At 37.0% G+C, this 144,179-nt stretch overlaps 1 protein-coding gene across 1 annotated transcript; it reads left to right on the top strand.

Annotated features, from left to right (window-relative positions):
* Nucleotides 1-52,107: 52,107 nt before the first annotated feature.
* LOC143386525 (uncharacterized) lies at nt 52,108-129,406 on the top strand. Its single transcript, XM_077108144.1, is given in 7 exon segments — nt 52,108-52,452; nt 62,825-63,066; nt 63,278-63,395; nt 68,835-68,882; nt 70,552-70,674; nt 76,200-76,912; nt 128,218-129,406. Coding segments are annotated over 7 exon segments (2,778 nt in total).
* The last annotated feature ends 14,773 nt before the right edge of the window (nt 129,407-144,179 follow it).

The following is a 144,179-nucleotide window of genomic DNA, read 5'->3' as shown; positions in this document are numbered from 1 at the left end:
TAATACCTAGCCCTAACCCCAACCCTAACGCTAGCTTTAAACCTAACCCTAACTCTAAACCTAATCCTAACCCTAGCCTTAATTCTAAGCATAACCCTAGCCCTACTCTAGCTCTAATTCTATCTATAACCTTAACCCTAACCCTAACCCTAATACTAATCCTAGGATAACCCTAACTCTATCCATAACCTTAACCCTATTCATTACCTTAAACGTAACCTGAACCCTAAACACAACCATATCCATTATCCTAACCCTAAACATAATCCTAACCGAATTTGAGCCCTAACCCTAAAGCTTAACTTAAACAAACCCTAACTGTGACCCTGACCCTAATAATACCTCTATCTCTAAAAGTGACCCTAACGCTCAACCTAACATTTACCCTATACATAGCCATAAACATAACCCTGAAACTAATCCTAACCATAACTCTAGACCTGACATTAGTCCTAGCCCTAATGTTAGCCCTTATGCTAAAAAATAGCTCTAATCCTGCCCTTAAACCTAGCCTTAATCCGAAACCTATCCCTAACACTAGGCCTAACCCAAAAGTGAACCCTCAACCTAGTCCTTAACCTAGCTATAATATTATATCGTAGCTTAAACCTAATTCTAACCCTAGCCCTAACCAAGGCCTAGACCTAATACTAAATATAGATCTAACCCTAGACCTAATTTAGACCTAACCGTAAACCTAATCATATCCCTAGCCCTAAGACTAACTCTAACTCTTGCACTAGCCTATACTTAGTTCCAACATTATCCCTGACAATGACCTACAGCCTAGCCCTAACCCTAGCCCCAAACTTAGCCCTAGGCCTAAACCTACATCTAACCCTAACTCTAAATCTATCCCTAACCTTAAACCTAAACATCACCCTAACATTAGCCCTAATCCTAATGCTAATTTGAAAGCTATCCCTAACTATAGCCATAGCATTCAAGCAAAACTGAGCTATAGCTTTAATCCTAAACCTTAACCTTAATCAAACCCTAATGCTACGCATAGCCCTTACCCTAGCCCTAATTCGAGTCCTAAACCTAACCATACAACTAATAATGAGAATGATTCCAATCCTAAAACTAACCCAAGCTCTAAACATCAACCTAACCATAAACATAATCCGAACACTAAACCTAGCCAAAACTTGAACTCTAAAACTAGCTGTAATCGTAATGCCAGGTTATACATTATCAATAGCCCTAACCCTAACAAAAGACCTAGCCTTAATCTGAACACTAATCCTAGCTTTAACCCTAATGCTAAACCTAACCCTAATTCTAACCCTAACCCTAGCTCTAACCCTATCCCTTACCGTATACCAAACTTCACCCTAATGCTACCCTAGACCTAACCCTAATCCTTAGCCTACCCCAAACACTAACTCTATTACTAGTCCTAACCCTAGGCCTCATTCTATCTCTAACCCTAAACCCAACCCTAAGCCTATCCCTGACCCTTATTCTGAACCTAACACTAACCCTAGGTCTAAGCCTGACCCTAACACTAAATCAAACACTATCACTAGCCCTATCAGTATACCTATACCTAAACCTAATGGTAACATTAACACTAGACCTAAACTTTATCCTAAATATAGCCATAACTCTAGCCCTAGCCCTAAACAAAAACCAAGCTCTAGCACAAACAATAACCATTAGTCTAATGCAATTACTAACAATATCCCTAAAACTAACCCTAGTAAATTGTGCTCCTCACCGTAAATCCAATGCTAACATGAACTCTGACCCTTTCCCTAAAAAAACCCTAGCTCTAAACCATATCCTAACCCAAAACACAGCCCTAAAACTAGACCTATCAATAACCCTATCCTTAAAACTAGCTAAAACCATAATCCTAGTTCTTACATTACCCTAAGTCCTAACACTAGTAATAAAACTCCCCCCAAAACCTAGCCCTAAATGTAGCACTAAAATTAGCAGTAAACCTAACCCTAACCCTAGCCCTAGTCTAACCCTCACACTTGCCTAGCCCTAACCTTACCTGAAGCTGTAACTTTTACCCTAAATGTAAACTTAATCTTAACCCTAACCCTAAAACTTTCCCTAATTCTAACTGTAACCATAGCACAAATCCTACCTCAAATTCTATCCATTACCTTGAATATGACCCTAGCACTAATGCTAACCCTAGACCTACCACTAACCCTAATTCTAACCATAGCCCTGACTCTAAACCTAAACCTCGCACTATCCCTAACCATAAACACTTAACATAAACATAACCCTAAAACTAACACTAGACCTAACCCTAACCCAAGTCCTAATCCAAACTTTCACCTGATCCCTAACACTAGCACTAACTCTATTCATTACCCTACATATAAGTCTATCCCAAATAATAACCCTAGGCCTAAATGTAACACTATCCCTAAAACTAACCCTATACATTACTCTATACCTAACCTGAACTTAAACCTAATCCTATTCATTACTCTAACCCTAACCCTAATGCTAATTTGAGCCCTAACCCTAAACCTTAACCTAAATCAACCCTAACCTGGACTTTGACCCTAATAATACACCCAGCTCTAAACCTGACCCTTACCCTAAACCTAACCCTTACACTAGACCTAGCCATAAACCTAACCCTAACCATAACCCTTAACTTGACATTAGTCCTAGCCCAAATTCGAGCCCTTACCCTAACACAAACCTAGCTCTCATCCTAGCCCTAAACCAAATTTAGCCCTAACCCTAAACTTAATCATATTCCTAACCCTAATCCCAACCCTCACCCTGGCTCTATCCCTAATTTTAACCCTCGATCTAGCCCTGAACCTAACTATAACTCCATCACATCACCTAAAACTAACCCAAATCCTAACAGTTACACAAGCCCTAACCCTACACTTAACCAGAGGCATAACACTAACACTAACCCTAGTGCTAATCCTAGCCCTAAATTAGCCCTAACCCTATGCCTCCCGCTAACCCTAGTCCAAAGACTAACTCAATCTCACCCTAGCCCTATTTCTATTTCTAACCCTATCGGTTATCCTAAGCCCTAACCTTAGCCCTCATCATAGCCATAGCCCTAACCCTAGATCTGACCATAACTCTAAATCTAACACTAAACTTAAGCCTAAACCTCACCCTATCACTAGCCCTAATACCACTGCTAATCCTAAAACTAGCCCTAAACCTAGCCCTACTCCTAAAACAAAACTGAGTCATTGCTCTAACCCTAAACCTTAACTTAAACCAAACCCTAATCCTCAACTAGCAATAACCCAGCTCTAAAACAAGTCCTAGGCCTAAAACTAACCATATCTGTAAATATCACCCTAATTCTAAATCTAATGCTAACACTAGACCATACCAAATCCCATCCCTTAAACTAACCCTAATGGTAAACCAAGTTTTTACATTGGTCTTAGCCATAACTCTAGCCTTAACCCTAACAGAATAATAGCCCTAATCTGAGTCCAAACACTAGTTTTAACCCTAACCCTTACTGTAGTCCTAAACCTAACTCTAAATGTAGCCTTAACCATATCACTTACCCTAAGCCAAATTCTATCCAGAATGTATCCCTAGTCTTAATTATAATCCTTAGCCTAACCCTATTAGTACTCCTAACCTTAGCACTCATTCTTGCTCTAATTCAAACCCAAAATCTAACCCTAACTTTCACTCTTATTCTGACACTAACACGAATTATAGCTCTAATCCTGAACCTAAACCATAAACTGAACCCTGAAACAAGCCTTATACTAACCTTACACCTAAACCTAACCCTAACACTAGCTCTGAAACTAAACCAAATCCTAAATCTAGTGATAACTCTAGCCTTAGACCTAAACAAAAACTTAGACCTAGCCCTAACAAAAACCCTTAACCTAAAAGAAACACTAACCGTAACCCTACACCTCACCTTATTGTAATTCTGGCTTTCATCCTAACTCTAACTCTAACCTGAACACTGACCCTGCCTTTAACAGTAAACCTATCTTTAAACCTGAGTCTAACCAACATCTAAACCTAACTCTAGACCTAGCCATAACTCTAACCTAAAACTAGCCGTAATCATAACCCTAACTCTTATATTACCCATAGCCTTAACCCTAGGTCTAAACCCAACACAGAACCTTGATCTTATCCTAGGCCTAAATCTAGCCTTACGTGTAACCCTAACACAAACCGTAGCCCTAACCCTACCCTAACCCTCGCCTTAGTCTTAACCCTGGCTCAAAACTTAACACTTACCTTAAATATATACCTACATATATCCCTAAATCTAACCCTAAACCTAGCCCTAATCCTAACCTTAATTCTAGCATTAAACCTAGCTCTAAAGATACCCATTACCCTAAACATAACCCTAACTCTATTGATAACCCTAGACCTAAACCTAACCCTAAACCTAACCAGAAATCTAATTCTAGACCTAACCCTAAACCTCACCCTCACCATAGAACTAACCCTAGTTCAAACCCTAACCCTTATCATAAACCTAACCTTAACCATAGTCCTAACCCTAAGCCTAAACCTCAATCTAACTCTAACCATAATCCTAAACCTACATCTAGTTGTATCCATTATCCTAACCCTAACACTACCCGTAATGATGATCATAGCCCTAATCCAAACCCTAACCCTAACCCCTACAGTAATCTTATCCCTAGAACTAACCCTAAACCTAACCCTCGTCCAAGTCCTAAACCTAGCTAAAAACTCAACTCTTACACTAAACATAACCCTTACCCTAACCCTAAATCTAACCCTAACGCTAACCCTAACTCAAGACCTATTTCTAGACATCAGCCTAGCCATAACCTTAGGTCTAACCCTATCATTATCCTAACCATAACCCTTACCCTAATGCTAACTCTAGACCTAACTCTAACCCTATCACTAACCCTAACTTTATCAATTACCCTAAACCTAAACTGAACCCTAAACAAAAATCTATCATTACCCTAAACCTGACCCTGAAGCTAATTAGAGCCCTAACCCTAAACCCTAACCTCAAACAAACTCTAACCCTGAACCTTACCCTATGAAATCCCCTAGCTCTTAACCTCACCCTTAACCAAAACCTAACCCTAACACCAGACCAAGCTGTAAAACACTCTAAAACTATCCCCAACCATAACCCTAGATCTGACATTAGCACTAGCTCTAATCCTAGCCCTAACCCTAACACAAACCCCTGCCCTTATTCTAGCCTTAAACCTACACTTGATCCTAACTCTAACCATAACCTTAGGCCTAACACAAACACTAACACTAACCCTAAAATTTGGCCCTAACCTTAGCCTTAATCTTAGCCCTAATTTATACCTATACCTAACCTTAGCCCTAATCATAGCCCTAAGACTAACTCTAACTCTCACCTTTGCCCCATCCCTAGTTATAACCTTATCTCTTACTGGCACAATAATCCTAGCCCTAACCCTAGCCCTATCCTTATCCCTAGCCTTACCTAGATCTAACTCTAACTGTAAATTTAACTTTAACCCTAAGCCTAAACCTAAACCTAACACGATCTCTAAGTCTAATGCTAACCCTAAAACTAGCCCTAATCCTAGCCCTAGCCCTAAAAGAAAACCAAGACATAGCCCTAAACCTAACCATTAACCTAAACCAAAATCTAAGCCTAACCCTAAACTTAGCTCTAATTCGAGTTTTAAGCTGAACCAAAAACTAACCATGACCCTTAATCTGACCAGAACACTAACCCTACCTGTAAAGATTACCCTAACCCTAACCCTAAACCTAACACTAAACTTAGCCCCAAGCATAAACCTAAATTTAGCCCTATATGTAACCGTGGTACTTACATTAGCCATAACCCTAACCCTAGCACTAACTTAATACAAAACCTAGACCTAATTAAAACCCTAATCATGATTTAACCCTAACACTAACTCTAACCCTAGCCTTAATCATAACCATCACCTTACCCCTAACCCTAGCTCTAACCCTATCTATCACCATAACTATAACCTTAACACTATTGCTAACCCTAGGCCTAAACCTAAACCTATTCCTAATCCAAACCATATTCATTGCCCTAAACCAAACCTAAACCCTAAGTCTCAGCCTATCATTACCCTAACTTTAACCTTAATGCTAATTCAAGCGCTAAAACTAAACCATAGCCTAACCCAAACCCTAACCAAGGCCCTGTTTCTAATAATAACCCTAGCTCTAAACCTGACCTAAAACTAAACTTAACCCTTACACTACCTGTATCCATAAACCTAACCCTAAAACTATCTTTAACCATAACCCTAGACCTGATATTAGTCCTATCCCTACCATTTAGCAAAACTTAGCCCTCATCCTAGCACTAAAACCAGCCTTAACCAGAACCCTAACCCTAACCATAGGCCTACACCTAATTCTAACCCTCACCCCACCTCTAAACCTAGCTATAATGCAAATCCTTACCCTAAACTTAACCATAACCCTAAGACTAATGTTAGGCCTAAGTTGAACAAAAACCCTAGCCCTAATTTTAGCCCTAATTTAACCTATCCCTAACCCTAATTCTAGCCCTAAGACTAAATTTAACATTCACACTAGCCCTACCCTTGTTCTAACCCTATCCCTTACCGTAATCCTAACCCTAGCTCCAACCCTAGCCATAAAATTTTCCCTGTCTTAATTCCTAGCCATAATCCTAGATCTATACCTAACTTTAAATCTAACAATACCCCTAAGCCTAAGCCTAACATAGACACTAGCCCTAATCCTAATGCTACTGGTAAAACTAGCATTAACCCTGACCCTAGAAGTAAACGGAACTAAGCAATACCCCTAATACTAAACCTTAACTTAAACCAAATCTTAATAACACACTTAGTCCTAACCCTAGCCATAATTCAAATCCTAATCTTAACCTTAATACTAACCCTGACCTTTATTCTGACACTAACACTAATTGTAGGTCTAAACCTTAACCTAACGCTAAACCAAACTCTAACACTAGCCCTACACCTAGACCTAATCCTAAATCTAGCCATAACTCTAGCCCTAGACCTAAAGGAAAACCTGGATCTACCCCTAATAATAACCGTCAGCCTAAGCCAAACACTAACTCTTCCCCTAGACCTAACCCTAGTCTTAATTCTGGCTTTAAATCTAATCATAATCCTAATCTGTACACTAACCCTTACACTAACACTAACCCTATCTCTAAACATAACCCTAACCCTGAAAGTATACCTAGCCCTAATATTAACCCTAAAACTAGCCCAAATCTAAACAAGTTCTTAATTTACAAATATCCCTAACCTATTGCAAAACCTAGCCCTAATCCAAGTCCTACCCTATCTTTAACACTAAACTAACCCCAATGCTAACCATAGCCCTAACTCTAAGCCTAAACCTAACCTTATATCCAATCCTAAGCATAACCCTAGCTCTAACCCTAGCTCTAACCTGATCCATTGCCCTAACAATAACACTAAACCTTATTCTAACCCTGTGCCAAACCCTAATCTTATGCCCATCCCTAACCCTATCCATTACTCTACACCTAACTTGAACCCTAAACCTAAAACTATCATTAACCTATCAGTAAACCTAATGCTAATTCAAGGCATAAGCATAAACCATAACATAACCTAAACACTAACCCTAAACCTAATAATATCCCTAGCTCTAAACCTGAACCTAACCATAAACCTAACCCTTACAAAAGACCTAGATATAAACCTAATTTTCAAATTATCCCTAAATCTAACCCTAGACCTGACATTAGCCTTTGCTCTAATCTTGGTCCTAACCCTAACACAAACCTTAACCCACATCCTAGGCATAATCCTCGTCTTAATCATAACCCTAACCTTAACCCTAACCCTAATTCTACCCCTCACCCTATCACTAAAACTAGGTATAATCTCATCCCTTACCCTAAACCTAACCCTAATCCAAACCCTAACACCAAACCTAGCCCTAACCCTAGGCTTAACTCTAACATTAACACTTGCCCTAATCCCAGAATTAATTTAGCCCTATCCCTAACACTAAACATAACTCTAGCCCTAAGACTAATTATAGCTCTTTCCTTAGGCCTAAAGAGTAGTTCTAAACTTTTCCCTTACCATCACCCTAAACCTAGACCTAATCTTAGCCCTAACCCTATCTCTAACCCAAAAACAAAAGCGAGTCATAGCCCGAATTTTAACCCTTAACCTAAACCAAACCCTAACATTACACGTAGCCCTAACCCTACCCTTAACCCTATCCCTAATTCTAGTCCTAACCCTAACCTGAAAACCAACCTTGACCCTGACTCTGATCCTAACACTAAACCTAGCTCTAAAATAATTGTAACCATATATCTAACCCTAACACTAGACCGAGCCTTAACCCTAACCTTATAACTAGCGCTAATTATAACCTTATTTGTACATTAGCCATAGTCTTTACCCTAGCCCTAACTTAACCGAAAACCTACCCTTAATCAGAGTCCTTATCCTAGCTTTAACACTTAAATTAAATCTAACACTAACCCAAACAAAAGCCCTAATTCTATACATAACCCTAGCTCTAAACTTAGGTCTAATTCTATCCATTACCCTAATGATAAACCTTACCCTTATGCTAACCCTATCCATTAAACTATACAACAACTAAACCCTAAACCTAACACTGTCATTACACTAACCCTAAATCTAATGCTAATTTGAGCCCTAAACTTAATCCTAACCTAACCCAAACCCTAACCTTGATTTTGAACCTAATAATAACCATAGCTATAAAACTTACCCTTACGTTAAACCTAACACTTACACTGGACCAAGCCATAAACCTAACACTAAATGTATTCCTAATTGGAACCGCAGAGCTGACATTAGCCCTAGATCTAATACTTGCCCTAAACCTAATACAAACACTACACCTCATCTTAGCTCTATACCCTAGCCTTAATCATAACCCTAACCCTAACCCTGGCCCTACCTCTAATACTAACCCTCGCCAAGACCTCAATCTCTCTATAACCTATACCTTTAAATTAAAAGTAACCCTAACTCTATCCTTAAAACTAGGCCTAAACCTAACACTAACCCTAGCCCTAATTTAGCCCTATCCCTAACCATAACCCTAAACCTAACCATAAGACAAACTCTAACACTCACACTAGCCCTATCACTACATCTAACCCTATTCCTTACCATGACCCTAACCCTAGCCCTAAATGTTGTCCTAACCCTTGCCCTATCCTTAGCTCTATCACTAACCATAGATCAACACCTATCTCGAAATCTAACCCTAACCTGAAGCCTATGCCAAAAACAAACACTAGCCCTAAGACTAAAACGAATCCTAAATTTAGCCCTAACCCAAGCCCTAGCCTAAAACAAAAGTGAGCCATAGCTCTATAACTAATCCTCAAACTAAACGAAACCCTAATTATACACCTACCCTTAACCCTAGACCTAATTTGAGTTTTAAGTCAAACCCTAAAACTAACTCTGACCTCGACTCTGATGCTAACATCACCCTGACCTTAAACCTAACACTAACATCCAATCTAGCCCTAAACTTAACCCTAAACTTAGCCCTAAATATAACTCTAATACGTACATTAGCCATAACCCTAACACTAGCACCAACTTAACCCGAAACCTTCCCATAATCTGAGGCCTATCCTGAGCTTTAAACCTAACCCAAGCCCTAACCATAACCCTAGCCCAAATCATAAGCATAACCCTAGCACTAACCCGAGTCTAACCCTATCCATTACCATAAACATAGTAATGCTAACACTAGGTCTAAACCTAATGCTTTCTCTAATCTAATTTCTATCCATAACCCTAAAACTAAACTGGACCCTAATACTAACCCTATCATTACTCTAACCCTAACCCTAAGGCTAATTCATTCCCTAACTTTAGACCTTAAACTATCCCAAACCTCAACCCAGACCTTGTCCATAATAATACCCCTAGCCCTAAACCTGAATATCTCCCATAGCCATAATCCTAAACATAAAATTTTCTTTAAACATAATTCTAGACCTGAAATTAGCCATATCCCAAATCCTAGCCCTAACCCTAAAACAACACTAGCCCTCATCCTAGCACTAAACCTAGCCTTGATCATAATCCTAACCGTAACCAAAGCTCTAACCCTAATTCTAAATATCACCATACCTCTAAACATAGTTATAACATTATCCCTTACCCTCAACTTAATATTAACTCAAACCCTACTCGATATTTAAGTTGAACACTAACCATTGCCCTAATTCTAGACCTAATTTGTCCATTTTCCTAAGCCAAGCATTAAGACAAACTCTAACTCACACTAGACCTATTCCTAGTTCTCACTCTATAACATACCATAATCTACCCCTAGCCCTAATGCTTGCCCTAACCTCAGTCCTAACCCTAAACCTAGATCTAACCCTAAATTTAAATCTAGCCCTAACCCTAAGCTTAAGCCTAACACTAACACTAACCCTAACACTAATACTAATCATAAAATTAGCACTAACCCTAACCCTAGCAATAAAACAAAACCAAGCAATAGCCCTAACCCTAAACCTTAACTTAAACCAACCTAACATTACATCTAGACCTAACCGTAGCCCTAAATTCGACTTCTACCTTTAACCTTAAAAGTAACCCTTACACAGACTCAAATCCTAACACTCACCCTAGCTCTAGACCCCATCCTAACCTTAAACCAAAACCTATGAGTAACCGTATCCCTAATTAGAGTCCTAACCCTAACTCTGACCATCATTCATATTCTAACACTAACCCTAGCTCTAAAAATCACTCTAACCTTAAACCTAATCTTAACACTAGACCTACCCTTAAGCCTAACCCCAAAACTAACCCTAATAGTAACCCTAGTTTTTACATTAGTCATTGCCCTAACCCTAGTCCTAACCCTAAAACAAAAACTTTCCCTAATTCAAGCTCTAAACCTAGCTTTAACCCTAACCCTAACCCTAGCTCTATCCCTATCCCTTACTCTAAGCAAAACTCAAACACTAATCGTAACTCTCGAACTATTCCAAATTATTAGGCTAACCAAAATCTGAACCCTTTTAATTGCCCTGACTCTAGCCCTCATTAGAGCTCTAATCTTATCCCAAACACTAACACAAACCCTGACCCTTATTCTGACACAAACAATAACCCTAGTTCTAAACCTGAACCTAAGCATAGAGAAAACCCTAACACTGGCCCTACTGGTAAACTTATTATTACACCAAACACTAACCCTAGCATTAAGACTAACTCTAAATCTCACACATCCCCTATCCCTAGTTCTAACCCTATTCCTTATTGTAAACCAAAACCTAGCCCTAAACCTAGCACTAATGCTTGTCCTATCCTTAGTCCTTGCCCTAACCCTATTTCTAACCTTTACTCTAAATATAACCATAAACCGAAGCCTAAGCCTAACACTAACACTAGCCCTACTCTAATGTTAATCATAAAACTAGCCCTAACCCTAACCCTAACCCTCACCCTAGGAGTAAAACAAAACTGAGCAATGGCCCCAACCCTAAACCTTAACTTAAACCACATAAATTACATCTAAACCTAACTCTAGCCCTAAATTCGACTCCTAACCCTAACCTTAAATCTAACCCTGTAACAGACTCATATCCTAATGCTCATCCTAGCTGTAGACACCATCCTAAACTTAAACAAAAGCCTAAGAGTAACCCTATCACTAATTTGAGTTCTAACCCTAACTCTGACGCTGACTCATATCCTAACACTAACCTTAGCTCTAAATATAACCCTAACATTTAATTTAACCCTAACACCAGCCTACCCCTAACCCTAACCCTAAAACTAAAACTATTTCTAACATTAGCCAATGCCCTAACCGTAGCCCTAACCCTAACACAAAAACAAGCCCTAATCCAAGTTCAAAACCTAGCTTTAACCGTACCCTAACTCTAACCCTAACCCTACCTCTAACCTTATCACTAAACCTAAGCAAAACCCTAATTCTAATAGTAACCCTAGACCTACCCCTAATCCTTAGACAAACCAAAATTCTAACCCCATTAATATTTCTGACCCTATCCCTCATCCTAGCTTTAATCCTATGCCAAAATCTAATGCTAACACTGACACTTATTCTGACCCAAACACTAAACTTAGTTCTAAACCTGACTCTTACCCTAGACAAAGCTCTAACACTGGCAATTATTTATAAACTTAACTCTATCACTAGCCTTAGAGCTAAATCTATCCTAAATCTGGCCTTAACTCTAGCCGTAGACCTAAACAAAAACCTAGTCCTAGCCCTAACACTACCACAACACTAGACCTAAACCTAGTCCTAATTCTGGCTGTAAAACTAACTCTAACTCTAACCTGAACAGTGACCAGCATTTAACAGTAAACCTAACTCTAAACCTGACCCTTACGAAAAATATAAACCTCACATTAGACTTAGCCATAACCCTAACTCTAAAATAGGCCTTACTCACATCCCTAGTTCTTACATTACCCACAGCCCTAACCCTAGAACTAACCCTAAAACAAAACCTAGACTTTATTCTAGGCCTTAACCTAGCCCTAAGCATTACACTAACCCTAACCCTAGGCCTAATCCTTACTTAACCCTAGCCTTAGTCCCAACCCTAGCTCAAAGCCTAACACTTACCATAAACATAAACCTAGAACTGTCGGTAAATCTAACCCTAACCCTAGCGCTAATCCTAACCTTAACCCTAGTCATAACCCTAACTCTAAACCTACAAAATACACTAACCCTAACCCTAAACTGATTGGTAACCCTAGCCTTAACCCTAACAATTACCCTAACCCTAACCAGAAAACTAATCCTTGACCTAACCATAAAACTAAACTCGCTATAACTCTAACCCTAGCTAAAAAACCTAACCCTTACCATCAACCTAAACCTAACCATAGCCCTAACCTTAACCCTAAACTTAAATCTAACCCTAAACCTAAACCTAAACCTAAATTTAACCATATCAATTACACTAAAGCTAACCCTAACCCTATAACTATCCTAAACCTAACCCTAACTCTAACCCTAAAACAACTGTAATTCTATTCCTAGACCTAACCTTTAACCTAACCCTTGCTCTAGCCCTACCCACAGCTCATAACCTAACCCTTATGCTAAGCATAACACTAAACATAACCCTAGTTCTAACCCTTACCCTAACAAAACTCAAGACCTAATCCTAACCATAAACCTAGCCCTAAACTAAACTCTAACTGTATCCATTACCCTCAACGTAAACCTTACCCTAATGCTAACCCAAGGCCTAATACTAACCCTATCACTAACCCCAAACCTATCAATTATCCTAAACCTAACCTGAAACCTAAACCTAACCCTATTATTACAATAACACTAACCATAATGCCAATTTGGGCACTTAACCTAAACTCAAACCTAAACCAAACTCTAACTCTGAACATGACCCTCTTAATTCCCCTAGCTCTAAACCTGACCCTTACCCTAAACCTAACCCTTACACTATACCTAGCCCAAAACCTAAGCTTGAAAATATCCCTAAGTGTAACCCTAGACCTGACATTAGCCCCAGCCATAATCCTAGTCCTAACTCTAAAAGAAACCGAAGCCCATATCTTAGCCCTAAACATAGTCTTAATCATAACCCTAACTTTAAACCTGGGACTAACCCAAACTCTAACCCTAGCCCTAATCTTAGCCCTAATTTAGCCATACCCATAACCCTAATCCTAACCTAGCTCTAAGACTAAGTCTAACTCTCACACTGGCCTTAAAACTATTTGTAACGCTAACCCTTACTGTAATCCTAATCCTAGATCTAATCTTAGGCCTAACCCTAGACCTTTTCTTAGCCCTAGCCCTAACCCTAGATCTAACCTTAAATCTAAATCTAACCCTAAACATAAGCCTAAACCTAAACCTAACACTAGCCCTAACTCTAAGCCCAATGCTAATCCTAAAACCAATCCTAACTCTAGTCCTAGTCCTAATACAAAACCAATTCATAGCCCTAACCCTGACCCTATACCTAAACCAAAACTTAACCCTACACCTAGCCCTAACTTTAGCCCTAATTTGAGTTTTAAGTGAAAAACAAAAACTAACACTGAACCTGACCTAACCCTAAACCTAGCTCTAAACGTCACTCAAACCCTAACCCTAAATCTAACACTAGACTTAGCCCTAACCCAAACCATAAATCTAGTCTTAATCTCAACCCTAGTACTTATATTAGATGTAACCCTAATCCTAGCTTTCACTTAACCCAAAACCTAGCCCAAATCTCTGCCCGAACGGTAGCTTTAACCCTAAACCTAACCTTAACTATAAACTCTAGCAATAATTGTAACCATAACCATAGCCATAAACGTAGTTCTAACCCTATCCATTATCCTAACCATAACCCTAACCCTAATGGTAACCCTAGGCTTAAACCTAACCCTATACCTACTCTTAACCATATTCATTACCCTAAACCTTGCCTGAAACCTAAACCTAACCTTATCATAACCTAATTTTAACCCTAATGCTAATTCTTGACCTAACTAAAAACTTTGACTTATCCCAAACACTAATAGTGATCCTTACCCTAATAATACCCTTAGCTCTAAACCTGACCCTAACCTTAAACCTAACATTATATTAGATGTAGCCATAAACCTAACCCAAAACTATCTTTAACCATAATGCTCGATTTGAAATTAGCCCTAGCCCTAACCCAAACCATTTCCCAAGTTTTGATCGAAATTCTAACCCCTGCCCTATACCTAAACCTAGCTATAATCCCATCACTTACCCTAAACCTAAGCATGACCCTAAACCTAACTCTAACCCATCGCCCTAACCCTAGGCCTAACAATAACACTAATCGTAGTACTATTCCTAGCCCTAATTTAGTCTTATCCAAACCTTAACCTTAGCTCTAAAACTAACTAATGCCCTAGCCCTATTACTAGTTCTATCCTTAGTCATAGCCCTAATCCTAACTCTAAATATAAACCTAACTCTAAATTTAACTGTAACCATAAGCCTAAACCAAATGCTAACATAGTCCTAACAATAATGCTAATCCTAAAATTTAAACTAACCCTAGTCATAAAACAAAACCAAGCCATAGCCCTAACACTAAACCTTATTCTAAACCAAACTCTAACCCTACAATTAGCACTACCCTAACTCTAAAATTAATCCTGAACCTGATGCTGACCCTAACATTAATCCTAGCTCTAAATATTACCCTAACCTTAAATTAAGCCTAGAACTACACCTAGCTTTAACCCTAATCATAAAACTAGCCCTAATCATAACCCTATTTCATACATTACTCATTGTCCTAACACTACCACTAACCCTACCAAAAATCCTACCCATAATCTAAGCCCTAACCCTAGATTTAACCCAAATCATAACCCTCACACTAACCCTAACACTAACCCTAGGCTTAACCATTTCCCTTACCCAAAGCCAAAAACTAACCCAAATGCTAACCCTAGTACTAACCCTAATCCTTAGCCCAACTTATACTCTTACCATATTACTAGTCCTAAACCTAGCCCTCATTCAGAGTCTAACCCTTACCCTGACCCTTATTCTGACCCTAACACTAACTCTGGCTCTAAACCTGACCCTATCCCTAAACCAAACCATAACACTAGCGCTACTGCTAAATCTATATCTATACTTAACCCTAATACTAGCCCTCGACCTAAAGCTAATCTTAAAAATACCTATAACTCTAGCCCTATACCTAAAACAAAAACCTAGCTATAGCCCTCACAATAACCCTTAACCTAAACCAAACACTACCTCTACCTCTAGACCTTAACCTAGTCCTAAATCATGCCATAACTCTAACCCTAATCATAGCCATAACAATAACTCTAACCCTAACCGATGTCTTAGACCTAACCCTATTTCAAGGAAAACCTGTTCACTAAACATAGCACTAGCCCCATCCTAAACAAACACCCTAATACTAGCGTTAATCCTAAATTTAATCCTAGCCCAAACTTTAGCTCTAACCATAACCATTACCCTTACACAAACCCTAATTATAACCCTATCCCTAACACTAAACCTAACCTTCACACAAATGTAAACCTAGACCTAACTCGAAACCTAACACTTGCAATTGCCCTAAATTTGTCTGAAACATTAAGCCTTACACTAAATCAAATGCTAGCACTAGGTCTAACTCATATCATAACCCTAACCCTAACTATACCTCTAATATTATTGATTACCCTAAACTTAACCCTAACACTAATTAATCAATAGCCATACTCCTAACCCTAAACCAAACCATAACATTAAACATAACCCCAGACCTAAACTTAAACCTAAACCTTACCCTAGTTCTAACCCTACCTCAAACACTAACCTTTACTCTAACTTAACCATAACTCTAGCCCTAAACCTAGCCTGAAAACTAACCTAATTCTAAAACTATCCCTAACCATAATCCTAGACCTGACATTAATCCTAGTCCTAATCCTACCCTAAACCTAGCAGAAACCCTAGCCATCATTATAGCCCTAAACCTACCTTAATCCTACCCTAAACACTAACCCTTACTTTAATCCTAATTCTAACACTCATCCTAGACCTAAGGCTAGCTATAACACCAGCCATTCCCCTAAACTTAACCTTGACCCCAATGCTAAGACTAAACCGAGCCCTACTCCTGGGCCTAACCCTAACACTAACCCTAGCCCTAATCCTAGCCTTAATTTAGCTTTAACCCTAACCCTAACCTAAGCCTGGTACTAAATCTAAATCTAACTCTCTTCCTAGCCATATCCCTTGTTCTAACCCTATCCATTCTGGAATTCTCACTTAGCCTTAACCCTAGTTCTAGATGTAACCCTAAATCTAAATTTAACCCTAACCCTAATCCTAAACCTCATCCTAACACTAGCCCTAACTCTTAAACTAATCCAAAATCTAGCATTAACACTATCCCAAACACTAAAACAAAACCAATCTATAGCCCTAATTCTAAACCTTAACTTAAACCAAACCCTAACACTACACCTATCCCTAACTTTAGCCCTAAATAGATTACTAACCCTAACCCTAAAACTAACCCTTACCCTGACTTTGACCCTAACACTAAAAGTAGCCCTATACATCGCCCTCACCCTAAACCTATGCTTTGCATGCTTCAGCTTAAGGCTACATTCACAAGGAACAAATCAGAGAGTGTCCACAGAGTAATGATTGTGTTTGTGAAGTTTCAAGCAGCTAACACCAAAAATCCTGTTTGTTATCCAGCTCCATTTCCAACTACACATATAAGTCAAGATGAAGTGTTCCTTCATCATTGTTCCTGACAGTGAACGATGAATCAAGAAGGCCCAAACATGGGGAATATAGTAAGGCTAGGTAAAAGATAAATCTTCCCAGGTATTCAAAAAATTTGAACAAAACTAACTCTAACACCAACACTAATTCTAACCCTAACCCTAACCCTAACCTTTTTAGAGAACCTTTGATCATAGAAGACCCAAACTTGGGGGTGCCTAGTAGGGCAAGATAACAGAAGAATCCTGCCCAGTATAAAAAATCAGACAAAATATTTGGGGGAGTTGTTTCAGTACATGCCAATTTCCCCTTTGTTTTCCTAAAGTGCTCTTGGATAGTGTTCTTTTCATTGTCATAGCCTGGGAAAACTTTCACTAGGAAGAAAGCAGAGAGTGCCTTCAGGGAACTAATTGAGTGTGGGAAATTTTAAGAAGCTAGCACCAACCCTGTTTGATAACCAGCTCCATTTCCATTTACCCATATAGGACAACTTGAAGTGAAACTTTAAAATACAAACTGTTCCTGACAGTGAACAATTGAAATTAGAAGGCCCAAAACTGGGGAACATAATAAGACTAGGTAAAAGAGAAATCCTGCCCAGTATCAATAAAATTTGAACAAAAATAACTCTAACCCTAATACTAGTTCTAACTCTAGTGCTAACTCTAACACTAAACCTAAAACTGTTCTGTTTATAGAGCTTTGATCATACAAGGCTAACAGATGAAACTTTAACAGAATCAAAGAAATCTGACCAAATAATTTTTTTTGGGGGGGTTGTAGTTCAGCACATGCATATTTTTATTTTCTCCTAAAGTGCTCTCACATAAAGTTGCTTTGCATGCTTCCGCTTAGGGCTACATTCACAAAGAATAAACCATAGAATGCCCATAGAAAACTAATTGAGTGTGTGAGGTTTTGAGTAGGAAGCACCAACAATTTTGATTTCTAATTCCATTTCCATTTACCCACATAGGTCAAAATAAATGTCAAACCTAGGGAATATAGTAAGGCTATGTAAAAGCTAAATCCTGCCCAGGATCAAAGAAATTTGAACAAAACTAAATCTATTAAAACACTAGCTGTAAACCTAGCCCTATCCTAATACTAAACCTAACCTAACCCGTTTAGAAAACCATTGACCATAGTAGTCTCCAAATAAAGGATCCTAGTGGGGTAAGCTAACAGATAAATCCTGCAAAGTATCAAAGAAATCTGACCAAGTAATTGGGGGAGGTATTTCAGTACCTTCATATTCCCCTGTTTTCTCCTAATGTGCTCTTGTTTAAAGTATTTTTCCATTCTGCAGTTTTTGGTACTTTCACAAGGAACAAACCAGAGAATGTCCACAGAGAGCTGATTGAGTGTGTGAAGTTTCAAGCAGCTAATACTAACCCTGTTTGATTTACAGCTCCATTTTCATTCACATCTATAGACCATAATAAAGTGAAACCTAAAAATTCAAACTATTCCTGACAGTGAACTGGCAAACCTTGAAGGCACAAACTTGGGGATCCTACTAAGGCTAGGAAAAGGATGTATCCTGTGCAGTATCAAAGCAATCAAGCAAAAAAGTTGAAGCTTGCTCCTAAAGTGCTCAGAGATAAAGCTGTTTCTTTCTACTTCAGCTTTTCGCTACTTCCACGAGAAACAAATGACAATATGCACACTGAGAACTGATTGTGTGTGTGAAGTTTCAAGCAGCTAGCACAAACCCTGTTTGAGTTCCAGTTCCATTTCCTTTCACCCCTATAGGGAACAATGAAATGAAACATGAAAATTAAAACTGCTTCTAAGAGCAACTCCTTTTACCTAGGAGGCCCAAACATGCGGAGTATATGAAGAATAGGAAAAAGATGAATCCTGCCAAGTATCAAAAAAGTTGAAAAAAACTATCTCTAACCCTAACAATTGCTCTAAACCTTGCTCTAACTCTAACCATAATCGGAACTCTAACCTGTTAAAAGAAACTTTGATCATAAAAGTTTCAAACTTGGGGAGACAAGTGGGGCAAGCTTACAGATGAATTCTGCCCAGTATCAAAATTCTGACCAAATAATTAGGGGTGGTATTTCACCACATGCATATTGTCGTTTTCTCCTAAAGAGATCTTGGATAAATTTGTTTTGCATGCCACATCTTACAGCTACTTTCACAAGGAAAAACCAGAGAGTGCCCAAAGACAACTGATTGAGTATGTGAAGTTTCAACCAGCTAGCACCAACCCTCTGATTTCTAGCTCCATTTTCATTTACCCATATAGGTCAAAATGAAGTGAGACATTAAAAAAAAAAATCTATTCCGGACAGCTAACCATGGAAAAAAGAAGACCCCAAACTGGGTCACATAATAAGGCTAGGTAAAAGATGAATCCTTCCCAGTATTAAATAAATTTGAACAAAACAAACTCTAACACTAACACTATCTCTAAAGCTAGCCATAACCCTAATCCTAAACCTGGCCCTATCCTGTTTGGAAAATCATTGATCCTAGATTTCTCAAACATGGGGAGCTTACTGGCACAAGTTAATAGACAAATCCTGTGCAGCATCTAAAAATCTGACCAAATAATTGGGGGAGATAATTCCATACATGCATATTTTCTTGTTTTCCCCTAAAGTACTCTCAGAGAATGTTACTTTGCATGCTTCAGCATAGGGATACATTCACGAGGAATAAACCAGAGAGTGAACACAGATAACTGATTGAGTGTGAGATATTTCAATCAGCTAGCACCAACCCTCTATGATGTCAAGCACCATTTCTCTTTACCATATAGTTCAAAATGAAGTGAAACCTCAAAACACAAACTATTACTGTCAGCGAACAATTGATCCCAAAATTCCCAAACCTGGGGAACATAGTAAGGCTACGTAAAAGATGCATCCTGCCCAGGATCAAGAAAATTTGATCGAAACTAACTCTAAACATAACACTAGGTCTAAACCTAGCACTAACCCTAACTGTACCCTTAACCCTAACCTTTTTAGATAACCTTTGATCATAAAAGACCCAAAGTTGTGAAGCTTAGAGGGGCAAGCTAAGAGATGAAAAATGCACACTATCAAAGAAATCTGAACAAATAATTGTGGGAGGTAGTTTATTACATGATTCATTTCTTTTTATTTCAGTATAGGGCTACTTCCACAAGAAACAAACCATGCACACTGAGAACTAATTGGGTGTGTGTAGTTTCAAGCAAACTTTCAAACCAACTCTGTTTGATTTCAAGCTCTATTTACATTTACCCATATAGGTCAAAATGCAGTAAAAACTTAAACTACAAACTGTTCCTGATATCATACTGCTCAACCCAGAAGGTCCAAACATGGGGAGAATAGTAAGGCTAGGGAAAAGTTGAATCTAGCTTAGTATCAAAGAAATTTGAACAAAAATAACACAAACACTAGCTCTAAACCTAACCCTAACTTTAATCCTAACTGTAACACTTACCTGTATAGAAAACCATTAATCCTAGATATACCAAACTTGTTGAGCCTAGTGGGGTATTTTAAAGATGAATACTGCACAGTATCAAAGAAATCTGATAAAATCATTGGGAGACTTATTTCAAAAATACATACATATTTCTCTGTTTTCTCCTTAAATGCTCTCAGATACAGTTGCTATTTCATGCTTCACTTTTGGCCTACCTTTAAAAGAAAGAAACCAGAAAGTTCCCACTGTGAACTGATTTGTGAAGTTTCAAGCACCTCCTACCAACCCTGTTTGATTTCCAGCACAATTTTCATTCACATCAATAAGCCATAATGAAGGAGAATCTTAAATAAAAACTGTTTGCTGTTTGACAGCGAACCATTGAACTGAGTAGTCCCAAATCCGTGGAGCATAGTAAGTCTAAGTAAAAGATGAATCTTGTGCAATATCATGGAAATTTGAAAAAAACTAGGGCCACACTGGAGCTCTCTGTGCAGATGGAAGGCTCAGATGTGTGGTCGCTCTCGGCTCAGTCGGAAGTTGGTAGTCTCAGCCACGCATGAGCTCTTGGCACAGACGGGAGTCTTGGCCACGGGTTCACTCTTGGCTCAGATGGAAGTCTCGGCTGTGCAGGTACTCTCAGCGCAGAGGATGGATAGCACAGAACACAGAGGCTTTGCTTGAGAATCACCAGACCAAGCAATGGACACAGCTAAATGTCACCCCCAAACCACCTACCTCACCAAATACCCTACACAGTTAACAGATAGAATCCATCTTGGAAAACCTTACTCACCATCTATCAGTGGCCATGGCTACCAGCTCAGTTCTATGGCTGCTCAGGTTCCCGGTTTCTAACTCCCCTACCTCCAGCTGTGATAAATCAAGATTTTTCTCATAAGGTTTTTTTTTTTTTTTGGGGGGGGCGGGGGGTTCATAGCTATTAATGCAGAACAGCAACTGTACAGGTACCTGGTTTCCAACTCAGAGACTAAGAGTAGAGAGGCTCAAGGTAGAAGCTCAAGCTCTCTCAAACTGGCTACCTCCACCACACATAGCACAGAGACTCTAGCTAGGAATAGACATCTCCACCTACTGAAAGAAAACAGAGTTCAGAGAGACTTTTCTATTCTTGCTCTTATTATCTATTCTCTTCTACCCTTTCACCTCTGACCCTCACAATCTCAACATACATGAAACCAAGAACTTTGCATGAAATTGGAATTTAAGAACTGAATCACCAGAATAGGATAATATAGAGGAATTGAATAGGCCCTCCACAAACCACCCCCCGCTTTATTTTCTTTTATTTTTATTCTCCCTCTTTTATTTTTCTTTTATTGGTATTTTGTTCTTCTTTTTTCTTTCTACCTCTATCCCATTTTCAACCTCCTAACTTTTACTATTTATACATAGGGTAATTTTACAAATACAGAAAGGAATTTGAATTTATACATCTTCCATAAATTACTCCTCTCTATTCATTACAGTTCTCCTCCAATTTGCTAAAATAGATTAATCTCATACCCTCACTCCTTTCCCCCTTAACATAGCGTCCTACTCTTGACCATCAATTCTCTATATAGCACCAGAAATACTATGGCTTTTATGGAACTAATGACTATATTCTAAATAATAATTGAAGCCAGCATCTGTAGATATAGAATCTAAACATAAATATATTTATAATGGTTAAGCTTAGGCTTCGGGTTAGGGTAAGATTTAGAGTTAGTATTTGATCTATGGTTACGGCTAGGACTAAGGATAGGGCAAGGGTTAGGGTTAGAACTAGTGATAGGCTAGTGTGAGAGTTAGAGTTAGTCATAGGGCTAGGGCCAGGGTTATGTTTAGGGATAGTGCTAAATTAGAGTTAGGGTTAGTGTTAGTTTAGACCTCAGGTTAGGGTTAGAGTTAGGGTTACATGTAGGGTAAGGTATTGGGTTATAGCTAAGTTGAGAGCTAGGGCAAGGGTTAGTACTTGGGTTAGGACTAGGGTTAGTGGTACAGTTATGATTAAGGCTAGGCTTCGGGCTAAAATGAAGGCTAATGTTTGTGTTAGGGTTAGGGCTAGTATTAGGGCTAGGGCTAATGCCAGCTCTAGGGTTACAGTTAGGGATACATTTAGTGTTAGGTTTATGGCTTTGTGCAGTTTAAGGGATAGGCTTGGGGTAGGGTCAGATTTAGAGCTAGGGTTATTATTAGGGCCAGGTTCAAGTTTAGGGTTTGGTTTAGGTTATAGGTAAGATTTAAGATTCAAATTATCATTAGGTTTAGGGTTAGGGTTAATGACAGGGTTAGGTTTAGGGTTTAGATGTGGTTTACTGTAATGGATAGGTTTAAGGTTAGGCCTAATGTTTAGCATAATGGTTACGGTTATCATTAGGGTAATGGATAGGGTTTGACCTAAGATTAGTGCTAGGGATATGTATCGGATTAGGGCTTTGGTTTGGGTTAGGATTAGGTTTAAGTTTAGGGTTAAATCTAGGTTTAGGATTCAGATTAAGGTTAGGCTTTGGTTTAGGTTAGGGCTAGGGTTAAGGCTACGAGTAATGTATGAAGTATGGTTATGATTACCATTAGTTATAATGTTAGGGTTAGGGCTAGGTGTAGTGTTAGGGTTAGGTTTATGGATATGACAATATTTAGAACTAGAGTTAGCGTTAGGTTCAGAGGCAGTGTCTGGATTACTTTACAGGTTAGATTTAGGAGTAGAATTAGAGATAGTTGTAGCGCTAGGTGCAAGGATAGGGTTTTGTTTAGGTTAAGGGTTTGGGTTAGGGCAATGACTCAGTTTTGTTTTAGGGCTAGGGGTAGGGTTAGGGCTAGTGTTAGGGTTAGGGCTAGTGTTAGTGTGAGGTTTAGGCTTAGGTTTAGGGTTAGATTTAGAATTAGGTTTAGATCTATGGTTTGAGCTAGGTCTAACGATAGGGCTACTTTTAGGGTTATGGTAAGGGATTGAGTTAGAACTCAGTTTAGGGCTAGGGCGAGAGTTAGAATTAGTCTAAGGGCAAGGGTTAGTGTTAGGGTTAGGCCTAGGGTTAGGGCTAAGGTTAGTGTTAGTTTTAGGGTTAGGGTAAGCTTTAAGGTAAGGGTTGGGATTATAGCTAGTTTTATGACTAGCATGAGGGTTAGTATTAAGGTTAGGATTAGGTTTATGAGTAAGGTGAAATGTATGCCTAGGATGTGGGCTAAGGTTTGTCTTAGGGTTAGGACTAGGAATAGAGCTAGGGAAAAAGTCATGTCTAGGGTTACAGTTAGGGATAGTTTAGGGTTAGGTTTATAGCTAAGTCTATGTTAAGGGTTAGGTTTATAGTTAGGGTCAAGTTTAGAGCTACAGGTATTCTTAGGGTTAGGATCAGTTTTAGGGTTTTCTTTAGGTTAAAGTTTAGGTTTAGGGCTTGAATCAGCATTAGTGTTAAGGATAGGGTAATGATAATTTTATGTTTAGGGTTTAGATTAAGTGTAGGGTAATGGATAGGGTTAGGATTAGGGATAGGATTAGGGTTTGGCCTAGGGTTAGCATAAGGGTGAGGGTTATCATTAGAGTAATGGATAGGTTAGAGCTAGTGTTAGGGCTTGGTTATGCTAAGGATTAGGTCTAAGATTAGGCTCAGGGTTAGGGTTAGGGCTATGGTTAAAATTAGGATTAGCTTTAGGGTTAAAGCAAGGCTAGGCCTTGAATAAGAACAAGGTTTTGTGATAGGGTAGGGCTAGAGCTAATGTAAGAACTTTGTATGATTCAGGCTAGTTTTAGGGTTAATGTTAGGGATAGGTATATTTTTAGGGTTAGGTTTAGGGTTGGGGTGGTGTTTAGAGCTAGGGTTACTGTTAGTGTCAGGGTCAGTGTTCAGGTTAGGGTTATGGTTAGAATTAAAGCCAGAATTAGGTCTAGGGAAAGAGTTAGTGTTTGGCTTAGGCTAAGGGTTATTGTTAGGGATATGTCTAGGTTTTTCATTAGTTCTAGGGTTCCAGTTATGGCTAGATTTAGGATAAGGTTTAGGTCTTGGACTAGTGTTAGGTTTAGGTTTTGGTATAAGGTTACTGGATGGGCTATTGTCAGGGTTCACTTTAGGGTTAAGTTCAGGTTTAGACCTAAAATTAGTGTTAGGGTCAGAATAGGGTCAGGTTTAGGATTAGGGTTTGGCTTATGGTTAGAGCTAGAATGAGTGCTAGCATTAGGACTAATAATACGGTTAGGGTTTTGGTTAGCTCAAGGATTAGGTTTAGCATTAGTGTTAGGCTTTTGCTTAGGCTAGGGGATAGGGTTAGAGATAGGGTTAGGCTTTGGATTAGGGCAAGGGTTAGGGTTAAAGCTAGGTTTAGGGCTCAGATTAGGGCTAGTTTTGTGCTATGTTTAGGGCTAGGGTTAGAGCAATGGCTAATGTAAGATCTAGGGTTACAATTAGGGTTAATTTTTGGGTTATGGTTAGGAGTTAAACCTCTAATGTTAGGATTAGGTTTAAGGTTAGGGTGATATTTGCAGAGAGTGTTAGTGTTAGGTTAATAGTCAGAATCAGAGGTACTTTTAGGGTTAGGGTTAGGACTCGAAATAAGGCTAGAGTTACTGTAAGTGTTTCGTTTAAGTTTAGGGTGGTGTTTAGAGCTAGGGTAAGTGTTAGAATATGAGTCAGAATCAGAGTTAGTATTAAGGTTAAAGTTAGGACTCGTATTAGAGCTAGGGATACATCTAGGTATAGTAGTAGGATTTGGTTTAAGTTAAGGTTTAGTGTTAGGGCTATTACTCACTTTTGTTTTACTGCTAGTGTTAGGGTTAGTGCTAGTGTTAATGTTAGGCATTGGCTTAGGTTTAGAGTTAGAATTAGAGTTAGATCTAGTATTAGGATTAGGCCAGGATTATGGCTAGGTTTATGGGTAAGTTTAGGGCTAGGGTTAGGGTTTTGTAAAGGGATAGTGTTAGAACAAGGGATAGGACTATTGCGAGAGTTAGATTTAGACTTAGGGCTATGGTTAGCATTAGAATTAGGGATAGGGTTAAATTAGGGCTAGGATTAGTGCTAGGTTTAGTGTTCAGCTTAAGTCTAGGGTTAGTGTTAAGGTTAAGAATAATTTTAGGGTAAGGGATCGTGTTATAGCTAGGTTTAGTGAAAAAGTGAGAGTTAGAATTAGGTTAGAGCTATTGTTAAAGTTAGGGTTATGATTAGGGCTAGGTTTAGGGCTAGGGTGAGGGATAGGGTTTGTTTCAAATTTACGGTTAGGATTAGGGCTAGGGCTAATGTTAGGTCTTGGTTTATGGTTAAAGATAGTTTTCGTATTAGGTTTATGGCTACATGTAGTGTAAGGGTTAGTTTTAGGGTTAGGGTCAGGTTTAGAGCTAGGAGTATTTTTACAGTCAGGGTCTGGGTTAGGGTTTGGGATTTGTTAAGTATTAAATTTAGGGCTCAAATTAGCATTAGATGTAGTGTTAGGTTAATGATAGGGTGAGGTTTATTGTCTATGTGTGGACTAGTGTAATGGATACGGTTAGGATTAGGGATAGGGTGAGATTTAGGACTAGGTTTGGCATTAAGGTTAGGGTTATGCTTATGGCAATTGATAGGGTTAGAGCCAGAGTTAGGTGCTGGAGTTATGTTTATAATTTGGGCTAGGGTTAGGTTTAGGGTTAGGGTTAAAACTGGGGTTACTGCTCAGATTAGGGCTATGTTTTGTGTTAAGTTAATGCTAGGGTTAGGGTTATAGGTAATGTAAGTACCAGAGTTATGTTTAGGGCTAAATTTAAGGTTAGGGTTAGGGCTATGTCTAGTGATAGTTTTAGGTTTGGGGTTGAGTATATGTTTAGAGCTAGGGTTAGTGTTATGGTCAGAGTCAGGGTCAGGGTTAGTTTTAGGGTTTGCATTAAAACTGTAATTAGTGCTAGGGTTAGGATTAGGGTTTGGTTTAGGTTAAGGGTTAGGGTTAGGGCTATGGTTCAGTTTTGTTTTAGGGCTAGGGCTAGGGTCAGGGTTAATTTTAGGATTGGCATTAGGGTTAGGGCTAGTGTTAGGTTTAGGATTAGCATTAGGTTTAAAGTTAGATTTAGATTTAGGGTAGGGTTAGGATTAAGCTTAGGTTTATTATTAGTTTTAGAGTTAAAGTTAAATCTAGTTAGGGCTAGGGCTAAGGATAGAGCTAGTGTTAGGGCTAGGATTAGGGTTCTGGTACGGAATTGGGTTAGAACAAGGGATGGGGCTCGGGTGAGAGTTAAAGTTAGTCTTATGGCTAGGGTTAGGGCTAGGTTTAGAAATAGGTCTAAATTAGGCCTAAGATTAGGGCTACATTATTTTTAGGGTTAGGCCTAGTGTTAGGGTTAGGGTTAGTAGTAAGGGTATGTTTAGTGCTATGATAAGGACAGTGATTTGTGTTAAGTTTACAGCTAGGATTAGGGATAGGGCTAATGTCAGGTCTAGGTTTATGGTTGAGGATAGTTTTAGGATTATGGTTATGGCTAGGTCTAGTGTAAGTGTTAGGTTCAAGGTAAGGGTCAGCTTTAGAGCTAGGGGATTTATTAGGGTCTGGGTCAGAGTTAGAGTTTGGTTAAAGTTAGAGTTTAGGGTTAGGGCTCGAGTTAGCCTTTGGGTGTGAGTTAGAGTAATGATATGGTTTTGTTTTGGGTTCAGGTTAGGTTTATCTAATTGTTAGGGTTAGGGTTAGGTCTAGGGTTCACATTAAGGTAAGGGTTAGGGTTTCTATAATGGACAGTTTAGGGCTACGTTTGGGGCTAGGTTCATGGTTAGGTACAGTCCTTGAGTTACGGTTAGGGATAGTTTTAGAACTAGGGTTATTGTCAGGGTTATGTTTAGCATAAGGGTTAGGTTTTGAGCTAAGGTAATGCCTAGGGTGAGGGTTAGGTTTAGGGTTAGGTTTAGGGTAACGTCTAGGGAAAAGATTACAGTATGGTTGTGTTAGGGTTTGGATTAGGGCTAGGTCATCTTTAGGGGTAGGGTTAAGGTTAGGGTAATGGATGAGTTTAGATGTAGGTTTAGAGTTATAGTTAGGGTTAGATAGAGATTTAGGCTTAGAGTTAGAGCTATGGTTATTTTTAGGTTTATGATAGCATTAGATTTTGAGCTAGGGTTAACTCTATGGTAATGTGAGGTTGAGGGTTACGTATAGGGTTAGTTTTCCAGTTAGTTATAGCATTAAGGTTAGGCCTTGGATTATCAATAGGTTTAGGGTTAGGTTTAGGTTAAGGGTAGGTTTAGGGCTATGGTTATGGTAAGGATTAGGACTAGGGTTAGGGTTATTTTAGGAACAGACGTAGGTTTATGTTTAGGGTAAGGGTTAGGCTTTGAGCTAGGATTAGGACTAAGGTGAGGGTTAGGTTAGGGTTAGGTTGAGGGTTAGTGTTAGGGTAATGCTTAAGGCTAGGTTTAGGACTCGGATTAGCTCTAGGTGTTGTGTTAAGTTTAGGCCTAGGATTAGAGTTATGGGTAATGTAAGAGCTAGGGTTATATTTAGGGCTAGTTTTAGGGTTAGGGTTATGGCTAGGTATAGTGTTAGGTTTAGATTTTTGGGTATGTTCTAAATTAGAGATAGGTTTACTATAAAGGCAGGGTCACTGTTCAGGTTAGAGTTAGAGTTAGGGTTACAGCCAGAATTAGGACTAGGTTTAGGTCTAGGGTTAGGGTTAGTGTTTGGGTTAGGTTCAGGGTTATTGTTAGGGCTAATGTAAGGTTTTTGTTTAGGTCTAGGGCTAAATTTAAGTCTAAATTTAGGATTAGGTTTAGGTCTAGGGCTAGTGTTAGTGTTTGGTCTAGGGTTAGGGTCAGGTTTAGACCTATGGTTAGTGTAAGGATCAGAATAACGATCACTGTTATTATTAGGGTTTGGGATAGGGTTAGAGCTAGAGTGATGGCTTGTTATAGGACTATTCATAGGGTTAAGGTTTTGGTTAACCTAAGGATTAGGGAAGGTCTAGGGTTACCATTGGTGTTAGTGTTTGGCTTAGGGTAAGTGATAGCCTTAGAGCTGGAGTTAGGGCTAGGGTTAGAATTAGGGTTAGGGTTAAATCTATGTTTTGGACTCAGATTATGGCTAGTTTTTTTGTTAGGATTAAGTAAATGGCTAATGTAAAAACTAGGGTTGAAATTAGGGTTAATTTTAGGGTTAGGGTAGGTGTAGTGTTAGTTTTAAGATTAGGGTAATATTTAGATCTAGGGTTATTATCGGATATGAGTAACAATCAGAGTTTGTTTTAGGGTTAGGGTTAGGACTCAAATAAGGTCTAGAATTTCTGAAGGGTTTGGTTTAAGATGAGGGTTGTGTTTAGAGCTAGGGTGACTGTTAGGCTATGAGATAGGGTCAGGGTTAGTTTTAAGGTTAGGGTTCTGACATGATTAGGGCTAGGGTTACTGTTAGGGTTTTGTTTAAGTTTCGCATGGTGTTTAGAGCTAGGATGACTGTTAGGATATAAGTCAGCGTCAGGGTAAGTTTTAAGGTTAGGGTAAGGAGGACATAAGTCAGGGTCAGGATAAGATTTAAGGTTAGGGGAAGGACTCCAATTAGGCCTAGGGTTAGGTCTAGGTGTAATGTAATGGTTTAGTTTAAGTTAAGGTTTAGGGTTAAGAGTATTGCTAAATTTGGTTTTAGTCCTATGTTTAGGGTTAGCACTAAATATATGATTAGCTTTAGGGTAGGGACTAGTGTTAGTGTTAGGCTATGCTTAGGTTTAGGGTTAAATTTGAAGTTAGCATTATATCTAGGTTTCGAGCTAGGTCTAAGTATAGGTCAAGGGTTAGGGCTAGGGTTAGGAATATAGTAACGAAAAGGTTTAGAAATAGGGATAGGGCTAGGACGAAAGTTAGAGTTAGTCATAAAGCTAGGGTTAAGGTTAGTTATATGGATAGGGCTAAATTAGGGCTAGGATTAGGGCTATACTTAGTGTTCAGCTTAGGCTTAGCATTAGAACTAGGGTTATGGTTATCTTTAGAGTAAGGGATGGCATTATAGCTAGGTTTAGAGGTAGGGTGAGGGTTAGAATTAGGGTTAGGACTAGGGATAGGGCTAGGGATATGATTAAGGGTAGCTTTAGGGCTAGAATGAGTCCTGGGGTTTATTGTAGGTTTAGTTCTAGAATTAGGGCTAGGGCTAATATGAGGTCTAGTGTGACAGTTAGGGGTAGATTTAGGGTTAGGTTTGTGTCTCGGTCTAATTTAAGTGTTAGGCTTAGGGTAAGGTTTAGGTTTAGAGCTAGGTTTATTTTTAGGGTCAGAATCAGGATTAGGGTTTGTTTTAGCTTAATGTTTAATGATAGGGCTTAAATGAGCATTAGGGTTAGGGTTACAGTAATGGATGATGTTAGGTTTAGTGTTCAAGGTAGGTTTAGGGAAATGGAAAAGTTTCAGGTTAGCAAAACGTTTAGGGTTTGGCCTAGGGGTAGAATTAGGATTAGGATTAACATAATATAGGTTTGGGTTGAAGCTAGGGTTAGGGCTAAGATTATGGTTAAGATGAAGTTTAGAGTTAGGTTTAGGGTTTGGGTTAGGGCTAGAAACTCTAGCTTAGGGTAGGGTTAGGGTAAAGTTTATGGTAACGGTTAGGTTTTGAGCTAGGGTTAGTCTTAGGGTGAGGGTTATGTTTAGTGTTAGATCTGGGTTTAGGGTTATGGTTATGGTCAGGGTTAGGTTTAAGGTTAGGGCTAGGGTTTTCATTAGGTTTTGGGTTGGGTTTTTTTTTAGAGAGAGAGAAAGAGAGAGAGTTAGAGAGAGAGGGAAAGAGAGAGAGAGAGAGAGAGAGAGAGATTTTTAATATTTATTTTTATTGGTGAACACAACATCTTTGTTTGTATGTGGTGCTGAGGATCGAACCCGGGCAACAGCACATGCCAGGCGAGTGTGCTACCACTTGAGCCACATCCCCATCCTGGGGTTAGGTTTTGGGTAATATTTTGGGTTAGATGTAAGGTTAGTTTTAGTGTTAAGGTTAGATTTAGGGTTAAGTTTAGTTTTAGGGCTAGGTTTACTGTTGAGTTAGTGTAAAGATTAGGGTTTGAGTTAGGGTTATGGCTATAGCAAGGGTTAGGTTTAGGATTAGGTCCAGTGTTAGGTTTATTTGTATTAGGATTTTTGTTAGGGTTAGGCCTAGGGTTATCATAAGGTTTAGGGTTAGAGTTAAGTTAATGGCTATGGTTAGAGCTAGGGTTTGGTCTAGTGTTAACGTTAGGATTAGGACAAGGGTTACGGTTATGGTTAGGGATATTCCTAGGGTTATGTTTAGGCTAAGGGTTAGGCTTTGAGCTAGGGTTAGGACTAAGGTGAGAATTAGGGTTAGAGTTAGGGCTAGGGTTAGTCTGAGAATTATGCTTAGGCTAGGTTTAGGTCTCGGATTTGGGCTAGGATTTGTGTTAGGTTTAGGGCCTAGGGTTAGTGCTATCGTTAATGTAAGATCTAGAGTTCTAATAAGTGCTAGTTTTAGGGTAAGGGTTATTGCTAGGTCTAGTGTTAAATTTATATTTTGGTTAAGGGACGGGTTTAGAGCTAGGTTTAGTGTTAATGTCAGGGTCAATGTTCAAGTAAGTGTTAGGGTTAGGGTGAAAACCAGAATTAGGACTAGGGTTAGGTATAGGGGCAGGGTTAGTGTTTGTTTTAGGTTAATGGTTTAGTTAGGGCTAGGACTAATTTTTTGTTTAGGTCTAGGGCTAGAGTTATCACTAGATTTACGATTAGGTTTAAGTTTAGGACTAGTGTTAGGATTCGGTATAGGTATAAGTTTACTTGTAGTGCTAGATTCAGGTTTCGGTTTAGGGTTAGGGTCACGTTTAGACTTATAATTAGTTTTAGGGTCAGAATAAGGGTGAAGTTTAGAGTTAGGTTTTTGGTTAGGGTTAGAGCTAGAATGAGGGCTAGGGTTAGGACTAGTAATAGGGTTAGTGTTTGGTTTAGGCTAAGTATTAGGATTAGGACTAGATTTAGCTTTATGGATAGTTTTGGCTTAGTGCAAGGGATAGGGTTAGAGCTAGGGTTAGGGCTATGTTTAGGGTTAGGTTTAGGGCTAGGTTAGGGTTAGTGTTAAATCTAGTTGGGGCTCGGATCAGTGCTATTTTTGTGTTAGGGTTAGGGCTCTTTCCAATGTAAGAACTAGGGTTACGATTAGAGTTACTTTTAGGGTTAGCTTTTGGGCTCGGTCTTGTGTTTGCATTAGCTTTAGGGTTAGGGTTATATATTGAGCTATGGTTAGTGTTTTGATAAGAGTTGGGTCAGGGTTAATTTTAGGCCTAGGAGTCAAATTAAAGCTAGGATTATTGCTTGTTATAGTAATAGGGTTATATATATGTAGTTAGAGTAAAGGCTAGGTTGTTTTTTTTAGGGCTAAGGCTAGTGTTTCATCTAGTTTTAGGATTAGCAATAGTGTTAGGGCTAGTGGTAGGGTGAGGTTTAGGCTTAAGTTTAGGGTTAGATTCAGAATTATGGTTAGATCTTGGGTTAGGGCTATGGCTAGTGTCAGGGCAAAGTTTAGGGCTAGAGTGAGGGTGACAGTAATGTATAGAGTTAGAAATAGAAGTAGGTATAGAGTTGACAGTTATAGTTAGTGTTAGGGCAAGGGTTATGGGTAGGGTTAATGTCAGGGCTAAATTAGGGCTAGGATTAGCACTAAGATAAGTGTTAGGGTTAGTCTTATTGTTAGGACTAGGGTTAGGGTTAATTTTAGGGGCAGGGTTGGGGTTATGTAGCTTGGTTCAGGGCTAGGGAAAGGGTTTAATTATGACTAGGGCTAGGATGAGTGTTCTGGTTAGAATTAAGGCTAGATTTGGGCTAGGATGAGGGCTAGGGTTTGTGTTAGGGTTAGGGCCAAGATTAGGTCTATGGCTAATATCAGGTCTAGGGTTAAAATTAGGGATAGTTTTAGGGTTTGGTTTATGGCTAGGTCTAATATAAGGGTTAGGTTTAGGGAAGGGGGTCAGAAATAGAGCTAGGTGTATTATTAAGTTCAGAGTCCAGGTTAGGGTTTGTCTGGGTTAAGGTTTATGGTTATAGCTGGAGTTAGCATTAAAGCTAGTCTTTGGGTTAGAGTAATGAATAGGGTTAGTTTTAGAGTTCTGTTTAGGTTTAGAGAGGGTTAATGTTAGGCATAGGGTTAAGGTTGTTCCTAGTGTTAACATTTGGGTTAGGCTTGTGTTTAGGGTAATGGATAGGGTTAGTGCTAGTGTTAGGGATTGGGTTAAGGTTAGGATTAGGGCTAGGATTAGGGTTAGGCTTAGGGTTACTTTTAGTGTTAGGTTTAGGGTTTTTAGCTAGTGTTAAGGGTAGCATGAGGTTTTGGGTTAGAGTCACGACTATGGTTAGGGTTAGGGTTTTGTTTAGGGCTAAGGTTAGCATTAGGGTTAGGGTTATGTTTAATGTAATAAATAAAGTGAGATCTAGGGTTTGGGATATGTTTACAGTTAGGATTTGGGCTAGGATTAGGGTTAGCTTTAGGGCTAGGGTTAGGCTGAGGTTAAGGGTCAGAGTTTGAGCTATGGTAAGGGCTACAGCAAGCATTAGGGTAGGGTTTGGTTAGGTTAATGTTAGGTTTATGCTTAGGGCTAGGTTTAGGTCTGTGTTTTATGTGAGGTTTATGGCTAGCATTAGGGCTATGGGTAATGTAAAAGCTAGGGTTATGGTTATGGTTCTGGCTAGTTTAAGGATTAGGGTTATGGATAAATCCTGTGTTAGGTTAGGTTTGGAGTTAGGCTAAGGTTTAGAGCTAGGGTATATGTTAGGGTAAGGGTCAGTGTTCAGGTTAGTATTAGATTTAGTGTTAGGGACAGAATTAGAACTAGGTTTAGGTCTAGGGGTAGGGTTAACCTTTGTGTTATGTTAATGGTTTTTGTTAGTTCTAAGGCTAGGTTTTTGTTTGGGGTAGGGCTAGAGTTATGGATATATTTAGGATTAAGTTTAGGTCTAGTGCTAGTGTTATGGTTAGGTTTAAATATAGGTTTACCTGTACGGCTAGTGTTAGGGTTTGGTTTAGGATTAGGATCATTCTTCTTCCTATGTTTAGTGTTAGGGTCAGAATAAGGGTCATGGTTAGGGTTAGATTTGGGTTTGGGTGAGAGACAGAATGAGGTATAGGGTTAGGACTAGTTATATATTTAAAGTTGAGACATGCTAACAATTAGGGTTAGAACTAGGGTAGCATTAGGGTGAGGGTTTGACTTAAAATAAGGGATAAGTTTAGAGCTACGGTTAGTGTTAGGGTTAGGGCTAGGGTTAAAGCTAGAGTTAGGGCTCAGAATAGGGCTAGGTTTTGTGTTAGGTTTAGGGCTATGGCTGATGTAAGTACTGGTTTTACGATTAGGGCATTTTTTTTTTCTTAGCGTTAGGACTAGGTCTATTGTTTGGGTTAGGCTATATGGTTAGGGTGATATTTAGAGCTAGGGTTAGTTTTAGGCTCAGAGTCAGTGTCAATATTAGTTGTAGGGTTAGAGTTAGGGCTAGGTGCAGCATTAGAATTCGGTTTAGGTTAAGGGTTAGAATTAGGGCTATAACTCAGTTTTGTTTGAGGGCTATGGCTAGGCTTAGGGCAAGTTTTCAAATTAGCACTAGGTTTAGGGCTCCTTTTAGGGTGAGGTTTAGGTTTAGGGTTAGGGTTAGATTTATAGTTAGGGTTAGATCTAGGTTTATGGATAGGCCTAAGTTTAGGGCTAGGTTTGGTCTAGGGTTATGGCTCTGCTTTGGATAATAGAAAAGGATAAGTTTAGAACTAGGAATAGGTCTAGGGAGAGAGTTAGAGATAGTCTTAGACTAGAGATATGGTTGGGTTTAGGATTGGGGCTAAACTAAGGATAGAATTAGAGCTAGGGTTAGTATTAGGGCTAGGCCTTGGTTTAGAGCTAGGATTATTATTAGGGTTAGCATATGGTATGATGTTATAGCTAGGTTTAGGACTAGGGTGAAGGTTCAATTTATGGTTAGGGCTAGTATTCTGGATAGGGTTAGGATTGAGGTTAATATTATGGCCAGAATTAGGGTTACAGTTTTTGTTAGGGTTAGGTCTAGCATTAGGAATTGGGCTAAGGTCAGATCTAGTGTTATGATTAGGGATAGTTTTAGGGTTAAGTTTCTGTTTAGGCATAGTGTAAGGGTGAGGTTAAGGGTTAGGTTCAGTTTTAGATAGGGGTGTTATTAAGGTCAGGAAAAGGGTTAGAGTTTGTTTAGGTTAAGGTTTAGGATTAGGGCTCAAATAAGCGTTAGGGTTTTTTTTAAGGTTAGGTTAATGGATATGATTAGGTTTAGGGTTCAGGTTAGGTTTAGGTCATAGTGTTAGAGTTATGGATAGGGTTAGGCTTATCCTAGGGTTAGCATTAGGGTTAGGTTTAGAGTTAATGTAATGGATAGGATTAGAGCTAGGTTTGGGCTAGGGCTATGGTTAGTATTAGGATTAGGTTTAGGGTAAGGATTAGGGTTAGGGTTAAAGCTAGGGTTAGGGCTCAAATTAGGGCTAGGTTTTAGATTAGGTTAGGGCTAAGTTAGGGCTATGGCTAATGTAAGAACTAGCATTATGATTAGGGCTATATTTAGGGTTAGGGTTAGGGCTAGGGCTAGTGTTAGGATTAGTTTTAGTTACACGGTGATGATTTGAGATAGAGTAAGTGATAGGGTCAGAGTCAGGGTCAACGTCAATTTTAGGGTTAAAGATAATATTCGAATTAGAGCTAGGGTTAAGTGTAGGTTGTTCTTTAGGTTTTGTGTTAAGGTTAGAACAAGAATTAGGGCTAGGGCTAATGTCAGCTAAAAGGTTACTGTTAGGTTAGGATTAGAATTAGGGCTATGGTTCCGTTTTCTTTTAGGTGTCGGGCTTGGGTTAGTGCTAGTTTTTGGATTCGCAATAGTGTTAGGGCTAGTGATAGGGTGAAGTTTAGGCTTAGGGTAAGGGTTAGATTTAGAATAATGGTTAAATGTAGGGTAAGGGCTAGGGTTTGGGCTACGGTTAGGGCTAATATTACGGTAATGGTAGCAGATAAGGTTAGAACTAGAAATAGGTCTAGTTCGAGAATTAGAGTTAGTCTTAGGGCTAGGATTAGATTAATGATTACATTTAACGATAAATTAAAGCTAGGATTAGAGCTAGGGTTACTGTTATGGTTAGGCTTAGTGTTAGGCCTAGGGTTAGGGTTAGTGATAGTGTTGGGGTTAGGATTAGGGTTATTGGAAAAGATATGGTTATACCTAGGTTCAGAACTAGGGCGAGGGTTGAAGTTAGGGATTGGGCTAGGGTAAGGCTTAAGATTAGCATAAATGCTAGGTTTAGGGCTAGGATGAGGGCTAGGGATTGTGTTAGGTTTAGGGCAAGAATTAGGTAGAGTGCTATGTCAGGTCTATGGTTTGATTAGGGATAGTTTTATATCTAGGTCTAGTGTCAGGGTTAGTTTTAAGGTAAGGGTCATGATTAGAGCTAGGTGTATTATTAGAATCAGGGTCTTATTTAGAGTTTGGTTTGGGTTTGGTTTAGTTTTAGTGCTCGAGTTAGTGTTAGTGTTAATGTTTTGGTTAGTTTTAGAGTAATTGATAGGGTTAGGTTTAATGCTTAGGTTAGGTTTGGGTAATGGATAGGATTAGTGTTAGTGATAGATTTATGTTTAGGCCTAGGGTTAGCATTTGGTTTAGGCTTATGTTTAGGGAATTGGATAGGTTTAGGGCTAGGGTTATGGTTAGGATTAAGTCTAGGGTTAAGGTAAGATTAGGGTTAGGCCTATGGTTAGTGTTAGGGTTAGGTTTAGGGTAAGTGTTAGGGTTTGACCTATGGTTAGGGCCAGGGCGAGGATTAAGTTTAGTGTAAGGTCTAAGTTTAGGATTAGTGTTAAGTTTAGCGCTAGGATTAGCATTAGGGCTACGTTTATGTTTAGAGTAATGGATAGATTTAGATCTAGGTTTTGGTCTAGGTTATGGTTAGGATTAGGGTTAAGATTAGATTTAGGGTTAAGGTTAGGGCTAGGGTTATGTTTATGTTAAGGCTTAGTGTTTGATATAGGGTTAGAGCTTGGGCGAGGGTTAGGGTTAGGGTTAGGGTTAAGTCTAGGGTTAGGGTTAGGGTTAGGCTTAGGGCAAGGGTTAGGGCTAGGATTAGGGCTAGGTTTTGAATGAGGTTTAGGGCTAGCATTAGGGCTATGGGTAGTGAATGAGCTAGGGTTAGGGTTATGGCTAGGTCTAGTGTTAGGGTTATGGCTAGCTTTTGGGTTAGCATAAAGTTTAGAGCTAGGTTTGTTTTATTGTAAGGGTCATTGTTTAGGTAAGGGTTAGGTTCAAGTTGTTAGGGCCAGAATTAGGGCTAGGTTTAGGTCTAGGGGTAGGGTTAATGTTTGAGTTAGGTTAAGTGTTATTGTTAAGGCTAGGGCTAGTTTTTTGTTTAGGGCTAGTGCTAGAGTTATGGCTACATTGAGGATTAGGCTTTTTTCTAAGTCTGGTGTTAGGCTTAGGTTTAGGTATAGGGTTACCCATAGGGCTAGTGTTAAGGTTTAGTTCAGGGTTAGAGTCAGGTTTAAACCTAGGGTTAGAGTTAGGGTCAGAAAAGAGTCAGGGTTTGGGTTAGAGTTTGGATTAGGGTTAGATCTAGAATGAGGCCTAGGGTTAGTATTTGTATTAGAGCAATGGTTTGTGGTAGGCTAAGGATTAGACCGGAACAGGAAGCCGCGACAGCCGCCCAGCCAGACCGGAGCAGGAAGCCGCGACAGCCGCCCAGCCAGACCGGAGCAGGAAGGCGCCAGCCACCAGCCAGACCGGAGCAGGAAGGCGCCAGCCGCTCAGCCAGACCGGAGGAGGAAGTCCGGTCCCGCCCTGAGCGCTAGTCTCCAGGAAGCCCATCAACCCTTAAAACCCATCAAAGTGGGTGTGGCTACCAGCACAGTTGCGGCTGATCCAGGTACCCGGTTTCCAACTCCCCCACCCTTAGCTGCGATAACTCAAAATATTTCCCACAAGCTTTTGGGGATTGTAGCTATCAACACAAAACAACAACTGTAGAGGTAGGCTAAGGATTAAGGTTAAGACTAGGGAATCATTAGAGTGAGGGTTTGGCTTAGGGTAAGTGACAGGGATAGAGATAGGTTTGGGAATAGTTTAGAGTTACGGATAGGGTTAGGTTTAAGGTTAGGGTTAGGTTTAAAGCTAGGTTTAGGTCTCAGATTAGGGCTAGATTCTCTGTTAGGGCAGGGCCATGGCTAAATTTAGGACTAGAGTTTTAATTAAGTTATTTTTACGGTTAGATTTAGGATTAGGATGGTGTTTAGGGCTAGGGTGATGTTTAGAACTATGGTTAGTGTTAGGATCCGAGTCAGGGTCAGCGTAATTTCTAGAGTTAGGATTTGGACTTGAATTAGTGCTAGGTTTAGAGCTAGTTATAAGGTTAGAGTTTGATTTAGGGTAAGGTTTAGGGTTAAGCCTATGACTTAGTTTTATTTGAGTGCTAGGGCTAGGGTTAGGGATAGTTTTCCAATTAGAACTAGGCATAGGGCTAGTGTTAGGGTGAAGTTTAGGCTTAGATTTAGGGTTAGATTTAGAGTTAGGATCACATTTAGGTTTAGGGCTAGGGAAAAAGTTAGGGCTAGGGTTTAGGTTATTTTATGGAATTGTTTTAAAACTAGCGATAGGACTACAGTGAGAGTTAAAATTAGTCTTAGGGCTAGGGTTATGGTTAGGTCAAAATTTGTACTAGGATTAATGCTAGGATTAGTTTTAGGTCTAGGCCTAGTTATAGGGCTAGGCTTAGGGTTAGGATTATAATTAGGCTCGGTTAAGTGTTAGGGTTAGGGCTAGGATTAGGGCTAGGGATAATGTCAGGTCTAGGTTTATGGTTAGGTTTAGTTTTAGGGTGATGTTTATGGCTAGTTCTAGTCTGCATGTTAGCTTGAGGGATAGGCTCAGTTTTAGAGATAGGATTATTATTAGGTTCACAGTAACAGTTATGGTTTAGGTTAGGTTAAGGTTAAGTTTTAGGGTTATAATTAGCAGTAGGGTTAGGGCTAAGCTTAGGGTAAAGGATATGGTTAGGTTTAGGGTTCAGGTTAGGTTTAGAGTAATGATAAATTTAGGGTTAGAGATAGGGTTAGGGTTATCCTAGAGTTACCATTAGGGTTAGGGTTAGGGTTAGAGTAATCGATAGGGTTAGTGCAACGATTAAATCTGTGTTTATGCTTAGTATTAAGGCTAGGGTAAGGTTTAGGGTTAGGGCAAGTTTTAGGGTTAGAGTTAGGTTTAGGGTAAAGTTTAGGGCTAGGGCCAGTGTGAGGGTTAGGGTTAAAATGAGGTGTAGTGCTCGGATAAAGCCTTTGTTTTGGGTTAGGTTGGGGCTAGGGTTAAACCTACAGCTAATGTAAGAACTAGAGTTAATATTAGGGCTACTTTTAGCGTTACGTTCAGGGCTATGTCTGGTTTTAGGGTTAGGTTTATTTTTAGGCTGATGTTAGAGGTAGGGTTAACTATAGTCAGGGTCAAGGTTAGTTTTAGGGTTAGGATAGGATAGGAATTACGGCTAGGTGTTGGGTTAAGTTTTGGTTTAGGTTAAAGTTTAGGGTTAGGGCTTGGCTCCGTTATGTTTTAGGGCTATAACTATGTTAGGGCTAGTTTTAGGATTAGTGTTAGTGTTAGGGCTAATTTTAGTGTGAGTTTTATGATTAGATTTAGGTTTAGATTTAGAGTTGTGTTTAGATCTAAGGTTAGGGCTAGAGCTAGTGTTAGGGTTAATGTTAGGGCAAGTGTTAGCGTTATGGTAAGGGATAGGGTTAGAACTATGAATAGGGCTACCCTGAGAGTTGATATTAGTCTTAGTGCTAGTGTTAGGGTTAGGGTTAGGGCTAAATTAAGGCTAGGATCAGGTGTGGGGTTAGTTGTAAGTTTATGTCTAAGGCTAGGGTTAAGGTTAGTTTTAGGGGAAGGGATGGGGTTATAGCTTCATTCAAAACTAGGGTGAGGGATAAAATTAGGGATTGGGCTAAGTTAGGGAAGAGGTTAGGATCAAGGCTAGATTTAGGGCTAGGATGAGGGCTAGCGTTTGTGTTAGGGATATGGCAAGAATCAGAGCTAGGGCTAATATCATGTGTAGGTTTACATTAGGGATAGTAATAGTGTAAGGTTTATGGCTAGGTCTAGTATCAGAGTTAGGTTTAAGGTAAGGTTCAGATTTAGAGCTAAGTGTATTAAAATGGTCAGGGTCACGTTTGAGGTTTGGGTAGGTTAAGGTTTAGGGTTAGGCCTCAAATTAGCAAAATGTTTAGAGTTAGGGTTAGGGTAATGGATATGGTTAGGTTTATGCTTCAGGTGTAGTTTAGGGTTCAGATTAGGTTTAGGGTAGTGAATAGGGTTAGAGTTAAGCCTAGGGTTAGCATTAGGGTTATGGTTATTATTAGGGTAATTGATAGGGTTAGGGCTAGTGTTAGGTATAGAATTATGGTTAGGATTATGGCTAGAGTTAGGTTTAGGCTTAGGGTATTCTTCAGTGTTTGAGCTAGGGTTAGTGCTAAGGCTAGGGTTAGGTTTAGGGTTAGGACTAGGGTTAAGGTTATGGTTACGTTTAGGGTAATGGACAGGGTTAGATGTTGGGTTAGGATTAGTTTTAGGACTAGGGTTACGGTTAGATATAGCGTATGGTTAGGGTTTGAACTAAGGTTAGGAATACGACAAGGATTATGTTTAATGTTAGGTCTAGGGTTAGGTTTATGATTAGGATTAGAATAGGTTTGGGGTTACGGCTATGGTTATCATGAGGTTTATGTTTAGGGTTAGGGTAATTAGTGAGGTTAGAGCTAGGGTTAAGGCTAGGGTTAAGTTTAGGATTAGGGATAGGGTTAAGGTTAGGCTTAGGCTTAGGTTAAATCTTATGGTTAGGTTAACGGTAAGGGTCAGGGATTGAGTAAGGGTTAGGAATAGTTTGAGGGTTCGGGTTAGAATTAGGTCTAGGGATAGACTTAGAGTAAGTGTTAGGGTTAAAATTAGCATTAGGTTTATGGTTATGGTTAGGATAATGTATAGAGCTAGAGCTAGGGTTTTGGCTATGGTTACAGTTAGGATTATGTCTAGGATTTGGATTAGGGTTTGGTCTAGGGTTATGTTTAGGGTAAGGGTGAGGCTTTGAGCTAGAGTTATGTTTAGAGCTAGGTTAGAGCTATGTTTAGGATTATGTTATGTGTTAGGGTTTGAGCTAGCATTAGGACTATGGTGAGTGTTAGGTTTAAGGTTAGGACCAGGATTAGTTTTTTTGTTAGATTTAGGGTTATGGCTAGGGTTATCAACAGGGTTAGGATTAGCTTTAGGGTAATGGGTGGTTTAGAGCTAGGTTTATGGCTAGGATTAAGGTTAGAATTAGGGCTAGGTTTAGTTTTTTAGTTAGGGATTGGTCTATGTTTATATTTATTGTAAGGGTTAGGCTTCAAGCTAGGTTTAGGACAAAGGCTAGGTTCAGGATTAGGGTTAGGGCTAGAGTTAGGGTTAGGGGTAGGCTTAGGGCTAGGTTTAGGCCTAGGATTTGCTCTAGATTTTGTATTAGGTTAAGGCAATGTGTAGGGCTATGGATAATGTGAGAGCTAGGGTTATGATTCGGGCTAGTTGTTGGGTTAGGGTTATGGCTAGGTCTGGTGTTAGGTTTATATTTTGGGTTAGGGTCAGGTTTAGAGGTATATTTATTGTTAAAGGCAGGGTCAGTGTTAAAGTTAGAGTTAGAATTAGGTATAGAAACAGAAACTATAGAGCTCAATTGCCGCTGTCTGGCTGGGCACAAGATCACGAGCCACTCAAACAGGAACAAACTTTATTTGAAAAAACCGCCAATAGCACGCCCGTGCCCGGGAAGCTTCCCGATCCACCCACGCGGCGTTCTGCTGCTCCTTTCCGGAACTCCAGCACAAGCTCCTCCTCCGGAATTCCCTCCTACTGCACTTTCCCAACCAATGGGAACTCTCCAGGAGTCCCGCAGCGGGAGTCCGGTATCCATATGAATGTAATTTTTAACATAATCATATCATCTCAATGGCTAGCTGGCATCACCTTTCAATCAAAAATGCCATGCATCATATTAATTGGCTGTGGCTCCCAGCACTCAATAACACAATTAGTAACTTAACTGACACATATAGTATATATATCAGACCAGAAGAGGAAGCCCGGCACTGTTCCAGGCCAGACCAGAGGAGGAAGTCTGGCTCCACCCTGCGCGCTAGTCTGGAGGAAGCCAATCAACCCTTAAAACCCAAAATGAAACTTTTAATCATTGAATATTAGCAGTTTTCCCATTTCTTTTCCATGATCTTTTTTGCATTTTACTTTCACCTTTACTTTATACTTTGCAGTGAACAATTCTTTTGTTAATACTTTCATTTAGATTATTTTTCCTATATTTGTCATTTTAACACTGCTCATTGCTACTGTATATAATTTAAATGATTTATTGTTGACCATTTAACCCATGACATTATTAACTTATTCTTAAGTTTCATTAGTTCATGGAAATTGCTTAGAAACGTTATAGAAATAATAGTATCATCTGAATATGCTATTTGATTTTTAATGAAAATCCCATTAAATATTCTCAAACAATATTTAGAAGTCAGAAAAGCAAACATTTTTTTTTTCTGTTTCTAAAATTAAATTGTGAAACACTTCAGTTTACACCTTTAAATATGAAAACAGTTCATAGCTGCCCTTAAGTGAATTGAAAAAGAATTTTCCTCTGGTCATAATTGTCCATAAGTTTTACAGTAATTTGGTAAGTGATTTGCCAAAAGCTTTGCTCTATCAAAATGATTTTTGGAAACTTCCCATATGACAATGTCCCTCTTGGTCATGAAGCCCAATCATTCTTTTTCTTGTTTTTCTCAGTTTGCTAGGGGTTTTGAATACATGGGTCAACATCTATAAAAAGATGGTCAGCAATTTTCATTCTTCTCATGTGTTATCTGGTATTTTTGGCCTTACAAAAAGAATTACTCAATTTTCTCCTTCTACATTTAGACATGATCATGAATTATTGTTACTGATTCCTTATTACATGTTTCATAGGATTCACCTGTGAAGGCTCCTTTTTAAAAATGTGATTACTATTTTTTTTTGGTGGGCCAATTTTTAGAGCTGGGTTCTTGCCAGGTTGGCATTAGATTCCTTAGCCTAAATTCTCCTCTTGCTGTGGCCTCATGGTAGAGAAGACTACTGGCATGTGTTCCCATATCAGCTCAACTTCAAGTATTTTTATGAGCAGCTGTAAAGTTAAATGTTGATTTTTAGGTCTATTTTATATTTCTTCACATCTGGGTCTACAAATGTATTCTATTTATTTCTGAAGTAATTTTCAAAGTTGATGATTATCTAGCAATTTATCTATATTTTGTTGTTTTCCAGGCTCGACACTTTCTTGGCAATTAAGATGGAATAATGAGGAAGCATAATGTGGGAAAATGAGAACCTGGCATTTTGCGAATTGATCTCAAGATGCCCTGGGAAAGATGGAGAGTGTGCACCCATAATCCTGTGAGACAAATAAAGCAGAAAAGCTAAATTATCATTTAGTGTAGCCTAATACATGATCTTGAGTAACTTTCATATGTCTTTGCACACATTTTAAGGGCAGAATCTAAGTATTTTACCATATTTAAATTAGGTTATTAGGGTTTTTTATTAAATTTTGGTGAGTTGTGTAAGTTTCATATATTTTGGATGTTGAGCTTTTATCAGACATGGGGCTAGCAAGAATTTTCTTTAACCCAGTCTACTTTTACATTTTATTGATTGATTCCTTGGCTGTATAGAAGCATTTTTATCTTTATATGGTCTCAGCTGTTTTCCTTGCACATTCTCAGCATGTTCTATCTAAAACCATTGCCAACACCAATGTCAAAAAAAATTATCATTTTCTTCTGGAATTTTTATGATTTCAGGCTCCAAAATAGTGATTCTCCTCCCTCAGCCTATCGAGTCCCTAGCATGACAAAAGAAATGTGCCTCCACACCTCACTTATAACTCAACTTCAAAATAAGGATGCTGTATATGGCAGTGTTGCCAAAATTTGAAGGTCAACCTTAGTAGTTTGGTAACATTCTGTCTTAAAACTAAAAAAGAAAATGATGGTGGATCTCTGTCACTGGTAAGGCAACCCTGGGTCCAAACCGCAGAAACAAAAGAATATTCTCCAATAACACAGACAAGCTGTTGGACTTTAGAATAAGTGAGATGATCCAGATGCAGAAATACATTGTATACTCTATGTTCAGAGCCTGGAAGAAAAGAGAATGGATGTGTAGAGAGAGCCAGGTTGTTATCAGGGAGCATCATCAATAATATCGCATCATATACTGGAAATTCCAAAAGACAGCAGGAGTCTCTTCTTAGTGCAGAATTTGATAATTATGAGAGATGATGGGTTTTATTATCACATAGCAATTGCACATACTTATGGGATTCAGTGTGACATTTATATATATGCATATACATGTATTCATTATATCCAAACACCCTCTTCTGCCCTTGATGCACCACACACACTCCTCAGGCATACTAATCACTATTGTACTTGCACATGATATTATATTAGTTAACATATGAGATGTAACACTATTGTGTATTTCTTCACTTAGAATGACATCATCCAATTTTATCTATTTTGTGACCATTAGTGTAGTTTGTATTGATGGCTGAGTAATACACCATGGTGAATATATAATATTCTTTCTGGTGGATATGTTCAATTGCTTACCTACATCACTGGCTTTTCCCTATATCTGTATTGTTAAACATATTGTTACTCAACTTGAATTTATGTAACAAAAGAAAGCAACAACTACAAAAGAATGAAGAAACTGGGAGAGGGGGCACATACCTGCAATCCCAATGGCTTTGGAGGCTGAGGCAGAAAATTCACGAGTTCAAAGACAGACTCAGCAAATTAATAGGGACCTATACAACTCAGTGAGACCCTGTTTCTAAAAAAAAATAAACATGACTGGGGAAGTGGCTTTTTGGTTGAGTGATACCGGGACCTATCCCTAGTATACTCCCTCCAAAAAAAAGAATAAAGAAACTAGAAAACTATGTTCTAACCTGATTTTATCAAGTGAAAAGAAGCCAAGGCATAAGAAAAATCATATTCTTTAAGTTTGTTAATATAAAGGTAATAAGCTCTCTCTTTGAATTTTTCACAAAGTGCAATATTTTGAGAGCATTCAGTAGGTTATATTACATGAAAAACTGCTCTTGTGCAAATAATGAAATAAAACATTAGCAAGGTGTGGTGCTGCATGACTGTAATCCCATTGTCTCTGGAGGCTGAGACAAAGCAAGCCTCACAAACTTAGGAAATGACTAAGCAATTCAGTGAAACTCTGTCTCTAACTAAATTCCAAAAAATATCAGGAATGTTGCTGAGAGGTTGAGTGCCCCTGGGCTCAATCCACAGCATTAAAAACAAAAACAAAGATAAAAAAGAAATAAGACATTAGGCTGCTGAACATTTATATTTTCAGTGTTCCAAATATTTGGCCCAATACTCCCAAGTTCACTTCATTTATCAATTTATAATTGAAATCTCTAGTTATTTGTTTGTGAGAGCAAAGAAACGGAGATGTTCCTGAACCCTGCCATTCCTTTGCTAGTTTCTGCCTTAAGCTAGGCAAAGATCTGCCCATTGTGATCCCCAGGGTACTGTGGCTCAGTCCTTTCTCTTCATGCAAGGATTCACCTTAAGGAGTGGATGTTGGCTTGACTGCTATAGTGAGGAAGAGGTAAAAGGGAATCAATGTGTATGGGTGTGTGGGTAGATTGTAATAATGATGTCTTCTGACCAAGTTCTACCCATGATCATTTTTTAAAAATGTACTCAGTAAATGGTTTATTTTCTTACATATCTTCTGTGATCCTGATCCTACAGTTAAATGTGAGGGACCATATTCTCCATACCCAGCTAGCTTAGCATTGTATTTCTCAGTCTGATGCCTCACAATTTGAAATACCTAGTCCCTCTTACTCAGAGCCTTGACCTCATGTCTCTTTTGCTTATATTTTTAATATCTGGGAAATCCTCAAATACTAAGTTGCAGGTGAATCAAAATTTGATGTTCCCTCTTTCAAGGATAAGGATAGACATTTTCTCTCATTGTGGTCTCTACCTTGTACTCACAAAATGGGGACATTATACAACTTTGCAAACCTAGATATTATCCTGAGCCAACCTGTAATATGAAAGTCAAGAATTTAATCCCTGGGGCTGGAGCTCAGGGTTAGAGCACCTGCCTAGCACATGTGAGGCACTGGGTTCAATCCTCAGCACCACATAAAAATAAATATATATAAAATAAAGGTCCTCTCTCCACTACAACTAAAGAAAACGAAAAAAGACTAATCCCTACCAGGGTTTTGTTGGCACATGCATGTAAGCTGAGCTGCCCTGGAAGCCCAGCCTTGAGGGTCACAACTTTGAGTCTAGCCTCACTAACTTGGCAAGACCATATCTCAAAGAAAAATAAAAATGGGATGATGATAGAGCTCACTGGTAGACCATACCTAAGTCCTGTCCTCAGGATCACAGGGGAAAGTTTTTAATTCCTATCATATTTTCTATGAGTTAAGGTCCCCACAAAAAAGAAGGTGGCTTAGGGATAAAGGTATATTTTCTAAAAACAAGCCATGCTAAATATTCAAGTGTTCACATTTACTGAATAATTCCCAAGTATTTTGCTTTTGATATAATGGTCATTAGAATTGTCTTAAATTTTATGTTTGCTACTTATTTTCTTATGCACATAAATAATTGATGATATTAAATTTTATTACTGTTCTGAGCTCATCTGTTGCTTCTAATAGTAATTAGTGAACTCCTACATTAAAAATATCCACTTAAAATCCACTCTACCTCATACCTCATATTGGAAAACCACAAAAGTTAGACAGCAAGAAACAGAAGTAAGTAGCAGTACCTCTTTGACAAAGGCAAAGATACTGTTGAGAATCTCAGAAAAACTCTATTTCCTACAAGTCAGAAACCAAGAGAAAAAGACCACAATCTCCCCCACACACATGATTTTATTATTTTATTGCTGAATAAAATTTTATTGTGTATATATAATGCATTTTTTCATCTATTCATTCACTGAAGAGGATCTAGGTTGGCTCCACAGGATATCTTGGTAAAATAGTGGTTCCATTCTCAGATTTCCAAGGAATCTTCATACTCCTTTCCATTCTGGCTGCACCAATTTGTAGTCCCACCAACAGTGTATGAGTGTACCATTTTCCCCACATCCTTGCCAACACTTGTTGTTGTTTGTCTTCATAATAGCTGCCATAATAAAATTTTTATTATAGTAAAATTCACACACACACACACACACACACACACACACACACACTTGGGTTTTGCTTTGGTGTCTCTGGACAAGACCATGTGGAGTAGGAACCTACAAATACGATGTCATCCTACTTCCAGTTAAGAGTAGAAATTGGTCCATGGGCAAAATTCTGGAATCACCCACAGCATCTCCCATAAACTTGAGGAGCAAAGAGGGTGTGAGGCCTAGAGATGTCAGAGAAGCCTCACTGTTTTCCTCCCCCCTTCTTGATAGTGATTTCTGGGACAATAAGCTTTGATCTACTTTGATTACATTTTATGTATTATCTAAAATCCTCTCTTGCAAGAACACAAGAGTCAAGAAACACAACAAAACCTCCATATCCCTGGGATCACAACAAGCTACAGTGTCAGATCTTTTATTGCTTTAGTTATTTACTCACTTCATTTGATCTATTTATTAACACATGTGGACACCAGCAACCGCTCTAGGTCCTGTTGGAAGGTAACAGTCACACACCTACACACAGCATCCTAAGTGGAGACTGTAAAAACAGGAACTCTGACCCTTCATTGTTCATGAAGACTCACCCAATATCAGAACTTTGAATATTTTATTTTGAAGTGGGGTCTTGCTAACAGCCCAACTGTGGCCTCAGACTTGAGATCCTCCTGAAGCAGCCTCCCAAATGCCTGGCCTTACAGACATGTGCTACCAAACCTTGTCCTTTGCTTATGAAATAAAATGCATAGCTGTTGGTCATCTCCATCCATTGATGTATGTGATATCAGACCTTAAACAATAAAAACCCCATACAATTCCAAAGCTCAAGTCTGACTCTGGCTGTGAGAGGTTATGTGATGGGAAGGGATTCCAGGGAGAGAGAGGGACATCAGCTAAGAAAAAGTAGGTCCTTGGTTTTCAAGGCAGAGAAGAACTTCACTTGTCAGGCGCATGGATACACCTATTTAGAAAAGCAGATACACATTCAGGAAAGAACGTGAGGAGCCGGAATTCAGTGAAGTTGGTAGCATACTTGCTTTGCATGCACAATGTCCCAGGTTCAATCCCCAGTACCTCAAGAAGAAAGAAAAAAAATGTGAGAAAGCCGTAAAGAGAGAGACAGCAAATACGTGGTCTGAGGTGTTGCTATTTGTAGAGGGACATTTAAGTGGGGCTGACTAGAGATGGGGCCAGATTAGACTTCTTTACTTTCTAACCCATTTTTCTAAGTTTGCTCACATCATGCTAGTATTTAGGGGTCCAGGAAGCTGGTCTAGGAGAAATGCTGCATTGCAGGGAGTTGCTTTTTTTGTAAATCGGATCTTTATTTTTAAAAATAGTTTTTAGTTGGATAGTATTCCTTTATTTTATATATTTCTATTTAATGTGTTACTGAGGATTGAACCCAGTGCCTCACAGGTGCTAGGAAGGTGCTCTGTCACTGAGCCAAAACCCCAGTCCCTGGTTTTTAATTTTGAATATTTTGTGGGCATTCCTGAATTTTGGTGATTTATGAATCTTTTCCTTTGAGGTTCAGAGTAACTTTCTTCTTGGTATCCCAGAATTTCTGTCTCAACCATATGTGTTCCACAGTTCTTTATGGACCTCAAGTGTTGCTAGAGGAATGATTAAGTCATCATTTAGTTATCAAAACAAACAAGGCAGTGTTTCTAGCATAGAAGTTATAAGAAAATGCTCATTATTAGATTTCTATTTTTACTTATGCATTTAGCCATGGACTTATATGGATTTGCAGTGATCCACAAACCAGCAGATTTCAGAAACTTTTCATGTTGACAACTCTTTTCAAATGGTATTATTCGGATTGAGACACATTTGACTCAGGGTAAACATTAAGATGCTTTTAAAGTGCTTATGAATTTTCCTGGCTAGAATATTGCAGAGGGTTTTGCCAGTGTTCTCACCACTTTGTTTATCTCATTGGTGTTGAAAAACTTCCCAGATGCAAGGAATGCATCCCAGAGGCAAACTCCTGCAACTGGCTACCCACAGACCCCCACAACTTCCCATCCAATACTCCATCCCCCTTTAATTGGGTTTCGGGTGCTGTTGGATTGTTAATTATTTGTTTAAAAACTCAGTATTTTGCCCCCAAGGAGCCCAAGGTCTAGCTTGTTGGTTATTGGAACCACTGGATTGGTTATTCACCTTTCTTCCTCTGAAGACAAATCTGAGTTCCATCCAGGAACCTATATTTAGTGGCACTGGTAGATTAGGAAAATTTTTCATTTTGGTTAAGAAAACTAACAGCAAGAATAATTAATCATTTCCCTCATGGGGGAAGAAGGGGTTCTGGCCTCAGGGGGTCCTTGGCTCTTTCCCTCTTCTCAGCCACATAATCTTCTCCTCATCCTGGGCAAGACACCTGTGTACTTTTCATCCCTGGAATCCTGGGCATGTGGCTTGACCTTCTCAGTCTTCCTCCAAGAGAAATGTTCCCATTTCACAAATGCAGCAAAACTGGTCCCTCAAATAACTGGGCTGCTATTACTGAGAAGCAAAGTAAAGAATACTTAAAATGAGGGCTGGGGCTGAGACTCAGCTGTAGAGTGCTTGCCTAGCATGTGTGAGGCCCTGGGTTCCATCCTCAGCAACACAGAAAAATAAATGGATACAATAAAGGTATTGGGTCTGACTCCAACTAGAAAAAAATATTTAAAATATAAATACCAAAAGGCAACGTACCTAGCAATTAGGAAAATACAAATTAAAACTGCACTGAGTGTCTCTTTTACTCCAGTCAGAATGGCAATTATCAAGAATACAATAACAATAAATTGGTGAGGATGTGGGGGACAGGGAATGCCCACACCTTGTTGGAGAAACTGCACATTGGTGCAACCCTTCTGGAAAGCAGGATGGAGCTTCCTCAAGGAATTAAGACTGAAACCGCACTCTGACTCAGTTATCTCACTCCTCAACATAAATCTAGAGGATGAAATCAGCATATTACAGGGACACAGCCACATCAATGTTTATGAGAGAACAACTCACACTAGCTAAGCTATGGAGCCAGCCTAAGTGCCCATCAACAGATGAATAGATAGAGAAATTGTGGTATATATACATGGTGGAATATTACTCAGTTTTTAAAAAGGATGACTTCATAACGTTGGCCAGTAAATGAATGGATTTGGAGATTATCATGCTAAAGTAAAATAAGGAAATCCCCCAAAACCAAAGGTCACATGTTTTCCATGACATGCATTATATATATCACAAGGAAGGTGGGGGCAAGAAGAAAAGTTCTGTAGATGAGACAAAGGGGAGCAACAGGAAGGGAGGGGAGATAACAACAGAAAATACAGTAGCATGAAGTGAACATAATGTTTCTATTTAATTATATGAAAATACCTATGTGAATCTACCCATCATGCCCACTCACAAGAATGGGGTCCTAAGGAGAATAAGGTATATTTTATGTTTGGATAAGTTTACCACAATGGATTCTATGGTCATGTATATCTAAGAAGAACCAACAAAACAGAAAAAGATTTTAAAAAGTACTGAAAAGGACAATGGGACCAAATTGATAGCATCATAGCCGGATGAGGAAATGTCTTTAGGTACATTCCAGGATTTTCTAAACCACTCCCCCATTAGATGCTGCCAAAGGTGTTGGAGCCTGTGGGAACGTGGAGGTACAGGGCACTACATGAATAGAAAGGACTCCCCTCCCATTCATCTGCAGGTGCAGAGGTCCCAGGGGCAGGTAATCTCGAGGTCTCCACTGTTAAGTAAGGCAGAGAAGAGCAGAGTGCATTTGAGTCTATGGAGTTATTTACTAAATTAGGGAAACCTGGAATTGACTTTCCTGGCCTCCCAATCAAAGGCAAGTTGTTTTTCCTTAAAAAGAGAGACCCTTGAGACCCTCTTAACCAGAAGTCTTCTCTATATTATGTGACTTTTTGCACCACTGAATTGGGGGGACAACATGTGGAGCTCTCTTTGGAAACACATCATCTTTGTTTGCATCAAGACAAGCAGGTAGGGTTTTTTTTTTTCTTTTTTCTTGTGAAGTGCAGAGTATTCAGCTGATACTAAGGATGCACATCTGGGCAGGATGTCTCTGGTGTTTGGAGGAGGCAGGATCCCATTGCCTGGGATCCAGGGGACTGGCAAGAACCAGAAAGAGTACCCAGGGTTGCCTTGATATGGGCAAGGCTGTTATCCTGTGGCCACTGCAGGTATTTCTCTCAAACAAAAAAAGAAAGAAAAAAAAGTGGCATTCATCTGTCATTCCAGCAGCTTGGGAGGCTGAGGCAAGAGTATGGCGAATTCAAAGGCAGCCTCAGCAAAAGCAAGGTGCTAAGCAACCCAGTGAGACCCTGTCTGTAAATAAAATTCAAACTAGGGCTGGGGAAGGGGCTCAGAGGTCGAGTTCTGAATTCAACCCCCATGACCAGAGAGTGAGAGAGCCCAGTGCTGCTGGGGTTTAACCAGGTCTGTGCTCTCCTGGGTCTCTTCTGTGCTGATCTCCTTATTCTGCCTCCAGCTCAATGTGAACTCAAGATACAGATTCAACTCAGCTGGAGGAAAATCATCTCTCATGCTGCCAACCCGGTGGGAGTCTCCTCCAAGGCGCCTGCCAGGCCCCCTGTTAGCCTCTACCAGCAGTTCTCAAGGGGCGAAAGGCCAGTTCTGCTTGGAGAATTTTGCACAGATGAACAGAAGACAAGTCAGCATCCTGAAGATGCTCTGAGAAGTCTTATTGTAGGAGGAGGCCCAGGTGATGAAACTTTCAAAAATTGACTTCAATTTCCTAACACCAAATCCCAACAGAACTTAGAATTCTGGTCACCTTAAGCCTGACCCAATGCCCAGACCTCAAAAGGAAAAGAAAAAAGAAAAAAAAAAAAAAAAAAAACCCTGCCATTCTGGTTTCCTCCTTGCCTGGAGCAGATATCACCCCCCTGTCACTCAAAAAGTCTCCCAGGGCTCAGGCTGGGCAGAGCGGAGACTGACTGATGCCCTGTCAAATCAGAAGCCCCTGTGTTGAACGTTGTCCAATCCTGAGCGCAGGCAGTGAGCAGGGGGCGGGCTTCTGCGCTTGAGATGGGATTTATTTCTGCTGGGTTCGCGGTTTCATAATACCTGCAGTAGGACTCCAGACTTCGCTCCATGCCCAGGATCCCGGATGGCCCTGCCATGCAGGGGCGGAAGCTCTCCAGGCAGGGTTGGCTGCTGGGCACCAGGAAATGGTGAGTGTGTAGTGACACCTAGCGCCTGGACAGGGAGGCTTGAGAGGGTGGCCGGGCAGGGAGGCCGTCTGGAGGGATTTGCTGTGGGGGCAACCCGAGCTGGCCGACCCCAACCCCAACTCCGGGCGCTCTCTGCGTCCACAGGCCTTAGCCCCTGGCGGAGAGCACCCCTCAGTCCCCCTGGCCAGCCGGGTGGGGAGCATGACAGTGGCAGAGACCCCTCGCAGCCTCCCCATCCCCTGGGGCAGCCTCAGCCCCTGCCAGGGAGTCCTGTCTGGCAGGTGAGCGTCACTACCCAGCGTCTTCCCGGGCTGTGGTGATTGACAGGTGGGACCACTAGAAATCCAATCTCCAAGTCGGGCTATGCCGCACACCTGTCATCCCAGTGGCTGGGGCGGGGGCCCTGATGCAGGAGGATTGCGAGGTCAAGGCCAGCCTGGGCAAGTTGGCTAGGCACTTACAGATTCAGGGAGACCCTGCCTCTAAATAAAATGCAATATAGGGCTGGCCTGTATTGAAGCTCCGTGGTCGAGAGCCTCTGCGTCAAATACCAAAAAATAAATAAATTAATGAATAAATAAGAACAATCAAACCTCCAAACATGGTTTTCCTACAGGAGGGGAGCTGAGGTTTACAGGGACCTCGCTTATTCCTGTGGCCTTTATTTGTTTTTTGTTTGTTTGTTTGTTTTGATAGTTAACAGAAGGGTGCTTTACCACTCAGCTATGAGTCTGGTAGTTTTTAGTTTTTATTCTGACCGAGGCTCTAGCTAAGTTGCTGAGGTTGGCCTGGTTAGGGTTTGATTGATAATGTCTTTTGCATTGCAATTAAGTGTATGATTTTTACATCCTCCTGGGTTCCTGGGTGGACTTTGTTGACATCATGATTCCTTGATGACAATTGTAATAGTACAGCTTCACAATGCACATGTTAGGTAATAAATCCATTTTTTTTCTCTTATAATTTTTTGCTCTTAAAATTCAAAAGTTTCTTGGTTAAGTTTACATATATTTAACTTTGTGGATGAATTTTAGGACTCTATGCTTCCATTAAGAGTAAAGCATGCTGGATTGTTTATTAGTGCATCATAGTCACACATAATACCACCTGCATATGGCACCCATGTAAAACTTACACATGGTATTTTATACTATTTTTAAGCTGAATATCCCATGACTATTAATGTATTATCCTGGTCCTATGAACTGATTGCAGCAAGTCCCTGCGGCGGGGACTATCATGTGTCTTTAACAGCAAAACAGTTTCCACAAATAGTTAAGAAGCAGTTAAACTCCTTGAGTTTGTTAGAATTCTTTTGTTTTCTACCTTCATTGATACTATTTAATTTTCTCTCCGATGGGGTTTTAGTTTACATTTCTCCAATTTCTAAAGATGTTGGATATTCTTTTTATTCTTATTATTGAATACATGGTATCTCCTGTAGAAATTGGCAGCTCAAGTCTCCTCCCTGAATTTCTTCTGCGGTGAATTTCAGAGTATCATGACCCTGGCCCTTTTCCTACCCAAGGGGGCTGGGATCTGCAGGGGTCTCAGGTTTTTCTTCCTCCTGAGCTTTTCTTTCTTTTTTGGGAGGCAGGCGGGCGAGAGGGGCGCATAGTGGATTGAATGTAGAGCTCCTTTACCACAGAGCTACATCCCTCACACCTTTTATCATTTATCTCAAGACAGAGGCAGAGTCTGGCCTTGAACTTGTGCCTCAGCTTCCCGAGTGGCTGGGATTACAGGTGTAAGCCTCCTGCCTGGGTCCCCCTGAATGTTCTAAATGTAAGGGAAGCAAAATGTCAGATCCAGAACCCCGTCTCCCAAATGAAGCTTTTACACGTGTATGAATGAATTCCTAAAATTCAAGTCCCCTGTCCCCATTTCCAGTGACAATTTTCCTCCCCAGTGTAATAAAATAAGAAGCAAAAGTTTTGTTTTCTGTTTGAGCATTTCACTTGAGAGAAAAGTACACTAAAAAACATTTGACATTTGTAAAAATGTGTGTTTATTTTCCCTTCCTCTCCCAGGACAGACACCTTGTCAGAATGTCTTTGGGCTGAGGGTCCCCCTATGGACTGCATGTTCTAGGGGTCTCAAGCCCTCTCTGAGATTTCCCTGGTCCTATTTTGTCTCTGCTTGACATTAGGATCCCACACCTTGGCACATCTGAGGTCTCCTGAGCGTCTGGTGAATCTCAGCCACCTGTGGACCTATGAGCAGGTGCATTTAGGGGAAGTAGTTTCTCAGGGGAGTAGGTGATGTCCCTGTGACTGGGAGGAGTCTCCTTATCCAGAAGCCACTTCAGATGTCCCCTCGTCCTGGCTACTGTGGATACTGGAACAGCGAAGGGCATGCAGCCATTTATTAACACACTGGTTCAAGTTCCTTTGAAAATGTGTCCAAAGTGGTTGTTACTCTGTTAGCTTTTTAAGAACTCCATGCTATTTTTAAAAAATGGCTGCACTGAGCTTATATTCTAGTCCCATGTGAGCGGGTCTCTTTCTCCACATCCATGTCCTTGGAGAACTAGTTCCTTCTCATGTTTGATAGGAGCCTTTCCCACAGCTGGGCTCAGGCTGCAGAAACTCTCCTTCTTGGATGGGAACTGAATTCCTGATGCAGTTGGTTAGAACCCAGGTTGCCTGTGCTCACTGCGAGAAGGTGGTGTGAGCCTATTCTAGAAAGAAACAGGGAGCTGTGGTTTTCATCCTTTTCCTTCACTCCAGGGTTGGGGGGTGGTGATAGTAGTCCCTGGAAGTTCTTGCACATCAATGTGAGTCCCTGGAATGGAAAAAAAAATGTAGGGACCCTGAGTGTCTCGACATACTCCTTACAGCAAGAAATGGTCAGGACTGGAGTTATTACTGAGGTAGGGGGGAGAGGGCTCAGGCAGGGCTGCTGGGTGGACTGCATTTGTCCTGTCTACCCTTAGGGACTGGCTAGGGAGGAGCTCAACTCTTAGCAACCACAGTTTGCAGATCATGCTGGCAAATCCCTTCTAGGGATAAACTAGGACCCTTGATCCCACTCCCCTTCTGCCCTGGTCCCATGGATAAAGCTCATGACCCTCAACAGCCATAGAAAACCACCCCTTTCTCCACTCCTGATACTTGTGTTTATCCGGTTTGTTCTTCTATGAGCACCAGACAAATTGTGTTTCCAGCTACAAGTCATTTAGTGTCCAATGTGCTCTATTTGAGACCCCAATCAGTCTTCCTGTACCCTGGTTGACACTGGATGGGGGTATTCTGTCCAAACTATGCAGCACATCGCTTAAGGCAGGACTAATGTCCACGTATCCCCCAACGTTTCCTGCTTTTCGGATAGTAGATATTTTCTCAGCGGTCCAATACCTAGGTCTCTCAACCCATGTATAACTTTATTTAAGAGGGACTCAAAACAGAAGTAGGTGTTTATTTGGTGTATGCATGTATGGAAAAAATCCAGGAGCCTCCTATTCTGGTACAATTTTGAAACATCCTCCTCCTCAGTATGTGCTTCTTTGGGGTGCTGGAGTGTAATTCAGTACCACGCACGTCCTTTCCCCAAGCCCTCCAGTGCTCTGCACCTCCAGTTCCCACACCTCCCTTCATGTTGGGTTGTCTTGTTCATTCACATCAAAACATCTGCTGGAGATGGTTGCATTTATCTAGTCCTTTTCAGTGCACTTAATAATAAAAATGACATTTACATACATGCGGAGTCATCTATGAAATTTCTGCATTGTGCAAATTTTTTGGTCCTCAAATTTCTGCAATATGATAATTTTATAATATGCATTATTGCCTGGTAATGATAGCTCCAGCTTTTACTCTTAGAGTTCAGAATTCCTGGCTAATTTCATATCAATTCAACCTTCCAGGAGAATTTTCAAACTGTTTGCTTGGGCCCTTTCTTCAGTGAAAAGGAAATCTTGGTGAAATTTTGATGGGGTGTTGTCATAGATGAATCTGAGGGAAGCTGTCCTCTTTATAATGAGGAGTCCTATCATCTGTACCCAGGGTGTGTAATTCAGTCTGTTATGTGCTCATCTGCATTTGTATTTTTTCAAATTCTGCATATGCACCATTTAAGTATACTTATATGTGAAATGTGACATTTATGTGACAGCTATATAAAACTGACATGGTGTTTCATAGTATTTGTCAAACTTGATGAAATATGGCAAACAAAATGTGGCTGACTGCCAGAAATGGTTATTTTCCATAGTTTAATATTTGTCTTTTACCAAATAGACATCCTCTGTCACCAGGCTCTGGAGGAGTGTGCTGTGTCCCCATATGCTGTAGTGTACCCATCTGTTTCTGTGGACCTTCATGATAACCCCACATGTTCTTCAACACTGTGTCAATTTGTGTTCAATGTGACTTTATGGTACAGTCTCTCCTTTCTAAAGACGTTGATTGCTTTGTGATGAAGGGACATTTAGATACCTGCTATTTGAAGGGGCTGTTCATGGCTCTTGCCTGCGTTTCTCTTGTAGTCTCTGTTCTCCTTTCTTAGAAGAGTTTGGTTAAAGGTGAGGCAATTTATTTCTTTCATCTGTCACTTCTTGTTCTCTTTAATGGAGTCATTTGAGAAATAGAATTTTTGTTTTCCATATATACAATTTATAAATTTAAAAATATTTTTTCTGTAACTTTGAAAAGGACTTTTTTTCATTCTTTTTTTCTTTCTGTGAAACTGGGGATTGGAACCACGATGTCCTATTACTGAACACTATCCTCAGTCCTTTTAAAATTTTTATTTAAAAAATTTAATTTTTTCTTAATTTTTTAAAAATTACTACTGCCTATTTATTTTTAAATTTAAGCAGGGTTTCACACAGTTGCTAGGGTAAGCTTCACAATTGTGATCCCCCTGCCTCAGCCTCCAGACCACTGGATATATCAGGTCTGTAGCACCAAATGCATCCTGTATCAGTTAGTTTCTTTCTTTCTTTCTCTTTCTTTCTTTCTTTCTTTCTTTCTTTCTTTCTTTCTTTCTTTCTTTCTTTCTTTTTTTTCCAGATGTTTTTAGATCATGATTTTTTATGCTTTTTATTATTATTTTTAGATATATGACAACAGTGGAATGCATTATAATCCTTATTTCACATAGAACACAATTTTTTCATATTTCTGTATATAAAGTATATTCACATCAATTTATGCCATTATACATGTACTTTTTTGCATTACAACTCTTAATACACACATATATCACTTTTTTTTATCTCTCTTTGTATATAAGTAATGTTGACACCCAATTCAAGTCTTCATACATGAACTTTGTATAATGATGACCCTCACATTCCATCATTCTTGCTAATCCCCTGCCCCCTCCCTTTCCCTCCCACCCTCTTCCCTTTATAGAATTCATCTATTCCTCCCATGTTCCTCCTCCCTACCCCACTATGAGTCAGCCTCCTTATATCAGAGAAAAAATTCAGCATTTTTTTGTGGGGTATTAACTGACTTCACTTAGCATTATCTTCTCCAACTCCATCCATTTACATGTAAGTGCCATGATTTTGTTCTTTTTTAATGATGAGTAATATTCCACTGTGTATACATGTCAGATATTTTTATCCACTCATCCACTAAAGGGCATCTAGTTTGACTCCACAGTTTAGCGATTATGAATTGTGCTGCTATAAACATTGATCTGGCTGTGTCCCTGTAGTGTGCTATTTTTGTTTCTTGGTATAGTCTGAGAAGAGAAATAGCTGGGTCAAATGGTGGTTCCAACCCCAGATTTCCAAGGAATTTCCATACTGATTTCCAAGTTGGCTGCACCAATTTGCAGTCCCACCAGCAGTGTATGAGTGTGCCTTTTCCCCACATCCTCGCCAACACTTATTGTTGTTTGTCTTCATAATAGCTGTCCTTCTGTCTGGTGTGAGATGGTATCTTAGAGTGATTTTAATTTGCATTTCACTGACTGCTAGAGATGATGAGCATTTTTAAATATAATTGTTGATTGATTGTATATCCTCTTCTGAGAAGTGTCTTTTTGGGTCCTTGGCCCATTTATTGATTGCATTATTTGTTTTTGTTTTTTTTTTGGTCTTAAGATGTTTGAGTTCTTTATATACCCTAGAGATTAGTGCTCTAACTGATGTGTGAGGGTTAAAGATTTGCTCCCAGAAAGTAGGCTCTCTATTCTATTGTTTTTTTTTTTAATAAAAATCTTTAGTTTAAATCTATCCCATGTGTTGATTCATGGTTTTAATTCCTGTGCTATAGGACTGTTATTAAGGAAGTTGTGGCCTAATCCCATATGATGGAGATTAGGGCCTGCTTCTTCTTCTAATAGGAGAGTCTCTGGTTTAATTCCTAGACCCTTGATCCATTTTGAGTTAACTTTTATGCATAGTGAGAAGGAGGGATTCAATTTTATTTTGCTGCCTATCGATTTTCAGTTTTCCCATCACCATTTTTTTGAAGATGCTATCTTTTTTAAAGTGCATATTTTTATTGCCTTTGTCTAATATAAGATAATTGTAGTTTTGTGGGTTGGTCTCTGTGTCCTCTATTCTGGGCTATTGGTCTACCAGCCTGTTTTGATGCCAGTACCATGTTGTTTTTGTTACTATGTCTCTGAAGTATAGTTTAAGGTCTGGTATAGCAATACCACCTGCCTCCCTTTTCCTGCTAAGTATTGATTTATCAATTCTGGGTCTCTTATTTTCCAGATAAATTTCATGATTGCCTTTTCTATTTCTATGAGGAATGCCATTGGGATTTTGATCAGAATTGCATTAAATCTGTATAGTGCTTTTGGTAGTATGGTCATTTTGATAATATTAATTCTGCCTATTAAAGATCAAGTTAAATCTTTCCTTCTTCTAAGGTCTTTGATTTCTCTTTAGTGTTTCATAGTTTTCATTGTATAGATCCTTCACCTCTTGTTGATTCTCAAGTATCTTTTTTTTTATTGAGGATATTGTGAATGGGGTAGTTTTCCTCATTTCTCTCTCAGAGGATTTGTCACTGATATATAGAAATGCCTTTGATTTATGGGTGTTGATTTTATATCTTGCTACTTTGCTGAATTCTAGTTCTAGAAGTTTTCTAGTGGAGTTTTTTGAGTCATCTAGGTACAGAATCATATCATCAGAAAATAGTGCTAGTTTAAGTTCTTCTTTTCCTATACTTATACGTTTAATTTCTTTCATCTGTCTAATTGCTCTGGCCAGTGTTTCAAGAACTATAATGAATAGAAGTGTGAGAGAGGGAATCCCTCTCTTGTTCAGATTTTAGAGGGAATGCCTTCAGTTTTTCTCCATTTAGAATGATGTTGGCCTGAGACCTGGCATAGAGAGCCTTTAAAATGTTGAGGGAAGTTTCTGTTATCCCTAGTTTTTCTAGTGTTTTGAACATGAAGGGGTGCTGTATTTTGTCAAATGCTTTTTCTGCATTAGTTGAGATGATCATAAGGTTCTTATCTTTAAATCTACTGATGTGATGAATTACATTTATTGATATCTGTCTGTTGAACCAACCTTGCATCCCTGGGATGAATCTCACTTCATCAAGATGAACCATCTTTTTGATATGTTTTTGTATTTGATTTAAAAGAATTTTATTCAGAATTTTTGCTTCTGCTTTTTAGAGGTATTGGTCTGAAGTACACTTTCTTTTCTATGTTTGTCTGATTTTAGAATCAAGGAGATATTGGCCTTATAGAGTGAATTTGGAAATGCTCCCTCTTTTTATATTTCATGGAATAATTTGAGGAGTGTTGGTTTTAGTTCCTCTTTGAAGGTCTTTTTTCATTGAGTCCTGGGCTTTATTTATTTATTTATTTATTTATTTTTGGTTGGTAGGCTTTTGATGGTGTCTTCTATTTCATTGCTTGAAAATTATCTGTTTTTTTTTAGTAGTTGTCAATGGATATTTATTTATTTATTTATTTACTTATTTATATGTGGTACTGAGGATAGAACCCAGTGCCTCACACATTTCAGGCAAGTGCACTACTGCTGAGCCACAGCCTCGACCCCCTAAATATAAAGGAAAAAAATTCTATTTATTGTGCATAAGTCTTGCATCATCTTCATTAATTCTTTTTGTTTGTTCATTTATAAACAAATATTTATTGACCTGAGCATTGGGGATGCAACAGTGAGCCAAGAAGGCATTGGGAAACTGATATTCCAAGTGCACATGTGTGTGGGTAGCTTGAGTTCACCGAGGTAGCAGCCTAGCTATGAAGGAATAAGATCCCAGGACTGAGCCCAGAGCTATCTCCCCTTGAGAAATCAGGAAAGTGAGAAGCTAGAAAAGAGGAGTAAGATGGTGAGGCAGCAACATCTGAAAGGTGACTCTCCATTCCTCTAGGGAATGCCTTATTAACCTTTCCAAACCATCAATTCTTAGTTTGTTGATATTCTGTATTTTGTTGTTCTTTATTTTATTGATTACTGATTTTTTTTCTAATTTGGAATGCTGCTCTCCTTTCCCAACATCTAGAGCATAGATGAATATTTTCCAATTGTTCTTATCTTATAAAAACTCTATTTTAAATTCCCTCAATTACTTTATTCCAGAAATTTTTATTGTTTATTGTTTTTCAACCTATTATTACTATTGGTTCTAGGATTTTGAACCCAGGGCCTCACACATGCTAAGCACAGTACTTGGTCACAGAGCTACACTCCAGTCCTATTTTTTTTTCTACCCTCACCCATAAACACTGGGTGTTCCTTATATAGTCTTTAATTCTAAAAACAGCTTACAAGCCCATTCTCTCTCCTGATTGTTTCCTTACATATCACCTCAAATTCTGGGACTAAACATTTGTATATAATTATAATAAATATTTATGAAAGATTGAAAAGGGTTTCATTACATTTTGAACTGAATTGATTTTAAGAGGACATCAATTTATTAAATTTTTATTTCCTTTTTTTTTTTTTTTTGTACCAGGGGTGTTTAACTCAGGGGCACTCAAACACTGATCACATCCCCAGTCCTTTCTTGTATTTTATTTATTTTTTGTAGTTGTAGATGGACAGAATGCCTTTGTTTATTTTTATGTGGTGCTGAGGATGGAACTCAATGCCTCACCCATGCTAGGCAAGCGCTCTACCACTGAGCTACAGCCCCAGCTCTTTTTTTTTCTTTTGTATTTTATTTAGAGAATCCCACTGAGTTATTTAGCGCCTCACCATTGCTGAGGCTGGCTTTGAACTCAGCAATCCTCCCACCTCAGCCTCCTAATTCGCAGGGATTACAGGCGTGCATCACCGTGCCCAGCTTTTATTTACTTTTTAACTGAAGAATTTAATGGGGGCTATTTCATTGTATCTGGGATGTATCTCACTTATTCCTTTGTAATTACTTTCAAATTTTATTCCTTTTGTGTCAGATTATACTCTGAATGACACTGATCCTCTAGAATATGAATCAGTGCCATGGTCAGTTTTTGTGAATTTTCCTTGTTTGCATCTTCTGCATTTTAGATATAATGTTATTTCTATATCTCTTAGTTTAAGTTTGTTAACCATGTTATACAAGTATTCTGTATTTTGGCTCATTTCTGCCTGATTTATCAGAGGTGTTAAAATTCTCTGTTCACAGTGGTTGACTTGTCTATCTCACCAAAGATCAGTTTCAAGTATGTTAATGAATATATTAATATAGTTAATTATCAATAATTTGCTGAGAATATAATTTCCCCTTGGTCCTTTATAACATTTTGAACTTATGTTCTACTTTTTCTAATATTAAAATTGCTATCTTGCATTTACTTTGTGTCATTTCCCCTTAACCTATCTTTTTCCACATTTTAATTTTCAGTTACATAAATGCTCACACCTGTTGGGAAGGAGAGTAGAAATAGAAAATAATCCCGACTACTAGGTCTACCCCTTTTTCTAAGAAAATCCTCGCCCTCTATCTTTGCTTACACTCACATAGAAGGTGAAGGCAAAGGATGTCGTTCCCTCCCCCAGAAGTCCTCAATAACTGCATTTGCACCTTTCTAGGATGTGTGGATAGGTTGTCCGCAATCCTCACCCAAACTTTGACCTCGATTTGTGCTACAAGTGTGGACACACAGGGTCATCCCCTCACAATCACAGACCTGTACAGCCAGTGCTACCATCCACAAAAGCCACATGTTGGACATTCAGACAGGGCAACAAGATAACAGAACAATGCTGTACACTCCACAAAAAGTGACCAAAGCAAGAACATTTTTATGAAATCGCTGGAAGAGAGAAAAAGAAATAAAACAAGATGATATTGAGGTGCTGGCACAGTCACTAAGGGAATAGTGGAGTCCCCAGGGAGGTGGGATGGAGTAAAGGAGGCCTTTTGCTTTTATAATGAACACAGAGAGTGTGTTTGCATGCTCTTGGAAATTATTCAATGGAGATGGGCAAACTGACAATGCAGGAGAAAGGCATGGATTTCCAGTTCCCTGAGGCAACTGTATTTGATAGGAGAAGAGAAATAGGAATGCCTACTTTCTGGAGAGAAAGTGAAAGGCGGGGGATGGATTGGTGAGCCTGCGGTTTGGTGATGGGTGTTTTGGTCCCCTCTGGGAGGCTTAACTAGAGGGATCTGAGAAGTTATCTGATAGCGGGGAGACATGCCCTCTTGGAGATTGTTTAGGAGTGTGAGGTGCTCTTTCTGCGTATGTGGTCAAGGGTTCCAACAGAAACCCATCAGGCCCGCTGGTGACGTTTCTCCAAAGGCCTCGGAGGAGAATGGGTTTCCTCCAGAATGGGTTTCATCCAGCTGGGTTTCCTCAGGTGAGCGCAATGCCCAGCAAGCTGAAGGCAAGGCGCAGGTACACTCGTCCACGTGCACTGGGGTGCAGCGAGTGATGACTCCCGGGGAAGTGCAGAGAGTGAGTCCAAAGCGGACCCGAAGGCTGCAAGCAGAGGTGCAGAGTACAGAGTACCTGGGTCTCGGCGCGCTTTTTTTCTAGGTGTCCCAACGCAGAAGACGGAATGGTGTGCTGTCGCGGAGAGCTTCCGCCGGTTTCATATCCTTCTTATTGCTAGAAGTGCAAGTTGAATACGACTTCTTACCAGAGTCGAGGAAAGGGGAAATTTCAGATGCAGGGAGCCCAGCATGGTGCGCACAAGTGAAATCATACCAAATACAGAACGGGACGCATCAGGGGCTACCCACCACCAGCTGAGAAGCGCCGGAAGCACTGGGGCCCTGCAGTTTCAGTGAGTGCAGGTGCAAGTAAAATTATCTGTTTAACTTACTCAGTTTGGGTAAGTCACATGATTCTAGACATTTGTTGATGACTTCAATGTTTTCTGTTTTATTGCAGTACAAATTTTCAAAATAATTTCTAATTATCTTCTGTATTTCTCTAGTGTTCATGGTGATATTTCCTTTTTCATAATGGATTTCAGTAATTGGAGTATTCCTCTCCTTCTCTACAGTAGCATGGATAAGGTTTTATCAAATGTATTTGTTTTTCAAAGAGCCACCTTTTCATTTTGAAAATTAAAAAAAATAAAAATATATGGCAGTGGAATATATTACAATTCTTATTACACATATACAGCACAATTTTTCAAATCTCTGTATATAAAATAGGTTGACATCAATTCGTGTGTTCCTACGTGTACTTTGGATAATGATTTCTATTATATTCCACCATCCTTGCTAATCCCTTTCCCTTCCCTATTCCTTCCACCACACTACCCTAAATAGAATTCATCTATTCCACCCATGCTACCCCACTATGAGTCAGCCTCCTTATATCAGAGAAAACATTCAGCATTTGTTATTTTGGGTTTGGCTAACTTCATTTAGCATTATCTTCTCCAATGCCATCATTTACCTGCAAATGCCATGATTTTATTTTCTTTTATTGCTGAGTAATATTCCATTGTGTACAAATGCCACGTTTTTTTATCCATTAATCCACTGAAGGGCATCTATGTTGGCTCCACAGTTTAACTCTTGTGAATTGTGCTTCTAAAAACATTGTGACTGTGTCCCTGTAGTATGCTGTTTTTAAGTCCTTTGGATATAGACCAGGGAGTGGGATAGCTGGGTCAAATGGTGGTACCATTACCAGTCACTTTGTCAATTTTTATTTGCTTTTTTTGTTCCAATTTCATTGATTTCAGCTCTGATTTAAATTATTTTCTTTCCTTTATTGCTTTTGGTGTTGATTAATTGTTTTTCCTAGGGCTTTGAGATGTAATTTTAGGTAATTTATTTAACTTTTTCTTTTTTTAAGGAATGAACTCCATGCAATGAACTTTCCTCTTAGTAATGCCTTCATAGTGTCCCATAGATTTTGATATGTTGTATCTGTGTCCTCATTCACCTCTAAGAATTTTTCAATCTCCTCTTTTATGTTTTCTGCAACCCATTGTTCATTCACTAGCATATTATTTAGTCTCCAGGTATAGGAGTAGCTTCTAGTTTTATCATTGATTTGTAATTTCATTCCATTTTGATCTGATAGAATGCAGGGTAGTACTTTCATTTTTCTGTTTTTGCTTAGAGTTCCTTTTTGGCATAATATATGGTCTAATTTAGAGAATGATCCATTTGCTGCTGAGAAGAAAGTGTCTTCACCTGTTGAAGGATGAAATAGTCTATGTATGTCAGTTAAATCTAAGTTGTTGATTGTATTATCAGTTCTATAGTTTCTGTCTGGATATTGTTTGGAAGATGTATTCAGTGGTAAAAGAGGTGTGTTAAAGTCACCCAGAATTATTGTCTTGTGGTCTACTTGGCCCTTAAACTTGAGAAGAGTCTGTTTGAACATAGATGCTCCATTGTTTTGGGTGTGTGTATATTTATAATTGTTCTGTCTTGTTGGTGTATGGTTCCTTTAAGCTGTATATAGTGTCCTTCTTTATCCCTTTTGATTAACTTTCACTTGAAGTCCACATTATTTGATATAAAAATGGAAACCCCTGCTTGCCTCCACAGTCCATGTGAGTGGTAGGTTTTTTAATGTTTATTTTTTGTATATGGACAAAATACCTTTATTATTTAGTTTTATGTGGTGCTGAGGATCGAATACAGGGCCTCACATGTGCTAGGCTAATGCTCTACCACTGAGCCCCAGCCTTAGCCTGAATGATATATTTTTTTTCCAACCTGTCACCTTCAGTCTGTGGGTGTCTTTTCCTATGAGATGAGTCTCTTGGAGGCAGCATATTGTTGGTCTTTTTTTTAATCCAATCTGCCTGTCTTTTGATTGCTGAGTTGGAACTAAACTTTCAGAGTTATTATTGAGACAATATTTGTATTCTCAGTTATTTTTGTTTATTTTTGGTATTTAACTAAGTCAGTTTCTCTTTGATAAGTTTTTCCTTTAGAGTGATACTACCCTCTTCTGATTTTTTATTGTTGTTCATTTCCTCCTCATGGAATATTTTGCCAAGGATGTTCTGTAGTGCAGGTTTCTCATTGCAAATTCTTTTTAATTTTGTGTATGATGGAAGGTTTTTATTTTGTCATAAAATAACATCTGAATCAAAATCTAATTGCTTATCAAAATTAAATTTTGCTGGGTATGATTCTTGGTTGGAATCCATTTCTTTCAGAGCTTGGTTTATATTGTTGCAGGATCTTGTAGATTTCAGGGTCTCAGTTCAGAAATCAGAGATCCTGATTGGTTTTCCCCATATGTAATTTGATTCTTTTCTTCTGTGGCTTTTGAAATGTTCTGCTTCTCCTGTATGCTAGGTGTTTTCATTATTATGTGCATTGATGTAGCCCTGTAGTGATCTTGTTCATTTGGTGTCCTATATGATCCTTGTATTTGATTTCCCAATTCACTCTACATGTTTGGAAATTTTTCTGGTATTATTTCATTGAATAGATTGTCCATTTCTGTAGTTTAGACCTGTATGCCTTTATCTATCCCAGTAGTTGTTAAATTGTGTCTTTTCATATTATCTCACAATTCTTGAATCTTCTGCTCATGGTTTCTTACCATCTTCACTGGGGTCAATTTTATTTTTTCAAGATTATATATTTTGCCTTCAATGTCAGAGGTTCTGTCTTCCAAGTGATTTATTCCGTTGGGGATACTTCCTATTGAGTTCTTAATTTGGTTTACTCTTTCCTTCATTTCAAGGATCTCTGTTGTTTTTTTTTTTTTTTTCAAAATCTCTATCTCCTTATTGAAGGAATCTTTTGCTTTCTGTATTTGCTTATGTAGCTCTTTATCAAAATGATCCTTTGCTGCGTGTATTTGCTCTCATATCATCCTTTCATTCACAGAAAATTATGTACCTTCTCCCATTTATCCTGCTATTCTGACCATGGATTCTAATAATAATGTAGCATCTTTGTTTGGGGCACATTCTTTCTTGGTTTCTCATGTTTTTTATGCATCTTCCCTTCCAGCTCTGTGTTTTTAAGTTATATAGCCATGTAGGCTTATAGTTTCCCCAATAGGTTTCAATACCTTTCTTTTTTAAAAAAATTATTTATTTTTTTAAATACATGACAACAGTGGAATGCATTACAATTCCTATTACACACATAGAGCACAATTTTTGGTATCTCTGTACAGAAAGTATATTCATGCTAATTTATGCCATTATATATGTACTCATTTTTTTCTGCAATACAACTCTTAATAGACATATATATCACAGTTTTTCATATCTCTGGTTGTATATAAGGTATGTTGGCACCAATTTGTGTCTTCATACATGAACTTTGGATAATGATGTCATCACATTCCACAATCACTGCTAATCCCCTGTCTCTTCCCCTCCCCTCCAACTCCTCTGCCCTATGTAGAATTCATCTATTCCTCCCATGCTTCCCCTCCCTATCCCACTATAGTCAGCCTCCTTATATCAGAGAAACCATTCAACATTTATTTTTTGGGTTTGCCTAACTTCATTTCTCCAACACCAACCATTTACCTGCAATTGCCATGATTTTATTATTGCTGAGTAAAATTGCATTGTGTATATATGCCCCATATTTTTATCCATTCATCCACTGAAGGGCATCTGGGTTGGCTCCAAAGTTTGCTATTCTGTATTGTGCTGCTATAAACATTGACATGGCTGTGACCCTGTAGTATGCTGTTTTCAAGTCCTTTGAGTATAGTCCGAGAAGAGGAATACCTGGGTCAAATGGTGTTTTCATTCCCAGATTTTGAAGGAATCTCTATATAGTTTTCCATGTTGTTTGCACCAATTTACAGTCCCACCACCAGTGAATGAGTGTGCCTTTTCCCCCACATCCTTGCCAACACTTGTTGTTTGTCTTTTTGATAGCTGCCATTCTGACTGGAGTGAGATGAAATCTTAGAGTGGTTTTGATTTGCATTTCTCTAATTGCAAGAGATGATGAACACTTTCTAAAATATTTATTGATTGATTCTACATCCTTTTGTGAGAAGTGTCTGTTCAGGTCCTTGGCCAATTTGTTGGTTTGATTATTAGGGTTTTTGGTGCTTAGCATTTTGAGTTCTTTATATACTAGATATTACTTCTCTATCTGATGTGTGAGGGGTAGAAATCTACTCCCAGGATGTAGGCTCTCTGTTTACCTCAGATTTTTTTTTCTGAGAAGAAACTTTTTAGATTGAATCCATCCCATTTGTTGATTCTTAGTTTTAATTCTTGTGCTATAGGCATCTTATTAAGGAAGTTGGGGCAGCCTAGCCCCATGTGATGAAGATTATGGCCTACTTTTTCTTCTATTAGATGCAGAGTTTCTGGTTTAAATCCTAGGTCCTTGATCCACTTTGAGTTGAGTTTGGTGCATGGTGAGAGAGATGGCTTTAATTTCCTTTTTTTGAAAATGAATTTCCAGTTTTTGCAGCACCGTTTGTTGAAGAGGCTATCTTTTCTCCAATACATGTTCTTGGCACCTATGTCTAATGTAAGATAAATGTAATTTTGTGAGTTAGTCTATGTGTCCTCTATTTTATACCATTGGTCTACCAGTTTGTTCTAGTGCCAGTAGCATGCTGTTTTTGTTACTATTGCTCTGTAGTATAGTTTAAGTTCTGGTATAGTGATACCACCTGCTTTGCTCTTCCTGCTTGTAATTGCTTTAGCTATTCTGAGATTCTTATTTTTCCAGATGAAATTTATGATTGCTTTTTCTATTTCTATGAGAAATGTCATTGGGATTTTGATCAAAATTGCATTAAATCAGTATAGTGCTTTTGGTTGTATGGTCGTTTTGATAATAATAATTCTGCATATGCAAGATTAAGGTAGATCTTTCCATCTTCTAAGGTCTTCTTTGATTTCTTTCTTTAGGATTCTGTAGGTTACCTTGTATAGATCTTTCATCTCTTTCATTAAGTTGATTCCCAAGTATCTTATGTTTTCTTTTTTTGAAGTTACTGTAAATGGGGTAGTTTTTTTTATTTCCTTCTTGAGGCTTTGTCACTGATATACAGAAATGCCTTTTTTATAATGTGTGTTAATTTTATATCCTGCTGCTTTGCTGAATTCATTTTTTAGTTCTAGAAGTTTTCTGGTGGTGCTTTTGGGGTCTTCTAGGTATAGAATCATATTGTCAGCAACTAGTGCTAATTTAAGTTCTTTTCCTGAAGTTATTTCTTTAATTTCTTTCGTCTGTCTAATTGCTCTGGCCAGTGTTTCAAGAAATATGTTGAATAGAAATGGTGAGAGACAGCATTCCTGTCTTGTTCCAGTTTTTAGAGGGAATGCCTTTAGTTTTTCTCCCTTTAGAATGATGTTGGCCTTAGGCTTAATGTAGAGAGCCAGTATGATGTTGAGGTATGTTCCTGTTATCTCAAGTTTTTCTAATTTTTTGAATATGAAATGGTGATGTATTCTGTCAAATGGTTTTTCTGTGTCTCTTGAGATAATCATATGATTCTTATTTTTAAGTCTATTGATGTGATGAATTAAGTTTTTTGATTTCTATATGTTGAACCAATCCTGTATTCCTGGAAAAACCCCACTTGATCTTGGTGCACGACCTTTTTAATATGTTTTTGTATTTAATTTGGCAGAATTTCATTCAGAATTTTTGCATCTATGTTCATTAGAGATATTGGCCTGAAGTTTTCTTTCTTTCATTTGTCCCTGCCTGGTTTCGGGATCAGAGTGATATTGGCCTCAATGAATGAGTTTGGAAGTGCTGCTGCTTTCTGTATTTTCTGAAATAAATTGAAGAATATTGGTATTTTTCAATTTCTTCTTTAAAGGTCTTCTTTAATTCGGCAGTATATTCATCTGGTCCTAGATTTTTCTTGGTTGATAAGCTTCTGATGGCATCTTGTATTTCATCATTTATTATTGGTCTGTTTAAATTGTGTATGTCTTCCTGATTCAATCTGGGCATATTATATAACTTAAGAAATTTGTTGATGCCTTCAATGTCTTCTCTTTTATTGGGGTATACATTTTCAAGATAATTTCTAAATATCCTCTATATTTCTGAGGTGTCTCTTGGGATATTGCCTTTTTCATCATGTATGCTGGTAATTTGAATTTTCTCTCTCCTTCTCTTCATTAGCATAGCTAGGGGTCAGAGAACCAAATTTGTCAAGGTTTAATTGTTTCTTTTAATTCAATTTCAGTTCTAATTTTAATTATTTTCTGCCTTCTACTGCTTTTGCTTTTGATTTGTTTTTCTAGGGTTTTGAGATGAAGTATGAGATCAATTATTGACTTTTTTTTCTTTTAAGAAATGAACTCCATGCAATGAAGTTTTCTCCTAGGACTGCTTTCATAGTATCCAAGAGATTTTGATATGTTGTTTCTACGTTCTTGTTTACCTCTAAGAAATTTTTAATCTCCTCCTTGAAATCTTCTGTAACCTATTGTTCATTCTATTGTACCAAATTGATTCACTCGTTGAACTCCTTATAGAACTTGAAATAATTTAAGTTTGCCTTCTCACGAGGTGGAAGTGTCACTTTACATGTCTCCAAACATTATTATTTTATGAATATTTTACACATTGGGAATGTGTGATGGATGATACTTGAAACTAATTGTATTGTGGAGCTCAATCTATCTCATGGATAGAAAGCAGAGAGAATAGGAACAAGACTGTTTTCAAAACATTTTTTTTACCAGTCTTTTTGTCTCCCTTGTGCACAGTCACCTTATGAGAATATTTTTGACAAGTCTGATTTGCATCTGGAATGTCGGCCGAATTTCACATTCACTGATGGCAGAAAAGTTAGGAGTTGGGCTTTTATTCAGTGCTTGGATTATGGTATATATATCCTTCACTTCACTCTGATATGGAATATATATATATACTGTTTTTAGACTTATGTATTTTCCTCTGAATTAGATAATGGAAAGTATCTTATTACATAATTAAAGTCACTCTCCTACATGACAGTCGGTTCTACTAACTCTTAATTCATATTAATATCTGAAAAATGGTTTGGTGCATGTTCTATTGATCTAACAATTTTTATTTCAGGAGCCATTGACATTCGGGGATGTGTCTATTGATTACTCTAAGGAGGAATGGGAATGCCTGGATCCTGCTCAGCAGAATTTATATAGAGAAGTGATGTTGGAGAACTACAGCAACCTAGTCTTTGTGATGGAGCACAACTTTCCTTCAAAATTCCTAATTAGCATTATTTAGTTTTCTTCCCTTGAAGTATATCTTTTGGGAACTTCTCCACAAGAATGTGTTGCAGATTTATGCTTTCAGTAAAAAAATGGGGTAGTTCTTGGTGCTGACAAGAAAATGTTAATGATGTTTCCTTTCATACTTAATGTTTTCCTTTGGTGGAATGATATATATCTTTCACTTGACATACGGTTGACTTAGAGGAATTCAGTGATGTCAAATCCTGTGGCCAACATATAGCAGAGGACATAGTTGAGGTAGAGGAGGAAGCCTAAATTCAAAAAGTTCATTGAGACATTATCCAGCATAAAATGTTTTTGAGAAGCTTTGAATTCTTTCCCTTGTTATTATAGAAAAACCTGTCCTGTGTTTTGTGCTTTAAAATTATGTAGTATCCTGCTTTTCCTCCAGTAATGTCTCCATACATTCAAATTAGCAACAAAACACTCTCCTTGCCTTGTGAATGTTAATATTATCTGACAGCTCTTCCATAATTTAAAAAATATATTTAGTTGTTAATGAATTTTCTATTTATTTATATGTAGTTCTGAGAATTGAACCTAGGGCCTCACACATGATAGTCAAACTGTGTAACACTACTCTACAACTCCAGCCCTTCTTCTATTATTTGCAGGAAAGTTTTCCACATTGCTGGAGACCTCTAGGTTCACCCATTGTAATACATTACTATCATAAGTCAGTTTATCTAATCTTATTTGTACATTTTTTTACTAAAATTTCCTTATCAGTGTTCTTTCTGATATGTGTAATGGATTTTCTGTGAAATTATCTGCCATGGAATGAATGTTATGTTAGACAAAGACTGCTGTTTTGAGAGATGGTGTAAGCTTTATTTGAGTTAGAGGATTTGTAAAATAATACAACTGTGAATATTTACAATTTGGTTGGTTTTTTTTTCTCTTTTTCTAATAGTGTACAGTAGGTTCCATGTTATAGACTGGGTTTCCTCATATCAGTTAATTGCTTCACAAACTAAGATATGTATGATTCTTGTTTGTATTGCCAATCATATTATATGTGCTTTTGCTTGTATAAATATTAAGCCTCTTTTGTCCATGACTTTTGTATTTTAACTTGATTGGCTTTTCATTTTGCCCATGTACATAGAAATTGAAGTTTTCTATGTGTTATTGTAATGGGGATTGATGGCAGTGATACTCTCATGCTGAACTACACCCCAAGCTCCTTTTCACTCATATTTGGAGAGAGGTTCTCACTAAGTTATTGAGGATGTCTTGAAATTGCAATTCGCCTGCCTCAGACTTCCTAGTAGCTGAGATTACATGCATGCTCATCATTTGTATATTGATGAGCTTGTTCTTATTTAAAGGATAAAGACCACATTACTTTAAATGTACCTTTGAGATATGTTGCAATTCTTTTTATCTTTTAATTTTCATTGTAATCAAAACCACAAAGTAAAACTTACTGTCTCCAAAATTTTAAATATACAGTTCAGTAACATTAATTCAAATTGTTATGCAATATATCTCTACAAAGTTTACATCTCAAAAAAAAAAATGCCTAGGAAACAAGGGCTCATTTCTGTCTCCTCATGATAAAACTATTCTCTTTTGTTCAGAAAGCTGCTTTTTTAGTTTAGAGATGTAATGTTCATAGAATTTTGCAGAATTCTTTCTGTGACATTTCAGTTAACCTAGTGTACATACATTTTGTAAAATATATAATTAGAATAAATTATTTGACTTCAAAGTTCTGTAGTTTCTATATTCCAATATGGCTCATCATTCTTTTCAAGGGATATTTGGTTTGCATCCCCCATGATGGCTCTGTTGAATAACAATGTAACAACACTGGTGTGCAATGTTTTTAATTTGCTATTGATGTGAGGGCTTACTGCCACATTCACTAAGAACTCCGTCTACCTGACTCCATGTTTGCATTTGCAATTGAATGCTGTAACTTTTAGTAATTTTTTTTAAGCAGGGAAATAGTCATATTCATATTGGGGGAATATTCATAGAATTTAAAGGATACATTTCTCTGCAAATTTTTTTTAACAATTGGAGGTTGATGAATATTACATGGAGTCTCTAGTTAAGTTTAAGTAGTATAAACATCTTTAAATTTAATCTTTCAATTTTGAACAACAGCTTGCCCAAGAGTGTTCAATCAACTGACACATATATAGGGATTTTTTGAAAATCCCTACCACTTTTGACTTCAAATATTTATCCCATGTTGGTTAAAAATAACTATCACTTAAGTATTTATTAACCTTTGTTTTAATGTATAAAATGGATCTAACCAGCATAATATCTCACTTGTGATTAAGAACAGGGATTCTATAAGTCTATAGAAGTTTCAAAATATTTTCAAAGTCTTATGCTTTGCAATTACCACTTTGCTTCACTGTATTTCCCTTTTCAGTAAGTGGGTTTTATGTCTCTTAGTATGACAGTGATTCTTTGTTTTCATTCAACCTTCTCAGTGTTTTCTTTGTGTGTTTGGGAAGTATGAAGTATGTAGCGAATGTATTTACTCTTAATTCAGAACCTAGGAAAAGGGTCAGTTTCTCTCTTTTGCCTTTTTTCAAAGTTTTTTTTTTTTTTTTAAATTTAGAACGTCTTCTATGTCCTATAACTGTCTTAAACTATGTTTTGTGTACTATAATTTAGACAGCCCAGGTTTTGTTCAATAACTTTTGTATGTGTCATTCTTATATCTTTTTGCTTTCAGTATGTGTGTGTTCTTAGATTTAGAGTATCCTGTAGACTACCTACAGTTGCAACATTTAGAGTTAATTCAGATATCCAAGTTTTTTTATCAGAATTTTGTAATCTTGCATTTTCCAACAGAAAATTCTAAAAATGAAGAATGTCCTGCCCATACTTAGTATGAGTATCAACTTCACTTCACTTTATTAAAAAACTGAATATATTTATGTGTCCTTTTAAAATTATATTATTGTTACAGGTATATATGCCTATTAACAGTATTTTTATTATGCTTTTTTGTTTCAAATTCTATTGCAAAATTACATGTCTTATGACAGATCATTACAATAAAATAGAATTGTTTTTGCCAAGAAATGTTTAAAATTTCATATGACTTATGATGGTGTGCACTTACATTTTATTATGCAGGATTATCTTTGGTAGTTTTGGAGAACAGATCCAGTGTTGATGAATAGTGTGTGTATTTTTATATGTTTAAAGTCTTCATTTTCCTTCTCTTTGGAAAGGTAATAGCTGTGAATATAATGTCTTGGTTGATAATTTTATTCTTTTATCCCTTGAATATAGATAGACTCGAATTCCTTCCTGTGTTGTTAAGATATGACTAAGGATTTCACAATTATATAGTTACACATTTCTAGGTGACCTGTCTTTTTCTCTTGGAAGCTCTCAGTATTCTGAGTTTTAACAATTGGTTTAAAACCTACTTTGAGTCTTTACAACTTGGAGAAAACTGGGCTGCTTGGATGTTTCATTTTCCTATTTTCTGAGATGTGTATATTAGTACTGGAAAGAGAACTTAAGGGAGATTTAGCACTTTGCATTTTTTAATTTGTCTGGTCTTCATATTTTACTCTTCTAGCTCAACCTCCTATGTTGCTATGTACAACCACCCCTGACTCTTTCAGACATTTTCTAAAGAAAGTCTTTAAACATACATTTTCTGCTTATTACTATTAACAATTCTTGACTAATTTTTATTCTGTCCTTTTGTGTGTTGGTTTAGTTCAGTAAACTTCTTTTAAATGATAATTGACTATTCCCTTTGAGTAATTCATAACTTTGCTTACTGTTGATTTAGCCATGTTTTTTTCTGTTGGGAAGCAGGAACCCCTTTTTGAACAGTCCCCAAATATTTACATGTTTCATATTTTTATTTTTTAATGAAACAGAAGAAAGTTGGTAGATTTTGAAAATATATTCTGAAGGAGGAATATCTTTGTGTAACACAATGTATTTTTCTCTACTATATTACTCTCCATAGTAATGTACTCATCTTGGATACTGTGAAAACAAAGATGATTAGGAAAATTTTCAAAGTAATTTTCTGTGTGTATTTTTATTTGATTTAAATATTTGTACAGAAATGATGGACTTGGATTTAATTATCCAGTCACCCTGTTGATGTTATTTTTTGCTGTAATTTCTTAGATTTGCAAAATATACTCATCCCACTAAAGTAAGTAAACATGTTTGTTATTTTTATTTATTACAGCCATGACTTCTCATCATCCTCGAAATTTTACCAGAGCAGGGAATAAAAGAGAGAGAGGGAAGATATGGAAAGTGTGACTTTGACTATTTACAACCAAGAAAACAATGGGAGAATATAGGTGAGAGTAAAGTTCAAAAATTGTATTATAATAGACAAAATCAATCAGTAGTCCCTATTTACGATAAAAATTTTATGGACAAAAAACCCCAGAGTAAATTAATATCTGAAACAAAAATTCAATGTATTCCAATTATTTTCAGGAGTTTTATATGTATTTTAAGAATAAATCCATAGCCATTTTTTAACTGAAAGGCAATGTGGAAAATTTGAAATCTTGTCAAGATTTTTGAAATCTTGTATCAGTTTTTAACTTGGCCAATTATAAAAGTAGCACTGAGTTAAAATTCCAGTCAAACATTTGCACAGAGAAGATATTTCTAAAAGTGATCCTTTTGGGAGTTTCTTTATAAAATGTCCATTTTTCTGAAACAAAATATTAATTTCTCCTTGTGCCCAAATGGAAAATATTAAAAATTTTAGAAAAGTTTCTACTTCCCCACTATTGCTCAACGACAGTTCTGATACAGATTTCTAGAAAGTGCACTAAATAGATAATGCTATAAGTAACACAATAAGCCATGTCTCTATCCTGAGTAATGATCAGTATATTTACATTGGTGATAACAATTATGACTATAGAGAACTTGTAGTCCTTTTCGAAAGGAAATTTACCAAGATGAAAAATGTAGGAAAGTCTTGCTTCAGTGATCAAAAACTAGTATTCATTAAATATCTATAGCTAAGACAAAACCTGCAAGTGGAAGATATGTGAAAGGGCTCTTAACCACAGTGCAGAGCTTTCTTAATACAAGAGAATTTATAGAGAAATACAGCCCTATAAGTATAGAAGATATTGAGCAAGCAAATGCTTTGATGTATTTTTTAAACACAGCAGATACTATGACAGTGATAAATTCTACAAATTTAAAGAATGTGAGAAAACTTTTAGTGAAAAGTTACAACTTGTTAAATATCAGGATTTATACTAAAGGAGAGATCTGTAAATGTAAAAACTGTGGGAAAGCCTTAGAAAGTTTTTAACCCTTACTCAACACAAAAAAATTTATTCTGCAGAGAAGACCTACCAATGTGAAGAATGCAATGTACTCAACAACTTCACTCAACATCACAGTGTTCAAATAGAAGATATGCCATGCAAATGCAAAGAATGTGACAAAACTTCTAATAAAAGCTCAAATCTTATTTGTCACCAGTGGACACACCTTGGAGTGATGCCCTACATATGTACACAATTTTGCAAAGGTTTCAGTCAAAAACCAAGCCTTAAAAATTACTCGAGGATTCATACTGGAGAGAAGCCCTACAAATGTAAAGTGTGTGGCATAAGTTTTAATAGAAACTCAAATCTTGATCGCCACAACAGGATTCATACTGGAGAGAAGCCCTACATATGTAAAGTGTGTGGCAAAAGTTTTAGTCAAAAATCATCACTTACTGAGCACCAGCGAATCCACACTGGAGAGAAGCCCTACAAATGTAAAGAGTGTGGCAAAGCTTTTAACTGCATCTCATAGCGTAATTGTCACAAAAGGATTCATACTGGAGAGAAGCCCTACAAATGTAAAGTGTGTGACAAGAGTTTTAATACAAACTCACATCTCTATTTCCACAACAGGATTCATACTGGAGAGAAGCCCTACAAATGTACATTGTGTGGCAAGAGTTTCAGTCAAAAATCATCACTTACTCAGCACCAGCGAATCCACACTGGAGAGAAGCCCTACAAATGTACATTGTGTGGCAAGAGTTTCAGTCAAAAATCATCACTTACTCAGCACCAGCGAATCCACACTGGAGAGAAGCCCTACAAATGTAGAGAATGTGGCAAAACTTTTAATCAACAATCATCACTTACTCGACACCAGAGAACCCATACTAGAGAGAAGTTCTATAAATGTGAAGAATGGCAAAGCTTTTAATATTGAAGATCACATCTTACTAAACATTAAAGATTTTATACTGGAGAGAAGTTTTACAATGAAAACATTGCATCACTGTCTTTAAGGATGAATCAACCCTATTTCACATTAGTTCAACACTATTTCAAACCAGAGATATGATAGCACAGAAATCATATAAATGTAAAATAGGTGACAGAGTCTCCATTAGTTGTTCACACCCTACTCAGCACCTCAGAATTTGTACGAGTGAGAGGATGTGCAGAAAAATTTTTGCAAAGCTTTTGGCCATTGATCAAACATTTTAAAAACACTGAAGGATTTATAGCATATAGAAACCCAAAGAATGTCTCCAAGACTATATTCAAATTTCTGACATTTTTTTAAATATCTGACCTCATATCTGTAGCAAATGTGGAGTAGCATTTGTCCAAAGTTTGTACATTAGATAACAGCAAAATATTTACAAAAACACCTTGACAAATATAAAGATTGTAGTAAGTTTCTTATCTATAGCCCGTCTCTTGAACTATTTGGGACCTAGGAGAGAAAAAAATCATTTAAATGTAGAAAATGGGTAATTGCTTTTGACATTTACTGAAAACTTTCTTAACATTTTTAGCTGATATTGTAAAAATAAGGAAATACAAGTATAGAATTGTGCATCCCTAAAAGGATACAATCTTAGTATCAATCAACAATTACTAAAAAGTCTCATTTTTCACAACTGGAGTAAACATAATTCTCATAGTTGACTATTTCAGAACTTTCTTAAGATTTATATGAAATTTATAATTTAAATTTTTAAGAGCCTCTTAAACTTAGGGACACTTAATCAGTAATCCACATACTCAGATTTTTTTTTCTTTTTTATTTAGAGATAGGTTTTGCTAATTGTATAGGGCCTCACTAAGTTATGGAGCCTGACTTTGAACTTGCAAAGCTTCTCACATCCCTAGGGTCACGGCATGGTCCACCATGCCCATTTTACAGAGCATTTTTACTTATATTTTATTACAGATGCAATTTGTTACTAAATAAAGTGTGACTTTCTTAATGTAAAACTTGTCATGCATTTAATGATGTTATTAGGTCACACATCTCCCACTATTCACTTTGCTAATGGATTGATGCAATAGTAAAACATTCTATTGGGTAAATAATGCTATAACGTCTCCATTAATTATTTCATAGGTTTAATCATGTATTATTTGGAGAATATTATTTATGTAAATTATATACTCTCTTGTTTGTAATTATGGAAAAATTAAGAGAGTTATAGGAAGGACCTAGGGATACTAAAATAATGCCCAGATATTCCTAGTTTGAATCATGAGTTTACCATTTCACCTTATAGAGTAACAGTACACCCTAAGGGATCTACAACTCCAGAGAGTTATACAAGCTCCCAATCAGGGAGAGGAGAAAGACCCAAGAGACTAGGAGCCAACGTGCATATTCAGGTAAAAGGAGGGTTGCTGAAGGCGGGGAAATAGTCTTAATGTTACCTGGGAAATCCACATGGTCCATAGGCCCATCCTGACTCTTGGACTGAGGAAACCATGCAGTTCCTCATTAATTCTATGACGTTCATCACTGAGGTGACTATACTCACCTCTAGTGTAGGAAAAACTTTACAATTTGGGACCACTTCTTTAGTTTTGCATACCCAGTAAAAAAGTGTAACTAGAAAAATGTAAAATGATGAAGGTAAAAAGAAACAGACATACTATAGGAGCATTTATGACCCACATTTTTTATTTCATTACATATTTTGATTTTTTAGACCTTTCTTGTTCAACTTAATAACTTACAATATAATGTTTGTTATACTTATTGGATAATATGGTAGATAGCACATGTCATGGTCTTCGATACCACTCTGCAATCCAGTAATTATAAGATACTATAAACTAACCCTGTCCCTCTTCAGTTCTTACAGCTCCAGGAGCCCATGACATCACAGAAAGAGAAACACAATTTTGATTGAAATAAACCTCTAGACTCTCATCTACAAGACCTTTTCAAAAAGTAAAAACACAATGTACTCTTCATATGTGAGCCCTTTGGGTCAACAAAACACCACCTAAAAATATTTCATTTAACTTCATTTTGGAAAATAAATATTGAAATATAATGATTAATTTTATGAGAATAATATGCACACTATTTATTATTCCAAAGGGTAAATCTCTAGGTTTCATGATTATCTCCATTGCATGTTATTTTACACAGAAAATGGATTCATTTTACATATGAGAGTTTTAACTATTTATGAGGCCAGAGGGAAGATTCAGTACCAGAGATCTAAAAAAAAATACTAAAGATATTCCCTTTCCATGGGCCTACATGATGTCTACATATCCTTGATGAAACAGCTAAAGAATGCTGATTTCTCAATGCATTTGGCTTTGCCACTCACTCATTGGAACTTCAATTTATTTATTCATGTCAAGGCTATCACTCCCTACTCTGGAATCTGACCTGCTCTTGGGAGGATGTAGTGTTCTTCATGGGATCACTAGGTCATGCAAGCTGTTAGGATGAAGCTTTGTTTGTTCTAACTTGTATTTTTTCAGCCCCACTTTAAATACAAGTTAGAACAAGACTTCAGACTCTCACCTGTGGAGAGGATGCTCTGCCCAGGACTTCCCAGTCAGGACCCTAAAAAGCTGTTTCGGACTCTCTAGTACGTAAGTTCAGTGTTGGGGTTTTCCTAGTCTAGCAATACAGTTGCCTGTGTCTATTTATTTTGCTTTCTCTCTTACTTTCATAATAATACTAAAAGAAACACTGTCTTGCATGAAGAGAATGTTCTCCTTATCTATTGGATCTGACCTGCCAAGTTGAGCAGCTGCCCACATACTTAATGTAACAAACATGTATGTGTTATCTAAGCAGTAACTAGCATATCTTTCAACTTCATGATTTTTTATTGCATGGGGGAGCAAATTGAGAATGCTTTCTTTGAGTGCACACAGCACTATTAATAGTATTCATAACACTGCTATGTAATATTTCCTCTCTGCTCAACTTGTAAATATTGTTGTTGTACTGCTTTTAAAGCAAATTGAAGAGTTACAAATCAAAAATTTTGGGATTATAGATAGTTGCACAGACTGACTTAGCAACTCTATTTACCATTGTTTATTATTTTGTATGGGCTCCAGGTAGTCTTTTATAATTTTATTTAACCTTAATGACATTAGCTTTTATTGAAGAGTTTTTCACTCATAATCCTTCTCTGTATACAAATTTTCCCTTATCATTTTTAACATTTCTTACTCTTTTTAAGTATACATGACAGTAGACAAATTTTGACATATTATACATGGAGTAAATCTCATTTTAGTTAGCATTCCATTCTTGAGGTGTACATGGTGCGAACCTTCACTGGTGCTGTAGTTATATATGAACACAGAAAAGTTCTGTCTGATTCATCCTACTGTCATTTGTATTCCTATTTCCCTTTTCTTCCCTTTGTTTCAACTGTTTCTAATCCACTGAATTTCTATTCTCTCCTCCTCCCTTGTTGAGTGGTTTAGCACCCATATATATTATGTATTATATGTAATGTCTGTTTCATTCTACTATTCTTCCTATCTCCATAAGCCCTCCCCTCCCTGCACTCCTCTCTTCTTAATCTAAAGTCACTATTTTCCTCACCCCCATTGTGAATTAGCATACACTTATCAGAGAGAACACTTGAATTTTCTGTTTGTGTGTGTGTATGTGTGTGTGGAAGGGCTTACTTCACTTAGCATGATATTCTTCAACTCCATCCATTTACCACCGAAAGCCATAGTTTCATTCATCTTTAAATCTAAGTAATATTCAATTGGTGGGGAGTGTGTGTGTGTGTGTGTGTGTGTGTGTGTGTGTGTGTGAGTGTGTGTGTGTAATCACATTTTATTGTTTCATTTATCTGTTGAAGGACACCTAGGTTGGTTCTATGGTTCAGCTATTGTTAATTGTGCTGTTATAAACATTGGTGTGGCTCAGTCCCTGTAGTATGCTCTATTTAAGTCCTCTGGGTATAGCCTGAGGAGAGGGATGGATAGCTCGGTCAAATGGTGATTTCATGCTGGTTTTGCAAGGAGTGTCCGTACTTATAGACATCCTGACCTTCAGTGAAGGTGGTATTCACAAAGATGTTTGGTGCTTAATTGTTGCCTCAGAATACTTACATTTTACTGACAACACTTTCCCAGACTTTGTAAGCAAGTAATCGAAGGAGGGTTCTTGCGATGACTTATGGGTCTGGTTCAATCTCCTTATGCTTTAATTACTGAAAGTGTAAAAGTCAAAAGGAAAGATGATAGATATCTTGTAACATGTAGTAAATGTAATTCAACTAATTGTAACACCAGAAATAATAGAGAAAAAGGAACGATGATACTTTATCAGCCCTCTTTTGTCTTATTACCAGGAAATATTTCAGAGCCATGGTAGGCTGATGCTGGTTTTCAAGTCTTACAACAAATACATGCCCAGCTAGCAAGATCTAAATGTGCTCTTGGACTCACAATAGTGGGAGTTTTTCCCTTGGTTTCTTTTATTGCTTCCATGGTCACAGTTTTGATGGCCATATCTCAAATATTCAACATTTGAATATTCAACATTTGAATATTTAATTTGAGTTAACTCAAAGTGGATCAAGGAACTTGATATCAAATCAGAGACATGGCGTCTGATAGAAGAAAAAGTTGGCTATGATCTACATACTGTGGGGTCAGGCTCCAAATTCCTCAATAGGACACCCATAGCACAACAGTTAATAACTAGAATCAACAAATGGGACTTACTCAAACTAAAAAGTTTTTTCTCAGCAAGAGAAACAAAAAGAGAGGTAAATAGGGAGCCTACATCCTGGGAACAAATCTTTACTCCTCACACTTCAGACAGAGCCCTAATAGCCAAAATATACAAAGAACTAAAAAAAATTAGACAATGAGATAACAAATAACCCAATCAACAAATGGGCCAAGGACCTGAACAGAAATTTCTCAGAGGAGGACATACAATCAATCAACAAGTATATGAAAAAATGCTCACCATCTCTAGCAGTCAGAGAAATGCAAATCAAAACCACCCTAAGATACCATCTCACTCCAGTAAGATTGGCAGCCATTAGGAAGTCAAACAACAAGTGCTGGCAAGGATGTGGGGAAAAGGGTACTCTTGTATATTGCTGGTGGGACTGCAAATTGGTGCAGCCAATTTGGAAAGCAGTATGGAGATTTCTTGGAAAGCTCGGAATGGAACCACCATTTGATCCAGCTATTCCCCTACTCAGTCTATTCCCTAAAGACCAAAAAAGAGTACACTATAGGGACACTGCTACATCCATGTTCATAGCAGCACAATTCACAATAGCAAGACTGTGGAACCAACCTAGATGCCCTTCAATAGACGAATGGATAAAAAAAATGTGGCATTTATACACAATGGAGTATTACTCTACATTAAGAAATGACAAAATCATAGAATTTGGAGGGAAATGGATGGCATTAGAGCAGATTATGCTAAGTGAAGCTAGCCAATCCCTTAAAAACAAATGCCAAATGTCTTCTTTGATATAAGGAGAGTAACTAAGAACAGAGTAGGGACGAAGAGCATGAGAAGATTAACATTAAACAGGGATGAGAGGTGGGAGGGAAAGGGAGAGAGAAGGGAAATTGCATGTAAATGGAAGGAGACCCTCAGGGGTATACAAAATTACATACAAGAGGAAGTGAGGGGAAAGGAGGAAAAATATAAGGGGGAGAAATGAATTACAGTAGAGGGGGTAGAGAGAGAAGAGGGGAGGGGAGGGGAGGGGGAGGGGGGATAGTAGAGGATAGGAAAGGCAGCAGAATACAACAGACACCAGAATGGCAATATGTAAATCAATGGTTGTGCAACTGATGTGATTCTGCAATCTGTATATGGGGTAAAAATGGGAGCTCATATCCCACTTGAATCAAAGTGTAAAATATGATATATCAAGAACTATGTAATGTGTTGAACAACCTACAATAAAAATTAATTAAAAAAAACAGTAAAAGCAAAAGCAAAAGTGGCCCTGGGAGACTAGATATCCACAAGAAAAAAATGTATTTGGATACATAACTCATATCATATAGAAAAATAAATTTTAAAAAAGTAGATCAAAGGAATTTGTGTAACAACTGGAAGCAAAAAAACTCATAAAAAAACAGTTGAGAAAATTTTCATTACTTTGGATGTGGTGATGGCTATTTAATATCTGTATCTATTTTAATCATGCCACTCTTCTCATTTAGAATAACTGCCTTCTAAAAGTGGTATAATTTGATGTCAAAATAAACCCTAATGTGATGTGTAGTTAAAATTCAGCATAAAAAATTAAAATTTAAAAGTGTACAAAGGTACTGGAGATGTAGCTGAGGGGTAAAGCACCCCAGAGTTTAATTTTCAGTACCAACAAATAATTATTAAAGAAATAAGACATTTCTGATTGTAATAGGCTTAATCTTGACTCTGTTGACACTTCTGTGGGCTTGGAGAAAATGAGAACATTTTTCATGATAATTCATAATTTGTTAAAAAATATGCCCTTAAAATTATAAGATTTTTCTTTTTTGCAACACTTAACAATACATTCATGACTACATGAAGAAGCCACAAGTATGGAGATGTTAGTTTGGGGTCAGAAATTTATTAGTTAATGTTATTTGTTTGATAGCACTTCAGCTAAATGACTCCATACAATGCTAGGAATCATTTGGGTCCAGAGGAATAATCTTTACTCTTGAGAAATTTCAATTTTATTTAAGTCTATACATTAAGAAAAATGGATGTCCAGGTTTGACATATACAAGGTAAATGTGATTGAAGTTGTCCAGATAGAAGTCCCCACTGGGGACAGTGAAATTTCAAATAGCATATACAGAAGCCTAGATGAAGTCTATAGCTTAAAAAACATAGTGACTAAATTGTAAATAATTTTATTATAACATTCAAATTTATTATGCCACATTATAAGCCTCATATCTAAAATCCTGTAGATATTTTCCAAATATATGGTATTATAAGAAGTATCTTATGGCATATGCTTATAATCCCAGCAGTTTGGGAGGCTGAGGCAGGAGGATCACATATTCAAAGCCAGCCTTAGTAATTGTTCTCTAAATATAATTGTTAGAAAGGCTGGGAATGTTTCTCAGTGGTTAAGCTCTTTTGGATTCAATCCCTTGTACCAAAATGAAAAAAAATAAAAATTGTCTTTTCTAAGAATCTATTGTCCAATGCAGGGTCATGAGATTTACATGTTTTCTGCTAAGAATTTTGTAGTTCCAATTCTCATATTTACAACTTTCTTCCATTTAAAATTGTGTAGAGTGTGAGATAGTGTTTGGGATCGTATTCCAAATGTTCTATGGATAGTTGTTCCAGATGTTTTGAAAACATTTTTTTCCTATAATATCTTGGCATTCTCCTTGAAAAATAATTGACCATAAATATATGGATGTATTTCTAAATTCTATTCCATTTACTTATTTCTTTTTGCAGTAATGAGTTTGAATCTAGGAACACTTTACCACTGAGATTTATCCCCAGTTCATTTTTTTTCTTTTTTTTTTTTTTTGGTTTTGAGACAAGGTCTTGCTACATTCCCAAGGGTGACCTAAAGGTGTCAATTCTCCTGCCTTAGTCATCTGAGTTGCAGGTACTGTAGGCATCCACAACCACAGATGGCAATATTATTCCACTTAATCATTTTGTAAGTGTGACTCAGTACTGATTACAGTAACATTTTAAAAATAGCTTTGATGAAGATGTACTAGATATACAAAATAAAGGGTCTCTTGGTATTTTAACACATATACCACATGCCACTGATGAAATCCCATTCTCATTTCCCACCTCCACTCTTTAACCTTTAAAAATCACCATCCTAAATTCAGGTTAAGCTTCCCCACATGAGGGACAGCATGCAGTGTTTGTATGTCTGTGTCGAGTATTATTTCATTTCACCACGCTATCCTCTAATTTCACCCAATTGGTTGCAGGTGGCAGGATTTGATTTGTATGGATGTATGCCTACATATATGCCATATTTTCTTTATTCATCTTTCCCAGAATTCCTAGGCGATTCCATAACTTTTCAACTGGCAAGTACCTCAGTAATCATGGACATCCAGGTATCAGATGAGGGTTTCATTTTTTTTTTATTACATACCCCCAAGTGGGATACCTGAATCACAAGGTAATTCTATTTTAGTATTATTTAGTTGAGATAATGAAGACTTAACCAAAGCCTCATGTGCTTGGCAAACATTTGACCATTAGACTACATCACAGTGCCATATTTATTATTATTATTGTTGTTGTTATTATTATTAATTTATTTTGGGAGAGCATTACATTAAGATTTTTATCCTCGCAGAAAATTCAGGATCTTCCTACTGTGGTCTCACAAGTTGCCTACTTTACAGGCATTTATCACCATTCCTGGCCTCCAGCATATTTCTTTTTTTATTGGAGACAGTGTTTTGTGCTATTTGACCTTGAACTTGCACAAGCTGGCCTTAAACTTCTTATCCTCCTTTTTTAGCTTCTGAAATACATGGGATTGGTTGTGTGCTATGATTCCAGCTGTTGTTAATTTTTTGAGTAATATGCACAGTTTTTCATATCAGCTACCCAATTTACTTGCACACACCCATGCATAAGTTTTGATTTTTTTCTCCACATCCACATCGATGTTTGTCACTTTTCTAATTTATCCATTCTGACTGGTGTAAGGTGATACCTAATGTATTTTTTTTTGTGGTGCTGGGCACTGAACTCAGGGCCTTGTGCATGCAAGGCAAGCACTCTACCAACTGAGCTATTTCCCCAGCCTTCCTCATTATATTTTTGGTTTGCATTTTCCTGAAGGATAATTATATGGAACATTTTTCTATGTGTTACTGGAACTTTTTGTTTCTTCTTTTGAAAACTGTTTACTTTGTTTCCCCACTTGAATGGCATTACTTAGTTTTGATTGTTTGGAGTTATGATTTTTTTTGTTCTTTACATATTCTAAATATAAAGCTAGTATCAAATGTATACGGGGCAAAGATTTTCTCCCATTTTATAGAGAATCCACTTTTTTTTTTTTTTTTGCTCCACTTCAGAATTTTAGTTTAATGCTATTTTTATTTTTGTGTGTGTGAGTGATTTTGAAATTCTGTCAAAAACAATTGTTGTCCTTACCAGAGTCTTAGATTTCTTTCCCTTGTTTATTTTGGAGTTTTACAGTCACGTCTTTTACTCCTTTTGAGTGATTTTGAACAGTGTGAGAAATAGGGATCCAGTTTCTTTGAGTACTGAAACTATACTGAGCTTTAAAATTGGGATGTGTGAGTCTTCTAATTTTGTTCTTTATATTTTTCGTGAAAAAAAAAACTGTATTTGATATTTTTGGTTGACTAAACTTCCATATTCACTTTAGGCATACTATTACATCTTTTAAAAAAATGGCATGTGGGAATTTTGGTAAGCTTTACATTGGTATGTAAATCAACTTACATCTTACCATTTCACCAAAATTAAATCTTATCAATAAATAGTGGATGCCGACTTAGTCTTCTAAACATTTTCTATAGCATTTTCTGCTTACAAGACATTTTTTGTGAATTTTTTGCTATGTATTTAATGTTTGATGCTACCATAAATAGAATATTTTTAATAATTTGGCTTTGAATATTTATTGTTCTGCTACAAAAATTGTATTAGTATATCGGTGCTATATCCTGCATAAATGCTGAAATGTTTCATTCAAGTAGTTCTTTGGTAGAGACCTTAAGATTTAATTCACATAAAGTCATATATCTGCTTTTAGAGTTAGATATAGTTTGATAGTTTCACTTCACATTTCTAATAGGATTTTTGTTGTTGTGTTTGGTACCAGATATTGAACTCAGGGCCTTTAACCACAGAGCAACATCCCCAGCACTATTTTCTATTCTGTTTAGAAACAGGATCTCGCTGAGTTGCTTAGTGCCTTGCTTTTGCTGAGGCTGGCTTTGAACTCATTATCCTCCTGCCTCAGCCTCCCAAGTCACTGGGGTACAGGCATAAGCCAACCATCCTCAGCACTGATGTGGATGTTTTTATTGTGTTTTTTACTGATTAAATCTCTTATTAATTTTTTTAGATTTTTTATGTCGAAGTCAGTTTTGATGGATGTTTCATAGAAATTTGTTCACATTCAGTAGATCATAATATGCCCTTAAATTGTCTAAATTTTTTTGTGGAGTCTGTTTTTATGGTCTCACTTTTATTTTTCATATTTATTAACTTGAGTTCTCTCTCTCTCTCTCTCTCTCTCTCTCTCTCTCTCTCTCTCTTTCTCTCTCTCTCCCCTTGGTTAATTGAACAATGAATTTTGTAAATCTTTTGAACAATCAAGTTTGTTTTCTTAATTCTTTTGTCTATTTATTTTCTTCTTGCTCTACTCTTTATTAATTTATCCTTTGTGCAATTTGATTACAGCTTGCTTCTATGTTTCTAGTTACTGCATAAATTTAGGTTTTTGTTTGGGCAGTTTTTCTTTTAGAATGTAGGCTTTTGTGGTTTTGAATTTTCTTCTGAGGGCTACTTTAACTGCACCTCATAAGTTTTAGCATGTTTGATTTCATTTTTATCCACCTAAACTATTTTCTACTTTTTTCTTTTTCTTCTTCCTAAAGAGAACACTAATTGCTACATGTTTGCAAATTTTTAAATTTTCTGTTTTTTAAACTTAATTGCATTTTACTTATAAAAGGTACTTCTCCTGATTTCAGTGCTTTGAAATTTATTGACATTTTTATGGCTTTAAAATGGCAAGTCCTGCACAATGTTACCAACACACTGGAGTAAAATGTGTATTCTGCTCTTTGGGCAGAATATTCTATATATTCCTCTAGAGCTAGTGTAGTTATATTGTTGTGCAAGTTGTTTTGTTTTACAGGGACTTTTTGCTAGTCATTTCCTTGTTTCCTGAAAGTGGAATATCACAAATTATCCACCTCTTTTTGGAGAAGTTTTTCTTCCTTTAATCCTGATAGTTTTCCATTCACATATTTTGGAACACTGTTTTTAGACATGTATACATTTATAACTTAGTTTGTGAGACTTCCCACTGTATTGATATGTATTATATATTTTAATCTTTATCATAATTATGCATATATATTTAATATATAATTTAATATATGTAACTACAAGTATATATCATGTTCTTGAATCTACCTAACAATTTCTGTTTCAGCTGATTTTGTCTGACTTTTGCATAGCTCTCCAGCTCTTTTCTTTATTGTTTTTATTTGCTTCTATGTCTTCTATTGCAGATTTTACCCAGGAGCACTTTACCACTAAGACCTATTCCCAGCTGTTTTGCTGTTTTATGTTGAGGTAGGGCCTCACAAAGTTGTAAGAAACCACCCATGAATTACTTGGGGGGTCTTCTCTCAGTATAGAGCCATGGGGTTTTAGATTCAACTTTGGGAACTATGTGCAGCTCCCCCAAGCACATTAGATTTCCCAAGGCACATGACCTTTAAAAGTTACTAGGTGATATTCTTTGGCTGTGACCAAGTTTAAATCTAGCCACTGCAGATTTGTGTTCTCTGTTTCAGATTGTACATGGGGATCCTTCTCTACCTTATCGTCAACTTATGGCAGATGAAAAGATTGCCATAACAAAGGTTGAATCTGCCATGAAGACTGCATAGCTTACTAGAATTAATCCACAAAATCCTGTATACTGTTTAACATTTCCCAATGTTCATACTCCTACAAGAACAATGTGGCGATAATTGGGAATTATTGAGTGGCCTTGCCTACCTCATTCTCCTCAAAAGTCATCAACTCCATTCCATGGCTTTATTGCTCAGTGAGTTATTTAAGGAAGAACACGAGTTTTTCAGATATTTGGGTCATAGCCAAATATTATTGTTGCCCCCTCCTGAAGTGCATGATTGGCTTTGGCAATCTTCTTATACTTGGCAGAAAGCTTTTGCTAATTTCCCTGGTCAAATGGAAAGCTATTACCTTCAGGATAAAATTATTCAGTTTGCTCTTGTGACTACACTTATTTTTCCCAAAACTGTACGTGCTTAACCAATAGTTGGAGCACTAACAGTATTTACTGATGGATCGAGTTCAGGAAAAGGAAGTTTCTATAGCCATACTCATACAGAGATGGTACAGCAGATCTTCAAGCTTTCATTTGTGCTTTAATTCATTTTGCAAATGAGCCAATCAATATTTATTCAGACAGTTTACATGCAGTTCGTGTTACAAAAAATATTGAAACATCAACTACTGGGAACACACCATTGCAATAGTTACTTAATTTGCTTCAGACCTTACAAAAGACAAGTCAAATGTGTCACCACCCATGTTTCATTAGCCGTAGAAAGGCACATTCTAATCTTCCAGGTCCTTTAGCATCAGGTAATGATAAGATTAATAAACTGGTTGCTGTTTTTGAATAATTATCTTTATATGATTGTGCACAAGCCTCACATTCTTTACATCTTCAGAATGCTTCTATTTTACATAAAAATTTAATATTCCTGGGGAACAACTTGTCAAATTGTTCATCAAATCTCACAATGTTTCATACATATTTTATCTTCACCAACTGGGATTATCCCATGCTTTATGACCAAATCAGTTATGGCAAATGGATGTAACTCACATCCCTCAATTTGGCAAACAGTGTTAAGTTCATGTTATTGTTGACACTTACTCTAGATTTAGTTTTCTCATTGCCTGTGTAAGAGAAAATACTCAGCATGTTATTTTTCACTTTCTAGCTACTTTTGCAGCATTAGGGGGTCCTTTACAGATTGAAATTGACAATACTCCAGCTTATACTAATTTTTCTTTTCAGCAGTTTTGCCATCGATTTTGTACTGATCATAAAACAGGTATTCCATAGAAGCCTCAAGGTCAAAACATTGTAGAATGAGCTCATTTATCTATGAAGCTACAATTACAAAAAGGGGAGGGGAATAAGACCCCACAATATAACCTTAATCATGATTTGTTTTAATTTTTTTTAATTGTCACTCTGAAAGTCACACTGCAGCCAAAGGACTCATTTCTTCTGTAGCCGGTCCCTTGAGCCAAGGTTGGTGGAAAGATTTACAAACATTAACAACATAAAGGATCAGATCCAGCGATAAAGTGGGGTAGAGGTCATGCTTGTGTTTTCCCAGAAGGTGTCTCTCATCTTATTGGGGTACCTGAATGTGCTATCAGACATGGAGGACCTAGAACCAAGGTTCAGATACTGAAGATTGATTTAGAGATGTCAGCCCTGATCCCCAGCAGGAAGTGAGAGCTACAAAGAAGGAAGAGGAGGAAGAAGGCCCAGAGAGACCGAATGTTTAATCTACCATCATGGAGGCAACTTTAGAATCTATCGCTATAGCCTGAACAGATAGTTTGACACAAGGAGGAACTAACTCTGCAGCCACAATGTTTGTGGCCATGTTAGCTCTTTTGAGCTGTCCAGAAAATGGTGTCCAGAGAGAAACCAATTGGACATAGGTTCCAGAACCACCTTTGGTACACCCAGTGATGTGGACCAGAGAATCCATCCCAGTACTTACCAGTGATACTCATGGACCATGTGATTTTCCAGATACTCAGATTACACCCATCCCTGTGACTGGATTTAATTACACTGGTTACAGTGGACACAATGTATATATCGGTCCCATGATTAGCACGCTGGTTATTTAGGAGTATCTTTTGAAAAAAATACAGCATATGGGGGGGTCTAGACCAGTCAATCGTCCTGGACCTTGGGACTGTAAGCAATATGTCCAAACAGTTATTAAAATGGGACTTTCTCTAACAAGCCAGTCATTGCCACAGAACGTCTGCCAATACATTACTGTCCTAATCATTCTGCAAAAGAATTTGGCTCCATTCCTAAATGGATAGACTGTGCAAATGTCTTGCCAGTACAACAAAAAGGTTCTAGAAAGAGTTGATATATTTTAGACTGGTCTCCAAGAATTGACAAAAGACAGTCACGTAAGGATGCCATGATCCCTGGATGTTTTGTTGGTAATATCCTAACCTTCAGTGAAGGCGGTATCCAGAAAGATGTTTGGTGCTTAATTGCAGCCTCAGATTTCCTATATTACACTGACAGCCCTATGCCTGACTTTGTAGGCAGGGGGTGTAAAAAGGGTTCCTGGTATGGCCTGCAGGCTTGTGTTCAAACTCTTTATGCTTTAATTACTGGAAATGTGAGAATTAAGAGAAATGATGATAAATATCTTGTAGCCTGTAAAAAAGTGCAGTTTACCTATTTACATCTCTAAATATAACAAGGGAAAAGAACATTAATCCTTCACCAGTCTTCCTTTGTCTTACTACCAGCCAACATTTCAGAGCCATGGTATGCTGATGCTGGTTTTCAGGTTTTACAACAGACACATGCTCAGATGACAATATTCAAGCAAGCTTTTGGACTCATAATTCTTGGTTATAATTTTTCAAATTTTATTTAATCTCATTCATCTCTCTACAGTTACAGCATTAGTGGCTAGATCTCAGAACATTTAACATGCAAATTTTCTTAATAATTTGGCCCAAAATACTTCCAAGGTCTTCAATAATCACAAATATTGATTTTTGAAAGTATTGAAACTTGAATGTCTTAGAAACTTCTGTCATAAATATTGGTAATGAGCTTTCTGCTCTCTCATTTAAGGAAAGGTTTAAATGCCACCTGACTATGAAGGTCTCTGTTCCTGTAACCAAATATAATGCTTCCCAATGGGATTTGGAGAAGGTTAAATCATCTAATGGGTATTTGGCATAACAATAATAATAGACTGGATCTTATGGAGTTACATTACAACATCCAGTATACTCAAAAAAGCAAAATTGATCTTTTGGATCCTACTTCTCTAACTGGAAATACTTCAAGAATGGAATGGCTTTAACCCTGGAAACACGCTGAAACACTCTGCATGGTATATTATTGGAATGAGATGTTTGCTACTAGTTCTTTTTTGTATTGTTATAAAAGGTTATCACACCCTCAGAACACAAATCTGGGAACTCAAAATAATGTCTCATCATTTTCTATTGCAAAGTAAAAAGGGGGAATATTCAGGGTGCCACCCGTGAATTACTTGAGGGTCTTCTCTGGGTATGGAGCCATGGAGATTTAGGTCTAACTGTGGGAACTATTCGCAGCTCCCCAGAGTGCACTCCATTGCCCAAGGCACATGACCCTATCTCTACTCTACAAGGAAGACCCCTCTTCTAGCCCTGAAGTTGGGCATAACCCACTGGGAACTGCAAGCCCACCTTTCACCTTACATGGCAAAGAACATTCCATGGAAAACCTTTAATATTCCCTGATATAAATAAAGCAAAAATGGGCTTCATCTTGCTCTTTTGAGTGTGTAAGCTTCATCCCTAAGATCGGCTAGCCCATCCCAACTTTGTTTTTAAAATTACTTTCTGTATCCTGTGGGGTATTTTGTCCCCTGCTTTACCTTTCTTAGCTTTTATTTTGCAACCAGACCATTCCACCCAGAGGAACTCTATTTTTACCACCTGCAATTTTGAATTCATGAAACTCTTGCCTCTGCCTCCCGAGTCACTGAAACACTGTGCTGGGCTCTTGATTGCAATTTTTATATTTTTTTATATTTTATTTTTATTTTCATACCATCTTTGTTTTGGAAACTAAAGTGAATCTGATGTAGATAGCAGAACAATTTTATTTGATTCTAGGTCTTTTAACCAAGGGTGTCTTAACACTAGACTACATCTCCAGCCACTTTTTAACATTATTATATTTTATTTTCAGACAGTGTTACGCTAAGTTGCTGATGCCAGCATCAAATTTGTGATCCCCTAGCTTCAGTCTCACAAGTAGCTTAATGACAGCATTGTTCCACTGTTCCCAGATGATGATGACTTAGACAGGCTCTCCATAAGTCACAGAAGTTGCCCTCAAACTTGCAGTCCTCTTACCTCAGCCTCCTAAGTTTCTAGAGTCAAAGACGTGTGCTGCATCCCCAACTTGATCAATGTGTTTTCTAAAATTGGAACTATCTGGATCTATATGCAGTAATAATAATGAAAAAAGTAATGGTAATGAACAAAATACTTCTCTGATGCCACTTATTTTCTACCTATATGTTTTTGGTTCATCAATTCCCCATTATTTCCTATTAATGATTCATTTTTGTGTACAATTTTTATTTTATTTTCTTCTTTTGGCACATGTTTTAGTTTTTTTCTTAGTGATTGTTCTAGGTGCTCTAACATCTTAAAATAATGACAATCAGTTTTTATTCATGCCAAATTAGTTTCAATTGTATAGAAAAGTTTTTCTGATCTTACAGATTTGTCCCTCCATCCTGGTTTTTATCTTTGTCATAGACTATAACTTCATTCATCCAATGTCTTCTATGGCTTGGATAGCATTTGTCCCTAAACAAGCTTATGTTTTGGACACCTGGTCCTCCTTGTGGTAGCACTGAGGCAGGGGAACCTTTCAAATGTGCTGTCTACTGGGCATTATTTCATTCATTGGGGACACCACTCTCAGGAGGATTGGACGCTAGTCTCTTGGAATGAGCTTTTGAGAAAATGAGTTGTTATGAAATATCAAAACTGACGCTCTCTGCTCTGTGGCTTGTATTGGTCCATATGATTTTTCCTCTTACACTTGTCCCCACTCTGATGACAGCCACCATGCTTGAATAGAGCAAAGAGGGTACTCCCCAGAAGCCAAGTGGATGGCATCCCTTTATCTTGGACTCTCTGACTCTAAAATTCTGACCTAAAGGTTTTTTTTTTTATTCACAAACTACTCAGCTTTAAGTATTTCCTGATAGCAATGAAAAATAGACTCTTATACTCATTGAGCATCAATGTTTGTTTGGTTCTAAGGGTTATTTTTTATTCTAAGTGTTATTTTTTGTGTTCTAAGAGTTACTTTTGCACTCATTCATTTATATTTTTTTAATTATATATTTTTAAATACATGACAGTGGAATGCATTGCAATTCTTATTACACATATAGAGTACAATTTTTTACACTTATATTTTTAAAACACATAAAAAGTCTTAGAAACTAAATACTCCACTGTACTGGCTACATTTAGCTACCATATTGACTTACTGAGCTATATCTACCCTATTTGTCATTATTTTATGTTGGCTCAAGGTTCTGTCTTTTTTCATTTCCTTTATCCTTGATGGCCTATTGGCATTTCATGAAGAGATGTTTACTCACTGCAAACCTTTCCTTGTACAAATCTCCCCTTATCTTTCGAAGCACAGTTTTGCAAGGTATAAAACGATTGTTTATAAAAACAAGTTTTATCATATCCTCCCCCTGCCTTCCATCGTTTTGTATTCTCTAGGGAAACCCACTAATGCTGTCTTGTCCCTGATCAACTGTTTCTCTCTGACCACTCACGAGATTGCCTCTTGGTATTTGTTTTACAGCAATTTGACTCTCATAGTTCCTCTTATGCATGGTTTCCCTTTCTCTAAGCTATAGACAATTCCAGAATGAGCAACTCATGAGTTTTAAATTGCAAAGTGTTCTGAGGAGCATGATAAAATCTCATCCCACCCCACCCCAGCCCTCCAGGAGCATGAGTCTCTGCCTTCTCCAGCAGTTTCCGAGTGTATATACTGTTTTTAGAATACCTTCCTCTTAGTTGTGAGTTGCCATCTTTATTGAGGTAATGACTGTCATCATAGTGATCCACTTGTGTAAAAGAGAACATCTCTCCAATTAGTCATGCACCACATTTTGTTTGTGCCCCTGTTGCATTATTAGCACCTTGGAGCCTAAGAATAGAAGACACACCTTGACCCTCTCCTAATTGAAAACATGATTTCCCATGAGGCTATGACCCAAGAATTTGAGACGTGTTTAATAAGTTTAGGATGAACCTCTTTCACAAATAACCTCAAGAGAAAGTACCAGTGACTAGGAAGTCTATTTTACATCATTGCAATGCTAAAATGTCCACCAGGAAGGAGGTTGAACCTGTTTCCATAGTATATGGTTGTATGCCAATGTGTCCTTCAGAATGGTTCCTGTGTAAACAAGGCAGACCAGTGTATGCCTAACTACCACGTTTGAACCTGATTTCATCTGACAACACAAGGTAACCCCTTCTCCCAATGCCACCATGATCTGAGGGATGAAGTATCAGTCCCTGGGCATAATGAGAAGCCAGTGGAGGCCCTTGTTCTCTACAAAAGAAAAATGCTATAGTCATCATCCATGGGAGAATTTAAGCCTCATTCTTATACAGTATAATGCATGCAGAAGCACATATTTTTCATGATCCTGGACTAACATTTTGCAACCTCTACTGAATACTAGGCTGTGAGAGTTTAAAAGTTTCTTAAAAGGAATTTTAGTGGTCAATTCTGCTCATTATTTATTTAATTATTTTTGGCACCAGGGATTGAACCCAGGGCTACTTAACCACTGAGCCCCATACCAAGCCCCCTCCTTTTAAAAATGCATACTTTATTTAGAGACAGGGTTGCTTAAGATTGAGTAAGTTTCTGAGGCTGACTTTGAACTCTTGATCCTCCTTCCTCAGCCTCCCAACTTGCTGGGATCATGGGCATGCAAAGCTCTGCCTGGCTCAGTTAATTTTTCTTAATGATAAAAATAATGATTGTTTCAATGATAATGGTTGAGGTCAAGTAATCAGAAGTTGTTTTTGATTTGTTTTGTTTTTCCCCACCAGTTTAAGCAAGAGCCAGTAAGGGGTCCATTTCAGTGCTGAATGAGAAGAGAGTTGCAGGAAAACTTCCATGTGAATGATTGCAAGTAATAGAATAGACAGATGACCAAGGACAAGGAGTCAAAGGCTACTTTAAAGTTCTTGGTAACAAAATGTGAGAACCCAGATTAAGAAAAAAAAAAGTTTGTGAGAGGAGAAAAGGGAAGACTGAGTCCAGCAGTGGAGATGTCTTGTAGTTTTCATTAGTCATAGGTCGGTGACTTGTTCCAGACCAGGAATCCCCAAAGCATTGCAAAGTGCATAAATTTATGTATACAGTTTACAGAAAGCCTGCTCACCTCCTCCTATAATTTAAATGACCTCTAGGTTACTAGTACAATTTGCTACAGGGCTGGGGCTGTAGCTCAGTGGTAGAGTGCTCACCTACCACTTGTGAGGCACTGGGTTTGATCCTCACCAACATATGGAAATAAATAAATAGAAAAAAGTTATTCTGTCCATCTACAATTAACATTAAAAAAAAAAAAAACTGGTACAAAGTAACCGCTATGTAAGTAGCCATTATGCCATTGTCATTACTTGGGAGAAAATCTGTACATTTACTTGGTACATGAGCAATCCATTTTCAAATCCTTCCCATCCACCAATGTTTGAGACCTTGGGTGCAGAATCCATGCATATGGCCACAGGTATGAATGGGCATATTGTCTAGAAAAGGCTTAGAAATATGTTGTGACAATTCCAATAACATCTGGACTGGAGAGAGAGGCAAGTAGAGAGTCAGAGATGACACCTGGGAAAGCAGGGGGTGACAGGTGGAGCCGTGAGTGGCGGGGTGGCAAAGAGGACAGGCAGAACCTCTGGGGACACAGGAACATGGGCAGATGTTGAGACCTGGAAACACTGAATGCTTGGGGAAGCAGACAGAGAAAAAAGATGTCACCATTAATAAAATAAAAAATGGGGACAGAATAGATTTAGAAACTCAGAAAGTTTTGACCTTCAAACTCCTCTTCCATTCCAGAAGATTGCATTCCCCTTTCTGAGCAGAATGCCCAGTGAGGTTATTTTGTTTTTGTTTTTATGTTTGTTTTAGAAAACTGGTAAAATGTTAACTGGTTTTGAAAGATGATTTATGGCTCATGAATAAAAGTTTTCTTGAGTTTCTGGTCACACAATATTGGTCTCTACTTTTTTCCATTTTTGATGAATATCTAACATCTGGCCTACCAGTGGATACTAAATTTTATAAGTCAATGATTGTATTTTTAAAATGCAAAATTATTAGGGAACTCTATGGGGTGATACACAATTGGTTCTCAAAGATGCAACTCATCCCTGCCTTGATATCTCTCTCTCTCTCTCTCTCTCTCTCTCTCTCTCTCTCTCTCTCTCTCTCTCTATCTATCTATTTTTTTCAGTGCTCGTGGTCACTCTACCACTCAGCTACACACTGATAGTGATAGATGTGTAGCATGCAGATGTGATGGAAGGGATCATGCAGGTCAGGGAGTCATTCTATGAACTTGGCCCACTGTGCAGACCCCCTAGAGCCCTGCCTGGACCAAGTCAATGTGCCATATTCCATTTCTCAGCCAACAACCTGTCATTTATGAGAGTGGTGATTTCTTCTCTGTCAGTGAGAACACGAGTTACCCTGGAGGAAACATGTTTTGGGACACTTTCACAGACCAGATTCCAGAACTCAAGGAGATAGGATGATTGCTCCTGACCATGAAATATGTTAGAACTATTCCAGACCAGCATGGGCCAAAGTGACCTAGAGTTGTCCTTGATCTTGGCATGTCAACTTCTGGTTCCTGTCACTAGTGTGCATCTGCTAACTACAATCTTATCAGGTATTAGTTTATTTAAAGACATAGGGAATGGAAAGAGGGAAACTCTCAAGCAGGAGAGTCCTCTCAGGTAGTATTATGTGCCCCTATTTTCCTACTGGTCCCAGAAAATCTCCAATTAGGACTGGTCAGTGCAGACCAAGGTAACTTAAGAGTTGCAATTAAATATTTAGAATATCATCTTAAACTTTTTATAATAAGTTTTTTTTTTATTTTTAAAAAAAACTATATGACAGCAGAATGCATTACAATTTCCATTACACATATACAGCATAATTTTTCATATCTGTTTGTATATAAAGTACCAATTTGTGTCTTCATACATGTACTTTGGATAATGATGTACATCACATTCCACCATCCTTGCTAACCCTCTGCCCTCTCCCATCCCCTCCAACCCCTCTGCCCTATCTAGAATTCATCTATTCCTCCCATGCTCCAAATCCCTACCCCACTATGAGTCAGCCTCCTTATATCAGAGAAAACATTCGGCATTTGTTTTTTGGGGATTGGCTAGCTTCACGTAGCATTATCTTCTCCAACACCATCCATTTACCTGCAAATACCATGATTTTATTCTCTTTTGTTGCTGAGTAAAATTCCATTGTGTACATGTAACACATTTTTTTATCCATGCATCCACTAAAAGGCATCTAGTTTGGCTCCACAGTTTAGCTATTGTGAATTGTGCTGCTCTAAACATTGATGTGGCTGTGTCCCTGTAGTGTGCCAATTTTAAGTCCTTTGGGTTTAGACTGAGGAGAGGGATAGTTGGGTCAAATGGTGGTTCCATTCCCTGATTTCCAAGGAATCTCCATACTGCTTTCCATACTGGCTGCACCAATTTGCAGTCAGACCAGCAATGTATGAGTGTACCTCTTCCCCCACCTCCTCCCCAACACTTATTGTTGTTTGTCTTCATAATAGCTGCCATAATAAAAGTTTAATTACAGTAAATTTACACACACATATGCACACAAACTCGGGTTTTGCTTTGGTGTCTCTGGATAAGACCATGTGGAGTAGGAACCTACAAATATGATGCAATCCTACTGCCAGTTAATAAGTAGGAATTGGTCCACAGGCAGGCCTCTGGAATCACCCACATCATCTCCCATGAACTTGAGGAGCCAATTGGGTATGAGAACTAGAGATTCAAAAAAGTCTCACTGTTTCCTCCCTCCCTCTTGATAGTGATTTCTGAGCCAATACACATTGCTCTACTTTAATTATATTTTATGCATTATCTAAAATCCTCTCTGCTTTTTAAAATTTTTATATTTAAATCTGATCTTTATTTTCAAAAATAGTTTTTAGTTGGAGAAGATACCTTTATTTTATATTTTTTCTTTTAATGTGGTGCTGAGGATCAAACCCAGTGCCTCACAGGTGCTAGGTAGGGGCTGTGTCACTGAGTCACAACCCCAGTCCCTTGTTTTTAATTTCAATTTTTTGTGGGCATTCCTGAATTCTGGTGATTTATGAACCTTCTCCTTTGAGGTTCAGTGAAACTTTCTTCTCGTTATCCCAACATTTCTGTCCCAAACAGACATGCTCCAGAGTTCTTTATGGACTTCAAGTGTTTCTAGAGAAACAATTAGGTGATCATTTAGTTATCAAAGCAAATAGGGCAGTGTTTTCAGGATGGAAGTCATAAGAGAATGCTCATTATTATATTTCTATTTTTACTTATGTATTTAGCCATGGACTCATATGGTTTTTGCACTGGTACACAAACCAGCAGTTTTCAGAACCTTTTCATGTTGACAGCTGTTTTCAAATAGTTGCATTCTGATTGAGGCACATTTGACCAAGGGTAAACATTAAGATGCTTTTAAAGTGCTCATGAATTTTCCTGGCTAGAATATTACAGAGAGTTTTGCCAATTTTCTTGCCACATTGTTTATCTCTTGGTGTTGAAAAATCTCTCAAATGCAAGGAATGTACCCTAGAGGCAAGCTCCTCCAGCTGGCCACACACAGACCCCCATACACACCCATCCAATTATCCATCCCTGTTTAATTTTGTGTCAGGTGCTGTTAGATTGTTAATTATTGGGTAAAACCCAGTGTTTTGTCCCCAAAGAGCCCAAGATCTAGCTTGTTGGTTATTGGAATTACTGGGTTGGTTATTCACTTTTCCTTGCCTCTCAAAACAAATCTGAGCTCCATCAAGGGTCCTAAATCGAATGGCACTGATAACTTAGTAAAATTTCTAATTTTAAGAAAATTAACAGCAAGAATAATTTCCCTCATAGGGGAAGGAGGGGTTCTGGTCCCAAGGTGTTCCTGGCTCTTTCCTTCTTCTCACCCACATAATCTTCTCATCATGGGCCAGACAACTGTGTACTGCTCATCCCTGGAATCCTGGTCATGTGGCATTACCTTCTCAGTCTTCTTTCAAAAGAAGTGTTCCCATTTCACAAATTTAGGAAAACTGGTCCCCTAAATACCTGGCCTGCTGTTACTGAGAAGCAAAAGTAAAAAATACTGAAGATGGGGACTGGGGCTTGGGCTCAGCCATAGAGTGCTCACCTAGCACTTGTGAGGCACTGGATTTTATTCTCAGCACAACAAAAAATAAATGGATAGAATAAAGGTATTGGGTCCAACTCCAACTAGAAAAAATATTTTAAAAAATAAATACTGAAAAGGCAATGGATCTAGCAATTAGGAAAATGCAAATTAGAACTGTACTGAGATTCTCTATCATTGAAGTCAGAATGGCAATTATCAATAATATAATAACAATAAATTGTGAGGATGTGGGGTACAGGGAATGCTCACACCTTGTTGCAGAAACTGCACATTGGTGCAACCCCTCTGGAAAGCGGGATGGAGATTCCTCAAGAAACTAGGACTGGAACCACCCTCTGACTCAGTTACCACACTCTTCAGCATAAAGAGGATAAAATCAGCATACTACAGGGACACAGCCACATCAATGTTTATGAGAGAACAACTCACAATAGCTAAGCTATGGAGCCAGCCTAAATGCCCATCAACAGATGAATAGGTAAAGAAATTGTGGTGTGTATACACTGTGGAATATTACTCAACTTTAAAAAAGTTCATAACATTGGCCAGTAAGTGAATGGATCTGGAGATTATCATGCTAAAGTAAAATAAGGCAATCCCCCCAAACCAAAGCACATGTTTTCCATGACATGCATTATCTATATCACAAGGAAGGTGGGAGGCAAAAAGAGAAGTTCTGTAAATGAGACAAAGGGGAGCAACAGGAAGCAAGGGGAGATAAGAACAGATAAGACAGTAGCATGAAGTGACCATAATTTTTCTATTTAATTATATGAAAATACCTAAGTGAATCTACCCATCATGCCCACTCACAAGAATGGGGTCCTAAGGAGAATAAGGTGTATTTTATGTTTGGATAAGTTTACCACAATGGACTCTATGGTCATGTATAACTAAGGAGAACCAATAATATAGAACAAGATTTAAAAGTACTGAAAAGGACCATGGGACCAAATTGATAGCATCATAGCCAGATGAGGAAATATCTTTAGGTACATTCCAGAATTTTCTAAACCGCTCCCCCATTGGTTGCTGCCAAAGGTGTTGAAGCCTCTGGGAAGGTGGAGGTTCAGGGTGCTGCGTGAGTAGAAAGGACTCCCCCCGCATTTATCGCAGGTGCAGAGGTCTCAGGGGGCAGGTAACCTCGAGGTCTCCACTGTTAACTAAGGCAGAGAGAAGCAGGGTGCATTCCAGTCTGTGGAGTTATTTACCAAATTAGGAAAACCTGGAATTGGCTTTCCTGGAGTCCCAATCAAACGCAAATTGTTTTTCCTTAAAGAGAGAGACCCTTGAACCCCTCTTAAGGAGAAGTCTTCTCTGTATTATGTGACTTTTTGCACCACTGAATTGGGGGGACAAGACCAGAGCTCTCTTTGGAAACACATCAGCTTTGTTTGCATCAAGACAAGCAGGTAGGGTCTCTCTTTTTTTTTTCTTGATAAGTGCAGCATATTCAGATGATACTAAGGATGCACACCTGGGCATGGGGTCTCTGGTTTTAGGAGGAGGCAAGATTCCAATGCCTGGGATCCAGGAGACTGGGAGGAACTAGGGAGAGCACCCATGGTGGCCTTGATCTGTGCAAAGCTGTTATTATGTGGCCACTGCAGGTATTTCTCTCAAAAAGAAAGAAAGAAAAAAGTGTCACACGCCTGTCATTTCAGCGGCTAGGGAGGCTGAGGCAGGAGGATGGAAAATTCAAAGGAAGCCTCAGCAAAAGCAAGGTGCTAAGCAACTCAGTGAGACCCTGTCTCTAAACTTCAAGCTAGGCCTGGGGAAGGGGCTCAGAGGTGGAGTCCTCTGAATTCAACCCCAAGTGAGCCAGAGAGTGAGGGAGCCCTGGTGCAGCTGGGGTTTACCCAGGTCTGCTCTCTGGGGGTCTCTTCTTAGCTGATCTCCTTATTCTGCCTCTAGCCTCAATGTGGGCAGGAGATAGATTCTACTCAGCTGGAGGAAAATCAGCTCTTATGCACCCAGCCGGGTGGGAGCCTCCTCCAGGGTGCCTGCCAGGCAGCCCCCCCCCCCCATGAGCCTCCACCAGCGCCAGCCCTGATGCACTGGGCAGTTTTCAAGGGAAGAAAGGCCAGTTCTGCCTGGAGAATTTTGCAGAGATAACAGAGGACAAGTCAGCACCCCAAATATGCTTTGGGTGGTCTTATTATAGGAGGAGGCCCAGGTGATGAAACTTTCAAGAAATGACTTCAATTTCCTAACATCAAAACCCAACAGAACTTAGAATTCTGGTCACCCTAACCCTAACCCAATGCCCAGACCTCAAAAGGAAAGGAAAAAAGAAAAAAGTTGCACCCAAACCCTGCCATTCTGGCCTCCTTCTTGCCTGGAGCTGATATCTTCCCCCTGTCACTCAGAAAGAAGGCAACCGGGGCTCAGGCTGGGTGGGGAGCAGAGACTGACTGATGCCCTGTCCAATCAGAAGCCCCCGTGCTGAGCTCTGTCTAATCCTGAGCACAGCCAGAGAGCAGGGGGCGAGCCTCCAGGCTCGGGATGGGATTTATTTCTCCCAGATTCGTGCTTCTAGGATTCCTGCAGTTGGACTCCAGGCTTTTCTCCGTGCCCGTGATCCAGGGTGGCCCTGCCTTGAGCAATGTGCTACATAATTGGGACAGAATACCCCAATCCAGTGTCACCCAGAGTAAATGAAGACTGTTTGTGGTCACAAATAGAGCACATTGGACACTAAGTAACTTGTAGCTGGAAACACAATTTTTCTGGTGCTCATAGAAGAATGAACTGGATATACACAAGTATCAGGACGAGAGGAAAAGGGTGGTTTTCTATGGCTGTGGTGGGTCATGAGCTTTATCCCATGGGACCAGGGCAGAAGGGGAGTGAGATCAAGGGTCCCAGTTTATCCCTAGAAGGGATTTGCCAGCATGATCTGCAAACTGTGGTTGCTAACAGTTGAGGTCCTCTCTAGCCAGTCCCTAAGGGTAGACAGGACAAATGCAGTCCACCCAGCAGCCCTGCCTGAGCTCACGTGTCCCTCAACTTTGCCTGCCCTTCAGATGGTAGATATTTTCTCAGTGGTCCAATACATAGGTATCTCAATCCATGTATAACTTTATTTAAGAGGGACTCAAAACAGAAGTAGGTGTTTATTTGGTGTATGCATGTATGGAAAAAATCCAGGAACCTCCTATTCTTGTATAATTTTAAAACAAAATCCTTCTCAATATGTGCTTCTTTGGGGTGCTGGAGTATAATCCAGTACCACACATGCCTTGCACCCAAGCCCTACCGGTGCTCTGTGCCTTCAGTTTCCACACCTCCCTTCATGCTGGATTATCTTCTTCATTCACATCAAATCCTCTGCTGGAGATGGTTGCATTTATCTAGGCCTTTTCAATACACTTCATAATAAAAAGGACATTTACATACATGCAGAGGAGTCATCTATGAAATTTTTGCAGTGTGCAAATTTTTTGGTCCTCAAATTTCTGCAATATGATAATTTTATAATATGCATTAGTGCCTGGTAATGATAGCTCCTGCTTTTGCTCTTATAGTTCAGAATTCTTGTCTAATTTCATATCAATATAAATAGGAGTATTTTCAAACTGTTTGCATTGATCCCTTCTTCAATTACAAGGAAATCATGGTGAAATTTTGATGGGTTGTTATCATAGATAAACCTGAGGGGAGCTGTCCTTTTATAATAAAGAATTTTATCATTCAGTCTCTTATATGCTGATCTGTATTTGTATTTTTTCACATTCTGCATATGTACTTTTTCAGTATGATTATATGTGAAATGTGACATTTATGTGACATTGATATAAAACTGATATGGTGTTTCATACTATTGGTCAAACTGTATGCAGCATGGCAAACAAAATGTGGCTGATTGCCAGAAATGGTTATTTCTGGATGGAATTTCCAGGGCGTCCTATTATTGAACTATATCCTCAGCCGTTTTTAAAACTTTACTTAAAAATTTTAAATTTTAAATTTTTTTCTTAATACTTTAAAATTACTATTGCCTACTTTTTAAAGTTTAGGCAGGGTTTCACTCAGTTGCTGGGGTTAACTTCACAATTGTGATCCCCCTGCCTCAGCCTCTAGACCACTGGATATATCAGTTGTTTAGCACCACATGCATCCTATCTCACAATTTCTTTCTTTTTCTTTTTTTAGGATGTTTTTTAGGTCAAGATTTAATTTTTATATATATTGCTTTTATTATTTTTTAAATACATGATAACAGTTGAATATATTACAATCCTTATTACACACATAGAGCACAATTTTTCATATCTCTCTATATAAAGTATATTCATGTCAATTTATGCCATTATACATGTACTCAATTCTTTCTGCATTACAATTCTTAACACACATAAATACCACAAGTTTTCATATCTCTTTGTATATAAGGTATGTTGACACCCAATTCAAGTCTTCATACATGTCTTTTGAATAATGATGTCGATCATATATTTGTGTAACGTTAACCATCACATTCCAATATCCTTGCTAATCCCCTTCCCCCTCCACTTTCCTCCCACCCTTCTTCCCTATCTAGTATCAATCTAATCCTCCCATGCTCTTCTTCCCTGCCCCACTGTGAGTAACCCCCATATATCAGAGAAAATATTTGGCATTTGTTTTTTGGGGATTGGCTAACTTCACTTAACATAATATTTTCCAGCTCCATCCATCTACTGGCAAATGCCATGATTTTTTTCTCTTTTAGTGCTGATAATATTCCATTGTGTATACATTCCACATTTTTTATCCATTCATCCACTGAAGGGCATCTAGGTTGTCTCCATAGTTTAGTTATTGTGAATTGTGCTGCTATAAACATTGATGTGCATGTGTCCTTGTAGTGTGCTGTTTTCCTTTGGGTAAAGTCCAAGAAGAGGAATAGCTGGGTCAAATGGTGGTTTCATTCCTAGATTTCCAAGGAATCTCCATAATACTTTCCATAGGCTGCGACAATTTGCAGTCCCACCAGCAATGCATGAGTGTGCCTTTTCCCCCCATATCCTTGCTACCACTTGCTTTTCTTTGTCTTCATAATAGCTGCCATTCTGATTGGAGTGAGATGATATCTTACAGTGGTTTTGATTTGCATTTCTCTAATTGCTAGAGATGATGAGCATTTTTTCATATATTTGTTGATTGATTGATATGTATAACCTCTTCTGAAAAGTGTCTGTTCATGTCCCTGGCCCATTTGTTGATTGGGTTATTTGTTTTTTGGTGTTAAGATTCTTGAGTTCTTTATATACTCTAGAGATTAGTGCTCTATCTTATGTGTGAGGGGTAAAGATTTGCTCCCAGGAAGTAGGCTTTGTATTCTATTTTTTTTTGTTTTGTTTTGTTTTGTTTGATAAAAAGCTTTTTAGTTTGAATCCATCCCATTTGTTGATTCTTGGTTTTAATTCTTGTGCTATAGGAGTCTTATTAAGGAAGTTGTGGCCTAATCCCACATGATGAAGATTAGGGCCTACTTTTGCTTCTGTTAGATGCAGAGTCTGGTTTGATTCCTAGGTCCTTGATCCATTTTCAGTTAACTTTTGTGGATGGTGAGAGAGAGCTGTTCAATTTTATTTTGTTGCACATGGTTTTCCATAATACATTCCATATTGGTTCCACCAATTTGCAGTCCCACGAACAATGTATGAGTGTGCCTTTTCCCCACATCCTCGCCAACACTTATTGTTGTTTGTCTTCATAATAGCTGCCATTGGGATTGGAGTGAGATGATATCTCAAAATACTTCTGATTTGCATTTCTCTGATTGCTAGAGATGATGAGCATTTTTTCATATATTTATTGATTGTATTTCTTCTGAGAAGTGTCTGTTCACGTCCTTTGCCCATTTGTTGATTGCATTATTTTTTTTTCTACCGGGGTCTTTTAAGTCCTCTGTCCTGGACCACAGCTTCATTTGCTTCCTCACATTGTGAAGCTTCCACCTTCTTGGACTGAGCTGTTACCAGTTTCCCAGTGTTGCCATCCTGCAGGAAAACATTTGGTGACTATTCCTCCCATGATTGTGTGAGTAAATATAATAATCTCCCTTTTGTATGCACATGTACATTTCTTATGTATTTTATTCTCTTTTTCTGAAGAACCATAAAAAATACAAGCATGTTCTCAACAAAATGTGAGTTATATGGCTTGTCTAGTTTTAATTGTTTAAAAACCCTCCTTATAGTTTATTAATGTCTATTCTGATTTATATTCCTGACAAGGATGTCCAAGTGTTTCATTTCCTGCATATCCTCTGCAGTATGTGTCACCTACCAAAATTTTGAGAAAAGCTCACATGTGTGTGGTTATCTCATTGTGATGTAACCTGAAATCATAAAAATTCCAGAAGGAAATGAGAAAAATTCTTTGCCATTCATGTTGGCAATGGTTTTAGATAGAACATGCTGAGAATGTGCAAGGAAAAACACAAAGAGATAAGTGAGACTACATAGAGTTAAAAATGCTTTTAGAGAGCCAAGGAAGCAATCAATGAAATGTAGAAGTAGACTGGTTAAAGAAAATCATTGCTAGCCACATATCTGATGAAAGCTCAACATCCAAAATATATGATACTTACACAACTCACAATTTAAAAAAAAACTAATAGCCAAATTTAAATATGGTAAAATATAGATTCTGTGACAAAAATTAAACAAGTGTGTAAGACATATAAAAGTTACTCAAGATCACTAATTAGCCTAAGTAAAATTATAATTTACTTTAGCTTCTCTGCTTCATTTATCTCACAGGATTATGTGTGCACACTCTCTGTCCTGCACAGGGCATCCTGAGACATTGGTAAATTCACAAAATGCCAGGTTCTCATTTCCCCACATTGTGCTTGCTCATCTTTCCATCTTAATTGCCAAGAAAGTCTCGAGCCTGGAAAACAACAACATATGAATAAATTGCAAGATAATGATCAACTTTGAAAATTACTTCAGGAATCAATAGAATACATTAGTAGATCCAGATGTGAAGAAATATAAAGTAGACCTACAAATTAACATTTAACTTAATCACAAATATTTTTATGAGCAGCTGAAAAGCTGATCTTGGGAGCACACACCACTAGTCTCAGCAACCTCTGTGGCTACAGCAGGAGGAGGATTTGTTCTAAGGATTGTGAGGCCAACCTGAGAAAAACCCAGCTCTAAAAATCAACCCACCAAAACAACAACAACAACAACAACAAAAAAAACAGTAATCACATTTTTTTAAAAAAGATGCCTTCACAGGTGATTTCTAGCAAACATGTAATAAGAGATCAGTAAAAATAATTCATGATTATGTCTACAAATAGAAGAAGAAAATTGACTAATTCTTTCTGTAAGGCCAGAAATACCAGATAACACAGCATAAGAATAGAAATTGCAGGCCATCTTTCTATAAATGTTGACCCAGATACTCAAAACCCCAGAAAACTGAGAATAACAACAAAAATAGATTGAACTTCATGACCAAGAGGGACAATATGTAAGTTTCCAAAAATAATTTTGATAGAGAAAAGCTTTTGGCAGATTACATACTTATGTAATTTATTGTAAAACCTATGGCCAATTAAGACCAGAGGACAATTCTTTTTCAATTCACTAAAGGGCAGCTATGAATTGTTTTCATATTTAATGGTGAGAACCTAAGTGTTTCACAATTTACTTTTAGAAAAAGGAAAAAAATGTATGGTTTTCTGACTTCTAAATATTGTTATGAGAATATTGAACAGCATTTTATACATCAAAAGTCAAATAGCATATGCAGATGATATTCTTATTTCTACAATATTTCTAAGCAATTTCCATGCACTAATGAAACATAAGACCTAAATTAGTTCAATAATATCATGGGTTAAATGGTCAATATTAAGTCATGTAATTTATACACACTAGCAATGGGCAGTGTTAAAATTGAGGTATAAATCCACTCACAAATGTAGGAAAAATAATTTAAAATGAAAGTTATAACAAAATAACTGTTCACTGCAAAGTAAAAATAAAGGGGAAATTAAAGTGCAAAAAAAAGAAACAAAGTGGGAAAACAGCTAATATTCAATGATGAAAAGTCTGATTTTGTTAAAACCACAATATTCCACAGTGGATCTGCAGATTCAATATAATGAGGCCAAAATCCAAAAATCATTTTGTAAAAATTACCCAGGTGATTCTAAAATCATAATAAATGTAAAAGAAATTAAATAACTCAATATTAAAATTAAAATTGTGTTACTTTTATTGAAAATGTGCACTGCAAAAATACGTTGTGTAGGATATTAAATTTGGTTAAATATCTCTTAAATTGCTGATGACCAGTATTTCCCGTGCATGAAGTGAGGGTCTGTGTTAATGTATGCAAGAATTAGGCTGGAATTGACTTTTGTCATCACAGGTACTACCTGCTGAGCTTGAGAATGTCTATTGCTTTCATGACAACTTTTTTCTGCCTCCCAGATTTTTTGCACTTTTCCTACCATCGATGTTCTGTGTCTTGTATTTCACCCAAACATATCCCAGTGAGTATCAGGTATTGAAATTCAGATATATTCCTGCTCTTTCTGCAGCTGAACACTAGAACAACAATGCAATTCAATGTCTTCATGAGTGTTGGAAAGAATTCATCCTTGATCCTCACACAGGCTGAAGTGTTTTTTTTTTTTTTTTAATTTAAAACGAAGACAGGGGAATGCATTACAATTCTTATTACATGTATACAGCCCAATTTTTCATATCTCTGTATATAATGGATGTTGGCACCAATTTGTGTCTTCATACATGTACTTTGGATAATGATGTCATCACATTCCACTATCACTGCTAATCCCATGCCTCATCCCCTCCCCTCCCACCCCTCTGCCCTATGTAGAATTCATCTATTCCTCACATACTTCCCCTCCCTATCCCACTATATTCAGCCTCCTTATATCAGAGAAACCATTCAGCATTTGTTTTTTGAGATTGGCTAACTTCACTTCTCCAATACCATCCATTTACCTGCAATTTCCATGATTTTATTATTGCTGAGTAAAATTCCATGGTGTATATATGCCACATGTTTTTTATCTATTCATTCACTGAAGGGCATCTGGGTTGTCTCCACAGTTTGCTGTTCTGAATTGTCCTGCTATAAACATTGACGTGGCTGTTTCCCTGTAGTATGCTGTTTTCAAGTCCTTTGGGAATGATCTGAGAAGAGGAATACCTGGGTTAAATGATGGTTTCATTTCCAGATTTCCAAGGAATCTCCATACTGCTTTCCATATTGGCTACACCAATTTGCAAACCCACCAGCAGTGTATGAGTGTACTTTTTGCCCCACATCCTCATTAACACTTGTTGTTTGTCTTCAAAATAGCTGCCATTCTGACTGGAATGAGATGAAATCTTGGAGTGGTTTTGATTTGCATTTCTCTAATTGCAAGAGATGAAGAACATTTTTCCATATATTTGTTGATTGACTCTATGTCCTTTTCTGAAAAGTGTGTGTTCAGGTCCTTGGCCCATTTGTTGATTGGGTTATTTATTTATTTATTTATTGTGTGCTTAGCATTTTGAGTTCTTTATATACCCTAGACATTAGTTCTCTATCTGATGTGTGAGGGATAAAAATTTACTCCTTGGATGTAGGCTCTCTGTTCACCTCAGATTGTTTGTTTGTTTGTTTGTTTTCTGAGAAGAATCTTTTTAGTTTGAATCTATCCCATTTTGTTTATTCTTGGTTTTAATTCTTGTGCTATAGGCATCTTATTAAGGAATTTGGGGCCTAGCCCCACATAATGAAGATTAGGGCCTACTTTTTCTTCTGTTAGATGCAGAGTCTCTGGTTTAAATCCTAGGTTCTTGATCTACTTTGAGTTAGATTTTGTGCATGGTGTGAGATAGGGGTTTAATTTCATTGGGTTGCATATGGATTTCCAGTTTTCCCAGCACTGTTTGTTAAAGAGGCTATATTTTCTCCAATGCATGTTCTTGGCACCTTTGTCTAATATAATTATAATTTTTTGGGTTAGTCTCTGTGTCCTCTATTCTGTAACAATGGTCTACCAGCCTGTTTTGTTGCCAATACCATGCTGTTTTTGTTACTATTTCTCTATAGTATAGTTTAAGGTCTGGTATAGCAATACCACCTGCTTCACTCTTCCTGCTTTAGCTATTCTGGGTCTCTTATTTTTCCAGATGAATTTCATGATTGCTTTTTCTTTTTCTATGAGAAATGTCATTGGGATTTTGATCAGAATTGCATTAATTCAGTATAGTGCTTTTGGTAATATGGTCATTTTGATAATATTAATTCTGCCTATGCAAGAGTAAGGTAGGTCTTTCCATCTTCTGACGTCATCTTCGATTTCTGTCTTTAGGGTTTTGTATGTTTCATTGTATAGATCTTTCACCTCTTTAGTTGAGTTGATTCCCAAGTATCTTATTATTTCTTTTTTTGAAGTTACTGTAAATGGGGTAGTTTTTCTCATTTCCTACTCGGGGCTTTGTCACTGATATACAGAAATGCCTTTTTTTTAAATGGGTGTAGCTTTTATATCCTGCTGCTTTGTTGAATTAATTTTTTAGTTCTAGAAGTTTTCTGGTGGTGCTTTTGGGGTCTTCTAGGTATAGAATTGTATTGTTGGCAAATAGTGCTAATTTAAGTTCTTTTCCTGTAGTTACTCCTTTAATTTCTTTCATCTGTCTAATTGCTCTGGCTAGTGTTTCAAGAACTGTTGAATAGAAATGGTGAAAGAGGACATCTCTGTCTTGTTCCAGTTTTTAGAGGGAATGCCTTTAATTTTTCTCCATTTAGAATGATATTGGCCTGAGGCTTAGTGTAGATAGCCTTTATGATGTTGATATATGTTCCTGTTTTCTCTAGTTTTTCTAATGTTTTGAACATGAAAATGTCCTGGGTGCTGTATTTTGTCAAATGTTTTTTCTGCATATATTGAGATGATGATATGATTCTTATTTTTAATTCTATTGATGTGATTAATTTCATTTATTGATTTCCATATGTTGAAGCAACCTTGTATCCCTGGAACAAACTGCCCTTGATCTTGGTGAACAACCTTCAATTTGCCAGAATTTTATTCAGAATTTTTGCATCTATGTTCATTAGAGATATTGGCCTGACGTTTTCTTTCTTTAATTTATCCCTGCCTGGTTTGGGCATCAGGGTGTTATTGGCCTCATTGAATGAGTTTTAAAGTGCTGCTTTTTTCTCTATTTCCTGAAATAAATTGGAGAGTATTTGGTATTTTTGTAGTTCTTCTTTAAAGGTCTTGTAGAACTTGGTTGTGTATCCATCTGATCCTGGGCTTTCCTTGGTTGGTGAGCTTCTGATGGCATATTCTATTTTATTATTTAATATTGGTCTGTGTAAATTGTGTATGTCTTCCTGAATCAATCTGGGCAAATCATACGACTTAAGAAATTTGTCGATGCCTTCAATGTCTTCTGTTTTATTGGGGTATACATTTTCAAAATGATTTCTAATTATCCTCTGAATTTCTGTAGTGTCTGTTGTGAATATTGCCTTTTTCTTCATGTATGCTGGTAATTTTAATTTTCTCTCTCCTTCTCTTCATTAGCATAGCTAAGGGTCAGTCAGAGAACCAACTTTTTGTCAATGTTTAATTGTTTCTTTTAATTCAATTTCAGTTCTAATTTTAATTATTTCTTGAATTCTACTGCTTTTGCTGTTGATTTGTTCTTGTGGGAATTTGAGATGAAGTATGAGATCAATTATTGACTTTTTCTTCTTTTAAGGGATGAACTCTGTGCAATGATCTTTCCTCTTAGTATACTGCTTTCATAGTGTCCAAGAGATTTTCATATGTTGTATCTATGTTCTTGTTTACCTATAACAGTTTTTTAATCTCCTCTTTGATGTCTTCTGTAACCCATTGTTTATTCAGTAGCATTTTATTTAATCTCCAAGTGATGGCAAAATTTTTATTTTTAATTTTGTCTGATTTCCAATTTCATCCCATTATGGTCTGATAAAATGCATGGTAGAATCTGTATTTTTTGTTGTTGTTGCTAAGAGTTGCTTTGTGGCATATTATATTTTTGAGAAGGTTCCATGTACTGATGAGAAGAAAAGGTATTCACTTGATGCCGATTGAAATATTCTATGTTGTCAGTTATGTCTAAGTTATTAATTGTGTTATTGAGGTCTATAATTTCTTTTTTAAACTTTTGTTTGGAAGATCTGTCCAGTGGTTAGAGAGGTGTGTTAAAGTCACACAAGATCATTGTCTTTTCGTCAATTTGACTCTTGAACTTGAGAAGAGTTTGTTTGAACATAGCTGCACCATTGTTTGGGGCATATATATTGATGATTGTTATATCTTGTTGGTGTATGTCTCCCTTGAGCAGTATGTATTGTCCATCTTTATTCCTTTTGATTAACTTTGGTTTGAAGTCTACTTTATTTGATACAAGGATGGAAGCCCTTACTTGCTTCTGCAGTCCATGTGAATGGTATGATTTTTCCCAACCATTCACCTTAAGTCTCTGTATGGCATTATCTATGAGATGAGTCTCCTGTAGGTAGCATATTGTTTGATTTTTTTTTAAATCCAGTCTGCTAGCCAATGTCTTTTTATTGGTGAGTTTAAGCCATTAGCATTCAGGGTTATTATTGAGGCATGGTTTGTATTTCCAGACATATTTCTTTATTCTTGTTATTTAACTTGATTTTTTTCTTTTAGGGTACTACCTCCTCAGCTGACTTTCATTGTTGTTTTTCATTTCTTTTTCATGGAAAACTTTGCCAAGGATATTTTAATTTGCTGGTTTTCTAGCTATAAGTTTTTTTAACTTTTTTTATTTTGGAAAGTTTTTACGGCATCTTCAAATCTTTTGCTGGATACAAGATTCTTATTTGACACTCATTTTCTTTCAGATCTTGATATATGTTTTTCCAAGATCTTCTATCTTTCAGGGTCTATGTTGAAAAATCTGCTCTTATCCTAATTGGTTTTCCCCTATATGTAATCTGATTCCTTTTTCTCATGGTTTTTAAAGTTATCTCCTTGTTCTGTATGTTGGGCATTTTTATTATAATGTGACTTGCTGTGAATCTGTTGTGATTTTATTCACTTGGTGTCCTTTAAGCTTCTTGAATTTGAATTTCCAATTCATTCTTTATGTTTGTAAAGTTTTTTGGTATTATTTTATTGAATAGATTGTTCATTCCTTTGTTTTAGACCTCTATGCCCTCCTCTATCCCAATAACTCTTAAATTTGGTCTTTTTATGATATTACATATTTGTTGAATATTCTGCTGGTGGTTTCTTACTATTATTACTGTGTGGTCTATGTTTTATTCAAGATTATATATTTTATCTTCACTGTCTGTTGTCCCATTTTCCAAGTGGTCTACTCTGTTGGTGACACTTTCATTTGACTTTTTAATATGGTTTATTGTTTCTTTCATTTCAAGGGTTTCTGTTTGTTTATAACCTCTATCTCCCTGTTGATATGATCTTTTGCTTCTTGTATTTATTTATGTAGCTCCTTGTGGAAGTGACCTTTCATTAATTGTATTTGCTCTCTTATGTCTTCCTTGAATTCACAGAACATTTTAACCATGTATATTCTGAAGTCTTTCTCTGTCATTTATTTCTGCTCTGGCTGCCAATAATTCTAATGATGTATTGTCTTGATTTGTTTGTGACACTTTCTTTTCTTGTTTTTCATGTTGCTCATGGGTCTGCCAGTTGGGCATATGTGTAATGTGACCACGGTCTGCCCACCTGATGTGAACCTGGCTGTGAGAGGTCCCAAAATGGGGAATGGCTAAATGAGAGCGAGACAGGACTAAAGTTTGGAGCCTAACAGACAGACCAGAAGCTGGGAAATCTCCAGGCACGAGAGGGAGACAATACCAGGTGCACAAGTCAGATACGAAGTCCAAAAAGAGACCCATGAGATGCAATCTCTCTGCAGGGACTGGCAGGTGGCACTACCAGCTTCCAGACACCCTACACCAGGACCAGACTTCTCACCCTGGTTACCTACACCATCCAGAGACACCAGCTTCAAACAGACAACCCCATCTATTTGATTAGAAAAGAAACAGAAAAGAAATGGATCTCTAAAACTAGCAACAACCTTGGTTTCTTTGATTCTTTTTTCTCTTCCCCCCCTCTGTCCTCTGGTCCTCACATACCCAACATATATGAAACCAGAAACTTTGCATGAAACAGGAGGACTGACTCATCAGTATAATATAGTATAGAGGTGTTGTATATGCACCTTTTCCCCTCTTCTTTCACCCTTCAAATTTTACTATTTAACATCCTGTATTTTAACTACTATTATATTTTAGATAATAATTGAATTCAACATTTCTGTACATTGAGACTAAACTGTAAATATCTTAAATTGTTCATGGGCAATATATTTTGATATTTGGATCAGTTAATATTGTCCTTCACCATAAAGGAGGGATTTTGGAACCCTTCAAGAGCACTACAAATGTACAGAGTAATAACACCCAGACCCAAAGAAATGAAATGTATTTTAAATTTTGTACATTAGAGTTTTGTGTTTTTGGTGGGAATTGGAAGTTAGCAGGAATCCAGGCAATGGCCTTATTCTCACACTTTGGTGAGTTTTCTCCAGGTACCCGTTGGCCTAGGTTTGGGTGCTATTTATTTGAGATAAGAATTTTTTTCTTTTATTTTGTAGAAAATATGTGAGAGATTACTCCAGGGTCCTAGCAGTCAGTAGGGTCTTCAGATCAGCACCCAATGGGAAATAATTTCAAAGTATCACCCCATTTTTCTTTACACATCTTCTGTGATTCCTGAGAAATAGCATTCCTGGGGAACATACACATGTGGGCTCACGGGCTTCAGTTTTATTTACTGACCCAGACACACACACACACACACACACACACACACACACACACACACATATATATATATATATATTTCTTGACTGGCTCAGAAATATTCGTATACCTTTACAAGTTTATATAGTTTTCAGAGAGAAATCAAAGACATGTAGCCTGTTTTTCATAAATCACTTATCTTCAAAATACCAGGTTGTCTTGTGATATCATCATTCCTCTGATGGGATAAAAAAAATCATTTATTTAGTTTTTTTATCATTTTTAAATTTCACGTGTCAGTGCAATTTTTTTTTTTTTGGAAATTGTCTACACCTACAAAATTAACTCAGAAACTGACCACTATTTTTAAGTATACTTTTTACTCCACTATACTTTGGAAGTTATTTTAGGTCCTCATTAGTGCCATTCTGCCTAAACTAGTTTCTTTTACGTATTTTCCATGTTTGTATTTTATTTTCTCTCCATTTTGAAGCATGATTTGTTTCTTTGTTAATATAATTTACTGCATCTCACAGGAAGCCAGATTCACCCTTTAAATTTATTTCACTAAATAAATAGTTACTTACTCAGGACCCATGCTTTTAGGCAGCTTTGAACCACTATTACCAAAGAACCTGAGAAGAACAACTTGGAGAAAAATTTTATTTTGGCTCATCATGGTTTCAGAGGTCCATTCCGGTCATGAACACCATAGCTTTGGGTAAAAGCTGAGGCAGAGTCTGAGGATGGAAGGGTGTGAAAAAGGAAATCAGCTCAGAACATGACTGCTATAACCCTAACCCTATCTTATATATAGGCATGGTAGATACAAATTCAGGGCTGATATCCTAGTGTGGATGAGGGAGACCTACTCTGAACTAATTCAAGAGCAAGGAGACTAGAAAGCCCCTGGGACTGATGCCTGCTGAGATTGATGACACTGATCATCAGGGAAACTGGGTTTGAGTTTGTCACACAGGCAAATCTACAAAAAATAGGTGTAAAGCAGAATAAGGTTGAAGTCGGCCACTTGGAGTTCTTAGCTTGTTTCAAGAAACTAATCATAACAATAGTATAGTGTTACTTAGGAGAAAAGATCATTTTAACAATAATAATAAATGGTATAAGACAATGGATATGAGGAGGGACAAACAGTGGACATGAAGTAGGGACATTATAAAGTATTTCAAAAAAGGAATAACCAATATTAGTAAGGTACTTTTGTGCTAGGGATATGACTCAGTGGTACAGAAATTGCCTTGCTTTTGCAAGTACCCAGTTTTAATTTTAATGACTGTAAAAAATTAAAGAAAAGAAATTAGTTTTTTTAAATTTTATTTATTCTAATTTGATATATAATAGAAGAATGCAATTCAGCTAATATTATATTAATAGAGCACATTTTTCATGTCTCTGCTTGTACACAAGTAGAGTCACATCATCTGTTTTAATACATGTACTAAGGATAATAATGTCTGTCTCATTTCACAGTCTTTCCTACTTCCTTATCTTCTCTCTTCCCCTCCCACCCTCTGCCCTATCTAAAGTTCATCTATTCCTCTCATGCTCCTTTCCATTCCCACTATAAATTAGTCACTTTATATCAGAGCAAAGTTTCAGCATTTGATTTTTTGGGATTGCCTAACTTTTCTTAGCATTATCTTCTCGAATTCCATCCATTTACTTGCAAATGTCATAATTCTATTATTTTATTGCTGAGTAATATTCCATTTTGTGTATTACCACACTCTCTTTATTGATGCATCTACTGAAGTGTATCTAGGTTGGCTCCACAGTTTAGCTATTATGAATTGTGTTGCTATCAACGTGGATGTGGCTGTATCCCTGTAGTATGCTGTTTTTGAGACCTTTGAGTATTGACCAAGGAGAGGGACAGCTGGGTCAAATGGTGGCTCCATTCTCAGATTTCCAAGGAATCTCCATACTGCTTTCAATATCGGCTGTACCAACTTACAGTCTCCCCAACAGTTTGAGTGTGCCTTTTTCCCCACATCCTCGCAAGCACTTATTGTTTTTTGTCTTCATAATACCTGCCATTCTGACTGGAGTATGATATATTAGTTTTGATTTGCATTTCTCTAATTGCTAGAGATGAACATTTTTTCATATATTTGATTAATTTTATATCATCTTTTTAGATGTTTCTGTTCATGTCCTTGGCCCATTTATTGATTGGGTTGTTTTTTGGTTTTAAGATTTTTGAATTTTTATGTACCCTAGAGATTAAGGCTTTATCTGACGTGTTTGTGGTAATAATTTACTCCCAAGCTGTAGGCTGTCTTCACCTCACTGATTGTTTCTTTTGCTAAGTAGAAGCTGTTCAGTTTGAATCCATCCCATTTATTTATTCTTGATTTTAATTCTTGTGCTATAGGAGTCTTATTAAGAAAGCAGGGGCCTAACCTCACATGATGGATATTGGGGCCTACTTTTTCTTCTATTAGACACAATATCTCTGGTCTGATTCCTAGGACCTTGATTTACTTGGTGTTGTGTTTTGTGCATGGTGAGAGATACAGGCTTAATTTTATTTGTTGTATATGAATTTCCAGTTTTCCCAGCACCATTTGTTGAGGAGGCTATCTCTTTTCCAGTGCATGTTCTTGGAACCTTTTTCTAATAAAAGATAATTGTAGTTTTGTAGGTTAGTCTCTGTGTCCTCTATTCTGTACCATTGGTCTACCAGTCTGTTTCAGTGCCAATAACATGCTGTTTTTGTTACTATTGCTCTGTAGTATAGTGTAAGGTCTGGCATAGTGATGCCACCTGCTTCACTCTTTCTGCTGAAGATTTCTTTGAATATTCTGGGTCTCTTATTTTTCCAGATAAATTCCATTATTGCTTTTTCTATTTCTATGAGGAATGGCAATGGGATTTTGATCAGAATTACATTAAATCTATATAGTGCTTTGGGTAGCATGGTCATTTTGACAATATTAATTCTCCCTATCCAAGAGAAAGGTAGATCTTTCCATCTACTAGGGCTTCTTTAGTTTGTTTTTTTTTTCTCTAGCATGCTGTAGTTTTCATTGTAGAGGACTTTCACCACTTTTGTTAAATTAATCACTCCCTTTCAATTCTCATTACCTTAATTTTTTTTCATTACTTCCCCCATCCCAATATTCTCCTTCATCTGTTTTATTAATCTTCTATTTACTCATTTATGTTTGCTTTATACATATACAGGAAGGTGGAATTCACAGTTGTATATCAAATTCATTTGATATTCTCCTTTGCTGTCACTCCCACCCAATCTCCTTATACTCTACTAATCTTCCCTATATATTTATGATATCCAATTCTACTTTCCCTGAGTTTTGCTGTAGCTACCACACATTAAAGAGAACATTTGACCCTTGATCAGTCTGAATTATTTCACTTAGCATATTGGTGTTAATTTCTGTCCATGTACTGACAAATGTCACAATTTAAATCTTCTTTATAGCAGACTAAAAACTCAATTGTGTATATCACATTTTATTAATGAGTTCATCTATTAACAGGCATTGGAACTGCTTGCATAATTTGGATATGGTGAATTGGGATGCTAGGAACAAAAATGTGACTCTATCAAAATATAGTATTAATTGTAATTACAGATATCCAATATTCATGGCTATTTGGACATGATTTTCTGATACAAATATGTCAGGCATAAGAAAACAATCCACTGTTGATCATCATACATATGCAGTAGCATTTTCAAATAAATGTTTCTCATTATGGAAATAGTGTTATTTATTGGGCCTATATCACTTGCATTTTTCTTTGCCTTTTTAAATCTTTTATTTTTGTATACTTATTATTATTTTTGCTATGGTTTTGACTTTTATTCTTGTGCCTGTTACAAAAACTTTTTTTTTCTTTTGACAAAATATAAGTAAAATCCAATTTACCATTTTTAAGTTTATAATCCCATAGCTTATACAGTAGTCACAATGTTGTATAAGGATCACCAGTGTTTAGTTTCTGATATTTTTATACATAAAAGAATCAGTTCCTTCTAACACCCATTTACATTCTCCCAAAGAATTTTTAGTTTTTGTATCCCTTGTCATTTTTAATCTTTTTTCTCATTTTTAGATGTTGTGTAAATTTTAATACTATTTTGTTCTACTCTTTATATTTTGTGTAAATTTTAATACTATTTTGTTCACTAGACAACAACCTTTAGAAAGATAAAAGGCATAACAATTTGTTCCTTATGGCTTTGACTTTTAAGAACGTACTGATACATGGGCTCATCCTGGGCAGGGGAATCAGTCTAGATTTCCTGAAGGGGCAATTTGTACATTTCAACTACAGTTCTTGGAACCATGGTGATTGAACAGGAGGAATAATTTGGGGACTTATGAACTCCAACGTAAATAAAACTGGGCACTAAGTACAAACATAAGAAAAGTAAAAAATGAAAGTTTAAATAAAAATTATGCTTAAGGTACACTAGGGTCATGATTGATTGTTTTAACTTAATGACATTAGAAATTAAGGGGGATTGGTAAAAAAATATTTCAAGTAGAACTTTTCAGACATTGAAGTTTCTACTACATATAGGAGACACAGAAACCCACTGAATTCTGTGGTTTTCCAAGAAAATGTGTTAGAGTAGAGTCATGAAATATCTGTCAAATATCACTGTTATCATGGCCTTACTGCAAAGTACTGCATTTGTTTTTGTGCTGCTGGTAATCAAACCCAAGGTCTTGCACATGCTGAACAAATTCTGCACCACTCAACTACAACTGTAGCTCCATAAAATATTATTGTGTGAATGTCTCTGTAAGTGAAAACCTTACAGGTTATTCTGTATTCATGCATTAATTACATACAATCAGTCATTAATGCATGAATTATAATAAAGGTTTTTTACGATATATGCTTAAACTATGTAATTTTGCAGTATTTTATATATCTATAATTATAAATCTATGTATGTACATATATAGATATCTATAGAAAAATAGATGTAGATAGATACACAAATCTTGTCTCTATGGATCTGTTTATTTATTATAGTTTCTAATTATATTTTTCTTACTATTGCTCCTTGTGAGTTTCTAATACCATTATATGGGATAGTGCCATTTTTAAACTGGTTGTTTTCTTGCTCTTTTTTTTTAGATTTTTTTTTTTTGAGAGAGAGAGAGAGTGAGAGAATTTTTTAATATTTATTTTTGAGTTTTCAGCAGACACAACATCTTTGTTTGTATGTGGTGCTGAGGATCGAATCCGGGCCGCACGCATGCCAGGCGAGCGCACTACCGCTTTAGCCACATCCCCAGCCCTCTTGCTCATTTTTTAAAAATATTATTTAGTTAAAAATGGGCCTTTGTTTGTTATAAATGTATATGTGGTGCTGAAGATCAAACCCAGTTCCTCATACATGGTAGAAAATTGCTCTACCACTGAACCACAACTCCAGCACCTTTTGTTGAGTTTAAAGAGCTCATTGTATATTTTTTTATTCCAAATATTTATCATATATGTATTTGGCAAACATTTCATCCAGTTTCTTCTCATTAATTGAATAACTATTTTGTATTTTGAAGAATGCTTTCAACAGGGTAAAAGTTTATTAACTTTTTCATTTATAGATCCTGCTTCTGGCTTTGAATGTTCATGTCAAGGACAAAGCCATATAGCATTTCTGCTATGTTGTCTGACACAAGCTAGAAATTTAACATTTTCTTTTAGATGAATGATTTCATATTTTAAAAGTTATAAGTTCTGTGTCTAATTCATTTCTTTGTATACATATGCCAAGGTGTTCATAATTCATTGAAAAGATTATATCATCTCCCGTGAAATCCTGCCATCTCTTGTGTTTGAGTTTATTTCTAGGTTTTCAGTTCTATTCCACTAATCTTTATGTATATTTATAGCCACATATCTCGCCTTTTGGGTTACTTTAAGTTTATTGTAAATCTCAGTGTCAGATATTTCAGTCCTGTAAACTTATTCTACAGAATAGTTGACCATTCTGTATGCCTGCCTTCTCCATATAGCCTTTAGAAGCCAATTTTTTTTTTATATTTGTACACCAGGTTGTTAGGATTTTATCAAGGTTGTGTTTAATTCATTTATTAGAGTTGTAGATAACTAACATATTAATATTGAATGCTCCTTCCTATGTTTGGTAATTGTAGGGTCCCCCAATTTACAGAAAGTTGATCAGCATTGTAGATGACATTCTGGGACTTATAAATGGCATCAGAATTAGGTGAAAGACTGCAAGTTCGAGACCTGAACTAGTGACATTTGTGCCAACCAGCGACAAAAATGTGTTTTTTTCTAAAAATATTTTTTAGTTGTTGATGTACCTTTGTTCTTTATTTTTATGTGGTGCTGAGGATCACACCTGGTGCCTCACACATGCTAGGCAAGTGCTCTGCCACTGAGCCACAACCCCAGCCTCCCAAAGATTAGAAATTTGGTTGATTTTCTGCAAATTCACACATTTTCTTTTAGAAAAATAATTTTTAAAGGATATTGTAGGTGAGGACCTTAATGTGACTCCAGCTATATATCTGATATCTGGTGAGAATTGTGACTCTGGAAGACTAAGCATTTCCTTTCTTTGCAAAAGGTATCTGAGGTGTGTGAACTTTACAGAATTATTTTCTTAGCTGCCCAGAATTACTTCACTCACAGCTTAGGAATGAGCCACAGAAGGCTACAGTGTTACAGTGAGGGTGCTCCACAATTTTGAAAATATAAGTATTTAAAATTTTTGCTATTGAAGATTTTTAATTGGTTATTTGTGTAGATAGGGTGATTATGCTCTAATGTCAAGGTAATTCTTCCAATAAAGTAACTATATTTAAGTAATTAGGATCCATCCACACATAGAAAACCTATGTGGGCACTTCTGGTGTGTCTTACTGATCTCATCTACATTTTGAACACAGAGATAATGACAGACCTGTGACTCTTTTATGACTAATAATTTTATTATGAATTTCTCAAAGCCATAATTTTTCTTGGTTATATTTCCTTGGTTGTATGAGTTTTAAGTACTTATTTTTACCATTATTTTTTCATTGAAATTATATTAAAAGGTCTTTTTTCTTTCATTAACCATTTCTTTGTCTCAGGCTTTTCAGCACATACGTGCTGCTGTCTGGGCCTCTGTTGTACCAAATTTATTCATTTGTTGAACTGCTTAGAGAACTTGAAATATTTCAAATCTGTCTTTTTACGAGGTGGAAGTGTCACTTTACATATCTCCATATGTAAATATTTTATGATATTTTACACATTGAGAATATGTCATGGATGATGCTTGAAACTACTTGTACTGGGGAGCTCAATATATCTCATAAATACAAAACAGAGAGAAAAGCAGACTGTTTTCAAAGCTTTTTTTAACACTTTTTTTATCTCCCTTGAGCACAATCACCTTATGAGAATATTTTGACAAGTCTCATTTGCATTTGGAATGTCTGCCAAATTTCACATTCACTCATGGCAAAAAAGTTAGGAGTTGGGCTTTTATTCAGTGCTTGGATTATGGTATATATCCTTTACTAGACTCTGACATGGAATACATATACTGTTTTTGGACTTATGTATTTTCATTTGATTTAGATAATGGAAAGTATCTTATCACATAATTAAAGTCACTCTCCTACATGACAGTCAGTTCTACTAACTTTTAATTCAAATTAAAACCTGAATAATGGTTTGGTGCATGTTCTATTGATCTAATAATTTTTATTTCAGGAGCCATTGACATTCAGGGATGTGGCCATTGATTTTTCTGAGCAGGAATGGGAATACCTGGATCCTGCTCAGCAGAATTTATATAGAGAAGTGATGTTGGAGAACTACAGAAACCTAGTATTTGTGGGTGAGCATAACTTTTCTTCAAAATTCCCAATTATCATTATTTAATTTTCTTCCCTTGAAGTATATCTTTTGGGAACTTCAACATAAGAACGAGATTCAGATTTATGCTTTCATAAAAAAGATGAGGTAGTTCTTGGTGTTGACAAGAAAATGTTAATGATGTTTCTTTTCATGCTTAATGTCTTCCTTTGTTGGCACAATATACATCCTTTGCTTGACATATGGTTGACTTAGAAGAATGCAGTGATATCAAATACTGTGGCCCACATATAGCAGAGAACATAGTTGAGGTAGAGGAGGAATCCTAAATTCAAAAAAGTTGATTTAGAAGTTATCCAGAAGAAAATATTTTTGAGAAGTTTTGATTTCTTTCTATTGCTATCATAGAAGAACCTGTCCTGTGTTTTGTGCTTTAAAATTATCTAGTCTCCTGCTTTTCCTCCAGCAATGTCTCCATACATTCAAATTAACATCAAAAAACTCCCAATTGCCTTGTACGTGTCAATATTATCTCATGGCTCTTATATGATTTTTAAAACATTTTTTATTTGTTATTGAATTTCCCATTTACTTATTTTGTGGTGCTGAGGATCAAACTCAGGGCCTCATATTGTGTTAGGCAAGCCCTCTCCCACTAGTCTACAACTCCAGCCGCTCTTCCATTTTTTTTTTTTTTTTTTTTTTTTGCGGAATTTTATGCACATTTCTGGAGAACTCTAGGTCCACCCATTGTAATACATTACTATCATAAGTCAGTTTCTCTAATGCTATTTGTACATTTTTTTCACTAAAATTTCCTTATCAGAGTTCTTTTCTGAATATGTGTAATGGATTCCATGAAATTATCTGCAATAAATGAACATCAAGAAGTACAAAGACTGTTCTTCTGAGAAATGGTTTAAGTTGTAGTTGAATAAGAGGATTTGCAAAATAATACATCTGTGGATATTTACAATTTGGTCGGTTAATTTTTTTTTTTATTTTTTTCATTGTGTACAGTAGGTCCCATGTTACAGAGTGGGTTTCCTCATATCAGTTAATTGCTTCACAAATTAAGATATGCATTACCCTTGTTGATATTGCCAATAATGTTATATGTACTTTTGCTTGTATAAATATTAAGGCTCTTTTGTCTATGACTTTTATATTTTATCTTGATTGGGTTTTTATTCTGCCCATGTAGATAGAAATTGAAGTTTTCTATATGTAAGTGTAATGGGGATTGATGGCAGTCATACTCTAAAGCTGAACTACACCCCAAGCTCCTTTTCACTCATAGTTGGAGAGAGGTTCTCAATACGTTATTAAGGTTGTCATGAAATTGCAATTCTCCTGCCTCAGACTTCCTAGTAGCTGAGATTACATGCGTGCCAATCATTTGTATATTGATGAGTTTGTTCTTATTTATAGGATAAAGATATATTATTTTGAATGTAGCTTTGAAAAATGTTGCAATTCTCTTTTATGTGTTGTTTTGCAATTTTCATTGTAATCAAAACCAGAAAATAATACTGTCTCCAAAATTTTAAATATGCAGTTCAGTAATATTAATTCAAATTGTTATGCAATGTAACTCTAAAAAGTTTACATCTCAAAAAATATCAATTCCTAGGAAGCAAGGGCTCACTTCTGTCTCCCCATCACAAAACCATTTTCTTTTGTTAAGAAAGCTTCTTTTTTAGAGATGTCATATTCGTGGAATTCTGTGATATTCTTTCTGTGACATATTTCAGTTAACCTAGTGTACATACATTTTGTAAAATATATAATTAGAATAAAGTCTTTGACTTCAACGTTCTATAGTTTCTGTATTCCAAATTTTCTCATCCATTCTTTTTAAGGGATATTTGGTTTTCATCTCCCATGATGGCTTTGTTGAATAATAGTATAACAACACTGGTGTTCAATGTTTTTAATTTCCCATTGATGTGAGGGCTTATAATCACACTCACTCAGAAATCCATCTACCTAACGCCATGTCTGCATTTACAATTGAATGCTGTAAATTTTAGTATATTTTTAGCAGGGAAATATTCTTTTAATTATATTTGTATAGGGGGGGATATTCATTCAATTTAAAAGATAGCTTACTCTGCAAAAAAAAAAAAAATAACAACGTTAGTTTGATGAATATTACCTGGAGCCTGATATCAACTTTAAGTAGTATAAGCATCTTCTAATTGTTTCTTTCAATTCTTGAACAACAGTGTGCTCAAGAGTGCTCAATCAACTGACACATATTTGTGGATTTTTGAACATCCCTATTACTTTTCACTTCAAATTTTTATTCCATGTTTGTTACAAAATAACTATCACTTAAATATTTATTAACCTTGTATTAATACATAAAATTCATCTATCCAACATAATATCCCACTTGCAATTAAGAACAGGGATTCAATAAGTCTACAATAGTTTAAAAATATTTTCAAACTCTTATCCTTTGCAGTTACCATTTTGCTTCACTGTATTTTCCTTTTCAGTAAGTGGGGATTCATGCCTCCTAGTATGACACTGATTCTTTGTTTTCATTCAACTCTCTCAGTGTTTGTGTGTTTGGGAAGTAGGATGTACATTGTGAATGTATATACTCTTAATCTTAGGGAAAGGTTCCTTTTCTCTATTTTGCCTCTTTTCAAATGTTTTTTTTTTAATTTAAAATGTCTTCTATGTCCTGTAACTGTCTTAAACTATGTTTTGTGTACTGTAATTTAGACAGCCCAGGTTTTGCTCAGTCACTTTTCTATGTGACATTCTTATATTCTTTTGCTTTCAGTCAGTATTTGTCCTGAGATTTAGAGTATCCTGTGGACTACCTACACTTGTAATATTTAGAGTTAATTCAGATAGCCAAGTTTTGTTTTGATCAGATATTGTAATCCTGCATTTGCCAACAAAAAGAATCTAAAATGAATAATCTCCTACTCATACTTTGTATGGGTATCAATTTGCCTTTACTTTTGTAAAAAAATTAATATATTTATGTGTCCTTTCAAAATTATATTATTGTTACAGTTATATATGCCTATTAACAGTTTTGTTTTTTTGCTTTTGTCTTTAAAATTCTATTGCAAAATTACACATTTTGAGACCCATAATTAAAATAGAATTGTCTGTGCCAAGATATGTTTAAAATTTCATATGACTTGTGTTGCTGTGCTCACTTACATATTAGTATGAAGGATTACCTTTAGTACCTTGTGGAGAACAGATCTAATGTTGATGAATAGTCTGTGCATTTTTATATCTTTAAACTCTTTATTTTCATTCTCTTTTGAAAGATAGCACTTGTGAATATAATGTCTTGGTTAATAATTTTATTATTTTAATCCTTGAAAATAGCCCTGAATTCCTTTCTGTGTGATGAAGTTTTGACTAAGGATTTCACAATTATATAGTTACACATTTCTAGGTGACTCATCTTTTTCTCTTGGGTGCTCTCAGTATTCTGAGTTTTAAAATTTGGATTAAAACCTGTTTTAAGTCTTTACAACTTTTAGATAATTGAGCTGCTTGGATGTTTTATTTTTCCTATTTTATGAGATGTTTTTTATTAGTACTGGAAAGAGAATTTAAGGGCACTTTACCACTTTTTTTTTTTTTCATTTTACTTTGGCTGGCCTTGAAATTTTGATCCTTCTGGCTCAACATCCTACGTTGCTGTGTACAACCACCCCTGACTCTTTCTGACATTTTTCTAAAGAAAGTCTTTAAACACACATTTTCTGCTTATTACTATTAAAAATTCTTGACTAAATTTTATTCTAGTTTTTGTGTTGGTTTTGTTCTTTAAATTTCTTTTAAATGAAAATTTAATATTCCCCTTGAGTAATTTATAATTTTTACTTTGCTTACAGTTGATTTTGCCATGTTTTTTCTGTTGGTGAGCAGAAACCCCTTTTTGAACAGTCCCCAAATGTTCACATGTTTCTTATTTATTTTTTAATGAAACAGAAGAAACTTGGTAGATTTTAAAATATATTGTGAAGGAGGAAAGGATTGTAACACAATTTACCTTCTTCTACAATATTACTCTCCATAGGAATGTACTCATCTTGGATACTATGAACTCTAAGATGATTTGGAAAGTTTTCAAAGTAATTTTCTGTGTACATTTTTATTTGATTTATATATTTTCTGCAGTAATGTTGGACTTGGATTTAATAATTCACTCTACTGCTGATGTTCCTTTATTGCTGTAATTTCCTATGCTTGCAAAATATACTCAGCCCAGTACATAAACAAGATTGTTATTTTTATTTGTTTCAGCCATGACATCTCGTCAACCTCAAAAAATTTCACCAGAGCAAGGAATAAAAGAGATACAGAGAAGATATGGAAAGTGTGCCCTAGATTATTTACCACTAAGAAAACAATGGGAAAATATAGGTGAGAGTAAAGTTCAAAAATCATATTATCGTTGTCAAAAACAATTAGTAGTCCCTATTTATAATAAAAATTTTATAGTCACACAACACCAGAAACAATTACTATCGGAAATCTATTCCACTTATTTTTGAGGAGCTGTATATGTCTTTAAGAATATATGAACAGCCATTTTCCAAAAGGAAATGTGGAAAATTTGAAAAAAAAATCTGGTCCATGCATAAGTTTTTAACTTAGCCAATTATAAATGTAGCACTGAGTTAAACTTCAAGTCAAACATTTGCACAGAAAAGATATTTGAAACTGAAAGACACATTTCTAAATGTGATACTTTTGAGAGTTTCTTCACAAAATGTCCATTTTTCTGCAACAAAACAGTAATTTTACCTTGTGCACAAATGGACAATGTTAAGAATTGTAGAAAGTTTTCTACTTCCCCAGTATTGCTCAATGACAATTCTGATACAGATTTCTGGAAAGTGCACAATATAAAAAATGCTATAAGTAACACTATTAGCCATGTATGTATTCTGAATAATTACCAGTATATTTACATTGGTGATAAAAATTATGAATATAGAGAAACTCCTAGTCATTTTCTAGAGAAAATTTACCAAGACAAAAAATGCGGGAAAGTGTTGCTTTAGGTCTCAAGAAACATTGCTCATCCAAATATTCATAGTCAAGACAAACCTGCAAGTATAATGTATGTGAAAGGGCTCTTAATCACAGTGTATAGTTTGCTCAAAACAAGAAAATTTATAGAGAAAGGGAGCCCTATAAGTTTAAAGAATATATCAAAGCAGCACTTTGTCAACAAATTCTAAACCCAGTAGATATGATGACAGTGATAAACCAAATTTAAAGAATGCAGAAAAACTTTTAATGAAAGGTTACAATTTGTTAAACATCAAAGCATTTATACTGAGGAAAATACCTGTAAATGTAAAAAGTGTGGAAAGCCTTAAAAATTTTTTTAACACTTACTCAACACCAAAAAATTTATTCTGCAGAGAAGAACTACTGATGTGAAGAATGCAATGCATTCAAGAACTTTATTCAACATCACAGTGTTCATACAGGAGATATGCCATACAAATGCAAAGAATGTGACAAAACTTCTAATAAAAGCCACAATCTTATTTGTCACCAGTGGACATGCCCTGGAGAGATGTCCCACATATGTAAACAAGTTTGTGAAGCTTTTAGTCAAAAACAAAGCCTTAAAAATCACCAGAGAGTTCATACTGGAGAGAAGCCCTACAAATGTAAAGTGCGTGGCAAAAGTTTTAATACAAAGTCACATCTTGATCACCACAACAGTATTTATACTGGAGAGAAGCCCTACAAAGGTAAAGTATGTGGCAAGAGTTTTAATCATAAATTATCATTTTCTCAGCACCAGCGAATCCACACTGGAGAGAAGCCCTACAACTGTAAAGAATGTGGCAAGAGTTTTAGTCAAAAATCTTCACTTACTCAGCACCACCGAATCCACACTGGAGAGAAGCCCTACAACTGTAAAAGATGTGGCAAAGCTTTTACTAAAAATTCACATCTTCATCACCACAACAGGATTCATACTGGAGAGAAGCCCTACAAATGTAAAATGTGTGGCAAAAGTTTTAATACAAACTCACATCTTGATTACCACAATAGAATTCATACTGGAGAGAAGCCCTACAAATGTAAAGTGTGTGGCAAAAGTTTTAATACAAACTCACATCTTGATCGCCACAACAGGATTTATACTGGAGAGAAGCCCTACAAATGTAAATTGTGTGGCAAGAGTTTTACTCAAAAATATTCACTTACTCAGCACCAGCGAATCCACACTGGAGAGAAGCCATACAAATGTAAAGTATGTGGCAAGAGCTTTAATAAAAGATATCTTCTTACACAGCACCAGCAAATCCACACTGGAGAGAAGCCCTACAACTGTAAAGAATGTGGCAAAATTTTTAATCAAAAAGCATCACTTACTCAGCACCAGAGAATCCACACTGGAGGGAAGCCCTACAACTGTAAAGTATGTGACAAAGCTTTTAATCGCATCTCAGAGCTTAATTGTCACAAAAGTATCCATACTGGAGATAAGCCCTACAAATGCAGAGAATGTGGCAAAGCTTTTAATAGCACCTCACCGCTTAATTGTCACAAAAGGATTTATACTGGAGAGAAGCCCTACAAATGTGAAGAATGTGACAAAGATTTAAATAAAAAAATCAACATTTACTCAACACCAGAGAACCCATACTAGAGAGAAGTCCTATAAATGTGAAGAATTGCCAAGCTTTTAAAATTGAAGATCACATCTTACTAAACATTATGGATTTTATTCTAGAGAGGTTTTACAAGTGAAAACATTGCATCATTGTCTTTAAGGATAAATCAACCCTTATTTCATAGTAGTTCAACACTATTTCACACCAGAAATATGATAGCACAGAAATTATACAAGTGTAAAATAGGTGTCAGAGTCTCCAACAGTTGTTCACACCCTACTCGGGACCTCAGAATTCATACGAGTGAGAGGACATATGGAAAAATTTTTGCAAAGCTTTTGGACATTGATAAAACATTTTAAAAACACTGGAGGATTCATAGCATATAGAAACCCAAAGAATGTGCCTATGACTGTATTCAGTTTCACACATTTTTTAATTTCTGACCTCATACCTGTAGCAAATGTGGAGTAGCATTTGTCCAAAGTATGTACCTTAGATAAAAGCAAAATATTTACAAAACACCTTGACAAATATAACAATTGTAAGTTTCTTATCTATAGCCATCCCTTTAAGTATTAGGGACCTAGGAGGAAAAATATCATTTAAATGTAGAAAATAGGGAATTGCTTTTGATATATGCTGAAATTTTTCTTAACATCTTTAGCTGATATTGTAGAAATAAGGAAGTACAAATATAGAAGAGTGCATCCCTAAAAGGATATAATTTTACTATAAATCAACAATTACTAAATATTCTCATTTGTCACAACTGGAGAAAACATAATTCTCATAGTTGATTGTTTCAGAAATGTCTTAAGATTTATATGAAGTTTTAAAATTTTAATTTTTAGTTTTAAACTTAGTGGCATTTAATCAGTAAACTGCATCCCCAGATTTTTTTCATCATTTTTATTTAGAGATTGGGCCTGCTAAGTTGGATAGGGCCTCAGTAAGTTATGGAGCCTGGCTTTGAACTTGAAAAACATCTTCTGTAGTTTCTCAAGGGTCACAGGAATGGACCACCATGCGTGTTATATAGAGCATTTTTACTTATATTTGTATTACATATGTACTTTTTAATAAATAAAAAGTGTGTATTTCTTAATGTTAACCATGCCATGCATTTAATGATGTTATTAGGTCACATACCTCCCACTATTCACTTTACTAATGGATCGATGCAATAGACAAATATTCTATTGGGCAAATAATGCCATAACATCTCCATTAATTTATTTCATGTTTAATCAAGTTTTATTCAGGGAATATTATTTATGTAAATTATCTTTGTAATTATGCAAAATTTCAGACAGTTATTGGAAGGACCTAGGGATACTAAAATAATGCCCAAATATCCCTAGTTTGAATTACAACTTTAGCATTTCACCTTGTAGAGTTGAAGTACGCCCTAAGGGATCTACAACTCTTCAGAATTACACAAGCTCCCAATCAGGGAGAGGAGAAAGGCCCAGGAGACTAAGAGCCAAGGTGCATATTCAGGTAAAAGAAGGGTTACTGAAGGGGGAATTAGTCTCAATGTTTCCTGGAGAGTCCACGTGGTCTACAGGCCCATCCTGACTCTTCGACTGAAGAAACCATGCAGTTGCTCATGAATTCCATGACGTTCATCACTGAGGAGACAAGACTGATCTCAAGTGTAGAGAAAACATCCCAAAATAGGACCACCTCTTTAGTATTGGATACCCAGTAGAAAAGTGTAACCGGAAATGTGTAAAATGATGATGGTAAAAAGAAAAAGACATACTATAGGAGCATTTATGCCCCCACATTTTTTATTTCATTATATATTTTGATTTTATAGACTTTTTTTCATTCTATTTAAAAACTTAGAATATAATATTTGTTACACTTATTAGATTATGTGATAGAAGCACATGTCATGGTCTCCCAGATCCCTCTGCAACCCAGTAATTATAAGATACTATAAACTAACCTTGTCCCTCTTCAGATCTTAAAGCTCCAGAAGCCCATGACACCACAGAGAGAGAAACACAATTTTTATTGAAATAAACTTCTAGACTCTCATCTACAAATCCTGTTCAAAAAGTAAAAACACAATATTCTCTTTATATGTGAGTACATAGGGCCAACAAAACACCACCCACAAACATTTCATTTAACTTTATTTGGAAAAAATATATTGAAATATAATGATTAATTCTAAAAAATATATATTCACACTATTTTTTAATACAAAGGGTAAATCTCTAGGTTTCATGCTTGTCTCCATTCCATGTTATTTTACACATAAAACTGGCCTCCTTTTACAAATGAGAGTGTTCACTATTTATAAGGCCTGTAGGAGAGATTCAGTACTAGAGGTCTAAGAAAAATACTAAAGATCTTCCCTTTCCATATGCCTGCATATTGTCTGCTTATCCTTGATGAAACAACTAAAGAATGCCAATTTCTTTATGCATCTGGCTCGGTGCCTCAGTCATTGGAACCCCAATTTAATTTCTCATCTCAAGGCTATCCCTCCCTCCTCTGGGATCTGACCTGTTGAAGGAGGACATAGTGTTCTTCAGGGGATCACTAGGTCATGCAAGCTGTTAGAACAAAGAAAGTTTCATTCTAACTTGTATTTATTCAGCCCCACATTAAATACAAGTTAGAACAAGACTTCAGACTCTCACCAGTGGAGAGGATGCTCTGCCTAGGACTTTCCAGTCAGGACCCTGAAAAGCTGTTTGGGACTCCTTAGTACATAGGTTCAGTGTTGGGGTTTTCCTAGTCTGGCAACACAGTTACCTTTGTCTGTTACTTTTGCTTTCTCTCTTGCTTTCATAGTATTACTCAAAGAAACACTGTCTGGTGTGAAGAGAGTGTCTTCCTTATCAATTGGACCTGACCTGCCAAGTTGAGCAGCTGCCAACATGTTTAATGTCACAAACACATGTATATGTTATCAGTAACTAGTGAATCTTTCAAGTGTGTTATTTTTTATTGCATGGGGGAGAAAATTGAGAAAGCTTTCTTTGAGTGCACACAACACTTTTAATAGTATTCATAACACTGCTATGTAATTTTTCCTCTCTGCTCAACTTGTAAGTATTTCTCTTGTGCTGCTTTGTAAATCAAATAGAACAGAGTTGTAAACCAAAAGGTTTGTGATAATAGATAGTTGCACAGACTGACTTGGGCAAGTCTATTTACCATTGTTTATTTTTTTTGTATGGGCTCAAGGTAGTCGTTTATAATTTTATTTAACCTTAATGACATTAGCATTTATTGAAGAGTTTTTCACTCACAATCCTTCTCTGTATACAAATTTTCCCTTATCATTTTTAAAATATCTTACTCTTTTTAGGTATACATGACAGTAGAGCAAATTTTGACATATTATTCATGGAGTAAAACTCATTTTAATCGGCATTCCATTCTTGAGGTGTACATGGTGTGGACCTTCCCTGGTGGTGTATTTATATATGAAAACAGAAAAGTTGTGTCTGTTTCATTCTGTTGTCATTTCAATTCCCATTTCCCTTTTCTTTCTTCATTCCAACTTTGTCTAATCCACTGAATTTCTATTCTCTCCCCCTCCCTTGTTGAGTGGTTCTGCATCTCTATATATTATATATTATATGTAATGTCTGTTTCATTCTACTATCCTTCCAATCCCCATATCTCCTCCCCTCCCTGCACTTCTCTCTAATTAATCTAAAGTCACTATTCTTCCCCACCCCAATTGTTCATTAGCATCCACTTACCAGAGAGAACATTTGGCCTTTGTGTGTGTGTGTGTGCATGTGTGTGTGTGCATGTGTGTGTGTGTCTGTGTGTAGGGGGGGGCTTATTTCACTTAGCATGATATTCTCCAACTCCATTCATTACCACCAAATGCCATAGTTTTATTTATCTTTAAATCTAAGTAATATTCAATTGGTTGGGGAATGAATATATATATATAAAATCACATTTTATTTATTTATTCATCTGTTTAAGGACACCTAGGTTGGTTCTATGGTTTAGGTATAGTTAATTGTGCTGCTATAAACATTGGTGTGGCTGTGTCCCTGTAGTATGCTATTTTTAAGTCCTCTGCGTAAAGACGGAGAATGATAGCTGAATCAAATGGTGGTTCCATGCTGGTTTTGCAAGGAGTCTCCATACTTATTGACATCATGATCTTCAGCGAAGGTGGCATTCAGAAAGACGTTTGGAGATTAATTGCTGCCGCAGAATTTTTACATTTTGCTGAGAAACCTTTACCAGACTTTGTAAACAAGTACTACAAGGAAGGTTCTTGCTATGGTTTATGGGCATGTGTTTAATCTCCTTATGCTTTAATTACTGGAAATGTAAAGGTTAACATGTAATAAATTTAATTTAACTACTTGTAACACCGAAAATAATAAAGAAAGAGGAACAATGATACTTCATCAGCCCTCTTTTGTCTTAGTACCAGGAAATATTTCAGAGCCGTGATAGGCTGATGCTGGTTTTCAAGTCTTACAACAAAAACACGCCCATCTAGTGAGACCTAAATATGCTCTTGGGCTCATAATAGTGGGAGTTCTTCCCTTGGTTTTTTTTATTGCTTCCATGGTCACAGCTTTGGTGGCCATATCACAAACATTCAACATGCAAATTGTCTTAATAATTTGGCTCAGAATACTTCCAAGGCTCTTCACAATCAAATAAATGTTGATGAAAGGATTGAGACCAAGCTAAAAGCCTTAGAGGCGGGTGTCATGAATATAAATAATGAACTTTCCACTTTGAAATTCAAGGAAAAACTTAAATGTCATGCTAGCTATAAGTATGTGTGTGTTACTGCTGCCAAATGCAATGCTTCTTAATGGTATTGGGAGAAGGTTCAAACCATTTGTTGGATATTTGGCAGAATAATGATAACAGCATGGATCTGTGGAGTTGCATCATCAGATTCAAGATATACAAAATGTAAGATTGATTTTTCAGATCGTACTTTCTTAGCTGATCAAATACTTAAAAGAATTAAACAGCTTTAACCACGGAAACATTCTTAATCAGTCTGCCTCATATATCCTTGTATTGTTCTCATTGCTACTAATTCTCTCTTGTGTTGTAATAGTAGGATGTCGTGCCCCCAGAACAAGAATTTAGGGACTCAAACAAGTGACCCATCACGTGCTTTTTCAAAGAAAGAAGGGGGGATATGTGGGAAGCCCCTCTGAATGACCCACACCTTCCAGAGCTGAAGCAGGAGGCTCTGACCAGTCACTACATTTGTGGTGACTTGGGCATTGGCCCAGTTCAGATAGAGAGGCGGGTCTTTAGATGTAGGTGTTACCCATGAGGGTTGACTTAAGCTCATGTGTCCCTTATAACCCTGCACCCTCTGGCCTTTTTTGAATAGAACTTTCTAGGAACAAGAGTCCTCCAATAAAAGCTCTCTTCTCAATGTGGTCACTTTCTCACCAGCCTCGAATGACTTTCTCTTGCCCTCCCTTTTGGGGAGCCTGAGGCCATGAGCTGAGAAGCAGTCCCAAAGCTTGTGTAAAGGTAAAGTGTGTCGTTTTTTTATTTGGTGTCCCTGGAATTTCACATGAATAACCTTAAGTTCAGCTGACTGTGCAGGTTGGGTGCGGCGATTTGCCTGACCTGCATGGGCAGCAATTTGTAACTGGTGTTCAGAGGAATTACACACACACACACACACACACACACACACACACAACTTATATTTTTCAAGAGTAAAAGCAAAAGCAAAAATCGCTCTGGGATGACTAGATATCCACAAGAAGGAAAAAATGTATAAGAATACGTACCTCACATCATATACAAAAATATTTTTTTTAAAAAAGGATCAAAGGCCTTTGTGTAATAGCTAGGAGCATTAAACTCATAATAAACAGTTGAGAAAATTTTGTTCATTTTGGATGGGGTGATGGCTCTTTAATATTTTGTATTTATTTTAATTACATCACTTAATTAGAATAAATCCCATTTAAAAAGCTATTATTTCATGTCAAAATAAACCTTAATGTTATGTGTAACTGAAATTCACTAATAAAAAATAAAATTTAAAAATGAACAAAGGCACTGGAGAAATAGCTGAGGGGTAAAGCACCCCTGAGTTCAGTTTTCAGTACCAACAATTAATTATTAAAGAAACAAAAAATTTCTGAATGTAATAGGCTTAATCTTGACTCTGTTGACACTTCTGTGAGTTCAGTGAAAATGAGAACCATTTTCAGGATAACTCATAATTTGTTAAAATATATACCAAAAAAATATAAGATTTCTCTTTTTTGTGACTCAACAATATATTCATGACCACATGAATAAGCAACAAGTATACAGATGTTAGTTTAGAGTCAGAAGGTAATTAGTTAATGTTATTTGTTTGACAGCCCTTCAGCTAGTATGACTCAATACAATGGGAGGGATCATTTGGCTCCAGAGGAATAATCTTTACCCCTGAGAAATGTTAATTTTATTTAAGTCTATAGATTAAGAAAAATGTATGGCCACGTTTGACTTATACAAGAAAAATGTGGTTGGAGTTTTTCAGATAGAAGTCCCCGTTGGGGGACAGTGAAGTTTCAAATAGCATATAAAGAATCCTAGATGAAGTCTATAGCTTAAAAAATCATAGTGACTAAATTGTAAATATATTTATCTATATCCTTCAAAAAAATTATTATGCCACATCATAAACCTCATATCTATAATCCTGTAGATATTTTCCAAATATATTGTATTATAAGATGTGTCTTTTGGCACATGCCTTTAATCCCAGCAGTTTCGGAGGCTGAGGCAGAAGGATCACATGTTCAAAGCCAGGCTTAGTAATTGGCCTCTAAATAAAATTGTTAGAAGGGCTGGGAATGTTTCTCAGTGGTTAAGCTCCCCTGGATTCGATCCCTGGTACCAAAAAGAGAAATAGTGTTTCCTAGGAATCTATTGTCCAATGCAGGGTCATGAGATTTTACATGTTTTCTGCTAAGAATCTTGAAGTCCCAATTCTCATATTCACATCTTTCTTCCATTTAAAATTAATTGTGTAAAGTGTGAGATAGTTTTTGAGATCATGTTCCAAGTTTTATATGGATAGTTTTTCCAGATGATTTGAAAATATTTTTCCTATAACATCTTGGCATTCTCCTTTAAAAATAATTGACCATAAATATAAGGATCTATGTCTAAATTCTATTTCATTTACTCATTTCTTTTTGCAATAATGAATTTGAATCTAGGAACACTCTACCACTGAGATTTATCCCAAGTTCATTATTTTTTTTGTTGTTGTTGTTGTTGTTGTTGTTGTTGTTGTTGTTTTGAGACAAGATCTTGCTAGGTTCCCAAGGATACCTCAAATTGTCAATTCTACTTTCTCAGTCACCTGAGTTGTTGGTATTATCTGCATCCACAACCACGCCAGGGAATATTATCCCATTTAATCATTTTGTAAGTGTGAATCAGTACTTATTACAGTAATATTTTAAAAATAGCTTTGATGAAGATGTACTAAATATACACAATAAAGAGTCTCTGCATGGTATTTTAACATGTACACCATATCCAGTGATGAAATCCTATTCTCGTTTCCCACCTCCACTTTTAACCTTTAAAAATCATCAACATAAATTCAGGTTTAGCTTCCCCCACATGAGGGACAGCATGGAATGTTTGTATGTCTGTGTCTGGTTTTATTTCATTTTACCATGCTACCCTCCAATTTCACCCAATTGGTTGCAGGTGGGAGGATTTGGTTTTTATGGAGTATGCATACATATATGCCATATTTTCTTTATCCATATGTCCTAGAATTCCTAGGTGATTCCATATCTTTTCAATTGGGAAGTGCCTCAATTAACATGGGCATCCAGGTATCAGATGAGGGTTTCATTCTTTTTTATTACATACCCCCAAGTGGGACACCTGAATCACTAGGTAATTCTATTTTAATTTTATTTAGTTGAGATATTCATACTTAACCAAAGCCTCATGTGCTTGGCAAACATTTGACCATTGGACTACATCACAGTGCCTTAATAATTGTTGTTATTATTATTATTATTATCATTTTATTAATTTTGAGAGAGATTAAATTAAGTTTCCTATCCTCACAGCAAATTCAGGATCCTCCTACTGTGGTTCCCAAGTTGCCTACTTTACAGGAATTTATCACCATTCCTGGCCCACCCAGCATATTTCTTTTTTATTGGAGACAGGGTTTGCACTGTTTGACCTTCAACTTGCACAAGCTGGCCTTAAACTTGTAAACCTCATCCTTTAGCTTCTTAAATATATGGGATTGGTTGTGTGCCATGATCCCAGCTATTGTTAGTTTTTTTTTTGTTTGTTTGTTTGTTTGTTTTTAGTAATATGCACAGATTTTTAAATCAGCTACACACCCGTGCATAAGTGTTGATTTTTCTCCACATCCACATTGGTGGTTGTCACTTTTCTAAGTTATCCATTCTGACTGGGGTGAGATAATACCTCATGTATTTTTTTTTTTTTTGTGATGCTGGGGCCTGAACCCAGGGCCTTCTACCTGCAAGGCAAGCACTCTACCAACTGAGCTATTTCCCCAGCCTTCCTCATTGTAATTTTGATTTGCATTTTCTTGAAGGCTAATATATGGAACATTTTTCTATATGTTTATTGGAACTTTTTGTTTCTTTTTTTGAAAACTGTCTACTCATTTGCCCACTTGAATGGCATTACTTAGTCTTAGATTGTTTTGTGTTATAATTTTTTGTTCTTTACATATTCTAAATATGAAGCTTGTATGAAATGCATACTGGACAAAGATTTTCTGCAATTTTATAGGGATTCTACTATTTTTCTTTGTTGTACATAAGAATTTTAGTTTATTGCCATTTTATTTATTTACTTTGTGTGTGTGTGTGTGTGTGTGTGTGTGTGTGTGTGTGTGAGAGAGAGAGAGAGAGAGAGAGAGAGAGAGATTTTAAAATTCTGTCTAAAATATTTGTTGTCTTTACCAGAGTCTTAAATTGCTTTCCCTTGTTTACTTTCTAGTTTCACAGTCAGGTCTTTTACCCCTTTTGAATTGAGTTTGAACAGGGTGAAGAATAGGGATCCAGTTTCTTTGAGTACTGAAACTTTATTCTGAGCTTTATTTTTTTTTTGACTGTAATTTTGCTTTTTTTTATTGGTTATTCAAAACATTACAGAGATTGCAGGATCACATCGGTTACACATCCACATTTTTACATAATACCATAGTAGTAACTGTTGTATTCTGATACCTCTAGTATCCTCTACTATCCCCCCTCCCCTCCCTTCCCATCTTCTCTCTCTACCCCATCTACTGTAATTCATTTCTCTCCTTATTTTTTCCCATTCCCCTCACAACCTCTTATATGTAATTTTGTATAACAATGAGGGTCTCCTTCCATTTCCATGCAATTTCCCTTTTCTATCCCTTTCCCTCCCACTTCATGACTCTGTTTAATGTTAATCTTTTCCTCCTGCTCTTCCTCCCTGCTCTGTTCTTAGTTGCTCTCATTATATCAAAGAAGACATTTGGCATTTGTTTTTTAGGGATTGGCCAGCTTCACTTAGCATAATCTGCTCTAATGCCATCCATTTCCCTGCAAATTCTATGATTTTGTCATTTCTTAATGCTGCGTAGTACTCCATTGTGTATAAAGGCCACATTTTTTTTATCCATTCATCTATTGAGGGGCATCGGGGTTGGTTCCACAGTCTAGCTATTGTGAATTGTGCTGCTATGAACATCGATGTGGCCGTATCCCTGTAGTACGCTCTTTGAAGTCTTCAGGGAATAGTCCGAGAAGGGCAATAGCTGGGTCAAATGGTGGTTCCATTCCCAGCTTTCCCAGGAATCTCCATACTGCTTTCCATATTGGCCTCACCAATTTGCAGTCCCACCAGCAATGTACAAGTGTACCCTTTTCCCCACATCCTCGTCAGCACTTGTTATTGTTTGACTTCATAATGGCTGCTGCTAATCTTACTGGAGTGACGTGGTAACTTAGGGTGGTTTTGATTTGCATTTCTCTGACTGCTAGAAATGTTGAGCATTTTTTCATGTACTTGTTGATTGATTGTATATCCTCCTCTGAGAAGTGTCTGTTCAGGTCTTTGGCCCATTTGTTGATTGGGTTATTTGTTTTCTTATTGTTTTATTTTTTGAGTTGACGTGGTAACTTAGGGTGGTTTTGATTTGCATTTCTCTGACTGCTAGAAATGTTGAGCATTTTTTCATGTACTTGTTGATTGATTGTATATCCTCCTCTGAGAAGTGTCTGTTCAGGTCTTTGGCCCATTTGTTGATTGGGTTATTTGTTTTCTTATTGTTTTATTTTTTGAGTTCTTTGTATACTCTGGATATTAGGGCTCTATCTGAAGTGTGAGGGGTAAATTTTGGTTCCCATGATGTAGGCTCCCTATTCACCTCTCTTATTGTTTCTCTTGCTGAGAAAAAACTTTTTAGTTTAAGTAAGTCCCATTTGTTGTTTCTTGTTATTAACTCTTGTGCTATGGGTGTCCTATTAAGGAATTTGGAGACTGACCCCGCAATATGTAGATCAGAGCCAACCTTTTCACCTATCAGTTGCATAGTCTCTGGTTTGATATCAAGGTCCTTGATCCATTTTGAGTTAACTTTTGTGCATGGCGAGAGGAGGGGATTCAGTTTCATTTTGTTACATATGGATTTCCAGTTTTCCCAGCATCATTTGTTGAAGATGCTATCCTTCCTCCATTGCATGCTTTTAGCCCCTTTATTGAATATAAGATAGTTGTAATTTTGTGGATTGGTTTCTGTGTCCTCTATTCTATACCATTGGTCCACCTGCCTGTTTTGGTACCAGTACCATGCTGTTTTTGTTACTATTGCTTTGTAGTACAGTTTGAAATCTGGTATCGCTACACCTCCTGATTCACACTTCCTGCTTAGAATTGCTTTTACTATTCTGGGTCTTTTATTTTTCCATATGAATTTCATGATTGCTTTATCTATTTCTACAAGAAATGCCATTGGGATTTTGATTGGCATTGCACTGAACCTATAGAGAACTTTTGGTAATATCGCCATTTTAATGATGTTAGTTCTGCCTATCCATGAACAGGGTATATTTTTACATCTTCTAAGATCTTTTTCTATTTCTCTCTTTAGGGTTCTGTAGTTTTCATTGTATAAATCTTTCACCTCTTGTGTTAGGTTGAGTCCCAAGTATTTTATTTTTTATTTTTGAGGATATTGTGAATGGGGTGGATTTCCTCATTTCCAGTTCAGAAGATTTGTCGCTGATATACAGGAATGCCTTTGATTTATGCGTGTTGATTTTATATCCTGCCACTTTACTGAATTCATTTATTAGCTCTAGTAGCTTCTTTGTAGACCCTTTTATGTCTTCTAGGTATAGAATCATATCATCCACAAATAGTGATAATTTAAGTTCTTCTTTTCCTATTTTTATGCCTTTAATTTCTTTCATCTGTCTAATTGCTCTGGCCAGTGTTTCGAGAACTATATTGAATAGAAGTGGTGAGAGAGGGCATCCCTGTCTTGTTCCGGATATTCTGAGCTTTAAATTTGGGATGTGTGAGTCTTCCAATTTGTGCTTTATATTTTTCTTGGAAAAAATGTCTATTTGGTATTTGGGGTAGACTGAACTTCCATATTCACTTTAGGTTTACTATTAAATCTTTTTCAAAAATGGCATGTTGGACTTTTGATAAAGTTTACACTGGTATATAAATTAACTTGCATTTTACCAATTCAGCAACATTAATCATATCAATAATTAGTTGATGCCTATTTATTCCTTTAAACATTTTCTATAGTATTTTCTGCTTACAAGACATATTTGTAAGTTTTTTGCTATGTATTTCATGTTTGATGCTACCATAAATGGATTTTTTAATAATTTTGCTTTGAGTATTTATTGTTCAGCTACAAAAATTGTATTGATATAATGGTGCTATATCGTGCACAAATACTGAACTTTTTATTGAAATAATTCTTTCATAGCGTCCTTAGGATTTAATTCACATAAAGCCATCTATCTGTTGTTAGAGTTAGATATAGTTTGATAGTTTCACTTCACATTTCTAATATGGATTGTTGTTGTTGTTGGGTACCAGGGATTAAACTCAGGGGCCCTTGACTTCCAAGCCATTTCCCCAGCTCTTTTTTTTTTTTTTTTTTTTTTTTTTAGAGACAGGGTCTCACTGAGTTGCTCAGTGCCTTGCTTTTGCTAAGGCTGGCTTTGAACTCTCGATCCTCTTGTCTCAGCCTCCCAAGTCACTGGGACACAGGTGTGTGCCAACCATGCTCAGCTCTGATATGGATGTTTTTATTCTGTTTATACTGATTCAATCTTTTATTAAGTCTTTTTAGATTTTCTATGTCTAAGTCAGTATTGATGGATATTTTATAGAAATTTGTTCACATTCAGTTGATCTTAATATGCTCTTAAAATTTTCTAAATTTTTTTTGTGGAGTCTGTTTTGATGGTCTCACTTTTATTTTTGATATTTATTAACTTGAGAACTCTCTCAATCTCTCTTTTTTTTCTTGGTTAATTGAACAATCAATTTTGTAAATCTTTTGAACAATCAAGATATTTTCTTAATTCTTTCTTTTGTCTATTTCTTTTATTCTTGTTTAATTCTTTATTAAAATTTATTATCTGTGCAATTTGATTACAACTTGCTTCTCTTTGTCTAGTTACTTACTGCGTAAATTTATGTTTTTGTTTGTTGTATTTTGCTGCTCAACATCTTATTTCTTTTATAATGTAGGCTTCTGTAGTTATGAATTTTCTTTTGGGGGATACTTTAGCTGCACCTCATAAGTTTAGGCATGTTTTCTTTCATTTTTATTCACCTAAACTATTTTCCATTTTTTCTTCCTAAAGAGTACACTGTCTAATTGCTACATGTTAGCAGATTTTTAAATTTTCTGGGTTTTTTAATTTTTTAATAATTTTTAATTTTCATTGTAGTTACAAAAGATACTTGTCCTGATTTCAGTGCTTTTAAATTTATTAACATTTTTATGGCTTTAAAATGGCAAGTTCTGTACAATGTTTCCTACACACTGGAGTAAAATGTGTATTCTACTCTTTGTGGCAGAATATTCTGCATAGTCCTCTAGACCTAGTGTAGTTCAAGTCATCTTGATTTCATGGACTTTTTAGTAGTCATTTCATTCATTTTTGAAAGTGGGATGGGATATCACCAATTATCCACCCCCTTTTTGTAGAAATTTTTCTTTCTCTAATCCTGATAATTTTCAATTCACATATTTTGCAACACTGTTTTTTTACATGTATACATTTATAACTTAGTCTGTGAGATTGCCCACTCTATTGATATGTATTATATATTTTAATTTTTACCATGAATATGCATATATATCATATATATATGTAATTTAATATATGTAATTACAAGTATATATAATGTTCTTGCCTCTATCTAACAATTTCTATTACAGCTTATTTTATCTGACAGTTCTGTAGTTCTCCAGCTGTTTTCTTTATTGTTTTTAATTTCTTGTTTTGTCTTGTATTGCGGGTTTTACACAGGAACACTTTACCACTGAGACCTATCCCAAGCCATTTTTATGTTTTATTTTGAGGTAGAGCCTCAATAAGTTTCAAGGAACCACCCATGAATTACTTGGGACTCTTCTCTTGGTATGGAGCCATGGATATTTACATTTAACTTTAGGAACTATGGGCAGCTACCCAAGCACATTAGATTGCCCAAGGCACATGACCTCTAAAAGTTACTAGGTGATATTCATTGGCTGTGACAAACTTTAAAACTAGCCATTGCTGATTTGTGTCCTTTGTTTCAGATTGTACAGGGAGATCCTTCTCTTCCTTCTCATAAACTATTGGCAGAAGAAAGAATAGCCATAACAAAGGTTGAATCTGCCATGAGCACTGCACAGCTTACTAGAATTAATCCAAAAGAGCCTTTATATTGATTAACATTTCCCAATGTTCATTTCCCTACAGGAGCAATGTGGCAATAATTGGGAATTATTGAATGGCCTCCCTACCTCATTCTCCTCAAAAGTCATCAACTCTATTTCATGGCTTTATTGAAAGTTATTTCAATAAAGTTATTGAAATATAGTTATTAAAGGAAGAACACGAGTTTTGCAGATAGTTGGGTCATAATCTAATATTATGTTTCACTATTTTCTACTCAAGAGCATGATTGGCTTTGTAAATCTTCTAATACTTGGCAGGTAGCTTTGCTTATTTCCCTGGTCAAATGTAAAGCCATTACCTTAATGATAAAATCATTCAGTTTGCTCTTGTGACTACATTTACTTTTCCCAAAAATTGTATGTGCTTATCCATTAGTTGGAGCACTAACAGTATTTGCTGATGGATCAAGTTCAGGAAAAGCAGGTTTCTATAGCCATGTTCATACAGAGATAATACAGACATCATATACTTCTGCAGAATGATCAGAAATTTAAGCTCTCATTTGTGCTTTAATTCATTTTGCAAATGAGTCAATCCATATTCTTTCTGATATTTATATTGCAGTTGGAGTCACAAAAAAATATTGAAACATCAACTACAGGGAACACACCAATGCAAGAGTTACTTAATTTGTTTCAGACCTTACAAAAGACTATTCAAATCTGTCACCATCCATTTTTCACTAGCCATATAAGGGCAATCAGGTAATGATAAGATTAATAAACTCGTTGCTGTTTGTGAATAAATATCTTTATATGATTGTGCACAAGCCTCACATTCTTTACATCATCAGAATGCTTCTACTTAACACAAAAAAATTAATATTCCTGGGGAAAAACTTGTCAAA

Source organism: Callospermophilus lateralis, chromosome 2, assembly GCF_048772815.1.
Source record: "Callospermophilus lateralis isolate mCalLat2 chromosome 2, mCalLat2.hap1, whole genome shotgun sequence".
Taxonomy (NCBI): Eukaryota; Metazoa; Chordata; class Mammalia; order Rodentia; family Sciuridae; genus Callospermophilus; species Callospermophilus lateralis.
Note: the sequence above shows the minus strand (reverse complement) of the source record. Positions and strands in the feature narration are given on the sequence as shown.